The sequence below is a fragment of the Phyllobates terribilis genome, unplaced genomic scaffold (assembly GCF_046119375.1).
Source record: "Phyllobates terribilis strain yellow unplaced genomic scaffold, ASM4611937v1 Scaffold_12__6_contigs__length_324123572, whole genome shotgun sequence".
NCBI classification, from domain to species: domain Eukaryota; kingdom Metazoa; phylum Chordata; class Amphibia; order Anura; family Dendrobatidae; genus Phyllobates; species Phyllobates terribilis.
Window position 1 is genome coordinate 88761362 of NW_027362772.1, and position 144179 is coordinate 88905540.

Genomic DNA, 144179 nt, shown 5'->3' on the forward strand with positions numbered 1-144179 from the left:
TGTAGATATCTGGACACATGGACCATTCTGTGCCAGGACATGTTGTTTCTCCTCTACCTCCCATATCCACCATATCTGTAGATATCTGGACATGTGGACCATTCTGTGGCAGGACATGTTGTTTCTCCTCTACCTTCCATATCCACCATATCTGTAGATATCTGTACACGTGGACCATTCTGTGTCAGGACATGTTGTTTCTCCTCTACCTCCCATACCCACCATATCTGTAGATATCTGGACTCGTGGCCCATTCTGTACCAGGACATGTTGTTTCTCCTCTACCTTCCATATCCACCATATCTGTAGATATCTGTACATGTGGACCATTCTGTGTCAGGACATGTTGCTTCTCCTCTACCTTCCATATCCCCCATATCTGTAGATATCTGGACTCGTGGCCCATCCTGTGTCAGGACATGTTGCTTCTCCTCTACCTTCCATATCCACCATATCTGTAGATATCTGGACTCGTGGCCCATCCTGTGTCAGGACATGTTGCTTCTCCTCTACCTTCCATATCCACCATATCTGTAGATATCTGGACACATGGACCATCCTGTGCCAGGACATGTTGCTTCTCCTCTACCTCCCATATCCACCATATCTGTAGATATCTGGACACATGGACCATCCTGTGCCAGGACATGTTGCTTCTCCTCTACCTTCCATATCCACCATATCTGTAGATATCTGGACTCGTGGCCCATCCTGTGTCAGGACATGTTGCTTCTCCTCTACCTTCCATATCCACCATATCTGTAGATATCTGGACACGACGCCCATTCTGTGCCAGGACATGTTGTTTCTCCTCTACCTTCCATATCCCCCATATCTGTAGATATCTGGACACGTGGACCATTCTGTGCCAGGACATGTTGTTTCTCCTCTACCTCCCATATCCACCATATCTGTAGATATCTGGACACGACGCCCATTCTGTGCCAGGACATGTTGTTTCTCCTCTACCTTCCATATCCCCCATATCTGTAGATATCTGGACACATGGACCATTCTGTGCCAGGACATGTTGTTTCTCCTCTACCTCCCATATCCACCATATCTGTAGATATCTGGACACGACGCCCATTCTGTGCCAGGACATGTTGTTACTCCTCTACCTTCCATATCCCCCATATCAGTAGATATCTGGACACATGGACCATTCTGTGCCAGGACATGTTGTTTCTCCTCTACCTCCCATATCCACCATATCTGAAGATATCTGGACTCGTGGCCCATTCTGTGCCAGGACATGTTGTTTCTCCTCTACCTTCCATATCCACCATATCTGTAGATATCTGGACATGTGGACCATTCTGTGCCAGGACATGTTGTTTCTCCTCTACCTCCCATATCCACCATATCTGTAGATATCTGGACACATGGACCATTCTGTGCCAGGACATGTTGTTTCTCCTCTACCTCCCATATCCACCATATCTGTAGATATCTGGACATGTGGACCATTCTGTGGCAGGACATGTTGTTTCTCCTCTACCTTCCATATCCACCATATCTGTAGATATCTGTACACGTGGACCATTCTGTGTCAGGACATGTTGTTTCTCCTCTACCTCCCATATCCACCATATCTGTAGATATCTGGACTCGTGGCCCATTCTGTGCCAGGACATGTTGTTTCTCCTCTACCTTCCATATCCACCATATCTGTAGATATCTGTACATGTGGACCATTCTGTGTCAGTACATGTTGCTTCTCCTCTACCTTCCATATCCCCCATATCTGTAGATATCTGGACTCGTGGCCCATCCTGTGTCAGGACATGTTGCTTCTCCTCTACCTTCCATATCCACCATATCTGTAGATATCTGGACTCGTGGCCCATCCTGTGTCAGGACATGTTGCTTCTCCTCTACCTTCCATATCCACCATATCTGTAGATATCTGGACACATGGACCATCCTGTGCCAGGACATGTTGCTTCTCCTCTACCTCCCATATCCACCATATCTGTAGATATCTGGACACATGGACCATCCTGTGCCAGGACATGTTGCTTCTCCTCTACCTCCCATATCCACCATATCTGTAGATATCTGGACTCGTGGCCCATCCTGTGTCAGGACATGTTGCTTCTCCTCTACCTTCCATATCCACCATATCTGTAGATATCTGGACACATGGACCATCCTGTGCCAGGACATGTTGCTTCTCCTCTACCTCCCATATCCACCATATCTGTAGATATCTGGACACATGGACCATCCTGTGCCAGGACATGTTGCTTCTCCTCTACCTCCCATATCCACCATATCTGTAGATATCTGGATTCGTGGCCCATCCTGTGTCAGGACATGTTGCTTCTCCTCTACCTCCCATATCCACCATATCTGTAGATATCTGGACTCGTGGCCCATCCTGTGTCAGGACATGTTGCTTCTCCTCTACCTTCCATATCCACCATATCTGTAGATATCTGTACACATGGACCATCCTGTGTCAGGACATGTTGCTTCTCCTCTACCTTCCATATCCACCATATCTGTAGATATCTGGACACGACGCCCATTCTGTGCCAGGACATGTTGCTTCTCCTCTACCTTCCATATCCACCATATCTGTAGATATCTGGACACATGGACCATCCTGTGCCTGGACATGTTGCTTCTCCTCTACCTTCCATGTCCACCATATCTGTAGATATCTGGACACGTGGACCATCCTGTGTAAACCTGTGGTGTGAATAAACACCAGTGATGTAGCTTTTCATGGTCACTGAGGAGGATACACGAATATTTCTGCTCCATGTACAATTCTGGGAAATCGCTCGCCTCTTGTTCTCACCATTGTGCCCCCTTTATATAAGACCCCTGAGTCCTCCTCACTGACTTTATACTGCAGCAAACACTAAACATGGAGCTCGATGTTCATCCAGACTTGACTGTCTCAATATCCCGAGTAGGGACATGTTCACACTAGAATTCATCTCATGGGTCAGTTACATGTATGCTCCTCCATTAGGGGCATGTTCACACTATAGCAGTATTTCTGGGAGAAGTCTTGGCTTGGCTTTCGGGGCGTCTTATGTCCATTCGCACCTGACATCTACTTACCTCTAAGTAAACTGCACCTTGCTCTGGTCCATGTTCACATTACAGCTCTACATTGTTTGCCCCTTCTCTGCCTCTTCTTGGTCGCCGGATCTCTGGGGTCTTTGTGTTTCTTCCTTCTTTGTTTTTTACTTGGAAACATTAAAAGTTTTTGTATTTTCGCCACAAACTTCTATTTCTCGTTTTCTCATTTTGGATCTTTGTAGTTTTTTTCCTTTCTTTCCATTTATAACATTTCTATTTGTCTTCACTCCTTACAGCAGAAGGTTTGTTACAATGTATCTTATGCTCTGTAGTATCATCCTGCACTGATACATTGTAACAAACAGATGAGTGGTTTCTGCCGTCTGCACTGATACATTGTAACAGAAACCTAAGTGGGAGATTGGAAAGCTGAACATTTCCAGTCACTGCCAGAAAGCCAAGATCTTAACATCCAGAGGATGAAGCCTCCACTCTCGTGGAGGTCGTGGACGGTCATGGCTGTGGCGGAGGTCGTGCTCTGGCGGAGTTCTTGGCTGTGGTGGAGGTCGTTGGCTGTGGTGGAGGTCGTTGGCTGTGGCGGAGGTCGTTGGCTGTGGTGGAGGTCGTGCTCTGGCGGAGTTCTTGGCTGTGGTGGAGGTTGTTGGCTGTGGTGGAGGTCGTTGGCTGTGGCGGAGGTCGTTGGCTGTGGTGGAGGTCGTGCTCTGGCGGAGTTCTTGGCTGTGGTGGAGGTCGTTGGCTGTGGTGGAGGTCGTTGGCTGTGGCGGAGGTCGTTGGCTGTGGTGGACGTCGTGGGCGGTCATAGCTGTGGTGGAGGTCGTGCTCTGGCGGAGGTCGTGGCTGTGGTGGAGGTCGTGGCTGTGATGGAGGTCTTGGCTCTGGCGGAGGTCGTGGCTGTGGTGGAGGTCTTGGCTCTGGTGGAGGTCGTGGCTGTGGTGGAGGCGGTACCCTGGCGGAGGTCGTGGCTGTGGTGGAGGTCGTGGCTGTGGTGGAGGTCGTGGCTGTGATGGAGGTCTTGGCTCTGGCGGAGGTCGTGGCTGTGGTGGAGGTCTTGGCTCTGGTGGAGGTCGTGGCTGTGGTGGAGGCGGTACCCTGGCGGAGGTCGTGGCTGTGGTGGAGGTCTTGGCTCTGGCGGAGGTCGTGGCTGTGGTGGAGGTCGTGGCTTTGGCGGAGGTCGTGGCTGTAGCGGAGGTTTTGGCTGCGGTGGAGGTCATGGCTGTAGCGGAGGTCGTGGCTGTGGTGGAGGTCGTGGCTGTGGTGGTGGGCTTTGCTGTGGTGGAGGTCGTGGCTGTGGTGGTGGTCTTGGCTGTGGTGGAGGTCTTGGCTGTGGTGGAGGTCATGGCTGTAGCGGAGGTCTTGGCTGTGGTGGAGGCCGTGCTCTGGCGGAGGTCCTGGCTGTGGTGGAGGTCGTGGCTGTGGTGGAGGTCTTGGCTGTGGTGGTGGTCTTGGCTCTGGTGGAGGTCGTGGCTGTGGTGGAGGTCTTGGCTGTGGTGGTGGTCTTGGCTCTGGCGGAGTTCGAGGCTGTAGTGGAGGTCTTGGCTGTGGTGGAGGTCTTGGCTCTGGCAGAGGTTGTGGCTGTGGTGGAGGTCGTGGCTGTGGTGGAGGTCGTGGATGGTCTTGGCTGTGGTGGAGGTCTTGGCTTTGGTGGAGGTTGTGGCTGTGGTGGAGGTCGTGGCTGTGGTGGAGGTCGTGGATGGTCTTGGCTGTGGTGTAGGTCTTGGCTGTGGTGGAGGTCTTGGCTGTGGTGGAGGTCTTGGCTGTGGTGGAGGTCGTGGCTGTGGCGGAGGTCTTGGCTGTGGCAGAGGTCTTGGCTCTGGCGGAGGTCCTGGCTGTGGCGGAGGTCGTTGGCTGTGGTGGAGGTCGTGGCTGTGGTGGAGGTCGTGGCTGTGGCGGAGGTCGTGGCTGTGGCGGAGGTCGTGGCTGTGGTGGAGGTCTTGGCTGTGGCAGAGGTCTTGGCTGTGGCGGAGGTCCTGGCTGTGGTGGAGACGTGGCTGTGGCGGAGGTCCTGGCTGTGGTGGAGGCCGTGGTTGTGGTGGTGGTCTTGGCTGTAGCGGAGGTCGTGGCTGTGGTGGAGGTCGTGGCTGTTGTGGTGGTTTTTGCTGTGGTGGAGGTCGTGGCTGTGGTGGAGGTCTTGGCTGTGGTGGAGGTCTTGGCTGTGGGGGAGGTCATGGCTGTAGCGGAGGTCTTGGCTGTGGTGGAGGCCGTGCTCTGGCGGAGGTCCTGGCTGTGGTGGAGGTCGTGGCTGTGGTGTAGGTCGTGGCTGTGGTGGTGGTCTTGGCTCTGGCGGAGGTCGTGGCTGTGGTGTAGGTCTTGGCTGTGGTGGTGTTCTTGGCTCTGGGGGAGTTCGAGGCTGTGGTGGAGGTCTTGGCTGTGGTGGAGGTCTTGGCTCTGGCAGAGGTTGTGGCTGTGGTGGAGGTCGTGGCTGTGGTGGAGGTCGTGGACGGTCTTTGCTGTGGTGGAGGTCTTGGCTCTGGCGGAGGTTGTGGCTGTGGTGGAGGTCGTGGCTGTGGTGGAGGTCGTGGACGGTCTTGGCTGTGGTGGAGGTCTTGGCTGTGGCGGAGGTCGTGGCTGTGGTGGAGGTCTTGGCTGTGGCAGAGGTCTTGGCTCTGGCGGAGGTCCTGGCTGTGGCAGAGGTCTTGGCTGTGGCGGAGGTCGTGGCTGTGGTGGAGGTCTTGGCTGTGGCAGAGGTCTTGGCTCTGGAGGAGGTTCTGGCTGTGGTGGAGGTCATTGGCTGTAGTGGAGGTCGTGGCTGTGGTGGAGGTCTTGGCTGTGGCGGAGGTTGTGGCTGTGGTGGAGGTCTTGGCTGTGGCAGAGGTCTTGGCTCTGGCGGAGGTCCTGGCTGTGGTGGATACATGGCTGTGGTGGAGGTCGTGGCTGTGGCGGAGGTCCTGGCTGTGGTGGAGGCCGTGGTTGTGGTGGTGGTCTTGGCTCTGGCGGAGGTCCTGGCTGTGGCAGAGGTCTTGGCTCTGGTGGAGGTCCTGGCTGTGGTGGAAACGTGGCTGTGGTGGAGGTCGTGGCTGTGGCGGAGGTCCTGGCTGTGATGGAGGTCTTGGCTCTGGCGGAGGTCCTGGCTGTGGTGGAGACGTGGCTGTGGTGGAGGTCTTGGCTGTGGTGGAGGTCGTGGCTGTGATGGAGGTCTTGGCTCTGGCGGAGGTCGTGGCTGTGGTGGAGGTCTTGGCTCTGGCGGAGGTCGTGGCTGTGGTGGAGGCGGTGCCCTGGCGGAGGTCGTGGCTGTGGTGGAGGTCGTGGCTGTGGCGGAGGTCGTGGCTGTAGCGGAGGTCTTGGCTGCGGTGGAGGTCATGGCTGTAGCAGAGGTCGTGGCTGTGGTGGAGGTCGTGGCTGTGGTGGTGGGCTTTGCTGTGGTGGAGGTCGTGGCTGTGGTGGTGGTCTTGGCTGTGGTGGAGGTCTTGGCTGTGGTGGAGGTCATGGCTGTAGCGGAGGTCTTGGCTGTGGTGGAGGCCGTGCTCTGGCGGAGGTCCTGGCTGTGGTGGAGGTCGTGGCTGTGGTGGAGGTCGTGGCTGTGGTGGTGGTCTTGGCTCTGGTGGAGGTCGTGGCTGTGGTGGAGGTCTTGGCTGTGGTGGTGGTCTTGGCTCTGGCGGAGTTCGAGGCTGTAGTGGAGGTCTTGGCTGTGGTGGAGGTCTTGGCTCTGGCAGAGGTTGTGGCTGTGGTGGAGGTCGTGGATGGTCTTGGCTGTGGTGGAGGTCTTGGATCTGGCGGAGGTTGTGGCTGTGGTGGAGGTCGTGGCTGTGGTGGAGGTCGTGGATGGTCTTGGCTGTGGTGTAGGTCTTGGCTGTGGTGGAGGTCTTGGCTGTGGCGGAGGTCGTGGCTGTGGTGGAGGTCTTGGCTGTGGCAGAGGTCTTGGCTCTGGTGGAGGTCCTGGCTGTGGTGGAGGTCGTTGGCTGTGGTGGAGGTCGTGGCTGTGGTGGAGGTCGTGGCTGTGGCGGAGGTTGTGGCTGTGGTGGAGGTCTTGGCTGTGGCAGAGGTCTTGGCTCTGGCGGAGGTCCTGGCTGTGGTGGAGACGTGGCTGTGGGGAAGGTCGTGGCTGTGGCGGAGGTCCTGGCTGTGGTGGAGGCCGTGGTTGTGGTGGTGGTCTTGGCTGTAGCGGAGGTCGTGGCTGTGGTGGAGGTCGTGGCTGTGGTGGTGGTTTTTGCTGTGGTGGAGGTCGTGGCTGTGGTAGTGGTCTTGGCTGTGGTGGAGATCTTGGCTGTGGGGGAGGTCATGGCTGTAGCGGAGGTCTTGGCTGTGGTGGAGGCCGTGCTCTGGCGGAGGTCCTGGCTGTGGTGGAGGTCGTGGCTGTGGTGGAGGTCGTGGCTGTGGTGGTGGTCTTGGCTCTGGCGGAGGTTGTGGCTGTGGTGGAGGTCTTGGCTGTGGTGGTGGTCTTGGCTCTGGCGGAGTTCGAGGCTGTGGTGGAGGTCTTGGCTGTGGTGGAGGTCTTGGCTCTGGCAGAGGTTGTGGCTGTGGTGGAGGTCGTGGCTGTGGTGGAGGTCGTGGACAGTCTTTGCTGTGGTGGAGGTCTTGGCTCTGGCGGAGGCTGTGGCTGTGGTGGAGGTCGTGGCTGTGGTGGAGGTCGTGGACGGTCTTGGCTGTGGTGGAGGTCTTGGCTGTGGTGGAGGTCTTGGCTGTGACAGAGGTCGTGGCTGTGGTGGAGGTCTTGGCTCTGGCGGAGGTTGTGGCTGTGGTGGAGGTCGTGGCTGTGGTGGAGGTCGTGGACGGTCTTGGCTGTGGTGGAGGTCTTGGCTGTGGTGGAGGTCTTGGCTGTGGCAGAGGTCTTGGCTCTGGCGGAGGTCCTGGCTGTGGCGGAGGTCTTGGCTGTGGCGGAGGTCATGGCTGTGGTGGAGGTCTTGGCTGTGGCAGAGGTCTTGGCTCTGGAGGAGGTCCTGGCTGTGGTGGAGGTCATTGGCTGTAGTGGAGGTCGTGGCTGTGGTGGAGGTCTTGGCTGTGGCGGAGGTTGTGGCTGTGGTGGAGGTCTTGGCTGTGGCAGAGGTCTTGGCTCTGGCGGAGGTCCTGGCTGTGGTGGATACGTGGCTGTGGTGGAGGTCGTGGCTGTGGCAGAGGTCCTGGCTGTGGTAGAGGCCGTGGTTGTGGTGGTGGTCTTGGCTCTGGCGGAGGTCCTGGCTGTGGCAGAGGTCTTGGCTCTGGTGGAGGTCCTGGCTGTGGTGGAGACGTGGCTGTGGTGGAGGTCTTGGCTGTGGTGGAGGTCTTGGCTGTGGCAGAGGTCTTGGCTCTGGCGGAGGTCGTGGCTGTGGTGGAGGTCGTGGCTGTGGCGGAAGTCGTGGCTGTGGTGGTGGTCTTGGCTGTGGTGGTGGTCTTGGCTGTGGTGGAGGTCCTGGCTCTGGCGGAGGTCCTGGCTCTGGCGGAGGTCCTGGCTGTGGTGGAGACGTGACCCTCCACCCTCGCTCCGCTCGTCAGCGCTGGGTGTCTTCTCTCGGCTTCTCAGCCTCAGGCTCTAATGATGCAACTGAGATAAGGAAGAAATAGACGTCGCTGCCAAGATCCGCGCCCGGATATCACCGCCAGTCACTGAGCGGACGGCACCTGGACCCGCAGCACCAGATACCGACCCTGCATCACCCCCAGAGCAGAACTCTACAGGGGGCACCGGAGACCCCACTGACACCATGAAGACTGCCCTCCTGTGGATAGCACTGCTGCAGCTGGCAAGGTTGTCTCTGACCGCCACATTCCCAGGTGAGCGATGCAAGATATCATCACCTGCTACTAATCCTGCCATCCTCCAGTCACCCCCAGAGCTGCACTCACTATTCTACTGTTACATCATGTCTTATCCTCCAGTCACCCCCAGAGCTGCACTCACTATTCTACTGTTACATCATGTCTCATCCTCCAGTCACCTCCAGAGCTGCACTCACTACTCTGCTGTTACATCGTGTCTTATCCTCCAGTCACCTCCAGAGCTGCACTCACTATTCTACTTTTACATCATGTCTATTCCTCCAGTCACCTCCAGAGCTGCAGTCGCTATTCTGCTGTTACATCATGTCTCATCCTCCAGTCACCTCCACAGCTGCAGTCACTATTCTACTGTTATATCGTGTCTTATCCACCAGTCACCTCCAGAGCTGCACTCACTATTCTGCTGTTACATCGTGTCTTATCCTCCAGTCACCTCCAGAGCTGCACTCACTATTCTACTTTTACATCATGTCTATTCCTCCAGTCACCTCCAGAGCTGCAGTCGCTATTCTGCTGTTACATCATGTCTCATCCTCCGGTCATCCTCCAGAGCTGCAGTCACTATTCTGCTGTTACATCGTGTCTCATCCTCCAGTCACCTCCAGAGCTGCAGTCTCTATTCTGCTGTTACATCAGGTCTTATCCTCCAGTCACCTCCAGAGCTGCACTCACTATTCTGCTGTTACATCGTGTCTTATCCTCCAGTCACCTCCAGAGCTGCACTCACTATTCTGCTGTTACATCGTGTCTTATCCTCCAGAGCTGCAGTCACTATTCTGCTGTTACATCATGTCTTATCCTCCAGTCACCTCCAGAGCTGCAGTCTCTATTCTGCTATTACATTGTGTCTTATCCTCCAGTCACCTCCAGAGCCCCAGTCACTATTCTGCTGATACATCATGTCTTATCCTCCAGTCACCTCCAGAGCTGCAGTCTCTATTCTGCTGTTGCATCAGGTCTTATCCTCCAGTCACCTTCAGAGCTGCACTCACTATTCTGCTGTTACATCATGTCTTATCCTCCAGTCACCTCCAGAGCTGCAGTCATTGTGCTGCTGTTACATAGTGTCTTATCCTCCAGTCACCTCCAGAGCTGCACTCACTATTCTGCTGTTACATCCTGTCGTATCCTCCAGAGCTGCACTCACTATTCTGCTATTACATTGTGTCTTATCCTCCAGTCACCTCCAGAGCTGCAGTCACTATTCTGCTATTACATTGTGTCTTATCCTCCAGTCACCTCCAGAGCTCCAGTCACTATTCTGCTGATACATCATGTCTTATCCTCCAGTCACCTCCAGAGCTGCAGTCTCTATTCTGCTGTTGCATCAGGTCTTATCCTCCAGTCACCTTCAGAGCTGCACTCACTATTCTGCTGTTACATCATGTCTTATCCTCCAGTCACCTCCAGAGCTGCAGTCATTATGCTGCTGTTACATCGTGTCTTATCCTCCAGTCACCTCCAGAGCTGCACTCACTATTCTGCTGTTACATCCTGTCGTATCCTCCAGAGCTGCACTCACTATTCTGCTATTACATTGTGTCTTATCCTCCAGTCACTTCCAGAGCTGCAGTCACTATTCTGCTGTTACATCGTGTCTTATTCTCCAGTCACCTCCAGAGCTGCACTCACTTTTCTGCTGTTACATCGTGTCTTATCCTCCAGTCTTCTCCAGAGCTGCAGTCATTATTCTGCTGTTACATCGTGTCTTATCCTCCAGTCACCTCCAGAGCTGCACTCACTTTTCTGCTGTTACATCGTGTCTTATCCTCCAGTCACCTCCAGAGCTGCAATCACTATTCTGCTGTTACATCATGTCTTATCCTCCAGTCACCTCCAGAACTGCAGTCACTATTCTGCTGTTACATCGTGTGCTATCCTCCAGTCACCTCCAGAGCTGCAGTCACTATTCTGCTGTTACATCATGTCTCATCCTCCAGTCACCTCCACAGCTGCAGTCACTATTCTACTGTTATATCGTGTCTTATCCACCAGTCACCTCCAGAGCTGCACTCACTATTCTGCTGTTACATCGTGTCTTATCCTCCAGTCACCTCCAGAGCTGCACTCACTATTCTACTTTTACATCATGTCTATTCCTCCAGTCACCTCCAGAGCTGCAGTCGCTATTCTGCTGTTACATCATGTCTCATCCTCCGGTCATCCTCCAGAGCTGCAGTCACTATTCTGCTGTTACATCGTGTCTCATCCTCCAGTCACCTCCAGAGCTGCAGTCTCTATTCTGCTGTTACATCAGGTCTTATCCTCCAGTCACCTCCAGAGCTGCACTCACTATTCTGCTGTTACATCGTGTCTTATCCTCCAGTCACCTCCAGAGCTGCAGTCTCTATTCTGCTGTTGCATCAGGTCTTATCCTCCAGTCACCTTCAGAGCTGCACTCACTATTCTGCTGTTACATCATGTCTTATCCTCCAGTCACCTCCAGAGCTGCAGTCATTATGCTGCTGTTACATCGTGTCTTATCCTCCAGTCACCTCCAGAGCTGCACTCACTATTCTGCTGTTACATCCTGTCGTATCCTCCAGAGCTGCACTCACTATTCTGCTATTACATTGTGTCTTATCCTCCAGTCACTTCCAGAGCTGCAGTCACTATTCTGCTGTTACATCGTGTCTTATTCTCCAGTCACCTCCAGAGCTGCACTCACTTTTCTGCTGTTACATCGTGTCTTATCCTCCAGTCTTCTCCAGAGCTGCAGTCATTATTCTGCTGTTACATCGTGTCTTATCCTCCAGTCACCTCCAGAGCTGCACTCACTATTCTGCTGTTACATCATGTCTCATCCTCCAGTCACTTCCAGAGCTGCAGTCACTATTCTGCTGTTACATCGTGTCTTATCCTCCAGTCACCTCCAGAGCTGCACTCACTATTCTGCTGTTACATCATGTCTCATCCTCCAGTCACCTCCAGAGCTGCAGTCACTATTCTGCTGTTACATCGTGTCTTATCCTCCAGTCACCTCCAGAGCTGCAATCACTATTCTGCTGTTACATCATGTCTTATCCTCCAGTCACCTCCAGAACTGCAGTCACTATTCTGCTGTTACATCGTGTGCTATCCTCCAGTCACCTCCAGAGCTGCAGTCACTATTCTGCTGTTACATCATGTCTCATCCTCCAGTCACCTCCACAGCTGCAGTCACTATTCTACTGTTATATCGTGTCTTATCCACCAGTCACCTCCAGAGCTGCACTCACTATTCTGCTGTTACATCGTGTCTCATCCTCCAGTCACCTCCAGAGCTGCACTCACTATTCTGCTGTTACATCATGTCTCATCCTCCAGTCACCTCCAGAGCTGCACTCACTATTCTGCTGTTACATCGTGTCTCATCCTCCAGTCACCTCCAGAGCTGCACTCACTATTCTGCTGTTACATCATGTCTCATCCTCCAGTCACCTCCTGAGCTGCCGTCACTATTCTGCTGTTACAACATGTCTCATCCTCCAGTCACCTCCAGAGCTGCAGTCTCTATTCTGCTGTTACATCAGGTCTTATCCTCCAGTCACCTCCAGAGCTGCACTCACTATTCTGCTGTTACATCGTGTCTTATCCTCCAGTCACCTCCAGAGCTGCACTCACTATTCTACTGTTATATTGTGTCTTATCCTCCAGTCACCTCCAGAGCTGCAGTCACTATTCTGCTGCTACATCGTGTCTTATCCTCCAGAGCTGTAGTCACTATTCTGCTGTTACATCAGGTCTTATCCTCCAGTCACCTCCAGAGCTCCAGTCACTATTCTGCTCTTACATCAGGTCTTATCCTCCAGTCACCTCGAGAGCTGCACTCACTATTCTGCTGTTACATTGTGTCTTATCCTCCAGTCACCTCCAGAGCTGCACTCACTATTCTGCTGTTACATTGTGTCTTATCCTCCAATCACCTCCAGAGCTGCAGTCACTATTCTGCTGTTACATTGTGTATTATCCTCCTGTCAACTCCAGAGCTGCAGTCACTATTCTGCTGTTACATCATGTCTTATCCTCCAGTCACCTCCAGAGCTGCAGTCACTCTTCTGCTGTTACATCATGTCTTATCCTCCAGTCACCTTCAGAGCTGCACTTACTATTCTGCTGTAACATTTTCTTTTATCCTCCGGTCAACCCCAGAGCTGCACTCGCTATTCTGTTGTTACATCATGTCTTATCCTCCAGTCACCTCCAGAGCTGCACTCACTATTCTGCTGTTACATCATGTCTTATCCTCCAGTCACCTCCAGAGCTGCAGTCACTCTTCTGCTGTTACATCATGTCTTATCCTCCAGTCACCTTCAGAGCTGCACTTACTATTCTGCTGTAACATTTTCTTTTATCCTCCGGTCAACCCCAGAGCTGCACTCGCTATTCTGTTGTTACATCATGTCTTATCCTCCAGTCACCTCCAGAGCTGCACTCACTATTCTGCTGTTACATCGTATCTTATCCTCCAGTCACCTCCAGAGCTGCAGTTACTATTCTGCTGTTGCATCGTATCTTATCCTCCAGTCACCTCCAGAGCTGCAGTCACTATTCTGCTCTTACATCATGTCTTATCCTCCAGTCACCTCCAGAGCTGCAGTCACTATTCTGCTATTACATTGTGTCTTATCCTCCGGTCACCTCCAGAGCTGCAGTCACTATTCTGCTGTTACATCATGTATTATCCTCCAGTCACCTCCAGAGCTGCAGTCACTATTCTGCTGTTACATTGTGTCTTATCCTCCGGTCACCTCCAGAGCTGCGGTCAGTATTCTGCTGTTACATCGTGTCTTATCCTCCGGTCACCTCCAGAGCTGCAGTCACTATTCTACTGTTATATTGTGTCTTATCCACCAGTCACCTCCAGAGCTGCACTCACTATTCTGCTGTTACATCGTGTCTTATCCTCCAGTCACCTCCAGAGCTGCACTCACTATTCTGCTTTTACATCGTGTCTCATCCTCCAGTCACCTCCAGAGCTGCACTCACTATTCTGCTGTTACATCATGTCTCATCCTCCAGTCACCTCCAGAGCTGCAGTCACTATTCTGCTGTTACATCATGTCTCATCCTCCAGTCACCTCCAGAGCTGCCGTCACTATTCTGCTGTTACATCGTGTCTCATCCTCCAGTCACCTCCAGAGCTGCAGTCTCTATTCTGCTGTTACATCGTGTCTTATCCTCCAGTCACCTCCAGAGCTGCACTCACTATTCTGCTGTTACATCGTGTCTTATCCTCCAGTCACCTCCAGAGCTGCACTCACTATTCTGCTGTTACATTGTGTCTTATCCTCCAGTCACCTCCAGAGTTGCAGTCACTATCCAGCTGTTACATTGTGTCTTATCCTCCAGTCACCTCCAGAGCTGCAGTCACTATTCTGCTGTTACATCAGGTCTTATCCTCCAGTCACCTCCAGAGCTGCAGTCACTATTCTGCTCTTACATCAGGTCTTATCCTCCAGTCACCTCGAGAGCTGCACTCACTATTCTGCTGTTACATCATGTCTTATCCTTCAATCACCTCCAGAGCTGCAGTCACTATTCTGCTGTTACATTGTGTATTATCCTCCAGTCATCTCCAGAGCTGCAGTCACTATTCTGCTGTTACATCATGTCTTATCCTCCAGTCACCTTCAGAGCTGCACTTACTATTCTGCTGTAACATTGTGTTTTATCCTCCGGTCAACCTCAGAGCTGCACTCGCTATTCTGTTGTTATATCATGTGCTATCCTCCAGTCACCTCCAGAGCTGCCGTCACTATTCTGCTGTTACATCGTGTCTCATCCTCCAGTCACCTCCAGAGCTGCAGTCTCTATTCTGCTGTTACATCAGGTCTTATCCTCCAGTCACCTCCAGAGCTGCACTCACTATTCTGCTGTTACACCGTGTCTTATCCTCCAGTCACCTCCAGAGCTGCAGTCACTATTCTGCTGTTACATCGTGTCTTATCCTCCGGTCACCTCCAGAGTTGCAGTTACTATTCTGCAGTTACATCATGTATTATCCTCCAGTCACCTCCAGAGCTGCAGTCACTATTATGCTGTTACATCGTATCTTATCCTCCAGTCACCTCCAGAGCTGCAGTCACTATTCTGCTGTTACATCGTATCTTATCCTCCAGTCACCTCCAGAGCTGCAGTCACTATTCTGCTCTTACATCATGTCTTATCCTCCAGTCACCTCCAGAGCTGCAGTCACTATTCTGCTGTTACATTGTGTCTTATCCTCCGGTCACCTCCAGAGCTGCAGTCACTATTCTGCTGTTACATTGTGTCTTATCCTCCGGTCACCTCCAGAGCTGCGGTCACTATTCTGCTGTTACATCGTGTCTTAGCCTCCAGTCACCTCCAGAGCTGCAGTCACTATTCTGCTGTTACATCGTGTCTTATCCTCCAGTCGCCTCCAGAGCTGCACTCACTATTCTACTGTTACATCATGTCTTATCCTCCAGTCACCTCCAGAGCTGCACTCACTATTCTGCTGTTACATCGTGTCTTATACTCCAGTCACCTCCAGGGCTGCACTCACTATTCTGCTGTTACATCATGTCTTATCCTCCAGTCACCTCCAGAGCTGCAGTCACTATTCTGCTGTTACATCATGTCTTATCCACCAGTCACCTCCAGAGCTGCAGTCACTATTCTGCTGTTACATCGTGTCTTATTCTCCAGTCACCTCCAGAGCTGCTCTCACTATTCTGCTGTTACATCATGTCTTATCCTCCAGTCACCTCCAGAGCTGCACTCACTATTCTGCTGTTACATCATGTCTTATCCTCCAGTCACCTTCAGAGCTGCACTCACTATTCTGCTGTTGCATTGTGTCTTATGCTCCAGTCACTTCCAGAGCTGCACTCACTATTCTGCTGTTACATCATGTCTTATCCTCCAGTCACCTTCAGAGCTGCACTCACTATTCTGCTATTACATTGTGTGTTATCCTCCAGTCACCTCTAGAGCTGCCATCACTATTCTGCTTTAACATTGTGTTTTATCCTCCGGTCAACGCCAGAGCTGCACTCACTATTCTGCTGTTACATCGTGTCTTATCCTCCGGTCACCTCCAGAGCTGCACTCACTATTCTGCTGTTACATCGTGTCTTATCCTCCGGTCACCTCCAGAGCTGCGGTCACTATTCTGCTGTTACATCGTGTGCTATCCTCCAGTCACCTCCAGAGCTGCAGTCACTATTCTGCTGTTACAATGTGTCTTATCCTCCAGTCACCTCCGGAGCTGCACTCACTATTCTACTGTTACATCATGTCTTATCCTCCAGAGCTGCAGTCACTATTCTGCTGTTACATCATGTCTTATCCACCAGTCACCTCCAGAGCTGCAGTCACTATTCTGCTGTTACATCATGTCTTATCCTCCAGTCACCTCCAGAGCTGCTGTCACTATTCTGCTGTTACAGCGTGTCTTATTCTCCAGTCACCTCCAGAGCTGCACTCACTATTCTGCTGTTATATCATGTCTTATCTTCCAGTCACCTCCAGAGCTGCACTCACTATTCTGCTATTATATCATGTCTTATCCTCCAGTCACCTCCAGAGCTGCACTCACTATTCTGCTGTTACATCATGTCTTATCCTCCAGTCACCTTCAGAGCAGCACTTTCTATGCTGCTGTAACATTGTGTTTTATCCTCCGGTCAACCCCAGAGCTGCACTCACTAGTCTGCTGTTACATCATGTGCTATCCTCCAGTCACCTCCAGAGCTGCACTCACTATTCTGCTGTTACATCGTGTCTTATCCTCCGGTCACCTCCCGAGCTGCACTCACTATTCTGCTGTTACATCGTGTCTTATCCTCCGGTCACCTCCAGAGCTGCGGTCACTATTCTGCTGTTACATCGTGTGCTATCCTCTAGTCACCTCCAGAGCTGCAGTCACTATACTGCTGTTACATTGTCTTATCCTCCAGTCACCTCCAGAGCTGCACTCACTATTCTACTGTTACATCGTGTGCTATTCTCCAGTCACCTCCAGATCTGCAGTCACTATTCTGCTGTTACATCGTGTGTTATCCTCCTGTCACCTCCAGAGCTGCACTCACTATTCTGCTGTTACATCGTGTGCTATTCTCCAGTCACCTCCAGAGCTGCAGTCACTATTCTGCTGTTACATCCTGTCTTATCCTCCAGTCACCTCCAGAGCTGCACTCAATATTCTGCTGTTACATTGTGTCTCATCCTCCAGAGCTGCGGTCACTATTCTGCTGTTACATCGTGTCTTATCCTCCGGTCACCTCCAGAGCTGCACTCACTATTCTGCTGTTACATCGTGTGCTATTCTCCAGTCACCTCCAGAGCTGCAGTCACTATTCTGCTGTTACATCCTGTCTTATCCTCCAGTCACCTCCAGAGCTGCACTCACTATTCTGCTGTTACATCGTGTCTTATCCTCCGGTCACCTCCAGAGCTGCACTCACTATTCTGCTGTTACATCGTGTGCTATTCTCCAGTCACCTCCAGAGCTGCACTCACTATTCTGCTGTTACATTGTGTCTTATCCTCCAGTCACCTCCAGAGCTGCACTCACTATTCTACTGTTACATCGTGTGCTATTCTCCAGTCACCTCCAGAGCTGCAGTCACTATTCTGCTGTTACATCGTGTCTTATCCTCCGGTCACCTCCAGAGCTGCACTCACTATTCTGCTGTTACATCGTGTGCTATTCTCCAGTCACCTCCAGAGCTGCAGTCACTATTCTGCTGTTACATCCTGTCTTATCCTCCAGTTACCTCCAGAGCTGCACTCACTATTCTGCTGTTACATCGTGTCTTATCCTCCGGTCACCTCCAGAGCTGCACTCACTATTCTGCTGTTACATCGTGTGCTATTCTCCAGTCACCTCCAGAGCTGCACTCACTATTCTGCTGTTACATTGTGTCTTATCCTCCAGTCACCTCCAGAGCTGCACTCACTATTCTACTATTACATCGTGTGCTATTCTCCAGTCACCTCCAGAGCTGCAGTCACTATTCTGCTGTTACATCGTGTCTTATCCTCCGGTCACCTCCAGAGCTGCACTCACTATTCTGCTGTTACATCGTGTGCTATTCTCCAGTCACCTCCAGAGCTGCACTCACTATTCTGCTGTTTCATCGTGTCTTATCCTCCAGTCACCTCCAGAGCTGCAGTCACTATTCTGCTGTTACATTGTGTGCTATTCTCCAGTCACCTCCAGAGCTGCAGTCACTATTCTGCTGTTACATCCTCTCTTATCCTCCAGTCACCTCCAGAGCTGCACTCACTATTCTGCTGTTACATCGTGTCTTATCCTCCGGTCACCTCCAGAGCTGCACTCACTATTCTGCTGTTACATCGTGTGCTATTCTCCAGTCACCTCCAGAACTGCGGTCACTATTCTGCTGTTACATCATGTCTTATCCTCCAGTCACCTCCAGAGCTGCAGTCACTATTCTGCTGTTACATCGTGTGTTATCCTCCTGTCACCTCCAGAGCTGCACTCACTATTCTGCTGTTGCAGTGTCTTATCCTCCAGTCACTTCCAGAGCTGCACTCACTATTCTGCTGTTACATCGTGTGTTATCCTCCTGTCACCTCCAGAGCTGCACTCACTATCCTGCTGTTACATCGTGTCTTATCCTCCAGTCACCTCCAGAGCTGCACTCACTATTCTGCTGTTACATCGTGTCTTATCCTCCAGTCACTTCCAGAGCTGCACTCACTATTCTGCTGTTACATCGTGTGTTATCCTCCTGTCACCTCCAGAGCTGCACTCACTATTCTGCTGTTACATCATGTATTATCCTCCAGTCACCTCCAGAGCTGCAGTCACTATTCTGCTGTTACATCATGTATTATCCTCCAGTCACCTCCAGAGCTGCAGTCACTATTCTGCTGTTACATTGTGTCTTATCCTCCAATCACCTCCAGAGCTGCACTCACTATTCTGCTGTTACATCATGTCTTATCCTCCGGTCACCTCCAGAGCTGCACTCACTATTCTGCTGTTACATTGTGTCTTATTATCCTCCAGTCACATCCAGAGCTGCTATCACTATTGCTTCGTGCTTACAGACACTGAACCTGCAGCGGCAGCATTGGAATCTGAGCAGTCGGAAAGTTAACAGAAAAGCCACAGAATTGTCGGTGCAGCTCTGGATGTGACAGGAGCATTAGAGCTGACCTCCTGGAGGTCGGGGGATTATCGGGGGGCTCTGGGGTGCTGCACACAGAGAATGTCTCTTCAGCTCCTCTGTGCTGCTGTTGTATGTCGGGTGGTGACTGTGCGGGGATTGGCTGTGACTTGTGTCCATGTGACCTCTTGTCCCTCTGACTGCTCTTCTTGTCGCAGATGTGGAGAAGGAGCCGCAATACTGGAGAGACCTCGGGCGTCAGACCCTGGAGGAAGCACTGCGGCTGCAGAAGCTGAATCTGAACACGGCCCGAAACCTGATCCTGTTCCTGGGGGACGGTGGGTAAACGGTGGTCCCCACTGATGTGCCGGCACCCGGGGCCCCACATTCCACACATCCCTCAATGTGAAGGGCCCCCACCGCTCTCACACTCTGAGCCCCCCACTCCTCACACCCTCTGAGCCCCCCACTCCTCACACCCTCTGGGCCCCCCACTCCTCTCACACTCTGGGCCCCCCACTCCTCTCACACTCTGGGCCCCCCACTCCTCTCACACTCTGGGCCCCCCACTCCTCTCACACTCTGGGCCCCCCACTCCTCTCACACTCTGGGCCCCCCACTCCTCTCACACTCTGGGCCCCCCACTCCTCTCACACTCTGGGCCCCCCCCCCACTCCTCTCACACTCTGGGCCCCCCACTCCTCTCACACTCTGGGCCCCCCCACTCCTCTCACACTCTGGGCCCCCCACTCCTCACACTCTGGACCCCCCGCCCCACTCCTCTCACACTCTGGGCCCCCCACTCCTCTCACACTCTGGGCCCCCACTCCTCTCACACTCTGGGCCCCCCACTCCTCTCACACTCTGGGCCCCCCCACTCCTCTCACACTCTGGGCCCCCACTCCTCTCACACTCTGGGCCCCCCACTCCTCTCACACTCTGGGCCCCCACTCCTCTCACAATCTGGGCCCCCCACTCCTCTCACACTCTGGGCCCCCCACTCCTCTCACACTCTGGGCCCCCGCTCCTCTCACACTCTGGGCCCCCCACTCCTCTCACACTCTGGGCCCCCGCTCCTCACACTCTGGGCCCCCCACTCCTCTCACACTCTGGGCCCCCCACTCCTCTCACACTCTGGGCCCCCCCCCCCACTCCTCTCACACTCTGGGCCCCCCCCCCCACTCCTCTCACACTCTGGGCCCCCCACTCCTCTCACACTCTGGGCCCCCACTCCTCTCACACTCTGGGCCCCCCACTCCTCTCACACTCTGGGCCCCCCCCCCCACTCCTCTCACACTCTGGGCCCCCCCCCCACTCCTCTCACACTCTGGGCCCCCCCCCCCCACTCCTCTCACACTCTGGGCCCCCCACTCCTCTCACACTCTGGGCCCCCCACTCCTCTCACACTCTGGGCCCCCACTCCTCTCACACTCTGGGCCCCCCACTCCTCTCACACTCTGGGCCCCACTCCTCTCACACTTTGGGCCCCCACTCCTCTCACACTCTGGGCCCCCACTCCTCTCACACTCTGGGCCCCCGCTCCTCTCACACTCTGGGCCCCCCACTCCTCTCACACTCTGGGCCCCCGCTGCTCTCACACTCTGGGCCCCCCCCCCTCTCCTCTCACACTCTGGGCCCCCGCTCCTCTCACACTCTGGGCCCCCTGCTCCTCTCACACTCTGGGCCCCCCCCCCCCACTCCTTTCACACTCTGGGCCCCCCACTCCTCTCACACTCTGGGCCCCCCCCCCACTCCTCTCACACTCTGGGCCCCCGCTCCTCTCACACTCTGGGCCCCCCACTCCTCTCACACTCTGGGCCCCCCACTCCTCTCACACTCTGGGCCCCCCCCCCACTCCTCTCACACTCTGGGCCCCCCACTCCTCTCACACTCTGGGCCCCCACTCCTCTCACACTCTGGGCCCCCGCTCCTCTCACACTCTGGGCCCCCCACTCCTCTCACACTCTGGGCCCCCCACTCCTCTCACACTCTGGGCCCCCCACTCCTCTCACACTCTGGGCCCCCCCCCCACTCCTCTCACACTCTGGGCCCCCGCTCCTCTCACACTCTGGGCCCCCCACTCCTCTCACACTCTGGGCCCCCCACTCCTCTCACACTCTGGGCCCCCCACTCCTCTCACACTCTGGGCCCCCCACTCCTCTCACACTCTGGGCCCCCACTCCTCTCACACTCTGGGCCCCCCACTCCTCTCACACTCTGGGCCCCCCACTCCTCTCACACTCTGGGCCCCCTGCTCCTCACACTCTGAACCCCCCACTCCTCACACTCGGGGCCCCCCACTCCTCTCACACTCTGGGCCCCCCACTCCTCTCACACTCGGGGCCCCCCACTCCTCACACCCTCTGGGCCCCCCACTCCTCTCACACTCTGGGCCCCCCCACTCCTCTCACACTCTGGGCCCCCTGCTCCTCACACTCAGGGCCCCCCACTCCTCTCACACTCTGGGCCCCCCACTCCTCTCACACTCTGGGCCCCCTGCTCCTCACACTCTGGACCCCCCACTCCTCTCACACTCAGGGCCCCCCACTCCTCTCACACTCAGGGCCCCCCGCTTCTCTCACACTCTGGGCCTCCCACTCCTCACACTCTGGGCCCCCCACTCCCCTCACACTCTGGGCCCCCCCCCACTCCTCTCACACTCTGAGCCCCCCCACTCCTCTCACACTCTGGGCCCCCCCACTCCTCTCACACTCTGGGCCCCCTACTCCTCTCCCACTCTGGGCCCCCCCCCCCACTCCTCTCACACTCTGGGCCCCCCCCCACTCCTCTCACACTCTGGGCCCCCCCGCTTCTCTCACACTCTGGGCTCCCCATTCCTCTCACCCTCTGGGCCCCCTGCTCCTCTCACACTCTGGGCCCCCCCACTCCTCTCACACTCTGAGCCCCCCCACTTCTCTCACACTCTGGGCCCCCCAGCTCCTCTCACACTCTGGGCCCCCCACTCCTGTCACACTCTGAGCCCCCCCACTCCTCTCACACTCTGGGCCCCCCCCACTCCTCTCACACTCTGGGTCCCCCCACTCCTCTCACACTCTGGGCCCCCCCCCACTCCTCTCACACTCTGGGCCCCCCCGCTCCTCTCACACTCTGAGCCCCCCCACTCCTCTCACACTCTGGGTCCCCCCACTCCTCTCACACTCTGGCCCCCCCCCACTCCCCTCACACTCTGGCCCCCCCCCCACTCCCCTCACATTCTGGACCCCCCACTCCTCTCACCGTCTGGGCCCCCTGCTTCTCTCACACTCTGGGCCCCCCGCTTCTCTCACACTCTGGGCCCCCCCGCTTCTCTCACACTCTGGGCCCCCTGCTTCTCTCACACTCTGGGCCTCCCGCTCCTCTCACACTCTGGGCCCCCCGCTCCTCTCACACTCTGGGCCCCCCACTTCTCTCACACTCTGGGCCCCCCCACTCCTCTCACACTCTGGGCCCCCGCTCCTTTCACACTCTGGGCCCCCCCAATCCTCTCACACTCTGGGTCCCCCGCTCCTCTCACACTCTGGGCTCCCCACTCCTCTCACCCTCTGGTCCCCCTGCTTCTCTCACACTCTGAGCCCCCCCACTTCTCTCACACTCTGGGCCCCCCAGCTCCTCTCACACTCTGGGCCCCCCCACTCCTCTCACACTCTGGGCCCCCCCCCACTCCTCTCACACTCTGGGTCCCCCCACTCCTCTCACACTCTGGCCCCCCCCCCACTCCACTCACACTCTGGGCCCCCCCCACTCCTCTCACCCTCTGGGCCCCCTGCTTCTCTCACACTCTGGGCCCCCCGCTTCTCTCACACTCTGGGCCCCCCGCTCCTCTCACACTCTGAGCCCCCACTCCTCTCACACTCTGGGCCCCCCGCTCCTCTCACACTCTGGGCCCCCCGCTTCTCTCACACTCTGGGCCCCCCCGCTTCTCTCACACTCTGGGGCCCCCGCTCCTCTCACACTCTGAGCCCCCCACTCCTCTCACACTCTGGGCCCCCCGCTCCTTTCACACTCTGGGCCCCCCCACTCCTCTCACACTCTGGGCCCCCACTCCTCTCACACTCTGGGCCCCCCCACTTCTCTCACCCTCTGGGCCCCCTGCTTCTCTCACACTCTGGGCCCCCCGCTTCTCTCACACTCTGGGCCCCCCGCTCCTCTCACACTCTGGGCCCCCCACTCCTCTCACACTCTGGGTCCCCCGCTCCTCTCACACTCTGGGCCCCCCACTCCTCTCACACTCTGGGCCCCCCCACTCCTCTAACCCTCTGGGCCCCCTGCTTCTCTCACACTCTGGGCCCCCCGCTTCTCTCACACTCTGGGCCCCCCGCTCCTCTCACACTCTGGGCCCCCCACTCCTCTCACACTCTGGGCCCCACCACTCCTCTCACCCTCTGGGCCCTCTGCTTCTCTCACACTCTTGGCCCCCCGCTTCTCTCACACTCTGGGCCCCCCGCTCCTCTCACACTTTGGGCCCCCCACTCCTCTCACACTCTGGGCCCCCACTGCTCTCACACTCTGGGCCCCCCCACTCCTCTCACACTCTGGGCCCCCCACTCCTTTCACACTCTGGGTCCCCCACTCCTCTCACACTCTGGGCCCCCCACTCCTCTCACACTCTGGGCCCCCCACTCCTCTCACCCTCTGGGCCCCCCCACTCCTCTCACACTCTGGGCCCCCCACTCCTCTCACCCTCTGGGCCCCCCCACTCCTCTCACCCTCTAGGCCCCCCCACTCCTCTCACCCTCTGGGCCCCCCCACTCCTCTCACACTCTGGGTCCCCCACTCCTCTCACCCTCTGGGCCCCCCCACTCCTCTCACACTCTGGGCCCCCCACTCCTCTCACCCTCTGGGCCCCCCCACTCCTCTCACACTCTGGGCCCCCCACTCCTCTCACACTCTGGGCCCCCCACTCCTCTCACACTCTGGGCCTCCCACTCCTCTCACACTCTGGGCCCCCCACTCCTCACACTCTGGGCCCCCCACTCCTCACACTCTGGACCCCCCCACTCCTTTCACACTCTGGGCCTCCACTCCTCACACTCTGGGCCCCCCCACTCCTCTCACCCTCTGGGCCCCCCCACTCCTCTCACACTCTGGGCGCCCCACTCCTCACACTCTGGGCCCCCCACTCCTCACACTCTGGGCCCCCCACTCCTCTCACACTCTGGGCCCCCCCACTCCTCTCACACTCTGGGCCCCCCACTCCTTTCACACTCTGGGCCCCCCACTCCTCTCACACTCTGGGCCCCCGCTCCTCACACTCTGGGCCCCCCACTCCTCACACTCTGGACCCCCCGCTCCTCACACTCTGGGCCCCTCCACTCCTCTCACACTCTGGGCCCCCCACTCCTCTCACACTCTGGGCCCCCCGCTTCTCTCACACTCTGGGCCCCCCGCTCCTCTCACACTCTGGGCCCCCCACTCCTCTCACACTCTGGGTCCCCCGCTCCTCTCACACTCTGGGCCCCCCCACTCCTCTCACACTCTGGGTCCCCCGCTCCTCTCACACTCTGGGCCCCCCACTCCTCTCACACTCTGGGCCCCCCGCTTCTCTCACACTCTGGGCCCCCCGCTTCTCTCACACTCTGGGCCCCCCACTCCTCTCACACTCTGGGCCCCCCGCTCCTCACACTCTGGGCCCCCCACTCCTCACACTCTGGACCCCCCGCTCCTCACACTCTGGGCCCCTCCACTCCTCTCACACTCGGGGCCCCCCACTCCTCTCACACTCTGGGTCCCCCGCTCCTCTCACACTCTGGGCCCCCCCACTCCTCTCACACTCTGGACACTCACTCCTCTCACACTTTGGGCCCCCCACTCCTCTCACACTCTGGGCCCCCACTGCTCTCACCCTCTGGGCCCCCACTCCTCTCACACTCTGGGCCCCCCCACTCCTCTCACACTCTGGGCCCCCCACTCCTTTCACACTCTGGGTCCCCCACTCCTCTCACACTCTGGGAACCCCACTCCTCTCACACTCTGGGCCCCCCACTCCTCTCACCCTCTGGGCCCCCCCACTCCTCTCACCCTCTGGGCCCCCCCACTCCTCTCACACTCTGGGCCCCCCACTCCTATCACACTCTGGGCCTCCCACTCCTCTCACACTCTGGGCCCCCCCACTCCTCACACTCTGGGCCCCCCACTCCTCACACTCTGGACCCCCCCACTCCTTTTCACACTCTGGGCCCCCACTCCTCACACTCTGGGCCCCCCACTCCTCACACTCTGGGCCCCCCACTCCTCTCACACTCTGGGCCCCCCGCTCCTCACACTCTGGGCCCCCCACTCCTCACACTCTGGACCCCCCGCTCCTCACACTCTGGGCCCCTCCACTCCTCTCACACTCTGGGCCCCCCACTCCTCTCATACTCTGGGCCCCCCGCTCCTCTCACACTCAGGGTCCCCTGCTCCTCTCACACTCTGGGCCCCCCCACTCCTCACACTCTGGGCCCCCCACTCCTCACACTCTGGACCCCCCCACTCCTTTTCACACTCTGGGCCCCCACTCCTCACACTCTGGGCCCCCCACTCCTCACACTCTGGGCCCCCCACTCCTCTCACACTCTGGGCCCCCCGCTCCTCACACTCTGGGTCCCCCACTCCTCACACTCTGGACCCCCCGCTCCTCACACTCTGGGCCCCTCCACTCCTCTCACACTCTGGGCCCCCCACTCCTCTCACACTCTGGGCCCCCCGCTCCTCTCACACTCTGGGCCCCCCACTCCTCTCACACTCTGGGCCCCTCCACTCCTCACACTCTGGGCCCCCCACTCCTCTCACACTCTGGGCCCCTCCACTCCTCACACTCTGGGCCCCCCACTCCTCTCACACTCTGGGCCCCCTGCTCCTCTCACACCCTGGGCCCCCCGCTCCTCACACTCTGGGCCCCCCGTTCCTCTCACACTCTGGGCCCCTCCACTCCTCACACTCTGGGCCCCCTGCTCCTCTCACACTCTGGGCCCCCTGCTCCTCTCACACCCTGGGCCCCCCGCTCCTCACACTCTGAGCTCCCCACTCCTCTCACACTCTGGGCCCCCTGCTCCTCTCACACTCTGGGCCCCCTGCTCCTCTCACACTCTGGGCCCCCTGCTCCTCTCACACTCTGGGCCCCTCCACTCCTCACACTCTGGGCCCCCCACTCCTCTCACACTCTGGGCCCCCTGCTCCTCTCACACCCTGGGCCCCCCGCTCCTCACACTCTGGGCTCCCCACTCCTCTCACACTCTGGGCCCCCTGCTCCTCTCACACTCTGGACCCCCCCACTCCTCTCACACTCTGGGCCCCCCACTCCTCTCACACTCTGGGCCCCCTGCTCCTCTCACACCCTGGGCCCCCCGCTCCTCACACTCTGGGCTCCCCACTCCTCTCACACTCTGGGCCCCCTGCTCCTCTCACACTCTGGGCCCCCCCACTCCTCTCACACTCTGGGCCCCCTGCTCCTCTCACACTCTGGGCCCCCTGCTCCTCTCACACTCTGGGCCCCTCCACTCCTCACACTCTGGGCCCCCCACTCCTCTCACACTCTGGGCCCCCTGCTCCTCTCACACCCTGGGCCCCCCGCTCCTCACACTCTGGGCTCCCCACTCCTCTCACACCCTGGGCCCCCCGCTCCTCACACTCTGGGCTCCCCACTCCTCTCATACTCTGGGCCCCCTGCTCCTCTCACACCCTGGGCCCCCCGCTCCTCACACTCTGGGCTCCCCACTCCTCTCACACTCTGGGCCCCCTGCTCCTCTCACACTCTGGGCCCCCCCACTCCTCTCACACTCTGGGCCCCCCCACTCCTCTCACACTCTGGGCCCCCCACTCCTCTCACACTCTGGGCCTCCCACTCCTCTCACACTCTGGGCCCCCCACTCCTCTCACACTCTGGGCCTCCCACTCCTCTCACACTCTGGGCCCCCCATTCCTCTCACACTCTGAGCCCCCACTCCTCTCACACTCTGAGCCTCCCGCTCCTCTCACACTCTGGGCCCTCCCGCTTCTCTCACACTCTGGGCTCCCCGCTCCTCTCACACTCTGAGCCCCCACTCCTCTCACACTCTGGGCCCCCCGCTCCTTTCACACTCTGGGCCCCCCCACTCCTCTCACACTCTGGGTCCCCCGCTCCTCTCACACTCTGGGCTCCCCACTCCTCTCACCCTCTGGGCCCCCTGCTTCTCTCACACTCTGAGCCCCCCCACTTCTCTCACACTCTGGGCCCCCCAGCTCCTCTCACACTCTGGGCCCCCCCACTCCTCTCACACTCTGAGCCCCCCCACTCCTCTCACACTCTGGGTCCCCCCACTCCTCTCACACTCTGGCCCCCCCCCCACTCCACTCACACTCTGGGCCCCCCCCACTCCTCTCACCCTCTGGGCCCCCTGCTTCTCTCACACTCTGGGCCCCCCGCTTCTCTCACACTCTGGGCCCCCCGCTCCTCTCACACTCTGAGCCCCCACTCCTCTCACACTCTGGGTCCCCCGCTCCTCTCACACTCTGGGCCCCCCGCTTCTCTCACACTCTGGGCCCCCCCGCTTCTCTCACACTCTGGGCCCCCCGCTCCTCTCACACTCTGAGCCCCCCCACTCCTCTCACACTCTGGGCCCCCCGCTCCTTTCACACTCTGGGCCCCCCCACTCCTCTCACACTCTGGGTCCCCCGCTCCTCTCGCACTCTGGGCACTCACTCCTCTCACACTTTGGGCCCCCCACTCCTCTCACACTCTGGGCCCCCACTGCTCTCACCCTCTGGGCCCCCACTCCTCTCACACTCTGGGCCCCCCCACTCCTCTCACCCTCTGGGCCCCCTGCTTCTCTCACACTCTGGGCCCCCCGCTTCTCTCACACTCTGGGCCCCCCGCTCCTCTCACACTCTGGGCCCCCCACTCCTCTTACACTCTGGGTCCCCCGCTCCTTTCACACTCTGGGCCCTCCACTCCTCTCACACTCTGGGCCCCCTCACTCCTCTAACCCTCTGGGCCCCCTGCTTCTCTCACACTCTGGGCCCCCCGCTTCTCTCACACTCTGGGCCCCCCGCTCCTCTCACACTCTGGGCCCCCCACTCCTCTCACACTCTGGGCCCCGCCACTCCTCTCACCCTCTGGGCCCTCTGCTTCTCTCACACTCTGGGCCCCCCGCTTCTCTCACACTCTGGGCCCCCCACTCCTCTCACACTTTGGGCCCCCCACTCCTCTCACACTCTGGGCCCCCACTGCTCTCACACTCTGGGCCCCCCCACTCCTCTCACACTCTGGGCCCCCCACTCCTCTCACCCTCTGGGCCCCCCCACTCCTCTCACACTCTGGGCCCCCCACTCCTCTCACACTCTGGGCCCCCCACTCCTCTCACACTCTGGGAACCCCACTCCTCTCACACTCTGGGCCCCCCACTGCTCTCACACTCTGGGCCCCCCCACTCCTCTCACACTCTGGGCCCCCCACTCCTTTCACACTCTGGGTCCCCCACTCCTCTCACACTCTGGGAACCCCACTCCTCTCACACTCTGGGCCCCCCACTCCTCTCACCCTCTGGGCCCCCCCACTCCTCTCACACTCTGGGCCCCCCCACTCCTCTCACACTCTGGGCCCCCCACTCCTCTCACACTCTGGGCCCCCCACTCCTCTCACCCTCTGGGCCCCCCCACTCCTCTCACCCTCTGGGCCCCCCCACTCCTCTCACCCTCTAGGCCCCCCCACTCCTCTCACCCTCTGGGCCCCCCCACTCCTCTCACACTCTGGGTCCCCCACTCCTCTCACCCTCTGGGCCCCCCCACTCCTCTCACACTCTGGGCCCCCCACTCCTCTCACCCTCTGGGCCCCCCCACTCCTCTCACACTCTGGGCCCCCCACTCCTCTCACACTCTGGGCCCCCCACTCCTCTCACACTCTGGGCCTCCCACTCCTCTCACACTCTGGGCCCCCCCACTCCTCACACTCTGGGCCCCCCACTCCTCACACTCTGGACCCCCCCACTCCTTTCACACTCTGGGCCTCCACTCCTCACACTCTGGGCCCCCCCCACTCCTCTCACCCTCTGGGCCCCCCCACTCCTCTCACACTCTGGGCCCCCCACTCCTCACACTCTGGGCCCCCCACTCCTCACACTCTGGGCCCCCCACTCCTCTCACACTCTGGGCCCCCCCACTCCTCTCACACTCTGGGCCCCCCACTCCTTTCACACTCTGGGCCCCCCACTCCTCTCACACTCTGGGCCCCCCGCTCCTCACACTCTGGGCCCCCAACTCCTCACACTCTGGACCCCCCGCTCCTCACACTCTGGGCCCCTCCACTCCTCTCACACTCTGGGCCCCCCACTCCTCTCACACTCTGGGCCCCCCGCTTCTCTCACACTCTGGGCCCCCCGCTCCTCTCACAATCTGGGCCCCCCACTCCTCTCACACTCTGGGTCTCCCGCTCCTCTCACACTCTGGGCCCCCCCACTCCTCTCACACTCTGGGTCCCCCGCTCCTCTCACACTCTGGGCCCCCCACTCCTCTCACACTCTGGGCCCCCCGCTTCTCTCACACTCTGGGCCCCCCGCTTCTCTCACACTCTGGGCCCCCCACTCCTCTCACACTCTGGGCCCCCCGCTCCTCACACTCTGGGCCCCCCACTCCTCACACTCTGGACCCCCCGCTCCTCACACTCTGGGCCCCTCCACTCCTCTCACACTCTGGGCCCCCCACTCCTCTCACACTCTGGGTCCCCCGCTCCTCTCACACTCTGGGCCCCCCCACTCCTCTCACACTCTGGACACTCACTCCTCTCACACTTTGGGCCCCCCACTCCTCTCACACTCTGGGCCCCCACTGCTCTCACCCTCTGGGCCCCCACTCCTCTCACACTCTGGGCCCCCCCACTCCTCTCACACTCTGGGCCCCCCCACTCCTTTCACACTCTGGGTCCCCCACTCCTCTCACACTCTGGGAACCCCACTCCTCTCACACTCTGGGCCCCCCACTCCTCTCACCCTCTGGGCCCCCCCACTCCTCTCACCCTCTGGGCCCCCCCACTCCTCTCACACTCTGGGCCCCCCACTCCTCTCACACTCTGGGCCCCCCACTCCTCTCACACTCTGGGCCTCCCACTCCTCTCACACTCTGGGCCCCCCCACTCCTCACACTCTGGGCCCCCCACTCCTCACACTCTGGACCCCCCCACTCCTTTTCACACTCTGGGCCCCCACTCCTCACACTCTGGGCCCCCCACTCCTCACACTCTGGGCCCCCCACTCCTCTCACACTCTGGGCCCCCCGCTCCTCACACTCTGGGCCCCCCACTCCTCACACTCTGGACCCCCCGCTCCTCACACTCTGGGCCCCTCCACTCCTCTCACACTCTGGGCCCCCCACTCCTCTCACACTCTGGGCCCCCCGCTCCTCTCACACTCTGGGCCCCCCACTCCTCTCACACTCTGGGCCCCTCCACTCCTCACACTCTGGGCCCCCCACTCCTCTCACACTCTGGGCCCCTCCACTCCTCACACTCTGGGCCCCCCACTCCTCTCACACTCTGGGCCCCCTGCTCCTCTCACACCCTGGGCCCCCCGCTCCTCACACTCTGGGCCCCCCGTTCCTCTCACACTCTGGGCCCCTCCACTCCTCACACTCTGGGCCCCCCGCTCCTCTCACACTCTGGGCCCCCTGCTCCTCTCACACCCTGGGCCTCCCGCTCCTCACACTCTGGGCTCCCCACTCCTCTCACACTCTGGGCCCCCTGCTCCTCTCACACTCTGGGCCCCCTGCTCCTCTCACACTCTGGGCCCCCTACTCCTCTCACACTCTGGGCCCCTCCACTCCTCACACTCTGGGCCCCCAATCCTCTCACACTCTGGGCCCCCTGCTCCTCTCACACCCTGGGCCCCCCGCTCCTCACACTCTGGGCTCCCCACTCCTCTCACACTCTGGGCCCCCTGCTCCTCTCACACTCTGGGCCCCCCCACTCCTCACACCCTGGGCCCCCCGCTCCTCACACTCTGGGCTCCCCACTCCTCTCACACTCTGGGCCCCCTGCTCCTCTCACACCCTGGGCCCCCGCTCCTCACACTCTGGGCTCCCCACTCCTCTCACACTCTGGGCCCCCTGCTCCTCTCACACTCTGGGCCCCCCCACTCCTCTCACACTCTGGGCCCCCCACTCCTCTCACACTCTGGGCCCCCCACTCCTCTCACACTCTGGGCCTCCCACTCCTCTCACACTCTGGGTCCCCCCCCACTCCTCTCACACTCTGGGCCCCCCCACTCCTCACACTCTGGACCCCCCACTCCTCACACTCTGGACCCCCCCACTCCTTTCACACTCTGGGCCCCCACTCCTCACACTCTGGGCCCCCCACTCCTCACACTCTGGGCCCCCCACTCCTCTCACACTCTGGGCCCCCCGCTCCTCACACTCTGGGCTCCCCACTCCTCACACTCTGGACCCCCCGCTCCTCACACTCTGGGCCCCTCCACTCCTCTCACACTCTGGGCCCCCCACTCCTCTCACACTCTGGGCCCCCCGCTCCTCTCACACTCAGGGCCCCCTGCTCCTCTCACACTCTGGGCCCCCCACTCCTCTCACACTCTGGGCCCCTCAACTCCTCACACTCTGGGCCCCCCACTCCTCTCACACTCTGGGCCCCCTGCTCCTCTCACACCCTGGGCCCCCCGCTCCTCACACTCTGGGCCCCCCGTTCCTCTCACACTCTGGGCCCCTCCACTCCTCACACTCTGGGCCCCCCACTCCTCTCACACTCTGGGCCCCCTGCTCCTCTCACACTCTGGGCCCCCCCACTCCTCTCACACTCTGGGCCCCTCCACTCCTTTCACACTCTGGGCCCCCTGCTCCTCTCACACTCTGGGCCCCCTGCTCCTCTCACACTCTGGGCCCCCTGCTCCTCTCACACTCTGGGCCCCCTGCTCCTCTCACACTCTGGGCCCCTCCACTCCTCTCACACTCTGGGCCCCCTACTCCTCTCACACTCTGGGCCCCCCCTCCACTCCTCACACTCTGGGCCCCCTACTCCTCTCACACTCTGGGCCCCCTACTCCTCTCACACTCTGGGCCCCCGCTCCTCACACTCTGGGCCCCCTACTCCTCTCACACTCTGGGCCCCCCCTCCACTCCTCACACTCTGGGCCCCCTACTCCTCTCACACTCTGGGCCCCCTACTCCTCTCACACTCTGGGCCCCCGCTCCTCACACTCTGGGCCCCCTGCTCCTCTCACACTCTGGGCCCCCCCACTCCTCTCACACTCTGGGCCCCCCACTCCTCTCACACTCTGGACCCCCCACTCCTCTCACACTCTGGGCCTCCCACTCCTCTCACACTCTGGGCCCCCCCACTCCTCACACTCTGGGCCCCCCACTCCTCACACTCTGGACCCCCCCACTCCTTTCACACTCTGGACCCCCCCACTCCTTTCACACTCTGGGCCTCCACTCCTCACACTCTGGGCCCCCCCACTCCTCTCACCCTCTGGGCCCCCCCACTCCTCTCACACTCTGGGCCCCCCACTCCTCACACTCTGGGCCCCCCACTCCTCACACTCTGGGCCCCCCACTCCTCTCACACTCTGGGCCCCCCCACTCCTCTCACACTCTGGGCCCCCCACTCCTTTCACACTCTGGGCCCCCCACTCCTCTCACACTCTGGGACCCCGCTCCTCACACTCTGGGCCCCCCACTCCTCACACTCTGGACCCCCCGCTCCTCACACTCTGGGCCCCTCCACTCCTCTCACACTCTGGGCCCCCCACTCCTCTCACACTCTGGGCCCCCCGCTTCTCTCACACTCTGGGCCCCCCGCTCCTCTCACAATCTGGGCCCCCCACTCCTCTCACACTCTGGGTCTCCCGCTCCTCTCACACTCTGGGCCCCCCCACTCCTCTCACACTCTGGGTCCCCCGCTCCTCTCACACTCTGGGCCCCCCGCTCCTCTCACAATCTGGGCCCCCCACTCCTCTCACACTCTGGGTCTCCCGCTCCTCTCACACTCTGGGCCCCCCCACTCCTCTCACACTCTGGGTCCCCCGCTCCTCTCACACTCTGGGCCCCCCGCTTCTCTCACACTCTGGGCCCCCCACTCCTCTCACACTCTGGGCCCCCCGCTCCTCACACTCTGGGCCCCCCGCTCCTCTCACACTCTGGGCCCCCCACTCCTCTCACACTCTGGGCCCCTCCACTCCTCACACTCTGGGCCCCCCACTCCTCTCACACTCTGGGCCCCTCCACTCCTCACACTCTGGGCCCCCCACTCCTCTCACACTCTGGGCCCCCTGCTCCTCTCACACCCTGGGCCCCCCGCTCCTCACACTCTGGGCCCCCCGTTCCTCTCACACTCTGGGCCCCTCCACTCCTCACACTCTGGGCCCCCCGCTCCTCTCACACTCTGGGCCCCCTGCTCCTCTCACACCCTGGGCCCCCCGCTCCTCACACTCTGGGCTCCCCACTCCTCTCACACTCTGGGCCCCCTGCTCCTCTCACACTCTGGGCCCCCTGCTCCTCTCACACTCTGGGTCCCCTGCTCCTCTCACACTCTGGGCCCCTCCACTCCTCACACTCTGGGCCCCCCACTCCTCTCACACTCTGGGCCCCCTGCTCCTCTCACACCCTGGGCCCCCCGCTCCTCACACTCTGGGCTCCCCACTCCTCTCACACTCTGGGCCCCCTGCTCCTCTCACACTCTGGGCCCCCCCACTCCTTACACCCTGGGCCCCCCGCTCCTCACACTCTGGGCTCCCCACTCCTCTCACACTCTGGGCCCCCTGCTCCTCTCACACCCTGGGCCCCCCGCTCCTCACACTCTGGGCTCCCCACTCCTCTCACACTCTGGGCCCCCTGCTCCTCTCACACTCTGGGCCCCCCCACTCCTCTCACACTCTGGGCCCCCCACTCCTCTCACACTCTGGGCCCCCCACTCCTCTCACACTCTGGGCCTCCCACTCCTCTCACACTCTGGGCCCCCCCCCACTCCTCTCACACTCTGGGCCCCCCCACTCCTCACACTCTGGACCCCCCACTCCTCACACTCTGGACCCCCCCACTCCTTTCACACTCTGGGCCCCCACTCCTCTCACACTCTGGGCCCCCCGCTCCTCACACTCTGGGCTCCCCACTCCTCACACTCTGGACCCCCCGCTCCTCACACTCTGGGCCCCTCCACTCCTCTCACACTCTGGGCCCCCCACTCCTCTCACACTCTGGGCCCCCCGCTCCTCTCACACTCAGGGCCCCCTGCTCCTCTCACACTCTGGGCCCCCCACTCCTCTCACACTCTGGGCCCCTCAACTCCTCACACTCTGGGCCCCCCACTCCTCTCACACTCTGGGCCCCCTGCTCCTCTCACACCCTGGGCCCCCCGCTCCTCACACTCTGGGCCCCCCGTTCCTCTCACACTCTGGGCCCCTCCACTCCTCACACTCTGGGCCCCCCACTCCTCTCACACTCTGGGCCCCCTGCTCCTCTCACACTCTGGGCCCCCCCACTCCTCTCACACTCTGGGCCCCTCCACTCCTCTCACACTCTGGGCCCCCTGCTCCTCTCACACTCTGGGCCCCCTGCTCCTCTCACACTCTGGGCCCCCTGCTCCTCTCACACTCTGGGCCCCCTGCTCCTCTCACACTCTGGGCCCCTCCACTCCTCTCACACTCTGGGCCCCCTACTCCTCTCACACTCTGGGCCCCCCCTCCACTCCTCACACTCTGGGCCCCCTACTCCTCTCACACTCTGGGCCCCCTACTCCTCTCACACTCTGGGCCCCCGCTCCTCACACTCTGGGCCCCCTGCTCCTCTCACACTCTGGGCCCCCCCACTCCTCTCACACTCTGGGCCCCCTGCTCCTCTCACACTCTGGGCCCCCGCTCCTCACACTCTGGGCCCCCCACTCCTCTCACACTCTGGGCCCCCGCTCCTCACACTCTGGGCTCCCCACTCCTCTCACACTCTGGGCCCCCCGCTCCTCACACTCTGGGCCCCCCCACTCCTCTCACACTCTGGGCCCCCGCTCCTCACACTCTGGGCCCCCGCTCCTCACACTCTGGGCCCCCCCACTCCTCTCACACTCTGGGCCCCCTGCTCCTCTCACACTCTGGGCCCCCGCTCCTCACACTCTGGGCCCCCTGCTCCTCTCACACTTATATTCCCCTTCGGACCCCGGATGCTGGTTCTGCACAGTACTCGCTGAGGTTCGGGATCCTCCCTGATGGCGACATTGTCAGACGCCTGATTATGGTAATGGCGGCAGTAGTCAGGGTGTGGGCAGGAGGGGCAGCGCCACCGCCTCGCTACAATGTATCATCCTGCAGCTGTCACACCTTATCCCATGAATCATGGTTACTCCTATAATCCTGGATCATCAATCTCCTTCCCCCTCTGGCAGCTGACAGTACAGTCCCTTCTCCCTGATAGATATAGTCTTCCAGCGGCTCTGATCTTTCCCCGACAAGCAGACAGAAAGCTATTTCTATTGGCCGCCCTGCAGTGCTCAGCCCCTTAGGTGAAGGTGTCTGAGCATGTGTGCTCTTTAGCACCCTGCTTACTAGGTGGAGGTGACCAAGCATGTGTGTCCTCCAGCACTCGACTCCCGAGATGAATGTATCCTCCAGCACTCAGCTCAGTAGGTGGAGGGGACTGAGCGTGTGTGTCCTCCAGCACTCGTCTCATTCAGAGGAGGAGACTGAGCGTGTCTGTCCTCCAGCACTCGGCTCATTAGGTGGAGGTGACCGAGCATGTGTGTCCTCCAGTACTCGGATCATTAGGTGGAGGTAACTGAGCATGTGTGTCCTCCAGCACTCGGCTCATTAGGTGGAGGTGACCGAGCATGTGTGTCCTCCAGTACTCGGATCATTAGGTGGAGGTAACTGAGCATGTGTGTCCTCCAACACTTGGCTCATTAGATGGAGGTGATAGAGCATCTGTGTCCTCCTGCACTCGGCTCATTAGGGGGAGGTGACTGAGCGTGTGTGTCCTCTAGTGCTCGGCTCATTGGGTGCAGAGGACTGAGCGTGTGTATCCTCCAGCCATCGGCTCATTAAGTGGAGGGGACTGAGCGTGTGTGTCCTCCAGCCCTTGGTTCATTAGGTAGAGGTGACCAAGTGTGTGTGTTCTCCAGCACTCGGCTCATGAGGTGGAGATGACTGAGCGTGTGTATCCTCCAGCCATCGGCTCATTAAGTGGAGGGGACTGAGCGTGTGTGTCCTCCAGCCCTTGGTTCATTAGGTAGAGGTGACCAAGTGTGTGTGTCCTCCAGCACTTGGCTCATTAGTTGGAAGTGACTGAGCGCGTGTGTCCTCCAGCACTCGGCTCATTAGTTGGAAGTGACTGAGCGTGTGTGTCCTCCAGCACTCGGCTCATTAGATGGAGGTGACTGAGCGTGTGTGTCATCCAGGACTCGTCTCATTAGGTGAAGGTGACTGAGCATTTGTGTCCTCAGCACTCGGCTCATTAAGGGGAGGTTATTTTGCGTCTGTGTCCTCCAGCACTCGGCTCATTAGTTGGAAGTGACTGAGCGTGTGTGTCCTCCAGCACTTGGCAAATTAGGGGAGGTGACTGAGCGTGTGTGTCCTCTAGTACTCAGCTCATTAAGTGGAGGTGATTTATCGTGTTTGTCCTCCAGCACTCGGCTCATTAGGTGGAGGTTACTGAGCATGTGTGTCCTCCAGAACTCTGCTCATTAGGTGGAGGTGACTGAGCATATGTGTCCTCCAGCACTCGGCACATTAGGTGGAGGTGACTGAGCGTGTGTGTCCTCCAGCACTCGGCTCATTAGGTGGAGGTGATAGAGCGTGTGTGTCCTCCAGCACTCGGCTCATTAGGTGGAGGTAATTGAGCTTGTGAGTCCTCCAGCAATCAGCTCATTAGGTGGAAGTGGCTGAGCGTGTGTGTCCTCCAGCACATAGCTCATTAGGTGGAGGTGACTGAATGTGTCTGTCCTCCAGTACTCGGCTCATTAGGTGAAGGCTATTGAGCATTTGTGTCCTCCAGCACTCGGCTCATTAGGTGGAGGTGACTGAGCATTTGTGTCCTCAGCACTCGGCTCATTAAGGGGAGGTTACTGAGCGTGTGTGTTCTCCAGCACTTGGCTCATTAGGTGAAGGTTACTGAGCATGTGTGTCCTCAGCACTCGGCTCATTAAGGGGAGGTTACTGAGCATGTGTGTCCTCTAGTACTTGTATCATTAAGTGGAGGTGATTGAGCTTGTGAGTCCTCCAGCACTCGGCTCATTAGGTGGAGGTGATTGAGCATGTGTGTCCTCCAGCACTCGGCTGATTAGATGGAGGTGACTGAGCATATGTGTCCTCCAGCACTCGGCTCATTAGGTGGAGGTGTCTGAGCGTCTGTGTCCTCTAGCACTCGGCTCATTAAGTGGAGGTGATAGAGCGTGTGTGTCCTCCAGCAATAAGCTCATCAGGTAGATGTGACTGAGTGTGTGTCCTCCAGTACTCGGCTCATTAGGTGGAAGTGACTGAGCGTGTGTGTCCTCCAGCACTCAGCTCATTAAGTGGAGGTGACTGAATGTGTCTGTCCTCCAGCACTTGGCTCATTAGGTGGAAATGTTTGAGCGTGTGTGTCTTCCAGCAATCGGCTCATTAGGTGGAGGTTACAGCACTCGGCTCATTAGGTGGAGGTGATACAGCGTCTGTGTCTTCCAGCACTTGGCTCATTAGGGGGAGGAGGCTGAGCGTGTGTGTCCTCCAGCACTCGGCTCATTAGGTGAAGGTTACTGAGAATTTGTGTCCTCAACACTCGGCTCATTAAGGGGAGGTTACTGAGCGTGTGTCCTCTAGTACTGGGCTCATTAAGTGGAGGTAATTGAGCTTGTGAGTCCTCCAGCACTCGGCTCATTAGGTAGAGGTGACTGAGCATGTGTGTCCTCCAGCACTCGGCTGATTAGATGGAGGTGACTGAGCATATGTGTCCTCCAGCACTCGGCTCATTAGGTGGAGGTGACTGAGCATATGTGTCCTCCAGCACTCAGCTCATTAGGTTGAGGTGACTGAGCGTCTATGTCATCTAGCACTCGGCTCATTAGGGGGGGTGACTGAGCGTGTGTGTCCTTCAGTTCTGGGCTCATTAGGTGAAGGTGACTGAGCATTTGTGTCCTCAGAACTCGGTTCATTAAAAGGAGGTTACTGAGCTTGTGTGTCCTCCAGCACTTGGCTCATTTGGGAGAGGTGACTGAGCATGTGTGTCCTCTAGTACTCAGGTCATTAAGCGGAGGTGATTGAGCTTGTGTGTCCTCCAGCACTCGGCTCATTAGAGGGAGGTGATTGAGCATGTGTGTCCTCCTGCACTCGGCTCATTAAGGGGAGGTCACTGAGTGTGTGTGTCCTCCAGTACTCGGTTCATTAGGTGGAAGTGACTGAGCGTGTGTGTCCTTCGACACTCAGCTCATTAGGTGGAGGTGATTGAGCATTTGTGTCCTCCAGCACTCGGCTCATTAGGTGGAAGTGACTGAGCCTGTGTGTCCTCCAGCACTCAGCTCATTAGGTGGAGGTGACTGAGCGTATGTGTCCTCCTGTACTCGGCTCATTAGGTGGAGGTGATAGAGCTCCTGTGTCCTCCAGGACTCGGCTCATTAGGTGGAGGTGATAGAGCGTCTTTATCCTCCAGTACTCGACTCATTAGGTGAAGGTGTCTGAGCATTTGTGTCCTCCAGCACTCGGCTCATTAAGGGGAGGTTACTGAGCGTGTGTGTCTTCTAGTACTCAGCTCATTAAGTGGAGGTGATTGACCTTGTGTGTCGTCCAGCACTCGGCTCATTAGGGGGATGTGACTGAGCCTGTGTGTCCTTCAGTACTTGGCTTATTAGGTGGAGGTGATTGAGCATGTGTGTCCTCCAGCACTCTGCTCATTAGATGGAGGTTACTGAGCATATGTGTCCTCCAGCACTTGACCCATCCGGTGGAGATGAGTGAGCGTGTTTGTCCTCCAGCACTCGGCTTATTAGGTGGAGGTAACTGAGCGTGAATGTCCTCCAGCACTCAGCTCATTAGGTGCAGGGGACTGAGCGTGTGTGTCTTCCAGCACTCTTCCCATTCAGAGGAGGTGACTGAATGTGTCTTTCCTCCAGCACTCAGCTCATTAGGTGGAGGTGATTGAATGTGTCTGTCCTCCAGCATTCGGCTCATTAAGTGGATGTGATTGAGCTTGTGTGTCCTCCAGCACTTGGCTGATTAGGTGGAGGTGACCAAGTGTGTGTGTCCTCCAGCACTCGGCTCATTAGGTGGCGGTAACTGAGCGTGTGTGTCCTCAGCACTCGGCTCATTAGGTGGAGGTGATAGAGCGTCTGTGTCCTCCAGCACTCGGCTCAGTAGGGGGAGGTGACTGAGCGTGTGTGTCCTCCAGCATTCGACTCATTAGGGGGAGGTGACCAAGCGTGTGTGTCCTCCAGCACTCAGCTCATTAGGTGGAGGTAACTGAGCGTGTGTGTCCTCCAGCGCTCGGCTCATTAGGTGGAGGTCACTGAGCGTGTGTGTCCTCCAGCACTCGGCTCATTAGGTGGAGGGGACTGAGCGTGTGTGTCCTCCAGCACTCGGCTGATTAGGTGGAGGTGACCAAGTGTGTGTGTCCTCCAGCACTCGGCTCATTAGGTGGAGGTGATAGAGCGTCTGTGTCCTCCAGCACTCGGCTCATCAGGTAGATGTGACAGAGTGTGTGTCCTCCAGTACTCGGCTCATTAGGTGGAAGTGACTGAGCGTGTGTGTCCTCCAGCACTCAGCTCATTAAGTGGAGGTGACTGAATGTGTCTGTCCTCCAGCACTCGGCTCATTAGGTGGAAGTGTTTGAGCGTGTGTGTCTTCCAGCACTCGGCTCATTAGGTGGAGGTAACAGCACTTGGCTCATTAGGTGGAGGTGATACAGCGTCTGTGTCTTCCAGCACTCGGCTCATTAGGGGGAGGTGACTGAGCGTGTGTGTCCTCCAGCACTCGGCTCATTAGGTGAAGGTTACTGAGCATTTGTGTCCTCAACACTCGGCTCATTAAGGGGAGGTTACTGAGCGTGTGTCCTCTAGTACTCGGCTCATTAAGTGGAGGTAATTGAGCTTGTGAGTCCTCCAGCACTCGGCTCATTAGGTAGAGGTGACTGAGCATGTGTGTCCTCCAGCACTCGGCTGATTAGATGGAGGTGACTGAGCATATGTGTCCTCCAGCACTCGGCTCATTAGGTGGAGGTGACTGAGCATATGTGTCCTCCAGCACTCAGCTCATTAGGTTGAGGTGACTGAGCGTCTATGTCATCTAGCACTCGGCTCATTAGGGGGGGTGACTGAGCATGTGTGTCCTTCAGTTCTGGGCTCATTAGGTGAAGGTGACTGAGCATTTGTGTCCTCAGAACTCGGTTCATTAAAAGGAGGTTACTGAGCTTGTGTGTCCTCCAGCACTTGGCTCATTTGGGAGAGGTGACTGAGCATGTGTGTCCTCTAGTACTCAGGTCATTAAGTGGAGGTGATTGAGCTTGTGTGTCCTCCAGCACTCGGCTCATTAGAGGGAGGTGATTGAGCATGTGTGTCCTCCAGCACTCGGCTTATTAAGGGGAGGTCACTGAGTGTGTGTGTCCTCCAGTACTCGGTTCATTAGGTGGAAGTGACTGAGCGTGTGTGTCCTCCGACACTCAGCTCATTAGGTGGAGGTGATTGAGCATTTGTGTCCTCCAGCACTCGGCTCATTAGGTGGAAGTGACTGAGCCTGTGTGTCCTCCAGCACTCAGGTCATTAGGTGGAGGTGACTGAGCGTATGTGTCCTCCTGTACTCGGCTCATTAGGTGGAAGTGACTGAGCCTGTGTGTCCTCCAGCACTCAGCTCATTAGGTGGAGGTGACTGAGCGTATGTGTCCTCCTGTACTCGGCTCATTAGGTGGAGGTGATAGAGCGTCTTTATCCTCCAGGACTCGGCTCATTAGGTGGAGGTGACTGAGCGTATGTGTCCTCCTGTACTCGGCTCATTAGGTGGAGGTGACTGAGCGTCTGTGTCCTCCAGGACTCGGCTCATTAGGTGGAGGGGACTGAGCGTGTGTGTCCTCCAACACTCGGCTCATTAGGTGGAGGGGACTGAGCGTGTGTGTCCTCCAGCACTCGGCTCATTAGGTGGAGGGGACTGAGCGTGTGTGTCCTCCAGGACTCGGCTCATTAGGTGGAGGGGACTGAGCGTGTGTGTCCTCCAACACTCGGCTCATTAGGTGGAGGGGACTGAGCGTGTGTGTCCTCCAGCACTCGGCTCATTAGGTGGAGGGGACTGAGCGTGTGTGTCCTCCAACACTCGGCTCATTAGGTGGAGGTCACTGAGCGTGTGTGTCCTCCAGCACTCGGCTCATTAGGTGGAGGGGACTGAGCGTGTGTGTCCTCCAGCACTCGGCTCATTAGGTGGAGGGGACTGAGCGTGTGTGTCCTCCAGCACTCGGCTCATTAGGTGGAGGGGACTGAGCGTGTGTGTCCTCCAGCACTCGGCTCATTAGGTGGAGGGGACTGAGCATGTGTGTCCTCCAGCACTCGGCTCATTAGGTGGAGGGGACTGAGCGTGTGTGTCCTCCAGCACTCGGCTCATTAGGTGGAGGTCACTGAGTGTGTGTGTCCTCCAGCACTCGGCTCATTAGGTGGAGGGGACTGAGCGTGTGTGTCCTCCAGCACTCGGCTCATTAGGTGGAGGTCACTGAGTGTGTGTGTCCTCCAGCACTCGGCTCATTAGGTGGAGGGGACTGAGCGTGTGTGTCCTCCAACACTCGGCTCATTAGGTGGAGGTCACTGAGCGTGTGTGTCCTCCAGCACTCGGCTCATTAAGTGGAGGTGACTGAGCGTGTGTGTCCTCCAGCACTCGGCTCATTAGGTGGAGGGGACTGAGCGTGTGTGTCCTCCAGCACTCGGCTCATTAGGTGGAGGGGACTGAGCGTGTGTGTCCTCCAGCACTCGGCTCATTAGGTGGAGGGGACTGAGCATGTGTGTCCTCCAGCACTCGGCTCATTAGGTGGAGGGGACTGAGCGTGTGTGTCCTCCAGCACTCGGCTCATTAGGTGGAGATCACTGAGTGTGTGTGTCCTCCAGCACTCGGCTCATTAGGTGGAGGGGACTGAGCATGTGTGTCCTCCAGCACTCGGCTCATTAGGTGGAGGGGACTGAGCGTGTGTGTCCTCCAGCACTCGGCTCATTAGGTGGAGATCACTGAGTGTGTGTGTCCTCCAGCACTCGGCTCATTAGGTGGAGGGGACTGAGCGTGTGTGTCCTCCAGCACTCGGCTCATTAGGTGGAGATCACTGAGTGTGTGTGTCCTCCAGCACTCGGCTCATTAGGTGGAGGGGACTGAGCGTGTGTGTCCTCCAGCACTCGGCTCATTAGGTGGAGGGGACTGAGCGTGTGTGTCCTCCAGCACTCGGCTCATTAGGTGGAGGGGACTGAGCGTGTGTGTCCTCCAGCACTCGGCTCATTAGGTGGAGGTCACTGAGTGTGTGTGTCCTCCAGCACTCGGCTCATTAGGTGGAGGGGACTGAGCGTGTGTGTCCTCCAGCACTCGGCTCATTAGGTGGAGGTCACTGAGTGTGTGTGTCCTCCAGCACTCGGCTCATTAGGTGGAGGGGACTGAGCGTGTGTGTCCTCCAACACTCGGCTCATTAGGTGGAGGTCACTGAGCGTGTGTGTCCTCCAGCACTCGGCTCATTAAGTGGAGGTGACTGAGCGTGTGTGTCCTCCAGCACTCGGCTCATTAGGTGGAGGGGACTGAGCGTGTGTGTCCTCCAGCACTCGGCTCATTAGGTGGAGGGGACTGAGCGTGTGTGTCCTCCAGCACTCGGCTCATTAGGTGGAGGGGACTGAGCATGTGTGTCCTCCAGCACTCGGCTCATTAGGTGGAGGGGACTGAGCGTGTGTGTCCTCCAGCACTCGGCTCATTAGGTGGAGATCACTGAGTGTGTGTGTCCTCCAGCACTCGGCTCATTAGGTGGAGGGGACTGAGCATGTGTGTCCTCCAGCACTCGGCTCATTAGGTGGAGGGGACTGAGCGTGTGTGTCCTCCAGCACTCGGCTCATTAGGTGGAGATCACTGAGTGTGTGTGTCCTCCAGCACTCGGCTCATTAGGTGGAGGGGACTGAGCGTGTGTGTCCTCCAGCACTCGGCTCATTAGGTGGAGATCACTGAGTGTGTGTGTCCTCCAGCACTCGGCTCATTAGGTGGAGGGGACTGAGCATGTGTGTCCTCCAGCACTCGGCTCATTAGGTGGAGGGGACTGAGCGTGTGTGTCCTCCAGCACTCGGCTCATTAGGTGGAGATCACTGAGTGTGTGTGTCCTCCAGCACTCGGCTCATTAGGTGGAGGGGACTGAGCGTGTGTGTCCTCCAGCACTCGGCTCATTAGGTGGAGGTCACTGAGTGTGTGCTGTGTGTGATTTATTAGGATGTCTTATTCTTCAAACATTTTCTGTTTTCTGCGATAATTCCTGATCTGTGGATCCATCAGTGACCACAAGGGGGAGACCCATACTCTCATCCTTTGTGGGGTCCTGGGCTGTGATCTGTGGGGTCTCATCGTCCCCTAATATTTATATTATGGATATCTCCCTTGTGAAAAGCAGGAATGGGAATATCGACAATCACCGCTGCCCGGATCCTGCGAGGACAAATGAAGGGAGACCCCGGAGAAAGCAGCCGCCTGGAGATGGAGACCTTCCCCTACGTGGCTCTATCAAAGGTAGAGAGGTGACCGGAGGATGGGAGTAGTGATACATTGTGTGATAGGAGATTAGATTGTGAGCTCTGGGGTCAGGGATGATGGGAGTAGTGATACACTGTGTGATAGGAGGTTAGATTGTGAGCTCTGGGGTCAGGGATGATGGGAGTAGTGATACACTGTGTGATACGAGATTAGATTGTGAGCTCCGGGGTCAGGGATGATGGGAGTAGTGATACATTGTGTGATAGGAGATTAGATTGTGAGCTCTGAGGGTCAGGGATGATGGGAGTAGTGATACACTGTGTGATAGGAGATTAGATTGTGAGCTCTGAGGGTCAGGGATGATGGGAGTAGTGATACATTGTGTGATAGGAGATTAGATTGTGAGCTCCGAGGTCAGGGATGATGGGAGTAGTGATACACTGTGTGATAGGAGATTAGATTGTGAGCTCTGGGGTCAGGGATGATGGGAGTAGTGATACACTGTGTGATAGGAGATTAGATTGTGAGCTCCGGGGTCAGGGATGATGGGAGTAGTGATACATTGTGTGATAGGAGATTAGATTGTGAGCTCCGGGGTCAGGGATGATGGGAGTAGTGATACATTGTGTGATAGGAGATTAGATTGTGAGCTCCTGGGGTCAGGGATGATGGGAGTAGTGATACATTGTGTGATAGGAGATTAGATTGTGAGCTCTGGGGTCAGGGATGATGGGAGTAGTGATACATTGTGTGATAGGAGATTAGATTGTGAGCTCTGGGGTCAGGGATGATTGGAGTAGTGATACATTGTGTGATAGGAGATTAGATTGTGAGCTCTGGGGTCAGGGATGATGGGAGTAGTGATACATTGTGTGATAGGAGATTAGATTGTGAGCTCTAGGGTCAGGGATGATGGGAGTAGTGATACATTGTGTGATAGGAGATTAGATTGTGAGCTCTGGGGTCAGGGATGATTGGAGTAGTGATACATTGTGTGATAGGAGATTAGATTGTGAGCTCTGGGGTCAGGGATGATGGGAGTAGTGATACATTGTGTGATAGGAGATTAGATTGTGAGCTCTGGGGTCAGGGATGATTGGAGTAGTGATACATTGTGTGATAGGAGATTAGATTGTGAGCTCTGGGGTCAGGGATGATGGGAGTAGTGATACATTGTGTGATAGGAGATTAGATTGTGAGCTCCGGGGTCAGGGATGATGGGAGTAGTGATACACTGTGTGATAGGAGATTAGATTGTGAGCTCAGGGGTCAGGGATGATGGGAGTAGTGATACACTGTGTGATAGGAGATTAGATTGTGAGCTCCGGGGTCAGGGATGATGGGAGTAGTGATACACTGTGTGATAGGAGATTAGATTGTGAGCTCCTGGGGTCAGGGATGATGGGAGTAGTGATACATTGTGTGATAGGAGATTAGATTGTGAGCTCTGGGGTCAGGGATGATGGGAGTAGTGATACATTGTGTGATAGGAGATTAGATTGTGAGCTCCGGGGTCAGGGATGATGGGAGTAGTGATACATTGTGTGATAGGAGATTAGATTGTGAGCTCCGGGGTCAGGGATGATGGGAGTAGTGATACATTGTGTGATAGGAGATTAGATTGTGAGCTCATGGGGTCAGGGATGATGGGAGTAGTGATACATTGTGTGATAGGAGGTTAGATTGTGAGCTCCTGGGATCAGGGATGATGGGAGTAGTGATACATTGTGTGATAGAAGATTAGATTGTGAGCTCCGGGGTCAGGGATGATGGGAGTAGTGATACACTGTGTGATAGGAGATTAGATTGTGAGCTCTGGGGTCAGGGATGATGGGAGTAGTGATACACTGTGTGATAGGAGATTAGATTGTGAGCTCTGGGGTCAGGGATGATGGGAGTAGTGATACACTGTGTGATAGGAGATTAGATTGTGAGCTCTGGGGTCAGGGATGATGGGAGTAGTGATACATTGTGTGATAGGAGATTAGATTGTGAGCTCTGGGGGCAGGGATGATGGGAGTAGTGATACATTGTGTGATAGGAGATTAGATTGTGAGCTCTGGGTTCAGAGATGATGGGAGTAGTGATACACTGTGTGATAGGAGATTAGATTGTGAGCTCTGGGGTCAGGGATGATGGGAGTAGTGATACATTGTGTGATAGGAGATTAGATTGTGAGCTCTGGGGTCAGGGATGATGGGAGTAGTGATACACTGTGTGATAGGAGATTAGATTGTGAGCTCTGGGGTCAGGGATGATGGGAGTAGTGATACATTGTGTGATAGGAGATTAGATTGTGAGCTCCGGGGTCAGGGATGATGGGAGTAGTGATACATTGTGTGATAGGAGATTAGATTGTGAGCTCTGGGGTCAGGATGATTGGAGTAGTGATACATTGTGTGATAGGAGATTAGATTGTGAGCTCCGGGGTCAGGGATGATGGGAGTAGTGATGCATTGTGTGATAGGAGATTAGATTGTGAGCTCCGGGGTCAGGGATGATGGGAGTAGTGATACACTGTGTGATAGGAGATTAGATTGTGAGCTCTGGGGTCAGGGATGATTGGAGTAGTGATACACTGTGTGATAGATTAGATTGTGAGCTCTGGGGTCAGGGATGATGGGAGTAGTGATACATTGTGTGATAGGAGATTAGATTGTGAGCTCAGGGGTCAGGGACGATGGGAGTAGTGATACACTGTGTGATAGGAGATTATATTGTGAGCTCTGGGGTCAGGGATGATGGGAGTAGTGATACATTGTGTGATAGGAGATTAGATTGTGAGCTCTGGGGTCAGGGATGATGGGAGTAGTGATACACTGTGTGATAGGAGATTAGATTGTGAGCTCCGGGGTCAGGGATGATGGGAGTAGTGATACACTGTGTGATAGGAGATTAGATTGTGAGCTCCGGGGTCAGGGACGATGGGAGTAGTGATACATTGTGTGATAGGAGATTAGATTGTGAGCTCTGGGGTCAGGGATGATGGGAGTAGTGATACATTGTGTGATAGGAGATTAGATTGTGAGCTCTGGGGTCAGGGATGATGGGAGTAGTGATACATTGTGTGATAGGAGATTAGATTGTGAGCTCCGGGGTCAGGGACGATGGGAGTAGTGATACATTGTGTGATAGGAGATTAGATTGTGAGCTCTGGGGTCAGGGATGATGGGAGTAGTGATACATTGTGTGATAGGAGATTAGATTGTGAGCTCCGGGGTCAGGGACGATGGGAGTAGTGATACATTGTGTGATAGGAGATTAGATTGTGAGCTCCGGGGTCAGGGATGATGGGAGTAGTGATACACTGTGTGATAGGAGATTAGATTGTGAGCTCCGGGGTCAGGGATGATGGGAGTAGTGATACACTGTGTGATAGGAGATTAGATTGTGAGCTCCGGGGTCAGGGATGATGGGAGTAGTGATACATTGTATGATAGGAGATTAGATTGTGAGCTCTGGGGTCAGGGATGATGGGAGTAGTGATACATTGTGTGATAGGAGATTAGATTGTGAGCTCTGGGGTCAGGGATGATGGGAGTAGTGATACACTGTGTGATAGGAGATTAGATTGTGAGCTCTGGGGTCAGGGATGATGGGAGTAGTGATACATTGTGTGATAGGAGATTAGATTGTGAGCTCTGGGGTCAGGGATGATGGGAGTAGTGATACACTGTGTGATAGGAGATTAGATTGTGAGCTCCGGGGTCAGGGATGATGGGAGTAGTGATACATTGTGTGATAGGAGATTAGATTGTGAGCTCTGGGGTCAGGGATGATGGGAGTAGTGATACACTGTGTGATAGGAGATTAGATTGTGAGCTCCGGGGTCAGGGATGATGGGAGTAGTGATACATTGTGTGATAGGAGATTAGATTGTGAGCTCCGGGGTCAGGGATGATGGGAGTAGTGATACATTGTGTGATAGGAGATTAGATTGTGAGCTCCGGGGTCAGGGATGATGGGAGTAGTGATACATTGTGTGATAGGAGATTAGATTGTGAGCTCCTGGGGTCAGGGATGATGGGAGTAGTGATACATTGTGTGATAGGAGATTAGATTGTGAGCTCCGGGGTCAGGGATGATGGGAGTAGTGATACATTGTGTGATAGGAGATTAGATTGTGAGCTCTGGGGTCAGGGATGATGGGAGTAGTGATACACTGTGTGATAGGAGATTAGATTGTGAGCTCTGGGGTCAGGGATGATTGGAGTAGTGATACATTGTGTGATAGGAGATTAGATTGTGAGCTCTGGGATCAGGGATGATGGGAGTAGTGATACATTGTGTGATAGGAGATTAGATTGTGAGCTACGGGGTCAGGGATGATGGGAGTAGTGATACATTGTGTGATAGGAGATTAGATTGTGAGCTCTGGGATCAGGGATGATGGGAGTAGTGATACATTGTGTGATAGGAGATTAGATTGTGAGCTCTAGGGTCAGGGATGATGGGAGTAGTGATACATTGTGTGATAGGAGATTAGATTGTGAGCTCTGAGGTCAGGGATGATGGGAGTAGTGATACACTGTGTGATAGGAGATTAAATTGTGAGCTCCGGGGTCAGGGATGATGGGAGTAGTGATACATTGTGTGATAGGAGATTAGATTGTGAGCTCTGAGGTCAGGGATGATGGGAGTAGTGATACACTGTGTGATAGGAGATTAAATTGTGAGCTCCGGGGTCAGGGATGATGGGAGTAGTGATACATTGTGTGATAGGAGATTAGATTGTGAGCTCCGGGGTCAGGGATGATGGGAGTAGTGATACACTGTGTGATAGGAGATTAGATTGTGAGCTCCGGGGTCAGGGATGATGGGAGTAGTGATACATTGTGTGATAGGAGATTAGATTGTGAGCTCTGGGGTCAGGGATGATGGGAGTAGTGATACATTGTGTGATAGGAGATTAGATTGTGAGCTCTGGGGTCAGGGATGATGGGAGTAGTGATACATTGTGTGATAGGAGATTAGATTGTGAGCTCTGGGATCAGGGATGATGGGAGTAGTGATACATTGTGTGATAGGAGATTAGATTGTGAGCTCTAGGGTCAGGGATGATGGGAGTAGTGATACATTGTGTGATAGGAGATTAGATTGTGAGCTCTGGGGTCAGGGATGATGGGAGTAGTGATACATTGTGTGATAGGAGATTAGATTGTGAGCTCTGGGGTCAGGGATGATGGGAGTAGTGATACATTGTGTGATAGGAGATTAGATTGTGAGCTCTGGGGTCAGGGATGATGGGAGTAGTGATACACTGTGTGATAGGAGATTAGATTGTGAGCTCTGGGGTCAGGGATGATGGGAGTAGTGATACATTGTGTGATAGGAGATTAGATTGTGAGCTCTGGGATCAGGGATGATGGGAGTAGTGATACATTGTGTGATAGGAGATTAGATTGTGAGCTCTGGGGTCAGGGATGATGGGAGTAGTGATACACTGTGTGATAGGAGATTAGATTGTGAGCTCCGGGGTCAGGGATGATGGGAGTAGTGATACACTGTGTGATAGGAGATTAGATTGTGAGCTCCGGGGTCAGGGATGATGGGAGTAGTGATACATTGTGTGATAGGAGATTAGATTGTGAGCTCCGGGGTCAGGGATGATGGGAGTAGTGATACACTGTGTGATAGGAGATTAGATTGTGAGCTCCGGGGTCAGGGATGATGGGAGTAGTGATACATTGTGTGATAGGAGATTAGATTGTGAGCTCCGGGGTCAGGGATGATGGGAGTAGTGATACATTGTGTGATAGGAGATTAGATTGTGAGCTCCGGGGTCAGGGATGATGGGAGTAGTGATACATTGTGTGATAGGAGATTAGATTGTGAGCTCCGGGGTCAGGGATGATGGGAGTAGTGATACATTGTGTGATAGGAGATTAGATTGTGAGCTCTGGGGTCAGGGATGATGGGAGTAGTGATACATTGTATGATAGGAGATTAGATTGTGAGCTCTGAGGTCAGGGATGATGGGAGTAGTGATACATTGTGTGATAGGAGATTAGATTGTGAGCTCTGGGGTCAGGGATGATGGGAGTAGTGATACATTGTATGATAGGAGATTAGATTGTGAGCTCTGGGGTCAGGGATGATGGGAGTAGTGATACATTGTGTGATAGGAGATTAGATTGTGAGCTCTGGGGTCAGGGATGATGGGAGTAGTGATACATTGTGTGATAGGAGGTTAGATTGTGAATTCCGGGGTCAGGGATGATGGGAGTAGTGATACATTGTATGATAGGAGATTAGATTGAGAGCTCTGGGGTCAGGGATGATGGGAGTAGTGATACATTGTGTGATAGGAGGTTAGATTGTGAGCTCCGGGGTCAGGGATGATGGGAGTAGTGATACATTGTGTGATAGGAGATTAGATTGTGAGCTCTGGGGTCAGGGATGATGGGAGTAGTGATACACTGTGTGATAGGAGATTAGACTATGAGCTCCGGGGTCAGGGATGATGGGAGTAGTGATACATTGTGTGATAGGAGATTAGATTGTGAGCTCTGGGGTCAGGGATGATGGTAGTAGTGATACATTGTGTGATAGGAGATTAGATTGTGAGCTCCGGGGTCAGGGATGATGGGAGTAGTGATACACTGTGTGATAGGAGATTAGATTGTGAGCTCTGAGGTCAGGGATGATGGGAGTAGTGATACACTGTGTGATAGGAGATTAGATTGTGAGCTCTGGGGTCAGGGATGATGGGAGTAGTGATACATTGTGTGATAGGAGATTAGATTGTGAGCTCTGGGGTCAGGGTTGATGGAAGTAGTGATACATTGTATGATAGGAGATTAGATTGTGAGCTCTGGGGTCAGGGATGATGGGAGTAGTGATACACTGTGTGATAGGAGATTAGATTGTGAGCTCTGGGGTCAGGGATGATGGGAGTAGTGATACATTGTGTGATAAGAGATTAGATTGTGAGCTCTGGGGTCAGGGATGATGGGAGTAGTGATACACTGTGTGATAGGAGATTAGATTGTGAGCTCTGGGGTCAGGGATGATGGGAGTAGTGATACATTGTGTGATAGGAGATTAGATTGTGAGCTCTGGGGTCAGGGATGATGGGAGTAGTGATATACTGTGTGATAGGAGATTAAATTGTGAGCTCCGGGGTCAGGGATGATGAGAGTAGTGATACATTGTGTGATAGGAGATTAGATTGTGAGCTCCTGGGGTCAGGGATGATGGGAGTAGTGATACATTGTGTGATAGGAGATTAAATTGTGAGCTCTGGGGTCAGGGATGATGGGAGTAGTGATACACTGTGTGATAGGAGATTAGATTGTGAGCTCTGAGGTCAGGGATGATGGGAGTAGTGATACATTGTGTGATAGGAGATTAGATTGTGAGCTCTGGGGTCAGGGATGATGGGAGTAGTGATACACTGTGTGATAGGAGATTAGATTGTAAGCTCAGGGGTCAGGGATGATGGGAGTAGTGATACACTGTGTGATAGGAGATTAGATTGTGAGCTCTGGGGTCAGGGATGATGGGAGTAGTGATACATTGTGTGATAGGAGATTAGATTGTGAGCTCTGGGGTCAGGGATGATGGGAGTAGTGATACATTGTGTGATAGGAGATTAGATTGTGAGCTCTGGGGTCAGGGATGATGGGAGTAGTGATACACTGTGTGATAGGAGATTAAATTGTGAGCTCCGGGGTCAGGGATGATGAGAGTAGTGATACATTGTGTGATAGGAGATTAGATTGTGAGCTCTGGGGTCAGGGATGATGGGAGTAGTGATACATTGTGTGATAGGAGATTAAATTGTGAGCTCTGGGGTCAGGGATGATGGGAGTAGTGATACACTGTGTGATAGGAGATTAGATTGTGAGCTCCGGGGTCAGGGATGATGAGAGTAGTGATACATTGTGTGATAGGAGATTAGATTGTGAGCTCCGGGGTCAGGGATGATGGGAGTAGTGATACACTGTGTGATAGGAGATTAGATTGTGAGCTCCGGGGTCAGGGATGATGAGAGTAGTGATACATTGTGTGATAGGAGATTAGATTGTGAGCTCTGGGGTCAGGGATGATGGGAGTAGTGATACACTGTGTGATAGGAGATTAAATTGTGAGCTCCGGGGTCAGGGATGATGAGAGTAGTGATACATTGTGTGATAGGAGATTAGATTGTGAGCTCTGGGGTCAGGGATGATGGGAGTAGTGATACACTGTGTGATAGGAGATTAGATTGTGAGCTCTGGGGTCAGGGATGATGGGAGTAGTGATACACTGTGTGATAGGAGATTAAATTGTGAGCTCCGGGGTCAGGGATGATGAGAGTAGTGATACATTGTGTGATAGGAGATTAGATTGTGAGCTCTGGGGTCAGGGATGATGGGAGTAGTGATACATTGTGTGATAGGAGATTAAATTGTGAGCTCTGGGGTCAGGGATGATGGGAGTAGTGATACACTGTGTGATAGGAGATTAGATTGTGAGCTCCGGGGTCAGGGATGATGAGAGTAGTGATACATTGTGTGATAGGAGATTAGATTGTGAGCTCCGGGGTCAGGGATGATAGGAGTAGTGATACACTGTGTGATAGGAGATTAGATTGTGAGCTCCTGGGGTCAGGGATGAAGGGAGCAGTGATACATTGTGTGATAGGAGATTAGATTGTGAGCTCCGGGGTCAGGGATGATGGGAGTAGTGATACACTGTGTGATAGGAGATTAGATTGTGAGCTCTGGGGTCAGGGATGATGAGAGTAGTGATACACTGTGTGATAGGAGATTAGATTGTGAGCTCCGGGGTCAGGGATGATGGGAGTAGTGATACACTGTGTGATAGGAGATTAGATTGTGAGCTCCGGGGTCAGGGATGATGAGAGTAGTGATACATTGTGTGATAGGAGATTAGATTGTGAGCTCCGGGGTCAGGGATGATAGGAGTAGTGATACACTGTGTGATAGGAGATTAGATTGTGAGCTCTGGGGTCAGGGATGATGGGAGTAGTGATACACTGTGTGATAGGAGATTAGATTGTGAGCTCCGGGGTCAGGGATGATGGGAGTAGTGATACACTGTGTGATAGGAGATTAGATTGTGAGCTCTGGGGTCAGGGATGATGAGAGTAGTGATACATTGTGTGATAGGAGATTAGATTGTGAGCTCTGGGGTCAGGGATGATGGGAGTAGTGATACATTGTGTGATAGGAGATTAGATTGTGAGCTCTGGGGTCAGGGATGATGGGAGTAGTGATACATTGTGTGATAGGAGATTAGATTGTGATCTCTGGGGTCAGGGATGATGGGAGTAGTGATACACTGTGTGATAGGAGATTAGATTGTGAGCTCTGGGGTCAGGGATGATGGGAGTAGTGATACATTGTATGATAGGAGATTAGATTGTGAGCTCCGGGGTCAGGGATGATGGGAGTAGTGATACACTGTGTGATAGGAGATTAGATTGTGAGCTCCGGCGTCAGGGATGATGGGAGTAGTGATACACTGTGTGATAGGAGATTAGATTGTGAGCTCCGGGGTCAGGGATGATGGGAGTAGTGATACACTGTGTGATAGGAGATTAGATTGTGAGCTCTGGGGTCTGGATGATGGGAGTAGTGATACACTGTGTGATAGGAGATTAGATTGTGAGCTCTGGGGTCAGGGATGATGGGAGTAGTGATACACTGTGTGATAGGAGATTAGATTGTGAGCTCTGGGGTCAGGGATGATGGGAGTAGTGATACACTGTGTGATAGGAGATTAGATTGTGAGCTCTGGGGTCAGGGATGATGGGAGTAGTGATACATTGTGTGATAGGAGATTAGATTGTGAGCTCTGGGGTCAGGGATGATGGGAGTAGTGATACATTGTGTGATAGGAGATTAGATTGTGAGCTCTGGGGTCAGGGATAATGGGAGTAGTGATACATGGTGTGATAGGAGATTAGATTGTGAGCTCTGGGGTCAGGGATGATGGGAGTAGTGATACATTGTGTGATAGGAGATTAGATTGTGAGCTCCGGGGTCAGGGATGATGGGAGTAGTGATACACTGTGTGATAGGAGATTAGATTGTGAGCTCAGGGGTCAGGGATGATGGGAGTAGTGATACATTGTGTGATAGGAGATTAGGTTATGCGCTCCGGGGATGATGGGGTTATCTCCCGTGTCTCCGCAGACCTATAACACGGACTCGCAGGTCCCGGACAGTGCGGGGACGGCCACGGCTTTCCTGTGTGGTGTGAAGACCAATAAAGGAATCGTGGGACTCAGCGCCGCGGCCAAACTGGGGTCCTGCAACACAAGCCGCGGCCACGAGGTGGACTCCATCCTGAAGTGGGCGAAGGCAGCAGGTGGGAGACTCGATAGCGGGGCTGACAACCTCTCACAGTATACAGGCTGGTTGTCAGTCACAGGGGGTGGGGCTGACAACCTCTCACAGTATACAGGCTGGTTGTCAGTGACAGGGGGCGGGGCTGACAACCTCTCACAGTGTACAGGCTGGTTGTCAGTAGCAGGGGGCGGGGCTGACATCCTCTCACAGTGTACAGGCTGGTTGTTAGTGACAGGGGGTGGGGCTGACAACCTCTCACAGTGTACAGGCTGGTTGTCAGTGACAGGGGGCGGGGCTGACAGCCTCTCACAGTGTACAGGCTGGATGTCAGTGCCAGGGGGCGGGGCTGACAACCTCTCACAGTATACAGGCTGGATGTCAGTGACAGGGGGCGGGGCTGACAACCTCTCACAGTATACAGGCTAGTTGTCAATGACAGGGGGCGGGGCTGACATCCTCTCACAGTGTACAGGCTGGTTGTCAGTGACAGGGGGTGGGGCTGACAACCTCTCACAGTGTACAGGCTGGTTGTCAGTGACAGGGGGCGGGGCTGACAGCCTCTCACAGTGTACAGGCTGGATGTCAGTGCCAGGGGGCGGGGCTGACAACCTCTCACAGTATACAGGCTGGATGTCAGTGACAGGGGGCAGGGCTGACAACCTCTCACAGTATACAGGCTAGTTGTCAGTGACAGGGGGCGGGGCTGACATCCTCTCACAGTGTACAGGCTGGTTGTCAGTGACAGGGGGCGGGGCTGACAGCCTCTCACAGTATACAGGCTGGATGTCAGTGACAGGGGGCGGGGCTGACAACCTCTCACAGTATACAGGCTGGTTGTCAGTGGCAGGGGGAGCGGCTGACTACCTCTCACAGTATACAGGCTGGTTGTCAGTGACAGGGGGCGGGGCTGACAACCTCTCATAGTGTACAGGCTGGTTGTCAGTGGCAGGGGGAGCGGCTGACTACCTCTCACAGTATACAGGCTGGTTGTCAGTGACAGGGGGCGGGGCTGACAACCTCTCACAGTATACAGGCTGGTTGTCAGTGGCAGGGGGAGCGGCTGACTACCTCTCACAGTATACAGGTTGGTTGTCAGTGACAGGGGGCGGGGCTGACAACCTCTCATAGTGTACAGGCTGGTTGTCAGTGGCAGGGGGCGGGGCTGACAACCTCTCACAGTATACAGGCTGGTTGTCAGGGACAGGGGGCGGCGCTGACATCCTCTCACAGTGTACAGGCTGGTTGTCAGTGACAGGGGGCGGGGCTGACAACCTCTCACAGTATACAGGCTGGTTGTCAGTGACAGGGGGTGGGGCTGACAACCTCTCACAGTATACAGGCTGGTTGTCAGTGACAGGGGGCGGGGCTGACAACCTCTCACAGTATACAGGCTGGTTGTCAGTGACACGGGGCGGGGCTGACAACCTCTCACAGTATACAGGCTGGTTGTCAGTGACAGGGGGTGGGGCTGACAACCTCTCACAGTGTACAGGCTGGTTGTCAGTGACAGGCGGCAGGGCTGACAACCTCTCACAGTGTACAGGCTGGTTGTCAGTGGCAGGGGGCGGGACTGACAACCTCTCACAGTGTACAGGCTGGTTGTCAGTGGCAGGGGGTGGGGCTGACAACCTCTCACAGTGTACAGGCTGGTTGTCAGTGACAGGGGGCGGGGCTGACAACCTCTCATAGTATAAAGGCTGGTTGTCAGTGACAGGGGGTGGGGCTGACAACCTCTCACAGTGTACAGGCTGGTTGTCAGTCACAGGGGGCGGGGCTGACAACCTCTCATAGTATAAAGGCTGGTTGTCAGTGGCAGGGGTCGGGGCTGACAACCTCTCACAGTGTACAGGCTGGTTGTCAGTCACAGGGGGTGGGGCTGACAACCTCTCACAGTGTTCAGGCTGGTTGTCAGTCACAGGGGGTGGGGCTGACAACCTCTCACAGTGTACAGGCTGGTTGTCAGTGGCAGTGGTCGGGGCTGACCACCTCTCACAGTGTACAGGCTGGTTGTCAGTGGCAGGGGGCGGGGCTGGTAACCTCTCACAGTGTACAGGCTGGTTGTCAGTGACAGGGGGTGGGGCTGACAACCTCTCACAGTATACAGGCTGGTTGTCAGTGGCAGGGGGTGGGGCTGACCACCTCTCACAGTGTACAGGCTGGTTGTCAGTGGCAGGGGGTGGGGCTGACCACCTCTCACAGTGTACAGGCTGGTTGTCAGTGGCAGGGGGTGGGTCTGACAACCTTTCACAGTATAAAGGCTGGTTGTCAGTGACAGGGGGCGGGGCTGACAACCTCTCACAGTATACAGGCTGGTTGTCAGTGACAGGGGGTGGGGCTGACATCCTCTCACAGTATACAGGCTGGTTGTCAGTGACAGTGGGTGGGGCTGACATCGTCTCACAGTATACAGGCTGGTTGTCAGTGACAGGGGGCGGGGCTGACAACCTTTCACAGTATAAAGGCTGGTTGTCAGTGACAGGGGGCGGGGCTGACAACCTCTCACAGTATACAGGCTGGTTGTCAGTGACAGGGGGTGGGGCTGACATCCTCTCACAGTGTACAGGCTGGTTGTCAGTGACAGTGGGTGGGGCTGACATCGTCTCACAGTATACAGGCTGGTTGTCAGTGACAGGGGGCGGGGCTGACAACCTTTCACAGTATAAAGGCTGGTTGTCAGTGACAGGGGGTGGGTCTGACAACCTTTCACAGTATAAAGGCTGGTTGTCAGTGACAGGGGGCGGGGCTGACAACCTCTCACAGTATACAGGCTGGTTGTCAGTGACAGTGGGTGGGGCTGACATCGTCTCACAGTATACAGGCTGGTTGTCAGTGACAGGGGGCGGGGCTGACAACCTTTCACAGTATAAAGGCTGGTTGTCAGTGACAGGGGGCGGGGCTGACCACCTCTCACAGTGTACAGGCTGTTTGTCAGTTACAGGGGGTGGGGCTGACAACCTCTCACAGTATACAGGCTGGTTGTCAGTGGCAGGGGGCGGGGCTGACAACCTCTCACAGTATACAGGCTGGTTGTCAGTGGCAGGGGGCGGGGCTGACAACCTCTCACAGTATACAGGCTGGTTGTCAGTGGCAGGGGGCGGGGCTGACAACCTCTCACAGTATACAGGCTGGTTGTCAGTGACAGGGGGCGGGGCTGACAACCTCTCACAGTATACAGGCTGGTTGTCAGTGACAGGGGGCGGGGCTGACAACCTCTCACAGTGTACAGGCTGGTTGTCAGTAGCAGGGGGCGGGGCTGACAACCTCTCACAGTATACAGGCTGGTTGTCAGTGACAGGGGGCGGGGCTGACAACCTCTCACAGTATACAGGCTGGTTGTCAGTGACAGGGGGCGGGGCTGACCACCTCTCACAGTATACAGGCTGGTTGTCAGTGACAGGGGGCGGGGCTGACAACCTCTCACAGTATACAGGCTGGTTGGCAGTGACGGGGCAGGGCTGACAACCTCTCTCAGTGTACAGGCTGGTTGTCAGTGGCAGGGGTCGGGGCTGACCACCTCTCACAGTGTACAGGCTGGTTGTCAGTGACAGGGGGCGGGGCTGACAACCTCTCACAGTGTACAGGCTGGTTGTCAGTGACAGGGGGCGGGGCTGACAACCTCTCACAGTATACAGGCTGGTTGTCAGTCACAGGGGGTGGGGCTGACAACCTCTCACAGTATACAGGCTGGTTGTCAGTGACGGGGTCGGGGCCGACAACCTCTCACAGTGTACAGGCTGGTTGTCAGTGACAGGGGGCGGGGCCGACAACCTCTCACAGTATACAGGCTGGTTGTCAGTGACAGGGGGCGGGGCTGACAACCTCTCACAGTGTACAGGCTGGTTGTCAGTGACAGGGGGCGGGGCCGACAACCTCTCACAGTATACAGGCTGTTTGTCAGTGGCAGGGGGCGGGGCTGACAACCTCTCACAGTATACAGGCTGGTTGTCAGTGGCAGGGGGTGGGGCTGACAACCTCTCTCAGTGTACAGGCTGTTTGTCAGTGGCAGGGGGCGGGGCTGACAACCTCTCACAGTATACAGGCTGGTTGTCAGTGGCAGGGGGCGGGGCTGACAACCTCTCTCAGTGTACAGGCTGGTTGTCAGTGGCAGGGGTCGGGGCTGACCACCTCTCACAGTGTACAGGCTGGTTGTCAGTGACAGGGGGCGGGGCTGACAACCTCTCACAGTGTACAGGCTGGTTGTCAGTGACAGGGGGCGGGGCTGACAACCTCTCACAGTATACAGGCTGGTTGTCAGTCACAGGGGGTGGGGCTGACAACCTCTCACAGTATACAGGCTGGTTGTCAGTGACGGGGTCGGGGCTGACAACCTCTCACAGTGTACAGGCTGGTTGTCAGTGACGGGGTCGGGGCCGACAACCTCTCACAGTGTACAGGCTGGTTGTCAGTGACAGGGGGCGGGGCCGACAACCTCTCACAGTATACAGGCTGGTTGTCAGTGACAGGGGGCGGGGCTGACAACCTCTCACAGTGTACAGGCTGGTTGTCAGTGACAGGGGGCGGGGCCGACAACCTCTCACAGTATACAGGCTGTTTGTCAGTGGCAGGGGGCGGGGCTGACAACCTCTCACAGTATACAGGCTGGTTGTCAGTGGCAGGGGGCGGGGCTGACAACCTCTCACAGTATACAGGCTGGTTGTCAGTGACGGGGTCGGGGCCGACAACCTCTCACAGTGTACAGGCTGGTTGTCAGTGACAGGGGGCGGGGCCGACAACCTCTCACAGTATACAGGCTGGTTGTCAGTGACAGGGGGCGGGGCTGACAGCCTTCCACAGTATACAGGCTGGTTGTCAGTGACAGGGGGCGGGGCTGACAAACTCACAGTATACAGGCTGGTTGTCAGTGACAGGGGGCGGGGCTGACAGCCTTCCACAGTATACAGGCTGGTTGTCAGTGACAGGGGGCGGGGCCGACAACCTCTCACAGTATACAGGCTGGTTGTCAGTGACAGGGGGCGGGGCTGACAGCCTTCCACAGTATACAGGCTGGTTGTCAGTGACAGGGGGCGGGGCTGACAAACTCACAGTATACAGGCTGGTTGTCAGTGACAGGGGGCGGGGCTGACAGCCTTCCACAGCATACAGGCTGGTTGTCAGTGACAGGGGGCGGGGCTGACAAACTCACAGTATACAGGCTGGTTGTCAGTGACAGGGGGCGGGGCTGACAGCCTTCCACAGTATACAGGCTGGTTGTCAGTGACAGGGGGCGGGGCCGACAACCTCTCACAGTATACAGGCTGGTTGTCAGTGACAGGGGGCGGGGCTGACAGCCTTCCACAGTATACAGGCTGGTTGTCAGTGACAGGGGGCGGGGCTGACAACCTCTCACAGTATACAGGCTGGTTGTCAGTGACAGGGGGTGGGGCTGACAGCCTCTCACAGTGTACAGGCTGGTTGTCAGTGACAGGGGGCGGGGCTGACATCCTCTCACAGTGTACAGGCTGGTTGTCAGTGACAGGGGGCGGGGCTGACAACCTCTCACAGTATACAGGCTGGTTGTCAGTGACAGGGGGCGGGGCTGACATCCTCTCACAGTGTACAGGCTGGTTGTCAGTGACAGGGGGCGGGGCTGACAACCTCTCACAGTATACAGGCTGGTTGTCAGTGACAGGGGGCGGGGCTGACATCCTCTCACAGTGTACAGGCTGGTTGTCAGTGACAGGGGGCGGGGCTGACAACCTCTCACAGTATACAGGCTGGTTGTCAGTGACAGGGGGCGGGGCTGACAACCTCTCACAGTATACAGGCTGATTGTCAGTGACAGGGGGCGGGGCTGACAACCTCTCACAGTATACAGGCTGGTTGTCAGTGACAGGGGGTGGGGCTGACAGCCTCTCACAGTGTACAGGCTGGTTGTCAGTGACAGGGGGCGGGGCTGACATCCTCTCACAGTGTACAGGCTGGTTGTTAGTTACAGGGGGCGGGGCTGACAACCTCTCACAGTATACAGGCTGGTTGTCAGTGACAGGGGGTGGGGCTGACATCCTCTCACAGTGTACAGGCTGGTTGTCAGTGACAGGGGGCGGGGCTGACATCCTCTCACAGTGTACAGGCTGGTTGTTAGTTACAGGGGGCGGGGCTGACAACCTCTCACAGTATACAGGCTGGTTGTCAGTGACAGGGGGCGGGGCTGAAAACCTCTCACAGTATACAGGCTGGTTGTCAGTGACGGGGCGGGGCTGACAACCTCTCACAGTATACAGGCTGGTTGTCAGTGACAGGGGGTGGGGCTGACAACCTCTCACAGTGTACAGGCTGGTTGTCAGTGACAGGGGAGGGGCTGACAGCCTCTCACAGTGTACAGGCTGGATGTCAGTGACAGGGGGCGGGGCTGACAACCTCTCACAGTATACAGGCTGGATGTCAGTGACAGGGGGTGGGGCTGACAACCTCTCAGTATACAGGCTAGTTGTCAGTGACAGGGGGCGGGGCTGACATCCTCTCACAGTGTACAGGCTGGTTGTCAGTGGCAGGGGGAGCGGCTGACTACCTCTCACAGTATACAGGTTGGTTGTCAGTGACAGGGGGCGGGGCTGACAACCTCTCATAGTGTACAGGCTGGTTGTCAGTGACAGGGGGCGGGGCTGACAACCTCTCACAGTATACAGGCTGGTTGTCAGTGACAGGGGGTGGGGCTGACAACCTCTCACAGTATACAGGCTGGTTGTCAGTGACAGGGGGCGGGGCTGACAACCTCTCACAGTATACAGGCTGGTTGTCAGTGACAGGGGGCGGGGCTGACAACCTCTCACAGTATACAGGCTGGTTGTCAGTGACAGGGGGTGGGGCTGACAACCTCTCACAGTGTACAGGCTGGTTGTCAGTGACAGGCGGCAGGGCTGACAACCTCTCACAGTGTACAGGCTGGTTGTCAGTGGCAGGGGGCGGGGCTGACAACCTCTCACAGTGTACAGGCTGGTTGTCAGTGGCAGGGGGTGGGGCTGACAACCTCTCACAGTGTACAGGCTGGTTGTCAGTGACAGGGGGCGGGGCTGACAACCTCTCATAGTATAAAGGCTGGTTGTCAGTGACAGGGGGTGGGGCTGACAACCTCTCACAGTGTACAGGCTGGTTGTCAGTCACAGGGGGCGGGGCTGACAACCTCTCATAGTATAAAGGCTGGTTGTCAGTGGCAGGGGTCGGGGCTGACAACCTCTCACAGTGTACAGGCTGGTTGTCAGTCACAGGGGGTGGGGCTGACAACCTCTCACAGTGTTCAGGCTGGTTGTCAGTCACAGGGGGTGGGGCTGACAACCTCTCACAGTGTACAGGCTGGTTGTCAGTGACAGGGGGTGGGGCTGACAACCTCTCACAGTGTACAGGCTGGTTGTCAGTCACAGGGGGTGGGGCTGACAACCTCTCACAGTGTACAGGCTGGTTGTCAGTGACAGGGGGTGGGGCTGACAACCTCTCACAGTGTACAGGCTGGTTGTCAGTGGCAGTGGTCGGGGCTGACCACCTCTCACAGTGTACAGGCTGGTTGTCAGTGGCAGGGGGCGGGGCTGGTAACCTCTCACAGTGTACAGGCTGGTTGTCAGTGACAGGGGGCGGGGCTGACAACCTCTCACAGTATACAGGCTGGTTGTCAGTCACAGGGGGTGGGGCTGACAACCTCTCACAGTATACAGGCTGGTTGTCAGTGACGGGGTCGGGGCTGACAACCTCTCACAGTGTACAGGCTGGTTGTCAGTGACGGGGTCGGGGCCGACAACCTCTCACAGTGTACAGGCTGGTTGTCAGTGACAGGGGGCGGGGCCGACAACCTCTCACAGTATACAGGCTGGTTGTCAGTGACAGGGGGCGGGGCTGACAACCTCTCACAGTGTACAGGCTGGTTGTCAGTGACAGGGGGCGGGGCCGACAACCTCTCACAGTATACAGGCTGGTTGTCAGTGGCAGGGGGCGGGGCTGACAACCTCTCACAGTATACAGGCTGGTTATCAGGGACAGGGGGCGGGGCTGACAACCTCTCACAGTGTACAGGCTGGTTGTCAGTGACAGGGGGCGGGGCCGACAACCTCTCACAGTATACAGGCTGGTTGTCAGTGACAGGGGGCGGGGCCGACAACCTCTCACAGTATACAGGCTGGTTGTCAGTGACAGGGGGCGGGGCTGACAACCTCTCACAATGTACAGGCTGGTTGTCAGTGGCAGGGGGCGGGGCTGACAACCTCTCACAGTATACAGGCTGGTTGTCAGTGACGGGGTCGGGGCCGACAACCTCTCACAGTGTACAGGCTGGTTGTCAGTGACAGGGGGCGGGGCCGACAACCTCTCACAGTATACAGGCTGGTTGTCAGTGACAGGGGGCGGGGCTGACAGCCTTCCACAGTATACAGGCTGGTTGTCAGTGACAGGGGGCGGGGCTGACAAACTCACAGTATACAGGCTGGTTGTCAGTGACAGGGGGCGGGGCTGACAGCCTTCCACAGTATACAGGCTGGTTGTCAGTGACAGGGGGCGGGGCTGACAACCTCTCACAGTATACAGGCTGGTTGTCAGTGACAGGGGGTGGGGCTGACAGCCTCTCACAGTGTACAGGCTGGTTGTCAGTGACAGGGGGCGGGGCTGACATCCTCTCACAGTGTACAGGCTGGTTGTCAGTGACAGGGGGCGGGGCTGACAACCTCTCACAGTATACAGGCTGGTTGTCAGTGACAGGGGGTGGGGCTGACAGCCTCTCACAGTGTACAGGCTGGTTGTCAGTGACAGGGGGCGGGGCTGACATCCTCTCACAGTGTACAGGCTGGTTGTCAGTGACAGGGGGCGGGGCTGACAACCTCTCACAGTATACAGGCTGGTTGTCAGTGACAGGGGGATGGGCTGACAACCTCTCTCCGTGTACAGGCTGGTTGTCAGTGACAGGGGGCGGGGCTGACAACCTCTCACAGTGTACAGGCTGGTTGTCAGTGACAGGGGGCGGGGCTGACAACCTCTCACAGTGTACAGGCTGGTTGTTAGTTACAGGGGGCGGGGCTGACAACCTCTCACAGTATACAGGCTGGTTGTCAGTGACAGGGGGCGGGGCTGAAAACCTCTCACAGTGTACAGGCTGGTTGTCAGTGACAGGGGGCGGGGCTGACAACCTCTCACAGTATACAGGCTGGATGTCAGTGACAGGGGGTGGGGCTGACAACCTCTCACAGTATACAGGCTGGTTGTCAGTGACAGGGGGTGGGGCTGACAACCTCTCACAGTGTACAGGCTGGTTGTCAGTGACAGGGGAGGGGCTGACAGCCTCTCACAGTGTACAGGCTGGATGTCAGTGACAGGGGGCGGGGCTGACAACCTCTCACAGTATACAGGCTGGATGTCAGTGACAGGGGGCGGGGCTGACAACCTCTCACAGTATACAGGCTAGTTGTCAGTGACAGGGGGCGGGGCTGACATCCTCTCACAGTGTACAGGCTGTTTGTCAGTGACAGGGGGCGGGGCTGACAGCCTCTCACAGTATACAGGCTAGTTGTCAGTTACAGGGGGCGGGGCTGACAACCTCTCATAGTGTACAGGCTGGTTGTCAGTGGCAGGGGGCGGGGCTGACAACCTCTCACAGTATACAGGCTGGTTATCAGGGACAGGGGGCGGCGCTGACATCCTCTCACAGTATACAGGCTGGTTGTCAGTGACAGGGGGCGGGGCTGACAACCTCTCACAGTATACAGGCTGGTTGTCAGTGACAGGGGGCGGGGCTGACAACCTCTCACAGTATACAGGCTGGTTGTCAGTGACAGGGGGTGGGGCTGACAACCTCTCACAGTGTACAGGCTGGTTGTCAGTGACAGGCGGCAGGGCTGACAACCTCTCACAGTGTACAGGCTGGTTGTCAGTGGCAGGGGGCGGGGCTGACAACCTCTCACAGTGTACAGGCTGGTTGTCAGTGGCAGGGGGTGGGGCTGACAACCTCTCACAGTGTACAGGCTGGTTGTCAGTGACAGGGGGTGGGGCTGACAACCTCTCACAGTGTACAGGCTGGTTGTCAGTGACAGGGGGTGGGGCTGACAACCTCTCACAGTGTACAGGCAGGTTGTCAGTGACAGGGGGCGGGGCTGACAACCTCTCATAGTATAAAGGCTGGTTGTCAGTGACAGGGGGTGGGGCTGACAACCTCTCACAGTGTACAGGCTGGTTGTCAGTCACAGGGGGCGGGGCTGACAACCTCTCATAGTATAAAGGCTGGTTGTCAGTGGCAGGGGTCGGGGCTGACAACCTCTCACAGTGTACAGGCTGGTTGTCAGTCACAGGGGGTGGGGCTGACAACCTCTCACAGTGTTCAGGCTGGTTGTCAGTCACAGGGGGTGGGGCTGACAACCTCTCACAGTGTACAGGCTGGTTGTCAGTGACAGGGGGTGGGGCTGACAACCTCTCACAGTGTACAGGCTGGTTGTCAGTGGCAGTGGTCGGGGCTGACCACCTCTCACAGTGTACAGGCTGGTTGTCAGTGGCAGGGGGCGGGGCTGGTAACCTCTCACAGTGTACAGGCTGGTTGTCAGTGACAGGGGGTGGGGCTGACAACCTCTCACAGTATACAGGCTGGTTGTCAGTGGCAGGGGGTGGGGCTGACCACCTCTCACAGTGTACAGGCTGGTTGTCAGTTACAGGGGATGGGGCTGACAACCTCTCACAGTATACAGGCTGGTTGTCAGTGACAGGGGGTGGGGCTGACAACCTCTCACAGTATACAGGCAGGTTGTCTGTGACAGGGGGTGGGGCTGACATCCTCTCACAGTATACAGGCTGGTTGTCAGTGACAGGGGGTGGGGCTGACAACCTCTCACAGTGTGCAGGCTGGTTGTCAGTGACAGGGGGCAGGGCTGATAACCTCTCACAGTATACAGGCTGGTTGTCAGTGGCACGGGGCGGGGCTGACAACCTCTCACAGTGTGCAGGCTGGTTGTCAGTGACAGGGGGCGGGGCTGACAACCTATTGCAGTGTACAGGCTGGTTGTCAGTGACAGGGGGCGGGGCCGCCAACCTCTCACAGTATACAGGCTGGTTGTCAGTGGCAGGGGGAGGGGCTGACAACCTCTCACAGTATACAGGCTGGTTGTCAGTGACAGGGGGCGGGGCTGACAACCTCTGACAGTATACAGGCTGGTTGTCAGTGACAGGGGGCGGGGCTGACAACCTCTCACAGTATACAGGCTGGTTGTCAGTGGCAGGGGGCGGGGCTGACAACCTCTCACAGTATACAGGCTGGTTGTCAGTGGCAGGGGGCGGGGCTGACAATCTCTCACATGCATCGGCTGGTTGTCAGTGGCAGGGGTCGGGGCTGACAACCTCTCACAGTGTACAGGCTGGTTGTCAGTCACAGGGGGTGGGGCTGACAACCTCTCACAGTGTACAGGCTGGTTGTCAGTGACAGGGGGTGGGGCTGACAACCTCTCACAGTGTACAGGCTGGTTGTCAGTGGCAGTGGTCGGGGCTGACCACCTCTCACAGTGTGCAGGCTGGTTGTCAGTGGCAGGGGGTGGGGCTCACAACCTCTCACAGTGTACAGGCTGGTTGTCAGTGGCAGGGGGAGGGGCTGACAACCTCTCACAGTATACAGGCTGGTTGTCAGTGACAGGGGGCGGGGCTGACAACCTCTGACAGTATACAGGCTGGTTGTCAGTGACAGGGGGCGGGGCTGACAACCTCTCACAGTATACAGGCTGGTTGTCAGTGGCAGGGGGCGGGGCCGACAACCTCTCACAGTATACAGGCTGGTTGTCAGTGACAGGGGGCGGGGCTGACAACCTCTGACAGTATACAGCCTGGTTGTCAGTGGCAGGGGGAGGGGCTGACAACCTCTCACAGTATACAGGCTGGTTGTCAGTGACAGGGGGCGGGGCTGACAACCTCTGACAGTATACAGCCTGGTTGTCAGTGGCAGGGGGCGGGGCTGATAACCTCTCACAGTATACAGCCTGGTTGTCAGTGGCAGGGGGCGGGGCTGACAACCTCTCACAGTATACAGGCTGGTTGTCAGTGGCAGGGGGCGGGGCTGACAATCTCTCACATGCATCGGCTGGTTGTCAGTGGCAGGGGTCGGGGCTGACAACCTCTCACAGTGTACAGGCTGGTTGTCAGTCACAGGGGGTGGGGCTGACAACCTCTCACAGTGTACAGGCTGGTTGTCAGTGACAGGGGGTGGGGCTGACAACCTCTCACAGTGTACAGGCTGGTTGTCAGTGGCAGTGGTCGGGGCTGACCACCTCTCACAGTGTGCAGGCTGGTTGTCAGTGGCAGGGGGTGGGGCTCACAACCTCTCACAGTGTACAGGCTGGTTGTCAGTGGCAGGGGGTGGGGCTGACAACCTCTCACAGTATAAAGGCTGGTTGTCAGTGACAGGGGGCGGGGCTGACCACCTCTCACAGTGTACAGGCTGGTTGTCAGTGGCAGGGGGTGGGGCTGACAACCTCTCACAGTGTACAGGCTGGTTGTCTGTGACGGGGTGGGGCTGACATCGTCTCACAGTGTACAGGCTGGTTGTCAGTGACAGGGGGTGGGGCTGACAACCTCTCACAGTATACAGGCTGGTTGTCAGTGACAGGCGGCAGGGCTGACAACCTCTCACAGTATACAGGCTGGTTGTCAGTGACAGGCGGCAGGGCTGACAACCTCTCACAGTGTACAGGCTGGTTGTCAGTGACAGGGGGCGGGGCTGACATCCTCTCACAGTGTACAGGCTGGTTGTCAGTGGCAGGGGGAGGGGCGGAAAACCTCTCACAGTGTACAGGCTGGTTGTCAGTGACAGGGGGCGGGGCTGATAACCTCTCACAATGTACAGGCTGGTTGTCAGTGGCACGGGGCGGGGCTGACAACCTCTCACAGTGTACAGGCTGGTTGTCAGTGACAGGGGGCGGGGCTGACATCCTCTCACAGTGTACAGGCTGGTTGTCAGTGGCAGGGGGAGGGGCGGACAACCTCTCACAGTGTACAGGCTGGTTGTCAGTGACAGGGGGCGGGGCTGATAACCTCTCACAATGTACAGGCTGGTTGTCAGTGACAGGGGGCGGGGCTGACAACCTCTCACAGTATACAGGCTGGTTGTCAGTGACAGGGGGCGGGGCTGACATCCTCTCACAGTGTACAGGCTGGTTGTCAGTGACAGGGGGCGGGGCTGACAACCTATTGCAGTGTACAGGCTGGTTGTCAGTGACAGGTGGAGGGGCCGACAACCTCTCACAGTATACAGGCTGGTTGTCAGTGACAGGGGGCGGGGCTGACAACCTCTGACAGTATACAGGCTGGTTGTCAGTGACAGTTGGAGGGGCCGACAACCTCTCACAGTATACAGGCTGGTTGTCAGTGACAGGGGGCGGGGCTGACAACCTCTGACAGTATACAGGCTGGTTGTCAGTGGGAGGGGGCGGGGCTGATAACCTCTCACAGTATACAGCCTGGTTGTCAGTGGCAGGGGGCGGGGCTGACAACCTCTCACAGTATACAGGCTGGTTGTCAGTGGCAGGGGGCGGGGCTGACATCCTCTCACAGTATACAGGCTGGTTGTCAGTGGCAGGGGGAGGGGCTGACAACCTCTCACAGTATACAGGCTGGTTGTCAGTGACAGGGGGCGGGGCTGACAACCTCTCACAGTATACAGGCTGGTTGTCAGTGGCAGGGGGTGGGGCTGACAACCTCTCACAGTATACAGGCTGGTTGTTAGTGACAGGGGGCGGGGCTGACAACCTCTCACAGTATACAGGCTGGTTGTCAGTGGCAGGGGGTGGGGCTGACAACCTCTCACAGTATACAGGCTGGTTGTTAGTGACAGGGGGCGGGGCTGACAACCTCTCACAGTGTACAGGCTGGTTGTCAGTGACAGGGGGTGGGGCTGACAACCTCTCACAGTATACAGGCTGGTTGTCAGTGACAGGGGGCGGGGCTGACAACCTCTCACAGTATGCAGTCTGGTTGTCAGTGGCAGGGGGTGGGGCTGACAACCTCTCACAGTATACAGGCTGGTTGTCAGTGACAGGGGGTGGGGCTGACAACCTCTCACATTATACAGGCTGGTTGTCAGTGACAGGGTGTAGTGCTGACAACCTCTTACAGTATACAGGCTGGTTGTCAGTCACAGGGGGCGGGGCTGACAACCTCTCACAGTATACAGGCTGGTTGTCAGTGACATGGGGCGGGGCTGACAACCTCTCACAGTATGCAGTCTGGTTGTCAGTGACAGAGGGCGGGGCTGACAACCTCTCACAGTATACAGGCTGGTTGTCAGTGACAGGGGGCGGGGCTGACAACCCCTCACAGTATACAGGCTGGATGTCAGTGACAGGGGGCGGGGCTGACAACCTCTCACAGTATACAGGCTGGTTGTCAGTGACAGGGGGCGGGGCTGACAACCTCTCACAGTATACAGGCTGGTTGTCAGTGACAGGGGGAGGGGCTGACAACCTCTCACAGTATACAGGCTGGTTGTCAGTGACCGGGGGCGGGGCTGACAACCTCTCACAGTATACAGGCTGGTTGTCAGTGACAGGGGGTGGGGCTGACAACCTCTCACAGTATACAGGCTGGTTGTCAGTGACAGGCGGCAGGGCTGACAACCTCTGACAGTATACAGGCTGGTTGTCAGTGACAGGCGGCAGGGCTGACAACCTCTCACAGTATACAGGCTGGTTGTCAGTGTCAGGGGGCGGGGCTGACAACCTCTCACAGTGTACAGGCTGGTTGTCAGTGGCAGGGGGAGGGGCGGACAACCTCTCACAGTGTACAGGCTGGTTCTCAGTGGCAGGGGGAGGGGCGGACAACCTCTCACAGTGTACAGGCTGGTTGTCAGTGACAGGGGGCGGGGCTGACAACCCCTCACAGTATACAGGCTGGTTGTCAGTGACAGGGGGCGTGCCTGACTACCTCTCACAGTATACAGGCTGGTTGGCAGTGACAAGGGGCGTGGCTGACAACCTCTCACAGTATACAGGCTGGTTGTCAGTGACAGGGGGCGGGCCTGACAACCTCTCACAGTGTACAGGCTGGTTGTCAGTGACAGGGGGCGGGGCTGACAGCCTCTCACAGTATACAGGCTGGTTGTCAGTGACAGGGGGCGGGGCTGACAACCTCTCATAGTGTACAGGCTGGTTGTCAGGGACAGGGGGCGGGGCTGACAACCTCTCACATTATACAGGCTGGTTGTCAGTGACAGGGGGCAGGGCTGACAACCTCTCATAGTGTACAGGCTGGTTGTCAGGGACAGGGGGCGGGGCTGACATCCTCTCACAGTGTACAGGCTGGTTGTCAGTGACAGGGGGTGGGGCTGACAACCTCTCACAGTATACAGGCTGGTTGTCAGTGACAGGGGGCGTGGCTGACAACCTCTCATAGTGTACAGGCTGGTTGTCAGGGACAGGGGGCGGGGCTGACATCCTCTCACAGTGTACAGGCTGGTTGTCAGTGACAGGCGGCAGGGCTGACAACCTCTCACAGTGTACAGGCTGGTTGTCTGTGACAGGGGGCGTGGCTGACAACCTCTCACAGTATACAGACTGGTTGTCAGTGACAGGGGGCGGGGCTGACAACCTCTCACAGTGTACAGGCTGGTTGTCAGTGACAGGGGGTGGGGCTGACAACCTCTCACAGTGTACAGGCTGGTTGTCAGTGACAGGGGGTGGGGCTGACAACCTCTCTCAGTGTACAGGCTGGTTGTCAGTGACAGGGGGCGGGGCTGACAACCTCTCACAGTATACAGGCAGGTTGTCAGTGACAGGGGGTGGGGCTGACAACCTCTCACAGTATACAGGCAGGTTGTCAGTGACAGGGGGTGGGGCTGACAGCCTCTCACATTATACAGGCTGGTTGTCAGTGACAGGGGGCGGGGCTGACAACCTCTCACAGTATACAGGCTGGTTGTCAGTGACAGGGGGTGGGGCTGACAACCTCTCACAGTATACAGGCTGGTTGTCCGTGACAGGGGGCGGGGCTGACAACCTCTCACAGTATACAGGCTTGTTGTCAGTGACAGGGGGCGGGGCTGATAACCTCTCACAATGTACAGGCTGGTTGTCAGTGACAGAGGGCGTGGCTGACAACCTCTCACAGTATACAGGCTGGTTGTCAGTGACAGGGGGCGTGGCTGACCACCTCTCACAGTGTACAGGCTGGTTGTCAGTGACAGGGGGCGGGGCTGACAACCTCTCACAGTGTACAGGCTGGTTGTCAGTGACAGGGGGCGGGGCTGACAACCTCTCACAGTATACAGGCAGGTTGTCAGTGACAGGGGGCGGGGCTGACAACCTCTCACAGTATACAGGCTGGTTGTAAGTGACAGGGGGCGGGGCTGACAACCTCTCACAGTATACAGGCAGGTTGTCTGTGACAGGGGGTGGGGCTTACAACCTCTCACAGTATACAGGCTGGTTGTCAGTGACAGGGGGCGTGGCTGACCACCTCTCACAGTGTACAGGCTGGTTGTCAGTGACAGGGGGCGGGGCTGACAACCTCTCACAGTATACAGGCTGGTTGTCAGTGACAGGGGGCGGGGCTGACAACCTCTCACAGTATACAGGCTGGTTGTCAGTGACAGGGGGCGTGGCTGCCACCTCTCACAGTGTACAGGCTGGTTGTCAGTGACAGGGGGCGGGGCTGACAACCTCTCACAGTATACAGGCAGGTTGTCTGTGACAGGGGGTGGGGCTGACAACCTCTCACAGTATACAGGCAGATTGTCTGTGACAGGGGGTGGGGCTGACAACCTCTCACAGTATACAGGCTGGTTGTCAGTGACAGGGGGCGGGGCTGACAACCTCTCACAGTATACAGGCAGGTTGTCTGTGACAGGGGGTGGGGCTGACAACCTCTCACAGTATACAGGCTGGTTGTCTGTGACAGGGGGTGGGGCTGACAACCTCTCACAGTGTACAGGCTGGTTGTCAGTGACAGGGGGCGGGGCTGACCACCTCTCACAGTGTACAGGCTGATTGTCAGTGACAGGGGGCGGGGCTGACCACCTCTCACAGTGTACAGGCTGGTTGTCAGTGACAGGGGGCGGGGCTGACAACCTCTCACAGTATACAGGCTGGTTGTCAGTGACAGGGGGTGGGGCTGACCACCTCTCACAGTGTACAGGCTGGTTGTCAGTGACAGGGGGTGGGGCTGACCACCTCTCACAGTGTACAGGCTGGTTGTCAGTGACAGGGGGTGGGGCTGACCACCTCTCACAGTATACAGGCTGGTTGTCAGTGACAGGGGGTGGGGCTGACAACCTCTCACAGTGTACAGGCTGGTTGTCTGTGACAGGGGGTGGGGCTGACAACCTCTCACAGTATACAGGCAGGTTGTCTGTGACAGGGGGTGGGGCTGACAACCTCTCACATTATACAGGCTGGTTGTCAGTGACAGGGGGCGGGGCTGACAACCTCTCACAGTATACAGGCAGGTTGTCTGTGACAGGGGGTGGGGCTTACAACCTCTCACAGTATACAGGCTGGTTGTCAGTGACAGGGGGCGGGGCTGACCACCTCTCACAGTGTACAGGCTGGTTGTCAGTGACAGGGGGCGGGGCTGACAACCTCTCACAGTATACAGGCTGGTTGTCAGTGACAGGGGGCGTGGCTGCCACCTCTCACAGTGTACAGGCTGGTTGTCAGTGACAGGGGGCGGGGCTGACAACCTCTCACAGTGTACAGGCTGGTTGTCAGTGACAGGGGGCGGGGCTGACAACCTCTCACAGTATACAGGCAGGTTGTCTGTGACAGGGGGTGGGGCTGACAACCTCTCACAGTATACAGGCTGGTTGTCAGTGACAGGGGGCGGGGCTGACAACCTCTCACAGTATACAGGCAGGTTGTCTGTGACAGGGGGTGGGGCTGACAACCTCTCACAGTATACAGGCTGGTTGTCAGTGACAGGGGGCGTGGCTGACAACCTCTCACAGTATACAGGCTGGTTGTCAGTGACAGGGGGTGGGGCTGACAACCTCTCACAGTATACAGGCTGGTTGTCCGTGACAGGGGGCGGGGCTGACAACCTCTCACAGTATACAGGCTTGTTGTCAGTGACAGGGGGCGGGGCTGATAACCTCTCACAATGTACAGGCTGGTTGTCAGTGACAGAGGGCGTGGCTGACAACCTCTCACAGTGTACAGGCTGGTTGTCAGTGACAGGGGGCGGGGCTGACAACCTCTCACAGTATACAGGCTGGTTGTCAGTGGCACGGGGCGGGGCTGACAACCTCTGACAGTATACAGGCTGGTTGTCAGTGACAGGGGGCGGGGCTGATAACCTCTCACAGTATACAGGCTGATTGTCAGTGGCAGGGGGCGGGGCTGACAACCTCTCACAGTATACAGGCTGGTTGTCAGTGGCAGGGGGAGGGGCGGACATCCTCTCACAGTATACAGGCTGGTTGTCAGTGACAGGGGGCGGGGCTGACAACCTCTCACAGTATACAGGCTGGTTGTCAGTGACAGGGGGCGGGGCTGACAACCTCTCACAGTATACAGGCTGGTTGTCAGTGACAGGGGGTGGGGCTGACAACCTCTCACATTATACAGGCTGGTTGTCAGTGACAGGGGGCGGAGCTGACAACCTCTCACAGTATACAGGCTGGTTGTCAGTCACAGGGGGCGGGGCTGACAACCTCTCACAGTATGCAGTCTGGTTGTCAGTGGCAGGGGGTGGGGCTGACAACCTCTCACAGTATGCAGTCTGGTTGTCAGTGGCAGGGGGTGGGGCTGACAACCTCTCACAGTATACAGGCTGGTTGTCAGTGACAGGGGGTGGGGCTGACAACCTCTCACATTATACAGGCTGGTTGTCAGTGACAGAGGGCGGGGCTGACAACCTCTCACAGTATACAGGCTGGTTGTCAGTGACAGAGGGCGGGGCTGACAACCTCTCACATTATACAGGCTGGTTGTCATTGACAGGGGGTGGGGCTGACAACCTCTCACATTATACAGGCTGGTTGTCAGTGACAGGGGGCGGGGCTGACAACCTCTCACAGTATACAGGCTGGTTGTCAGTGACAGGGGGCGGGGCTGACATCCTCTCACATTGTACAGGCTGGTTGTCAGTGGCAGGGGGCGGGGCTGACAACCTCTCACAGTATACAGGCTGGTTGTCAGTGACAGGGGGCGGGGCTGACATCCTCTCACATTGTACAGGCTGGTTGTCAGTGGCAGGGGGCGGGGCTGACAACCTCTCACAGTATACAGGCTGGTTGTCAGTGACAGGGGGCGGGGCTGACAACCTCTCACAGTATACAGGCTGGTTGTCAGTGACAGGGGGCGGGGCTGACATCCTCTCACAGTGTACAGGCTGGTTGTCAGGGACAGGGGGCGGGGCTGACATCCTCTCACAGTGTACAGGCTGGTTGTCAGTGACAGGGGGCGGGGCTGACAACCTCTCACAGTGTACAGGCTGGTTGTCAGTGACAGGGGGCAGGGCTGACAACCTCTCTTAGTGTACAGGCTGGTTGTCAGGGACAGGGGGCGGGGCTGACATCCTCTCACAGTGTACAGGCTGGTTGTCAGTGACAGGGGGCGGGGCTGACAACCTCTCACAGTATACAGGCTAGTTGTGACAGGGGGTGGGGCTGACAACCTCTCTTAGTGTACAGGCTGGTTGTCAGTGACAGGGGGCGGGGCTGACAACCTCTCACAGTATACAGGCTGGTTGTCTGTGACAGGGGGTGGGGCTGACAACCTCTCACAGTATACAGGCTGGTTGTCAGTGACAGGGGGCGGGGCTGACAACCTCTCACAGTGTACAGGCTGGTTGTCTGTGACAGGGGGTGGGGCTGACAACCTCTCACAGTATACAGGCTGGTTGTCAGTGGCAGGGGGCGGGGCTGACAACCTCTCACAGTATACAGGCAGGTTGTCTGTGACAGGGGGTGGGGCTTACAACCTCTCACAGTATACAGGCTGGTTGTCAGTGACAGGGGGCGTGGCTGACCACCTCTCACAGTGTACAGGCTGGTTGTCAGTGACAGGGGGCGGGGCTGACAACCTCTCACAGTATACAGGCAGGTTGTCTGTGACAGGGGGTGGGGCTGACAACCTCTCACAGTATACAGGCAGGTTGTCTGTGACAGGGGGTGGGGCTGACAACCTCTCACAGTATACAGGCAGGTTGTCTGTGACAGGGGGTGGGGCTTACAACCTCTCACAGTATACAGGCTGGTTGTCAGTGACAGGGGGCGTGGCTGACCACCTCTCACAGTGTACAGGCTGGTTGTCAGTGACAGGGGGCGGGGCTGATAACCTCTCACAATGTACAGGCTGGTTGTCAGTGACAGGGGGTGGGGCTGACAACCTCTCACAGTGTACAGGCTGGTTGTCAGTGACAGGGGGCGTGGCTGCCACCTCTCACAGTGTACAGGCTGGTTGTCAGTGACAGGGGGCGGGGCTGACAACCTCTCACAGTGTACAGGCTGGTTGTCAGTGACAGGGGGCGGGGCTGACAACCTCTCACAGTATACAGGCAGGTTGTCTGTGACAGGGGGTGGGGCTGACAACCTCTCACAGTATACAGGCAGGTTGTCTGTGACAGGGGGTGGGGCTGACAACCTCTCACAGTGTACAGGCTGGTTGTCAGTGACAGGGGGTGGGGCTGACAACCTCTCACAGTGTACAGGCTGGTTGTCAGTGACAGGGGGTGTGGCTGCCACCTCTCACAGTGTACAGGCTGGTTGTCAGTGACAGGGGGCGGGGCTGACAACCTCTCACAGTGTACAGGCTGGTTGTCAGTGACAGGGGGCGGGGCTGACAACCTCTCACAGTATACAGGCAGGTTGTCTGTGACAGGGGGTGGGGCTGACAACCTTTCACAGTATACAGGCAGGTTGTCTGTGACAGGGGGTGGGGCTGACAACCTCTCACAGTATACAGGCTGGTTGTCAGTGACAGGGGGCGGGGCTGACAACCTCTCACAGTATACAGGCAGGTTGTCTGTGACAGGGGGTGGGGCTGACAACCTCTCACAGTATACAGGCTGGTTGTCTGTGACAGGGGGTGGGGCTGACAACCTCTCACAGTATACAGGCTGGTTGTCTGTGACAGGGGGTGGGGCTGACAACCTCTCACAGTGTACAGGCTGGTTGTCAGTGACAGGGGGCGGGGCTGACCACCTCTCACAGTGTACAGGCTGGTTGTCAGTGACAGGGGGCGGGGCTGACCACCTCTCACAGTGTACAGGCTGGTTGTCAGTGACAGGGGGCGGGGCTGACAACCTCTCACAGTGTACAGGCTGGTTGTCAGTGACAGGGGGCGGGGCTGACAACCTCTCACAGTGTACAGGCTGGTTGTCAGTGACAGGGGGCGGGGCTGACAACCTCTCACAGTATACAGGCTGGTTGTCTGTGACAGGGGGTGGGGCTGACCACCTCTCACAGTGTACAGGCTGGTTGTCAGTGACAGGGGGTGGGGCTGACCACCTCTCACAGTATACAGGCTGGTTGTCAGTGACAGGGGGTGGGGCTGACAACCTCTCACAGTATACAGGCAGGTTGTCTGTGACAGGGGGTGGGGCTGACAACCTCTCACAGTATACAGGCACGTTGTCTGTGACAGGGGGTGGGGCTGACAACCTCTCACAGTATACAGGCTGGTTGTCAGTGACAGGGGGCGGGGCTGACAACCTCTCACAGTATACAGGCAGGTTGTCTGTGACAGGGGGTGGGGCTTACAACCTCTCACAGTATACAGGCTGGTTGTCAGTGACAGGGGGCGTGGCTGACCACCTCTCACAGTGTACAGGCTGGTTGTCAGTGACAGGGGGCGGGGCTGACAACCTCTCACAGTATACAGGCTGGTTGTCAGTGACAGGGGGCGGGGCTGACAACCTCTCACAGTATACAGGCTGGTTGTCAGTGACAGGGGGCGGGGCTGACAACCTCTCACAGTGTACAGGCTGGTCGTCAGTGACAGGGGGCGGGGCTGACAACCTCTCACAGTATACAGGCAGGTTGTCTGTGACAGGGGGTGGGGCTGACAACCTCTCACAGTATACAGGCAGGTTGTCTGTGACAGGGGGTGGGGCTGACAACCTCTCACAGTATACAGGCTGGTTGTCTGTGACAGGGGGTGGGGCTGACAACCTCTCACAGTATACAGGCTGGTTGTCAGTGACAGGGGGCGGGGCTGACAACCTCTCACAGTATACAGGCAGGTTGTCTGTGACAGGGGGTGGGGCTTACAACCTCTCACAGTATACAGGCTGGTTGTCAGTGACAGGGGGCGTGGCTGACCACCTCTCACAGTGTACAGGCTGGTTGTCAGTGACAGGGGGCGGGGCTGACAACCTCTCACAGTATACAGGCTGGTTGTCAGTGACAGGGGGCGGGGCTGACAACCTCTCACAGTATACAGGCTGGTTGTCAGTGACAGGGGGCGGGGCTGACAACCTCTCACAGTGTACAGGCTGGTCGTCAGTGACAGGGGGCGGGGCTGACAACCTCTCACAGTATACAGGCAGGTTGTCTGTGACAGGGGGTGGGGCTGACAACCTCTCACAGTATACAGGCAGGTTGTCTGTGACAGGGGGTGGGGCTGACAACCTCTCACAGTATACAGGCTGGTTGTCAGTGACAGGGGGCGGGGCTGACAACCTCTCACAGTATACAGGCAGGTTGTCTGTGACAGGGGGTGGGGCTGACAACCTCTCACAGTATACAGGCTGGTTGTCAGTGACAGGGGGTGGGGCTGACAACCTCTCACAGTATACAGGCTGGTTGTCAGTGACAGGGGGTGGGGCTGACAACCTCTCACAGTATACAGGCTGGTTGTCAGTGACAGGGGGTGGGGCTGACAACCTCTCACAGTGTACAGGCTGGTTGTCAGTGACAGGGGGCGGGGCTGACAACCTCTCACAGTGTACAGGCTGGTTGTCAGTGACAGGGGGCGGGGCTGATAACCTCTCACAATGTACAGGCTGGTTGTCAGTGGCACGGGGCGGGGCTGACAACCTCTCACAGTGTACAGGCTGGTTGTCAGTGGCACGGGGCGGGGCTGACAACCTCTCACAGTGTACAGGCTGGTTGTCAGTGACAGAGGGCGGGGCTGACAACCTCTCACAGTGTACAGGCTGGTTGTCAGTGGCACGGGGCGGGGCTGACAACCTCTCACAGTGTACAGGCTGGTTGTCAGTGACAGGGGGCGGGGCTGACAACCTCTCACAGTATACAGGCTGGTTGTCAGTGACAGGCGGCAGGGCTGACAACCTCTCACAGTATACAGGCTGGTTGTCAGTGACAGGGGGTGGGGCTGACAACCTCTCACAGTGTACAGGCTGGTTGTCAGTGGCAGGGGGAGGGGCGGACAACCTCTCACAGTGTACAGGCTGGTTGTCAGTGGCAGGGGGAGGGGCGGACAACCTCTCACAGTGTACAGGCTGGTTGTCAGTGACAGGGGGCGGGGCTGACAACCCCTCACAGTATACAGGCTGGTTGTCAGTGACAGGGGGCGTGCCTGACTACCTCTCACAGTATACAGGCTGGTTGTCAGTGACAGGGGGCAGGGCTGACAACCTCTCATAGTGTACAGGCTGGTTGTCAGGGACAGGGGGCGGGGCTGACATCATCTCACAGTGTACAGGCTGGTTGTCAGTGACAGGGGGCGGGGCTGACAACCTCTCACAGTATACAGGCTGGATGTCAGTGACAGGGGGCGGGGCTGACAACCTCTCACAGTATACAGGCTGGTTGTCAGTGGCAGGGGGAGCGGCTGACTACCTCTCACAGTATACAGGTTGGTTGTCAGTGACAGGGGGCGGGGCTGACAACCTCTCATAGTGTACAGGCTGGTTGTCAGTGGCAGGGGGCGGGGCTGACAACCTCTCACAGTATACAGGCTGGTTGTCAGGGACAGGGGGCGGCGCTGACAACCTCTCTCCGTGTACAGGCTGGTTGTCAGTGACAGGGGGCAGGGCTGACAACCTCTCTCCGTGTACAGGCTGGTTGTCAGTGACAGGGGGCAGGGCTGACAACCTCTCATAGTGTACAGGCTGGTTGTCAGGGACAGGGGGCGGGGCTGACATCCTCTCACAGTGTACAGGCTGGTTGTCAGTGACAGGCGGCAGGGCTGACAACCTCTCACAGTGTACAGGCTGGTTGTCAGTGACAGGCGGCAGGGCTGACAACCTCTCACAGTATACAGGCAGGTTGTCAGTGACAGGGGGTGGGGCTGAAAACCTCTCACAGTATACAGGCTGGTTGTCAGTGACAGGCGGCAGGGCCGACAGCCTCTCACAGTGTACAGGCTGGTTGTCAGTGACAGGGGGTGGGGCTGAAAACCTCTCACAGTATACAGGCTGGTTGTCAGTGACAGGGGGTGGGGCTGACAACCTCTCACAGTGTACAGGCTGGTTGTCAGTGACAGGGGGTGGGGCTGACAACCTCTCACAGTATACAGGCTGGTTGTCCGTGACAGGGGGCGGGGCTGACAACCTCTCACAGTGTACAGGCTGGTTGTCAGTGACAGGGGGCGGGGCTGACAACCTCTCACAGTGTACAGGCTGGTTGTCAGTGACAGGCGGCAGGGCTGACCACCTCTCACAGTGTACAGGCTGGTTGTCAGTGACAGGGGGTGGGGCTGACAACCTCTCACAGTATACAGGCTGGTTGTCTGTGACAGGGGGCGGGGCTGACAACCTCTCACAGTGTACAGGCTGGTTGTCAGTGACAGGCGGCAGGGCTGACCACCTCTCACAGTGTACAGGCTGGTTGTCAGTGACAGGGGGTGGGGCTGACAACCTCTCACAGTGTACAGGCTGGTTGTCAGTGACAGGGGGTGGGGCTGACAACCTCTCACAGTATACAGGCTGGTTGTCAGTGACAGGGGGTGGGGCTGACAACCTCTCACAGTATACAGGCTGGTTGTCAGTGACAGGGGGTGGGGCTGACAACCTCTCACAGTGTACAGGCTGGTTGTCAGTGACAGGGGGTGGGGCTGACAACCTCTCACAGTATACAGGCTGGTTGTCCGTGACAGGGGGCGGGGCTGACAACCTCTCACAGTGTACAGGCTGGTTGTCAGTGACAGGGGGTGGGGCTGACAACCTCTCACAGTATACAGGCTGGTTGTCCGTGACAGGGGGCGGGGCTGACAACCTCTCACAGTGTACAGGCTGGTTGTCAGTGACAGGGGGTGGGGCTGACAACCTCTCACAGTATACAGGCTGGTTGTCCGTGACAGGGGGTGGGGCTGACAACCTCTCACAGTATACAGGCTTGTTGTCAGTGACAGGGGGCGGGGCTGATAACCTCTCATAATGTACAGGCTGGTTGTCAGTGACAGAGGGCGTGGCTGACAACCTCTCACAATGTACAGGCTGGTTGTCAGTGGCACGGGGTGGGGCTGACAACCTCTCACAGTGTACAGGCTGGTTGTCAGTGACAGGGGGCGGGGCTGACAACCTCTCACAGTGTACAGCCTGGTTGTCAGTGACAGGGGGCGGGGCTGACAACCTATCGCAGTGTACAGGCTGGTTGTTAGTGACAGGTGGAGGGGCCGACAACCTCTCACAGTATACAGGCTGGTTGTCAGTGACAGGGGGCGGGGCTGACAACCTCTGACAGTATACAGGCTGGTTGTCAGTGACAGGTGGAGGGGCCGACAACCTCTCACAGTATACAGGCTGGTTGTCAGTGACAGGGGGCGGGGCTGACATCCTCTCACAGTATACAGGCTGGTTGTCAGTGACAGGGGGCGGGGCTGACAACCTCTCACAATATACAGGCTGGTTGTCAGTGGCAGGGGGAGGGGCGGACATCCTCTCACAGTATACAGGCTGGTTGTCAGTGACAGGGGGCGGGGCTGACAACCTCTCACAGTATACAGGCTGGTTGTCAGTGACAGGGGGCGGGGCTAACATCCTCTCACAGTGTACAGGCTGGTTGTCAGTGACAGGGGGTGGGGCTGACAACCTCTCACAGTATACAGGCTGGTTGTCAGTGGCAGGGGGGAGGGGCTGACAACCTCTCACAGTATACAGGCTGGTTGTCAGTGACAGGGGGTGGGGCTGATAACCTCTCACAGTATACAGGCTGATTGTCAGTGGCAGGGGGCGGGGCTGACAACCTCTCACAGTATACAGGCTGGTTGTCAGTGACAGGGGGCGGGGCTGACATCCTCTCACAGTATACAGGCTGGTTGTCAGTGACAGGGGGCGGGGCTGACAACCTCTCACAGTATACAGGCTGGTTGTCAGTGGCAGGGGGAGGGGCGGACATCCTCTCACAGTATACAGGCTGGTTGTCAGTGACAGGGGGCGGGGCTGACAACCTCTCACAGTATACAGGCTGGTTGTCAGTGGCAGGGGGGAGGGGCTGACAACCTCTCACAGTGTACAGGCTGGTTGTCAGTGACAGGGGGTGGGGCTGATAACCTCTCACAGTATACAGGCTGATTGTCAGTGGCAGGGGGCGGGGCTGACAACCTCTCACAGTATACAGGCTGGTTGTCAGTGACAGGGGGCGGGGCTGACATCCTCTCACAGTATACAGGCTGGTTGTCAGTGACAGGGGGCGGGGCTGACAACCTCTCACAGTATACAGGCTGGTTGTCAGTGGCAGGGGGAGGGGCGGACATCCTCTCACAGTATACAGGCTGGTTGTCAGTGACAGGGGGCGGGGCTGACAACCTCTCACAGTATACAGGCTGGTTGTCAGTGGCAGGGGGGAGGGGCTGACAACCTCTCACAGTGTACAGGCTGGTTGTCAGTGACAGGGGGCGGGACTAACATCCTCTCACAGTATACAGGCTGGTTGTCAGTGGCAGGGGGAGGGGCGGACATCCTCTCACAGTATACAGGCTGGTTGTCAGTGACAGGGGGCGGGGCTGACAACCTCTCACAGTGTACAGGCTGGTTGTCAGTGACAGGGGGCGGGACTAACATCCTCTCACAGTATACAGGCAGGTTGTCAGTGACAGGGGGTGGGGCTGACAACCTCTCACATTATACAGGCTGGTTGTCAGTGACAGGGGGCGGAGCTGACAACCTCTCACAGTATACAGGCTGGTTGTCAGTGACAGGGGGTGGGGCTGACCACCTCTCACAGTGTACAGGCTGGTTGTCAGTGACAGGGGGCGGGGCTGACAACCTCTCACAGTATACAGGCTGGTTGTCAGTGACAGGGGGTGGGGCTGACAACCTCTCACATTATACAGGCTGGTTGTCAGTGACAGGGGGCGGAGCTGACAACCTCTCACAGTATACAGGCTGGTTGTCAGTCACAGGGGGCGGGGCTGACAACCTCTCACAGTATGCAGTCTGGTTGTCAGTGGCAGGGGGTGGGGCTGACAACCTCTCACAGTATACAGGCTGGTTGTCAGTGACAGAGGGCGGGGCTGACAACCTCTCACAGTATACAGGCTGGTTGTCAGTGACAGGGGGTGGGGCTGACAACCTCTCACATTATACAGGCTGGTTGCCAGTGACAGGGGGCGGAGCTGACAACCTCTCACAGTATACAGGCTGGTTGTCAGTCACAGGGGGCGGGGCTGACAACCTCTCACAGTATGCAGTCTGGTTGTCAGTGGCAGGGGGTTGGGCTGACAACCTCTCACAGTATACAGGCTGGTTGTCAGTGACAGAGGGCGGGGCTGACAACCTCTCACAGTATACAGGCTGGTTGTCAGTGACAGGGGGTGGGGCTGACAACCTCTCACATTATACAGGCTGGTTGTCAGTGACAGAGGGCGGGGCTGACAACCTCTCACAGTATACAGGCTGGTTGTCAGTGACAGGGGGTGGGGCTGACAACCTCTCACATTATACAGGCTGGTTGTCAGTGACAGGGGGCGGGGCTGACAACCTCTCACATTATACAGGCTGGTTGTCAGTGACAGGGGGTGGGGCTGACAACCTCTCACAGTATACAGGCTCGTTGTCAGTGGCAGGGGGTGGGGCTGACAACCTCTCACATTATACAGGCTGGTTGTCAGTGACAGGGGGCGGGGCTGACAACCTCTCACAGTATACAGGCTGGTTGTCAGTGACAGGGGGCGGGGCTGACAACCTCTTACAGTGTAGTACAGGCTGGTTGTCAGTGGCAGGGGGCGGGGCTGACATCCTCTCACATTGTACAGGCTGGTTGTCAGTGGCAGGGGGCGGGGCTGACAACCTCTCACAGTATACAGGCTGGTTGTCAGTGACAGGGGGCGGGGCTGACAACCTCTCACAGTGTACAGGCTGGTTGTCAGTGACAGGGGGCGGGGCTGACAACCTCTCACAGTATACAGGCTGGTTGTCAGTGACAGGGGGTGGGGCTGACAACCTCTCTTAGTGTACAGGCTGGTTGTCAGGGACAGGGGGCGGGGCTGACATCCTCTCACAGTATACAGGCTGGTTGTCTGTGACAGGGGGTGGGGCTGACAACCTCTCACAGTATACAGGCTGGTTGTCAGTGACAGGGGGCGGGGCTGACAACCTCTCACAGTATACAGGCTAGTTGTGACAGGGGGCGGGGCTGACAACCTCTCACAGTATACAGGCTGGTTGTCAGTGACAGGGGGCGGGGCTGACAACCTCTCACAGTGTACAGGCTGGTTGTCAGTGACAGGGGGCGGGGCCGACAACCTCTCACAGTATACAGGCTGGTTGTCAGTGACAGGGGGTGGGGCTGACAACCTCTCACAGTGTACAGGCTGGTTGTCAGTGACAGGGGGTGGGGCTGACAACCTCTCACAGTATACAGGCTGGTTGTCAGTGACAGGGGGTGGGGCTGACAACCTCTCACAGTATACAGGCTGGTTGTCAGTGACAGGGGGTGGGGCTGACAACCTCTCACAGTATACAGGCTGGTTGTCCGTGACAGGGGGCGGGGCTGACAACCTCTCACAGTGTACAGGCTGGTTGTCAGTGACAGGGGGTGGGGCTGACAACCTCTCACAGTATACAGGCTGGTTGTCCGTGACAGGGGGCGGGGCTGACAACCTCTCACAGTATACAGGCTTGTTGTCAGTGACAGGGGGCGGGGCTGATAACCTCTCATAATGTACAGGCTGGTTGTCAGTGGCACGGGGTGGGGCTGACAACCTCTCACAGTGTACAGGCTGGTTGTCAGTGACAGGGGGCGGGGCTGACAACCTCTCACAGTGTACAGGCTGGTTGTCAGTGACAGGGGGCGGGGCTGACAACCTATCGCAGTGTACAGGCTGGTTGTTAGTGACAGGTGGAGGGGCCGACAACCTCTCACAGTATACAGGCTGGTTGTCAGTGACAGGGGGCGGGGCTGACAACCTCTGACAGTATACAGGCTGGTTGTCAGTGACAGGTGGAGGGGCCGACAACCTCTCACAGTATACAGGCTGGTTGTCAGTGACAGGGGGCGGGGCTGACATCCTCTCACAGTGTACAGGCTGGTTGTCAGTGACAGGGGGTGGGGCTGACAACCTCTCACAGTATACAGGCTGGTTGTCAGTGACAGGGGGTGGGGCTGATAACCTCTCACAGTATACAGGCTGATTGTCAGTGGCAGGGGGCGGGGCTGACAACCTCTCACAGTATACAGGCTGGTTGTCAGTGACAGGGGGCGGGGCTGACATCCTCTCACAGTATACAGGCTGGTTGTCAGTGACAGGGGGCGGGGCTGACAACCTCTCACAGTATACAGGCTGGTTGTCAGTGGCAGGGGGAGGGGCGGACATCCTCTCACAGTATACAGGCTGGTTGTCAGTGACAGGGGGCGGGGCTGACAACCTCTCACAGTACACAGGCTGGTTGTCAGTGGCAGGGGGGAGGGGCTGACAACCTCTCACAGTATACAGGCTGGTTGTCAGTGACAGGGGGCGGGGCTGACATCCTCTCACAGTATACAGGCTGGTTGTCAGTGACAGGGGGCGGGGCTGACAACCTCTCACAGTATACAGGCTGGTTGTCAGTGACAGGGGGTGGGGCTGACAACCTCTCACATTATACAGGCTGGTTGTCAGTGACAGGGGGCGGAGCTGACAACCTCTCACAGTATACAGGCTGGTTGTCAGTCACAGGGGGCGGGGCTGACAACCTCTCACAGTATGCAGTCTGGTTGTCAGTGGCAGGGGGTGGGGCTGACAACCTCTCACAGTATACAGGCTGGTTGTCAGTGACAGAGGGCGGGGCTGACAACCTCTCACAGTATACAGGCTGGTTGTCAGTGACAGGGGGTGGGGCTGACAACCTCTCACATTATACAGGCTGGTTGCCAGTGACAGGGGGCGGGGCTGACAACCTCTCACAGTATACAGGCTGGTTGTCAGTCACAGGGGGCGGGGCTGACAACCTCTCACAGTATGCAGTCTGGTTGTCAGTGGCAGGGGGTTGGGCTGACAACCTCTCACATTATACAGGCTGGTTGTCAGTGACAGAGGGCGGGGCTGACAACCTCTCACAGTATACAGGCTGGTTGTCAGTGACAGGGGGTGGGGCTGACAACCTCTCACATTATACAGGCTGGTTGTCAGTGACAGAGGGCGGGGCTGACAACCTCTCACAGTATACAGGCTGGTTGTCAGTGACAGGGGGTGGGGCTGACAACCTCTCACATTATACAGGCTGGTTGTCAGTGACAGAGGGCGGGGCTGACAACCTCTCACAGTATACAGGCTGGTTGTCAGTGACAGAGGGCGGGGCTGACAACCTCTCACAGTATACAGGCTGGTTGTCAGTGACAGGGGGTGGGGCTGACAACCTCTCACATTATACAGGCTGGTTGTCAGTGACAGAGGGCGGGGCTGACAACCTCTCACAGTATACAGGCTGGTTGTCAGTGACAGGGGGTGGGGCTGACAACCTCTCACATTATACAGGCTGGTTGTCAGTGACAGGGGGCGGGGCTGACAACCTCTCACATTATACAGGCTGGTTGTCAGTGACAGGGGGTGGGGCTGACAACCTCTCACAGTATACAGGCTGGTTGTCAGTGGCAGGGGGTGGGGCTGACAACCTCTCACAGTATACAGGCTGGTTGTCAGTGACAGGGGGTGGGGCTGACAACCTCTCACATTATACAGGCTGGTTGTCAGTGACAGGGGGCGGGGCTGACAACCTCTCACAGTATACAGGCTGGTTGTCAGTGACAGGGGGCGGGGCTGACAACCTCTTACAGTGTAGTACAGGCTGGTTGTCAGTGGCAGGGGGCGGGGCTGACATCCTCTCACATTGTACAGGCTGGTTGTCAGTGGCAGGGGGCGGGGCTGACAACCTCTCACAGTATACAGGCTGGTTGTCAGTGACAGAGGGCGGGGCTGACAACCTCTCACAGTATACAGGCTGGTTGTCAGTGACAGGGGGTGGGGCTGACAACCTCTCACATTATACAGGCTGGTTGTCAGTGACAGAGGGCGGGGCTGACAACCTCTCACAGTATACAGGCTGGTTGTCAGTGACAGGGGGTGGGGCTGACAACCTCTCACATTATACAGGCTGGTTGTCAGTGACAGGGGGCGGGGCTGACAACCTCTCACATTATACAGGCTGGTTGTCAGTGACAGGGGGTGGGGCTGACAACCTCTCACAGTATACAGGCTGGTTGTCAGTGGCAGGGGGTGGGGCTGACAACCTCTCACAGTATACAGGCTGGTTGTCAGTGACAGGGGGTGGGGCTGACAACCTCTCACATTATACAGGCTGGTTGTCAGTGACAGGGGGCGGGGCTGACAACCTCTCACAGTATACAGGCTGGTTGTCAGTGACAGGGGGCGGGGCTGACAACCTCTTACAGTGTAGTACAGGCTGGTTGTCAGTGGCAGGGGGCGGGGCTGACATCCTCTCACATTGTACAGGCTGGTTGTCAGTGGCAGGGGGCGGGGCTGACAACCTCTCACAGTATACAGGCTGGTTGTCAGTGACAGGGGGCGGGGCTGACAACCTCTCACAGTGTACAGGCTGGTTGTCAGTGACAGGGGGCGGGGCTGACAACCTCTCACAGTATACAGGCTGGTTGTCAGTGACAGGGGGTGGGGCTGACAACCTCTCTTAGTGTACAGGCTGGTTGTCAGGGACAGGGGGCGGGGCTGACATCCTCTCACAGTATACAGGCTGGTTGTCTGTGACAGGGGGTGGGGCTGACAACCTCTCACAGTATACAGGCTAGTTGTGACAGGGGGCGGGGCTGACAACCTCTCACAGTATACAGGCTAGTTGTAACAGGGGGCGGGGCTGACAACCTCTCACAGTATACAGGCTGGTTGTCTGTGACAGGGGGCGGGGCTGACAACCTCTCACAGTATACAGTCTGGTTGTCTGTGACAGGGGGCGGGGCTGACAACCTCTCACAGTATACAGGCTAGTTGTGACAGGGGGCGGGGCTGACAACCTCTCACAGTATACAGGCTGGTTGTCAGTGACAGGGGGCGGGGCCGACAACCTCTCACAGTATACAGGCTGGTTGTCAGTGACAGGGGGCGGGGCTGACAACCTCTCACAGTGTACAGGCTGGTTGTCAGTGACAGGGGGCGGGGCCGACAACCTCTCACAGTATACAGGCTGGTTGTCAGTGACAGGGGGTGGGGCTGACAACCTCTCACAGTGTACAGGCTGGTTGTCAGTGACAGGGGGCGGGGCTGACAACCTCTCACAGTATACAGGCTAGTTGTGACAGGGGGAGGGGCTGACAACCTCTCACAGTGTACAGGCTGGTTGTCAGTGACAGGGGGCGGGGCTGACAACCTCTCACAGTGTACAGGCTGGTTGTCAGTGACAGGGGGCGGGGCTGACAACCTCTCACAGTGTACAGGCTGGTTGTCTGTGACAGGGGGCGGGGCTGACAACCTCTCACAGTATACAGGCTGGTTGTCAGTGACAGGGGGCGGGGCTGACAACCTCTCACAGTATACAGGCTGGTTGTCAGTGACAGGGGTCGGGGCTGACAACCTCTCACAGTATACAGGCTGGTTGTCAGTGACAGGGGGAGGGGCTGACAACCTCTCACAGTATACAGGCTGGTTGTCAGTGACAGGGGGCGGGGCTGACAACCTCTCACAGTATACAGGCTGGTTGTCAGTGACAGGGGGCGGGGCTGACAACCTCTCACAGTGTACAGGCTGGTTGTCAGTGACAGGGGGCGGGGCTGACAACCTCTCACAGTATACAGGCTGGTTGTCAGTGACAGGGGGCGGGGCTGACAACCTCTCACAGTGTACAGGCTGGTTGTCAGTCACAGGGGGTGGGGCTGACAACCTCTCACAGTATACAGGCTGGTTGTCAGTGACAGGGGGTGGGGCTGACAACCTCTCACAGTGTACAGGCTGGTTGTCAGTGACAGGGGGTGGGGCTGACAACCTCTCACATTATACAGGCTGGTTGTCAGTGACAGGGGGCGGGGCTGACAACCTCTCACAGTATACAGGCTGGTTGTCTGTGACAGGGGTCGGGGCTGACAACCTCTCACAGTATACAGGCTGGTTGTCTGTGACAGGGGGCGGGGCTGACAACCTCTCACAGTATACAGGCTGGTTGTCTGTGACAGGGGGCGGGGCTGACAACCTCTCACAGTGTACAGGCTGGTTGTCAGTGACAGGGGGCGGGGCTGACAACCTCTCACAGTGTACAGGCTGGTTGTCTGTGACAGGGGTCGGGGCTGACAACCTCTCACAGTGTACAGGCTGGTTGTCAGTGACAGGGGGCGGGGCTGACAACCTCTCTCAGTATACAGGCTGGTTGTCAGTGACAGGGGGTGGGGCTGACAACCTCTCACAGTATACAGGCTGGTTGTCAGTGACAGGGGGTGGGGCTGACAACCTCTCACATTATACAGGCTGGTTGTCAGTGACAGGGGGCGGGGCTGACAACCTCTCACAGTATACAGGCTAGTTGTGACAGGGGGAGGGGCTGACAACCTCTCACAGTATACAGGCTGGTTGTCAGTGACAGGGGGCGGGGCTGACAGCCTCTCACAGTATACAGGCTGGTTGTCAGTGACAGGGGGCGGGGCTGACAACCTCTCACAGTGTACAGGCTGGTTGTCAGTGACAGGGGGCGGGGCTGACAGCCTCTCACAGTGTACAGGCTGGTTGTCTGTGACAGGGGGCGGGGCTGACAACCTCTCACAGTGTACAGGCTGGTTGTCAGTGACAGGGGGCGGGGCTGACAACCTCTCACAGTGTACAGGCTGGTTGTCAGTGACAGGGGGCGGGGCTGACAACCTCTCACAGTATACAGGCTGGTTGTCTGTGACAGGGGGCAGGGCTGACCACCTCTCACAGTGTAGAGGCTGGTTGTCAGTGACAGGGGGCGGGGCTGACAACCTCTCACAGTGTACAGGCTGGTTGTCAGTGACAGGGGGTGGGGCTGACAACCTCTCACAGTATACAGGCTGGTTGTCTGTGACAGGGGGCAGGGCTGACCACCTCTCACAGTGTACAGGCTGGTTGTCAGTGACAGGGGGCGGGGCTGACAACCTCTCACAGTATACAGGCAGGTTGTCTGTGACAGGGGGTGGGGCTGACAACCTCTCACAGTGTACAGGCTGGTTGTCAGTGACAGGGGGTGGGGCTGACCACCTCTCACAGTATACAGGCTGGTTGTCAGTGACAGGGGGCGGGGCTGACAACCTCTCACAGTATACAGGCTGGTTGTCAGTGACAGGGGGCGGGGCTGACAACCTCTTACAGTGTAGTACAGGCTGGTTGTCAGTGGCAGGGGGCGGGGCTGACATCCTCTCACATTGTACAGGCTGGTTGTCAGTGGCAGGGGGCGGGGCTGACAACCTCTCACAGTATACAGGCTGGTTGTCAGTGACAGGGGGCGGGGCTGACAACCTCTCACAGTGTACAGGCTGGTTGTCAGTGACAGGGGGCGGGGCTGACAACCTCTCACAGTATACAGGCTGGTTGTCAGTGACAGGGGGTGGGGCTGACAACCTCTCTTAGTGTACAGGCTGGTTGTCAGGGACAGGGGGCGGGGCTGACATCCTCTCACAGTATACAGGCTGGTTGTCTGTGACAGGGGGTGGGGCTGACAACCTCTCACAGTATACAGGCTAGTTGTGACAGGGGGCGGGGCTGACAACCTCTCACAGTATACAGGCTAGTTGTAACAGGGGGCGGGGCTGACAACCTCTCACAGTATACAGGCTGGTTGTCTGTGACAGGGGGCGGGGCTGACAACCTCTCACAGTATACAGTCTGGTTGTCTGTGACAGGGGGCGGGGCTGACAACCTCTCACAGTATACAGGCTAGTTGTGACAGGGGGCGGGGCTGACAACCTCTCACAGTATACAGGCTGGTTGTCAGTGACAGGGGGCGGGGCCGACAACCTCTCACAGTATACAGGCTGGTTGTCAGTGACAGGGGGCGGGGCTGACAACCTCTCACAGTGTACAGGCTGGTTGTCAGTGACAGGGGGCGGGGCCGACAACCTCTCACAGTATACAGGCTGGTTGTCAGTGACAGGGGGTGGGGCTGACAACCTCTCACAGTGTACAGGCTGGTTGTCAGTGACAGGGGGCGGGGCTGACAACCTCTCACAGTATACAGGCTAGTTGTGACAGGGGGAGGGGCTGACAACCTCTCACAGTGTACAGGCTGGTTGTCAGTGACAGGGGGCGGGGCTGACAACCTCTCACAGTATACAGGCTGGTTGTCAGTGACAGGGGGCGGGGCTGACAACCTCTCACAGTGTACAGGCTGGTTGTCTGTGACAGGGGTCGGGGCTGACAACCTCTCACAGTATACAGGCTGGTTGTCAGTGACAGGGGGCGGGGCTGACAACCTCTCACAGTGTACAGGCTGGTTGTCAGTGACAGGGGGCGGGGCTGACAACCTCTCACAGTGTACAGGCTGGTTGTCAGTGACAGGGGGCGGGGCTGACAACCTCTCACAGTGTACAGGCTGGTTGTCTGTGACAGGGGGCGGGGCTGACAACCTCTCACAGTATACAGGCTGGTTGTCAGTGACAGGGGGCGGGGCTGACAACCTCTCACAGTATACAGGCTGGTTGTCAGTGACAGGGGTCGGGGCTGACAACCTCTCACAGTATACAGGCTGGTTGTCAGTGACAGGGGGAGGGGCTGACAACCTCTCACAGTATACAGGCTGGTTGTCAGTGACAGGGGGCGGGGCTGACAACCTCTCACAGTATACAGGCTGGTTGTCAGTGACAGGGGGCGGGGCTGACAACCTCTCACAGTGTACAGGCTGGTTGTCAGTGACAGGGGGCGGGGCTGACAACCTCTCACAGTATACAGGCTGGTTGTCAGTGACAGGGGGCGGGGCTGACAACCTCTCACAGTGTACAGGCTGGTTGTCAGTCACAGGGGGTGGGGCTGACAACCTCTCACAGTATACAGGCTGGTTGTCAGTGACAGGGGGTGGGGCTGACAACCTCTCACAGTGTACAGGCTGGTTGTCAGTGACAGGGGGTGGGGCTGACAACCTCTCACATTATACAGGCTGGTTGTCAGTGACAGGGGGCGGGGCTGACAACCTCTCACAGTATACAGGCTGGTTGTCTGTGACAGGGGTCGGGGCTGACAACCTCTCACAGTATACAGGCTGGTTGTCTGTGACAGGGGGCGGGGCTGACAACCTCTCACAGTATACAGGCTGGTTGTCTGTGACAGGGGGCGGGGCTGACAACCTCTCACAGTGTACAGGCTGGTTGTCAGTGACAGGGGGCGGGGCTGACAACCTCTCACAGTGTACAGGCTGGTTGTCTGTGACAGGGGTCGGGGCTGACAACCTCTCACAGTGTACAGGCTGGTTGTCAGTGACAGGGGGCGGGGCTGACAACCTCTCTCAGTATACAGGCTGGTTGTCAGTGACAGGGGGTGGGGCTGACAACCTCTCACAGTATACAGGCTGGTTGTCAGTGACAGGGGGTGGGGCTGACAACCTCTCACATTATACAGGCTGGTTGTCAGTGACAGGGGGCGGGGCTGACAACCTCTCACAGTATACAGGCTAGTTGTGACAGGGGGAGGGGCTGACAACCTCTCACAGTATACAGGCTGGTTGTCAGTGACAGGGGGCGGGGCTGACAGCCTCTCACAGTATACAGGCTGGTTGTCAGTGACAGGGGGCGGGGCTGACAACCTCTCACAGTGTACAGGCTGGTTGTCAGTGACAGGGGGCGGGGCTGACAGCCTCTCACAGTGTACAGGCTGGTTGTCTGTGACAGGGGGCGGGGCTGACAACCTCTCACAGTGTACAGGCTGGTTGTCAGTGACAGGGGGCGGGGCTGACAACCTCTCACAGTGTACAGGCTGGTTGTCAGTGACAGGGGGCGGGGCTGACAACCTCTCACAGTATACAGGCTGGTTGTCTGTGACAGGGGGCAGGGCTGACCACCTCTCACAGTGTAGAGGCTGGTTGTCAGTGACAGGGGGCGGGGCTGACAACCTCTCACAGTGTACAGGCTGGTTGTCAGTGACAGGGGGTGGGGCTGACAACCTCTCACAGTATACAGGCTGGTTGTCTGTGACAGGGGGCAGGGCTGACCACCTCTCACAGTGTACAGGCTGGTTGTCAGTGACAGGGGGCGGGGCTGACAACCTCTCACAGTATACAGGCAGGTTGTCTGTGACAGGGGGTGGGGCTGACAACCTCTCACAGTGTACAGGCTGGTTGTCAGTGACAGGGGGTGGGGCTGACCACCTCTCACAGTATACAGGCTGGTTGTCAGTGACAGGGGGTGGGGCTGACAACCTCTCACCTCACAGTATACAGGCTGGTTGTCAGTGACAGGGGGTGGGGCTGACCACCTCTCACAGTATACAGGCTGGTTGTCAGTGACAGGGGGTGGGGCTGACAACCTCTCACAGTATACAGGCAGGTTGTCAGTGACAGGGGGCGGGGCTGACCACCTCTCACAGTATACAGGCTGGTTGTCAGTGACAGGGGGTGGGGCTGACAACCTCTCACAGTGTACAGGCTGGTTGTCAGTGACAGGGGGTGGGGCTGACAACCTCTCACAGTATACAGGCTGGTTGTCAGTGACAGGGGGTGGGGCTGACCACCTCTCACAGTATACAGGCTGGTTGTCAGTGACAGGGGGTGGGGCTGACAACCTCTCACAGTATACAGGCTGGTTGTCAGTGACAGGGGGCGGGGCTGACAACCTCTCACAGTATACAGGCAGGTTGTCAGTGACAGGGGGTGGGGCTGACCACCTCTCACAGTATACAGGCTGGTTGTCAGTGACAGGGGGTGGGGCTGACAACCTCTCACAGTATACAGGCTGGTTGTCAGTGACAGGGGGTGGGGCTGACCACCTCTCACAGTGTACAGGCTGGTTGTCAGTGACAGGGGGCGGGGCTGACCACCTCTCACAGTGTACAGGCTGGTTGTCTGTGACAGGGGGTGGGGCTGACAACCTCTCACAGTATACAGGCTGGTTGTCAGTGACAGGGGGTGGGGCTGACAACCTCTCACAGTATACAGGCTGGTTGTCAGTGACAGGGGGCGGGGCTGACAACCTCTCACAGTATACAGGCAGGTTGTCAGTGACAGGGGGCGGGGCTTACAACCTCTCACAGTATACAGGCTGGTTGTCAGTGACAGGGGGCGGGGCTGACCACCTCTCACAGTGTACAGGCTGGTTGTCAGTGACAGGGGGCGGGGCTGACCACCTCTCACAGTGTACAGGCTGGTTGTCAGTGACAGGGGGCGTGGCTGACCACCTCTCACAGTGTACAGGCTGGTTGTCAGTGACAGGGGGCGGGGCTGACAACCTCTCACAGTATACAGGCTGGTTGTCAGTGACAGGGGGCGTGGCTGCCACCTCTCACAGTGTACAGGCTGGTTGTCAGTGACAGGGGGCGGGGCTGACAACCTCTCACAGTGTACAGGCTGGTTGTCAGTGGCAGGGGGCGGGGCTGACAACCTCTCACAGTATACAGGCTGATTGTCAGTGGCAGGGGGCGGGGCTGACAACCTCTCACAGTATACAGGCTGGTTGTCAGTGGCAGGGGGAGGGGCTGACAACCTCTCACAGTATACAGGCTGGTTGTCAGTGGCAGGGCGAGTGGCGGACATCCTCTCACAGTATACAGGCTGGTTGTCAGTGGCAGGGGGGAGGGGCTGACAACCTCTCACAGTGTACAGGCTGGTTGTCAGTGACAGGGGGCGGGGCTGACAACCTCTCACAGTGTACAGGCTGGTTGTCAGTGACAGGGGGTGGGGCTGACAGCCTCTCACAGTGTACAGGCTGGTTGTCAGTGACAGAGGGCGGGGCTGACAACCTCTCACAGTATACAGGCTGGTTGTCAGTGACAGGGGGTGGGGCTGACAACCTCTCACAGTATACAGGCTGGTTGTCAGTCACAGGGGGCGGGGCTGACAACCTCTCACAGTATACAGGCTGGTTGTCAGTGACAGGGGGCGGGGCTGACAACCTCTCACAGTATGCAGTCTGGTTGTCAGTGGCAGGGGGTGGGGCTGACAACCTCTCACAGTATACAGGCTGGTTGTCAGTGACAGGGGGTGGGGCTGACAACCTCTCACATTATACAGGCTGGTTGTCAGTGACAGAGGGCGGGGCTGACAACCTCTCACAGTGTACAGGCTGGTTGTCAGTGACAGGGGGTGGGGCTGACAACCTCTCACATTATACAGGCTGGTTGTCAGTGACAGGGGGCGGGGCTGACAACCTCTCACAGTATACAGGCTGGTTGTCAGTGACAGGGGGCGGGGCTGACATCCTGTCACATTGTACAGGCTGGTTGTCAGTGACAGAGGGCGGGGCTGACAACCTCTCACAGTATACAGGCTGGTTGTCAGTGACAGGGGGCGGGGCTGACAACCTCTCACAGTATACAGGCTGGTTGTCAGTGACAGGGGGCGGGGCTGACAACCTCTCACAGTATACAGGCTGGTTGTCAGTGACAGAGGGCGGGGCTGACAACCTCTCACAGTATACAGGCTGGTTGTCAGTCACAGGGGGCGGGGCTGACAACCTCTCACAGTGCACAGGCTAGTTGTCAGTGACAGGGGGCGGGGCTGACAACCCCTCACAGTTTACACTCTGGATGTCAGTGACAGGGGGCGGGGCTGACAATCTCTCACAGTATACAGGCTGGTTGTCAGTGACAGGGGGAGCTGCTGACAACCTCTCACAGTATACAGGCTGGTTGTCAGTGATAGGGGGCGGGGCTGACAATCTCTCACAGTATACAGGCTGGTTGTCAGTGACAGGGGGCGGGGCTGACAACCTCTCTCAGTATACAGGCTGGTTGTCAGTGACAGGCGGCAGGGCTGACAACCTCTCACAGTATACAGGCTGGTTGTCAGTGACAGGGGGCGGGGCTGACATCCTCTCACAGTGTACAGGCTGGTTGTCAGGGACAGGGGGCGGGGCTGACAACCTCTCACAGTATACAGGCTGGTTGTCAGTGACAGGGGGCGGGGCTGATAACCTCTCACAGTGTACAGGCTGGTTGTCAGTGACAGGGGGATGGGCTGACAACCTCTCACAGTGTACAGGCTGGTTGTCAGTGACAGGGGGCGGGGCTGACAACCTCTCACAGTATACAGGCTGGTTGTCAGTGACAGGGGGCGGGGCTGACAACCTCTCACAGTGTACAGGCTGGTTGTCAGTGACAGGGGGCGGGGCTGACAACCCCTTACAGTATACAGGCTGGTTGTCAGTGACAGGGGGCGGGGCTGACAACCTCTCACAGTGTACAGGCTGGTTGTCAGTGGCAGTGGGAGCGGCTGACTACCTCTCACAGTATACAGGCTGGTTGTCAGTGGCAGTGGGAGCGGCTGACTACCTCTCACAGTGTACAGGCTGGTTGTCAGTGACAGGGGGTGGGGCTGACAACCTCTCACAGTGTACAGGCTGGTTGTCAGTGACAGGGGGTGGGGCTGACAACCTCTCACAGTGTACAGGCTGGTTGTCAGTGACAGAGGGTGGGGCTGACAACCTCTTACAGTGTAGTACAGGCTGGTTGTCAGTGGCAGGGGGCGGGGCTGGTAACCTCTCACAGTGTACAGGCTGGTTGTCAGTGACAGGGGGATGGGCTGACAACCTCTCACAGTGTACAGGCTGGTTGTCAGTGACAGGGGGCGGGGCTGACAACCTCTCACAGTGTACAGGCTGGTTGTCAGTGACAGGGGGTGGGGCTGACAACCTCTCACAGTGTACAAGCTGGTTGTCAGTGACAGGGGGCGGGGCTGACAACCTCTCACAGTATACAGGCTGGTTGTCAGTGACAGAGGGTGGGGCTGACAACCTCTCACAGTGTACAGGCTGGTTGTCAGTGACAGGGGGCGGGGCTGACAACCTCTTACAGTGTAGTACAGGCTGGTTGTCAGTGGCAGGCGGCAGGGCTGACAACCTCTCACAGTATACAGGCTGGTTGTCAGTGACAGGGGGTGGGGCTGACAACCTCTCACAGTATACAGGCTGGTTGTCAGTGGCAGGGGGCGGGGCTGACAACCTCTCACAGTGTACAGGCTGGTTGTCAGTGACAGGGGGCGGGGCTGACAGCCTCTCACAGTATACAGGCTGGATGTCAGTGACAGGGGGCGGGGCTGACAACCTCTCACAGTATGCAGTCTGGTTGTCAGTGGCAGGGGGTTGGGCTGACAACCTCTCACAGTATACAGGCTGGTTGTCAGTGACAGGGGGCGGGCCTGACAACCTCTCACAGTATACAGGCTGGTTGTCAGTGACAGGGGGCGGGGCTGACAACCTCTCACAGTATACAGGCTGGTTCTCAGTGACAGGGGGCGGGGCTGACAATCTCTCACAGTATACAGGCTGGTTGTCAGTGACAGGGGTTGGGGTGACAACCTCTCACAGTGTACAGGCTGGTTGTCAGTGGCAGGGGGTGGGGCTGACATCCTCTCACAGTGTACAGGCTGGTTGTCAGTGACAGGGGGTGGGGCTGACAACCTCTCACAGTATACAGGCTAGTTGTCAGTGACAGGGGTTGGGGTGACAACCTCTCACAGTGTACAGGCTGGTTGTCAGTGGCAGGGGGCGGGGCTGACAACCTCTCACAGTATACAGGCTGGTTGTCAGTGACAGGGGGCGGGGCTGACCACCTCTCACAGTGTACAGGCTGGTTGTCAGTGACAGGGGGCGGGGCTGACAACCTCTCTCAGTGTACAGGCTGGTTGTCAGTGACAGGGGGCGGGGCTGACAACCTCTCACAGTATACAGCCTGGTTGTCAGTGGCAGGGGGCGGGGCTGACAACCTCTCTCCGTGTACAGGCTGGTTGGCAGTGACAGGGGGCGGGGCTGACAACCTCTCACAGTATACAGGCTGGTTGGCAGTGACAGGGGGCGGGGCTGGTAACCTCTCACAGTGTACAGGCTGGTTGGCAGTGACAGGGGGCGGGGCTGACAGCCTCTCACAGTGTACAGGCTGGTTGTCAGTATCTGGGGGCGGGGCTGACAACCTCTCACACAGGATATACAGGCTGGTTGGCAGTGACAGGGGGCGGGGCTGGTAACCTCTCACAGTATACAGGCTGGTTGTCAGTATCTGGGGGCGGGGCTGACAACCTCTCACACAGGATATACAGGCTGGTTGTCAGTGACAGGGGGCGGGGCTGGTAACCTCTCACAGTATACAGGCTGGTTGTCAGTGACAGAGGGCGGGGCTGACAACCTCTCACAGTGTACAGGCTGGTTGTCAGTGACAGGGGGCGGGGCTGACAACCTCTCACACTGTACAGGCTGGTTGTCAGTGACAGGGGGCGGGGCTGACAACCTCTCACAGTATACAGGCTGGTTGTCAGTGACAGGGGGTGGGGCTGACAACCTCTCACAGTATACAGACTGGTTGTCAGTGACAGGGGGAGGGGCTGACATCCTCTCACAGTGTACAGGCTGGTTGTCAGTGACAGGGGGCGTGGCTGACAACCTCTCACAGTGTACAGGCTGGTTGTCAGTGACAGGGGGCGGGGCTGACAACCTCTCACAGTATACAGGCTGGTTGTCAGTAGCAGGGGGCGGGGCTGACAACCTCTCACAGTGTACAGGCTGGTTGTCAGTGACAGGGCTGACAACCTCTCACAGTATACAGGCTGGTTGTCAGTAGCAGGGGGCGGGGCTGACAACCTCTCACAGTATACAGGCTGGTTGTCAGTGACAGGGGGTGGGGCTGACAACCTCTCACAGTATACAGGCTGGTTGTCAGTGACAGGGCTGACAACCTCTCACAGTATACAGGCTGGTTGTCAGTGACAGGGCTGACAACCTCTCACTGTATACAGGCTGGTTGTCAGTGACAGGGGGCGGGGCTGACAACCTCTCACAGTATACAGGCTGGTTGTCAGTAGCAGGGGGCGGGGCTGACAACCTCTCACAGTGTACAGGCTGGTTGTCAGTGACAGGGGGCGGGGCTGACATCCTCTCACAGTGTACAGGCTGGTTGTCAGTGACAGGGGGCGGGGCTGACAACCTCTCACAGTGTACAGGCTGGCTGTCAGTGACAGGGGGCGGGGCTGACAACCTCTCACAGTATACAGGCTGGTTGTCAGTGGCAGGGGGCGGGGCTGACAACCTCTCACAGTATACAGACTGGTTGTCAGTGACAGGGGGCGGGGCTGACAATCTCTCACATGCATCGGCTGGTTGTCAGTGACAGGGGGCGGAGCTGACAGCCTCTCACAGTGTACAGGCTGGTTGTCAGTGGTAGGGGGCGGGGCTGACAACCTCTCACAGTATACAGGCTGGTTGTCAGTGACAGGGCTGACAACCTCTCACAGTATACAGGCTGGTTGTCAGTGACAGGGCTGACAACCTCTCACAGTATACAGGCTGGTTGTCAGTGACAGGGCTGACAACCTCTCACAGTATACAGGCTGGTTGTCAGTGACAGGGGGCGGGGCTGACAACCTCTCACAGTATACAGGCTGGTTGTCAGTGACAGGGGGCGGGGCTGACAACCTCTCACAGTATACAGGCTGGTTGTCAGTGACAGGGCTGACAACCTCTCACAGTATACAGGCTGGTTGTCAGTGACAGGGCTGACAACCTCTCACAGTATACAGGCTGGTTGTCAGTGACAGGGCTGACATCCTCTCACAGTATACAGGCTGGTTGTCAGTGACAGGGCTGACAACCTCTCACAGTATACAGGCTGGTTGTCAGTGACAGGGCTGACATCCTCTCACAGTGTACAGGCTGGTTGTCAGTGACAGGGGGCGGGGCTGACAACCTCTCACAGTATACAGGCTGGTTGTCAGTGACAGGGGGCGGGGCTGACAACCTCTCACAGCATACAGGCTGGTTGTCAGTGGCAGGGGGCGGGGCTGACAACCTCTCACAGTGTACAGGCTGGTTGTCAGTGGCAGGGGGCGGGGCTGACAACCTCTCACAGTATACAGGCTGGTTGTCAGTGACAGGGGGCGGGGCCGACAACCTCTCACAGTATACAGACTGGTTGTCAGTGACAGGGGGCGGGGCTGACAACCTCTCACAGTATACAGGCTGGTTGTCAGTGACAGGGCTGACAACCTCTCACAGTATACAGGCTGGTTGTCAGTGACAGGGCTGACAACCTCTCACAGTATACAGGCTGGTTGTCAGTGACAGGGCTGACAACCTCTCACAGTATACAGGCTGGTTGTCAGTGACAGGGGGCGGGGCTGACAGCCTCTCACAGTGTACAGGCTGGTTGTCAGTAGCAGGGGGCGGGGCTGACAGCCTCTCACAGTATACAGGCTGGTTGTCAGTAGCAGGGGGCGGGGCTGACAACCTCTCACAGTGTACAGGCTGGTTGTCAGTGACAGGGGGCGGGGCTGATAACCTCTCACAGTATACAGGCTGGTTGTCAGTAGCAGGGGGCGGGGCTGACAACCTCTCACAGTGTACAGGCTGGTTGTCAGTGACAGGGGGCGGGGCTGATAACCTCTCACAGTATACAGGCTGGTTGTCAGTAGCAGGGGGCGGGGCTGACAGCCTCTCACAGTGTACAGGCTGGTTGTCAGTAGCAGGGGGCGGGGCTGACAACCTCTCACAGTATACAGGCTGGTTGTCAGTGACAGGGCTGACAACCTCTCACAGTATACAGGCTGGTTGTCAGTAGCAGGGGGCTGGGCTGACAACCTCTCACAGTGTACAGGCTGGTTGTCAGTGACAGGGCTGACAACCTCTCACAGTATACAGGCTGGTTGTCAGTGACAGGGCTGACAACCTCTCACAGTATACAGGCTGGTTGTCAGTGACAGGGGGCGGGGCTGATAACCTCTCACAGTATACAGGCTGGTTGTCAGTAGCAGGGGGCGGGGCTGACAACCTCTCACAGTGTACAGGCTGGTTGTCAGTGACAGGGGGCGGGGCTGATAACCTCTCACAGTATACAGGCTGGTTGTCAGTAGCAGGGGGCGGGGCTGACAGCCTCTCACAGTGTACAGGCTGGTTGTCAGTAGCAAGGGGCGGGGCTGACAACCTCTCACAGTATACAGCCTGGTTGTCAGTGACAGGGGGCGGGGCTGACAACCTCTCACAGTATACAGGCTGGTTGTCAGTGACAGGGGGCGGGGCTGACAACCTCTCACAGTATACAGGCTGGTTGTCAGTGACAGGGGGCGGGGCTGACAACCTCTCACAGTATACAGGCTGGTTGTTAGTGACAGGGGGCGGGGCTGACAGCCTCTCACAGTGTACAGGCTGGTTGTCAGTAGCAAGGGGCGGGGCTGACAACCTCTCACAGTATACAGGCTGGTTGTTAGTGACAGGGGGCGGGGCTGACAACCTCTCACAGTATACAGGCTGGTTGTTAGTGACAGGGGGAGGGGCTGACAACCTCTCACAGTATACAGGCTGGTTGTCAGTAGCAGGGGGCGGAGCTGACAACCTCTCACAGTATACAGGCTGGTTGTTAGTGACAGGGGGCGGGGCTGACAACCTCTCACAGTATACAGGCTGGTTGTTAGTGACAGGGGGCGGGGCTGACAACCTCTCACAGTATACAGGCTGGTTGTTAGTGACAGGGGGCGGGGCTGACAGCCTCTCACAGTGTACAGGCTGGTTGTCAGTAGCAAGGGGCGGGGCTGACAACCTCTCACAGTGTACAGGCTGGTTGTTAGTGACAGGGGGCGGGGCTGACAACCTCTCACAGTATACAGGCGTGTTGTCGGTCGGTGTCGGTCATCGCCGTCTGTTCTCATCCTCAGGGCGCTCGGTGGGATTAGTGACGACCACCAGCATCACTCACGCCACCCCGGCCGCCGCCTACGCGCACAGCGCTGACCGGCAGTGGTTCTCGGATGCGGAGCTGCCCGCGGACGCCGCCCGTCAGGGCTGCAGGGACATCGCCTGGCAGCTGATTCACAACATCGCAGACATAGAGGTGAGGGCCCCGGGCGGATGATGGGAGCAGTCATCCGGCTCCTGCTGATGGCGCCATCTGCTTCATGTGCAGGTGATTCTGGGCGGAGGCAGAAAATACATGTACCCCAGCGGCACCCCGGACGTAGAGCGCCCCCTGGAGCCCGGGGCCAACGGGACCAGACAGGACGGGCAGGACCTAGTGAGGCTCTGGTACCAGAAGAAACCACCAGCAAAGGTGCGTGTGACCAGCATCTTCTCCACTCACATCCAGAGCTGCAAACAGACGGGTACCTCAGCTCTGGAGGTGACTAGAGGATAAGACACGATGTAACAGCAGAATAGTGACTGCAGCTGTGGAGGTGACTGGAGGATAAGACACCATGTAACAGCAGAATAGTGACTGCAGCTCTGGAGATGACCGGAGGATAAGACACGATGTAACAGCAGAATAGTGACTGCAGCTCTGGAGTTGACTGGAGGATAAGACATGATGTAACAGCAGAATAGTGAGGGCAGCTCTGGAGGTGACTGGAGGATAAGACACGATGTAACAGCAGAATAGTGACTGCAGCTCTGGAGGTGACTGGAGGATAAGACACGATGTAACAGCAGAATAGTGAGGGCAGCTCTGGAGGTGACTGGAGGATAAGACACGATGTAACAGCAGAATAGTGAGTGCAGATCTGGAGGTGACTGGAGGATAAGACATGATGTAACAGCAGAATAGTGACTGCAGCTGTGGAGGTGACTGGAGGATAAGACACGATGTAACAGCAGAATAGTGACTGCAGCTCTGGAGGTGACTGGAGGATAAGACACGATGTAACAGCAGAATAGTGACCGCAGCTCTGGAGGTGACTGGAGGATAAGACACGATGTAACAGCAGAATAGTGACCGCAGCTCTGGGGGTGACTGGAGGATAAGACACAATGTAACAGCAGAATAGTGACTGCAGCTGTGGAGGTGACTGGAGGATAAGACACGATGTAACAGCAGAATAGTGACTGCAGATCTGGAGGTGATTGGAGGATAAGACACGATGTAACAGCAGAATAGTGACTGCAGGTCTGGAGGTGACTGGAGGATAAGACACAATGTAACAGCAGAATAGTGAGGGCAGCTCTGGAGGATGAGACATCATGTATCAGCAGAATAGTAACTGCAGCTCTGGAGGTGACTGGAGGATAAGACACGATGTAACAGCAGAATAGTGAGTGCAGCTCTGGAGGTGACTGGAGGATAAGACACGATGTAACAGCAGAATAGTGACTGCAGCTCTGGAGGTGACTGGAGGATAAGACACGATGTAACAGCAGAATAGTGACTGCAGCTCTGGAGGTGACTGGAGGATAAGACACGATGTAATAGCAGAATAGTGACCGCAGCTCTGCGGGTGACTGGAGGATAAGACACAATGTAACAGCAGAATAGTGACTGCAGCTGTGGAGGTGACTGGAGGATAAGACACGATGTAACAGCAGAATAGTGACCGCAGCTCTGGGGGTGACTGGAGGATAAGACACAATGTAACAGCAGAATAGTGAGGGCAGCTCTGGAGGTGACTGGAGTATGAGACATCATGTATCAGCAGAATAGTAACTGCAGCTCTGGAGGTGACTGGAGTATGAGACATCATGTATCAGCAGAATAGTAACTGCAGCTCTGGAGGTGACTGGAGGATAAGACACGATGTAACAGCAGAATAGTGACTGCAGCTCTGGAGGTGACTGGAGGATAAGACACAATGTAACAGCAGAATAGTGAGGGCAGCTCTGGAGGTGACTGGAGTATGAGACATCATGTATCAGCAGAATAGTAACTGCAGCTCTGGAGGTGACTGGAGGATAAGACACGATGTAACAGCAGAATAGTGAGTGCAGCTCTGGAGGTGACTGGAGGATAAGACACGATGTAACAGCATAATAGTGAGTGCAGGTCTGGAGGTGACTGGAGGATAAGAGATGATGTAACAGCAGAATAGTGAGTGCAGCTCTGGAGGTGACTGGAGGATAAGACCTGATGTAACAGCAGAATAGTGAGTGCAGCTCTGGAGGTGACTGGAGGATAAGACCTGATGTAACAGCAGAATAGTGAGTGCAGCTCTGGAGGTGACTGGAGGATAAGACCTGATGTAACAGCAGAATAGTGAGTGCAGCTCTGGAGGTGACTGGAGGATAAGACACAATGTAACAGCAGAATAGTGAGGGCAGCTCTGGAGGTGACTGGAGGATGAGACATCATGTATCAGCAGAATAGTAACTGCAGCTCTGGAGGTGACTGGAGGATAAGACACGATGTAACAGCAGAATAGTGACTGGAGCTCTGGAGGTGACTGGAGGATAAGAGATGATGTAACAGCAGAATAGTGAGTGCAGCTCTGGAGGTGACTGGAGGATAAGACACGATGTAACAGCATAATAGTGAGTGCAGGTCTGGAGGTGACTGGAGGATAAGAGATGATGTAACAGCAGAATAGTGAGTGCAGCTCTGGAGGTGACTGGAGGATAAGACCTGATGTAACAGCAGAATAGTGAGTGCAGCTCTGGAGGTGACTGGAGGATAAGACCTGATGTAACAGCAGAATAGTGAGTGCAGCTCTGGAGGTGACTGGAGGATAAGACCTGATGTAACAGCAGAATAGTGAGTGCAGCTCTGGAGGTGACTGGAGGATAAGACCTGATGTAACAGCAGAATAGTGAGTGCAGCTCTGGAGGTGACTGGAGGATAAGACATGATGTAGCAGCAGAATAGTGAGTGCAGCTCTGGAGGTGACTGGAGGATAAGACCTGATGTAACAGCAGAATAGTGAGTGCAGCTCTGGAGGTGACTGGAGGATAAGACCTGATGTAACAGCAGAATAGTGAGTGCAGCTCTGGAGGTGACTGGAGGATAAGACATGATGTAGCAGCAGAATAGTGAGTGCAGCTCTGGAGGTGACTGGAGGATAAGACATGATGTAACAGCATAATAGTGAGTGCAGCTCTGGAGGTGACTGGAGGATAAGACACGATGTAACAGCAGAATAGTGAGTGCAGCTCTGGAGGTGACTGGAGGATAAGACACGATGTAACAGCAGAATAGTGACTGCAGCTCTGGAGGTGACTGGAGGATAAGACACGATGTAACAGCAGAATAGTGACTGCAGCTCTGGAGGTGACTGGAGGATAAGACACGATGTAATAGCAGAATAGTGACCGCAGCTCTGCGGGTGACTGGAGGATAAGACACAATGTAACAGCAGAATAGTGACTGCAGCTGTGGAGGTGACTGGAGGATAAGACACGATGTAACAGCAGAATAGTGACCGCAGCTCTGGGGGTGACTGGACGATAAGACACAATGTAACAGCAGAATAGTGACTGCAGCTGTGGAGGTGACTGGAGGATAAGACACGATGTAACAGCAGAATAGTGACTGCAGATCTGGAGGTGATTGGAGGATAAGACATGATGTAACAGCAGAATAGTGAGTGCAGCTCTGGAGGTGACTGGAGGATAAGACACAATGTAACAGCAGAATAGTGAGGGCAGCTCTGGAGGTGACTGGAGTATGAGACATCATGTATCAGCAGAATAGTAACTGCAGCTCTGGAGGTGACTGGAGGATAAGACACGATGTAACAGCAGAATAGTGACTGCAGCTCTGGAGGAGACTGGAGGATAAGACACAATGTAACAGCAGAATAGTGAGGGCAGCTCTGGAGGTGACTGGAGTATGAGACATCATGTATCAGCAGAATAGTAACTGCAGCTCTGGAGGTGACTGGAGGATAAGACACGATGTAACAGCAGAATAGTGAGTGCAGCTCTGGAGGTGACTGGAGGATAAGACACGATGTAACAGCATAATAGTGAGTGCAGGTCTGGAGGTGACTGGAGGATAAGAGATGATGTAACAGCAGAATAGTGAGTGCAGCTCTGGAGGTGACTGGAGGATAAGACCTGATGTAACAGCAGAATAGTGAGTGCAGCTCTGGAGGTGACTGGAGGATAAGACCTGATGTAACAGCAGAATAGTGAGTGCAGCTCTGGAGGTGACTGGAGGATAAGACCTGATGTAACAGCAGAATAGTGAGTGCAGCTCTGGAGGTGACTGGAGGATAAGACACAATGTAACAGCAGAATAGTGAGGGCAGCTCTGGAGGTGACTGGAGGATGAGACATCATGTATCAGCAGAATAGTAACTGCAGCTCTGGAGGTGACTGGAGGATAAGACACGATGTAACAGCAGAATAGTGAGTGCAGCTCTGGAGGTGACTGGAGGATAAGACACGATGTAACAGCATAATAGTGAGTGCAGGTCTGGAGGTGACTGGAGGATAAGAGATGATGTAACAGCAGAATAGTGAGTGCAGCTCTGGAGGTGACTGGAGGATAAGACCTGATGTAACAGCAGAATAGTGAGTGCAGCTCTGGAGGTGACTGGAGGATAAGACCTGATGTAACAGCAGAATAGTGAGTGCAGCTCTGGAGGTGACTGGAGGATAAGACCTGATGTAACAGCAGAATAGTGAGTGCAGCTCGGGAGGTGACTGGAGGATAAGACCTGATGTAACAGCAGAATAGTGAGTGCAGCTCTGGAGGTGACTGGAGGATAAGACATGATGTAGCAGCAGAATAGTGAGTGCAGCTCTGGAGGTGACTGGAGGATAAGACCTGATGTAACAGCAGAATAGTGAGTGCAGCTCTGGAGGTGACTGGAGGATAAGACCTGATGTAACAGCAGAATAGTGAGTGCAGCTCTGGAGGTGACTGGAGGATAAGACATGATGTAGCAGCAGAATAGTGAGTGCAGCTCTGGAGGTGACTGGAGGATAAGACATGATGTAACAGCATAATAGTGAGTGCAGCTCTGGAGGTGACTGGAGGATAAGACACGATGTAACAGCAGAATAGTGAGTGCAGCTCTAGAGGTGACTGGAGGATAAGACACGATGTAACAGCAGAATAGTGACTGCAGCTCTGGAGGTGACTGGAGGATAAGACACGATGTAACAGCAGAATAGTGACTGCAGCTCTGCGGGTGACTGGAGGATAAGACACAATGTAACAGCAGAATAGTGACTGCAGCTGTGGAGGTGACTGGAGGATAAGACACGATGTAACAGCAGAATAGTGACTGCAGCTCTGGAGGTGACTGGAGGATAAGACACGATGTAACAGCAGAATAGTGACCGCAGCTCTGGGGGTGACTGGACGATAAGACACAATGTAACAGCAGAATAGTGACTGCAGCTGTGGAGGTGACTGGAGGATAAGACATGATGTAACAGCAGAATAGTGACTGCAGATCTGGAGGTGATTGGAGGATAAGACACGATGTAACAGCAGAATAGTGACTGCAGCTCTGGAGGTGACTGGAGGATAAGACACAATGTAACAGCAGAATAGTGAGGGCAGCTCTGGAGGTGACTGGAGTATGAGACATCATGTATCAGCAGAATAGTAACTGCAGCTCTGGAGGTGACTGGAGGATAAGAGATGATGTAACAGCAGAATAGTGAGTGCAGCTCTGGAGGTGACTGGAGGATAAGACCTGATGTAACAGCAGAATAGTGAGTGCAGCTCTGGAGGTGACTGGAGGATAAGACCTGATGTAACAGCAGAATAGTGAGTGCAGCTCTGGAGGTGACTGGAGGATAAGACCTGATGTAACAGCAGAATAGTGAGTGCAGCTCTGGAGGTGACTGGAGGATAAGACCTGATGTAACAGCAGAATAGTGAGTGCAGCTCTGGAGGTGACTGGAGGATAAGACACAATGTAACAGCAGAATAGTGAGGGCAGCTCTGGAGGTGACTGGAGGATGAGACATCATGTATCAGCAGAATAGTAACTGCAGCTCTGGAGGTGACTGGAGGATAAGACACGATGTAACAGCAGAATAGTGACTGCAGCTCTGGAGGTGACTGGAGGATAAGACACGATGTAACAGCAGAATAGTGACTGCAGCTCTGCGGGTGACTGGAGGATAAGACACAATGTAACAGCAGAATAGTGACTGCAGCTGTGGAGGTGACTGGAGGATAAGACACGATGTAACAGCAGAATAGTGACTGCAGCTCTGGAGGTGACTGGAGGATAAGACACGATGTAACAGCAGAATAGTGACCGCAGCTCTGGGGGTGACTGGACGATAAGACACAATGTAACAGCAGAATAGTGACTGCAGCTGTGGAGGTGACTGGAGGATAAGACATGATGTAACAGCAGAATAGTGACTGCAGATCTGGAGGTGATTGGAGGATAAGACACGATGTAACAGCAGAATAGTGACTGCAGCTCTGGAGGTGACTGGAGGATAAGACACAATGTAACAGCAGAATAGTGAGGGCAGCTCTGGAGGTGACTGGAGTATGAGACATCATGTATCAGCAGAATAGTAACTGCAGCTCTGGAGGTGACTGGAGGATAAGAGATGATGTAACAGCAGAATAGTGAGTGCAGCTCTGGAGGTGACTGGAGGATAAGACCTGATGTAACAGCAGAATAGTGAGTGCAGCTCTGGAGGTGACTGGAGGATAAGACCTGATGTAACAGCAGAATAGTGAGTGCAGCTCTGGAGGTGACTGGAGGATAAGACCTGATGTAACAGCAGAATAGTGAGTGCAGCTCTGGAGGTGACTGGAGGATAAGACCTGATGTAACAGCAGAATAGTGAGTGCAGCTCTGGAGGTGACTGGAGGATAAGACACAATGTAACAGCAGAATAGTGAGGGCAGCTCTGGAGGTGACTGGAGGATGAGACATCATGTATCAGCAGAATAGTAACTGCAGCTCTGGAGGTGACTGGAGGATAAGACACGATGTAACAGCAGAATAGTGAGTGCAGCTCTGGAGGTGACTGGAGGATAAGACCTGATGTAACAGCAGAATAGTGAGTGCAGCTCTGGAGGTGACTGGAGGATAAGACATGATGTAACAGCAGAATAGTGAGTGCAGCTCTGGAGGTGACTGGAGGATAAGACCTGATGTAACAGCAGAATAGTGAGTGCAGCTCTGGAGGTGACTGGAGGATAAGACCTGATGTAGCAGCAGAATAGTGAGTGCAGCTCTGGAGGTGACTGGAGGATAAGACATGATGTAACAGCAGAATAGTGAGTGCAGCTCTGGAGGTGACTGGAGATCGCTGCTCGGCTCTCTGGGATAATTTCTTTGTCTGTTGTAGGTTTCTCGTTACATCTATAACAGGACTCAGTTGATGGAGATCGACCCCAGGAATGTGGATTATCTGATGGGTTTGTAGTTGCTGCGTTTCTCGCTTTATTGTTTCTCAGTGACGTCATCTCAGGATTCTCTGTCAGTAATGATGGGAGTCTGAGTTATCAGCAAATAATGACCCCCACTCCTCACCTCTCGCTCCGTCGCCTTCACCCCCTTTTTGTTCTCCACCACATCTTACCATCATCCCTCCTTATCATCCTTCTCACCTCCCTCTCACCTCCCTCTCACCTCCTTCTCACCTCCCTCTTACCCCTCCCCTCCGTCTCACCTCCCTCTCACCTCCTTCTCACCTCCCTCTTACCCCTCCCCTCCGTCTCGCCTCCCTCTCACCTCCTTCTCACCTCCCTCTTACCCCTCCCCTCCGTCTCGCCTCCCTCTCACCTCCTTCTCACCTCCCTCTTACCCCTCCCCTCCGTCTCGCCTCCCTCTCACCTCCTTCTCACCTCCCTCTTACCCCTCCCCTCCGTCTCGCCTCCCTCTCACCTCCTTCTCACCTCCCTCTTACCCCTCCCCTCCGTCTCACCTCCCTCTCACCTCCTTCTCACCTCCCTCTTACCCCTCCACTCCGTCTCGCCTCCCTCTCACCTCCTTCTCACCTCCCTCTTACCCCTCCCCTCCGTCTCGCCTCCCTCTCACCTCCTTCTCACCTCCCTCTTACCCCTCCCCTCCGTCTCGCCTCCCTCTCACCTCCTTCTCACCTCCCTCTTACCCCTCCCCTCCGTCTCGCCTCCCTCTCACCTCCTTCTCACCTCCCTCTTACCCCTCCCCTCCGTCTCGCCTCCCTCTCACCTCCTTCTCACCTCCCTCTTACCCCTCCCCTCCGTCTCACCTCCCTCTCACCTCCTTCTCACCTCCCTCTTACCCCTCCCCTCCGTCTCACCTCCCTCTCATCTCCTTCTCACCTCCCTCTTACCCCTCCCCTCCGTCTCGCCTCCCTCTCACCTCCTTCTCACCTCCCTCTTACCCCTCCCCTCCGTCTCGCCTCCCTCTCACCTCCTTCTCACCTCCCTCTTACCCCTCCCCTCCGTCTCACCTCCCTCTCACCTCCTTCTCACCTCCCTCTTACCCCTCCACTCCGTCTCGCCTCCCTCTCACCTCCTTCTCACCTCCCTCTTACCCCTCCCCTCCGTCTCACCTCCCTCTCACCTCCTTCTCACCTCCCTCTTACCCCTCCCCTCCGTCTCACCTCCCTCTCATCTCCTTCTCACCTCCCTCTTACCCCTCCCCTCCGTCTCACCTCCCTCTCACCTCCTTCTCACCTCCCTCTTACCCCTCCCCTCCGTCTCACCTCCCTCTCATCTCCTTCTCACCTCCCTCTTACCCCTCCCCTCCGTCTCACCTCCCTCTCACCTCCTTCTCACCTCCCTCTTACCCCTCCCCTCCGTCTCACCTCCCTCTCACCTCCTTCTCACCTCCCTCTTACCCCTCCCCTCCGTCTCACCTCCCTCTCATCTCCTTCTCACCTCCCTCTTACCCCTCCCCTCCGTCTCACCTCCCTCTCATCTCCTTCTCACCTCCCTCTTACCCCTCCCCTCCGTCTCGCCTCCCTCTCACCTCCTTCTCACCTCCCTCTTACCCCTCCCCTCCGTCTCACCTCCCTCTCACCTCCTTCTCACCTCCCTCTTACCCCTCCCCTCCGTCTCACCTCCCTCTCATCTCCTTCTCACCTCCCTCTTACCCCTCCCCTCCGTCTCACCTCCCTCTCACCTCCTTCTCACCTCCCTCTTACCCCTCCCCTCCGTCTCGCCTCCCTCTCACCTCCTTCTCACCTCCCTCTTACCCCTCCCCTCCGTCTCACCTCCCTCTCATCTCCTTCTCACCTCCCTCTTACCCCTCCCCTCCGTCTCACCTCCCTCTCACCTCCTTCTCACCTCCCTCTTACCCCTCCCCTCCGTCTCGCCTCCCTCTCACCTCCTTCTCACCTCCCTCTTACCCCTCCCCTCCGTCTCGCCTCCCTCTCACCTCCTTCTCACCTCCCTCTTACCCCTCCCCTCCGTCTCACCTCCCTCTCACCTCCTTCTCACCTCCCTCTTACCCCTCCCCTCCGTCTCACCTCCCTCTCATCTCCTTCTCACCTCCCTCTTACCCCTCCCCTCCGTCTCGCCTCCCTCTCACCTCCTTCTCACCTCCCTCTTACCCCTCCCCTCCGTCTCACCTCCCTCTCACCTCCTTCTCACCTCCCTCTTACCCCTCCCCTCCGTCTCACCTCCCTCTCATCTCCTTCTCACCTCCCTCTTACCCCTCCCCTCCGTCTCGCCTCCCTCTCACCTCCTTCTCACCTCCCTCTTACCCCTCCCCTCCGTCTCGCCTCCCTCTCACCTCCTTCTCACCTCCCTCTTACCCCTCCCCTCCGTCTCACCTCCCTCTCATCTCCTTCTCACCTCCCTCTTACCCCTCCCCTCCGTCTCGCCTCCCTCTCACCTCCTTCTCACCTCCCTCTTACCCCTCCCCTCCGTCTCGCCTCCCTCTCACCTCCTTCTCACCTCCCTCTTACCCCTCCCCTCCGTCTCACCTCCCTCTCATCTCCTTCTCGCCTCACTCTCGCCCCTCACCATTTTCTCATCTCCTTCTCATCCCTCGCCTCCTTCTCTCCCCCTCTTGCCCCTCCCCCCTTATCGCCTCCCTGTCACCTTCATCTTGCCCCCCCTCCTTCTCGCCCCTCGTCTCTTTCTCGCTCTTGTCTCCTTCTCGCCTCCCTCTCGCATCTTTCTTACCTCCTTCTTGCCTCCCTCTCACCCTTGCTTCCCTCTCCCCTCCGTCTCGCCACCCTCTCGCCCTTGTCTCCCTCTCGCCTCCCTCTCGCATATTTCGCACCTCCTTCTCGCCCCTTGCTTCCCTCTCCCCTTCTTCTCGCCTCCCTCTCGCCCTTCTCCCTCTCATCTCCTTCTCGACTCACTCTCGCCCCTCACCATTTTCTCTTCTCCTTCTCATCCCTCGCCTCCGTCTCTCCCCCTCTCGCCCCTCCCCTCCTTCTCACCACCCTCTTGCCTCCTTATCGCCTCCCTCTCACTATCTTCTCGCCTCCTGCTAGCCCCCTTCTCGCCCCTTGCCTCCCTCTGACCTTCTTCTCTCCTCCCCCTTGCTTCCTTCTTGTCTCCCACTCACCCCTCTCCTCCTTCTCGCACCTCGCCTCCTTTTCGCCCCTCGCCTCCCTCTCGTCTTCCTCTCACCTTTCGCCTCCTTGCCCCTCACCTTCCTCTCGCCTCCTTCTCACCTCCCTCTCGCACTTCCTCTCCTTCTCACCTCCTTCTCGCTCATCTTCTTCTCGCCTCCCTCTTGCCCCTCACCTTCCTCTCGCCTCCTTCTCACCTCCCTCTCACACTTCCTCTCCTTCTCGCCTCCTTCTCGCTCCTCATCTTCTTCTGGCCTCCCTCTTGCCCCTCGCCTTCCTCTTGCCCCTCACCACCTGCTCTCCCTCCTTTTCCAGGCCTCTTTGCGCCGGTCGATCTGCCATACGAGCTGTTGAAGAACACGTCCTCTGCCCCCGCCCTCTCTGAGATGGTCTTCGTCGCCATCCAGATCCTACAGAAGAACCCGAGAGGCTTCTTCCTGCTGGTGGAAGGTGAGACGTCGTTGTCTTCTCTGTGGCGGACATCTGTGTAGTTTGCAGTATATATGCGTCATGCTGCGATCAGCCCCAGTGACGTGCTCTCCATCTTGACGCCAGGAGGACGCATCGACCACGCTCACCATGCTGGACAGGCGAGTCTCGCCCTACACGAAGCGGTGGAATTGGACCGAGCGGTGGGGCTGGCGAGCACCCTCACCTCGGAGGAAGACACCTTAACCCTGGTCACCGCAGACCACTCTCATGTCTTCACCCTTGGGGGCTACCCACCAAGAGGAAACCCAGTACTAGGTAAGACCCACCTCCCGACTATCATGTCCACATGGGTTGTATCTCCCACTATCTTATTGCATCAATTCATGAACCAGGAAGCTAAGGATGAACAGAATTATACAATAGGATGCAGGGAATTGTGGGAGGACATGTGCACAATAAATGATGAGGTCCTGAAGGAGGAGGCTGTGCACTGTGGGGGGGGCTGGAGGAGGCTGTGCACTGTGGGGGGGCTGGAGGAGGCTGTGCACTGTGGGGGGGCTGGAGGAGGCTGTGCACTGTGGGGGGGCTGGAGGAGGCTGTGCACTGTGGGGGTCCAGGAGGAGTCTGTGCACTGTGGGGGTCCTGGAGGAGGAGTCTGTGCACTCTGGGGGTCCTGGAGGAGGAGTCTGTGCACTCTGGCGGTCCTGGAGGAGGAGGCTGTGCACTCTGGCGGTCCTGGAAGAGGAGGCTGTGCACTCTGGGGGTCCTGGAGGAGGAGGCTGTGCACTCTGGGGGTCCTGGAGGAGGAGGCTGTGCACTCTGGGGGTCCTGGAGGAGGAGGCTGTGCACTGTGGGGGTCCTGGAGGAGGAGGCTGTGCACTGTGGGGGTCCTGGAGGAGGCTGTGTGTGCACTGTGGGGATCCTGGAGGAGGCTGTGCACTCTAGGGATCCAGGAGGAGGCTGTGCACTCTGGGGGTCCTGGAGCAGGAGTCTGTGCACTCTGGGGGTCCTGGAGCAGGAGTCTGTGCACTCTGGGGGTCCTGGAGGAGGAGGCTGTGCACTCTGGAGGTCCTGGAGGAGGAGGCTGTGCACTCTGGGGGTCCAGGAGGAGGCTGTGCACTGTGGGGGTCCTGGAGGAGGCTGTGCACTGTGGGGGTCCTGGAGGAGGCTGTGCGTGCACTGTGGGGGTCCTGGAGGAGGCTGTGCACTCTGGGGGTCCAGGAGGAGGCTGTGCACTGTGGGGGTCCTGGAGGAGGCTGTGTACTCTGGGGGTCCTGGAGCAGTCCCCTCTGGGGGTTATAGTTCCTGTCACGTGCCCCCTTCTCCCCGCAGGCCTGGCTCTGGGGCAGAGTGACGTGGACGGGATGCCCTACACCTCCATCCTGTACGGGAACGGCCCCGGCTTCCAGATGGACAGAGGGAAGCGGCAGAACATCACGGGCCTGGACACCGGTGAGTTCTGCTCTGTCACGGGGCCCCAGGATCGGCTCCTCCAGGGGCCCCTCAGTGCAGTAATGAACTCATTATCCACAGGGAACGCGGAGTATCTGGCGCAGGCAGCGGTGCCCCTTAGAGCGGAGACGCACGGTGGAGAGGACGTCGCCATCTTTGCCAAGGGCCCGATGGCTCATCTGCTGCACGGCGTGGTGGAGCAGAGCTACATCCCCTACGCCATGGGCTACGCCGCCTGCATCGGGCCCCACCGGGAGCACTGCGGGGGCCGCAAACGACCGCGGAGACCCAAACCCTGGAACCAGCACTCGCCATGAGGCCACGCCCACACTGTGGCAACCAGCCAATCACTGGAGACTGTGTACTAAAAGAGGAAGTTAAAGGGACAGTGCACGAATCACCGGAATATTCCGGAACATTCCCGCAGAATTCATGTATCGCGTCATCACCAAGATCTCTGCTAAATAAAAAGTATTGGAATAACCGCGAGCCGCTCACACAGCAGAGGATTTGTTACAATTGTATCCAGTCTACACATCTCTCTGGAATAGAATGCCAGACTGATACATTGTAACAAAGCAGCAGCACAGGAGAGACGTCTGCACTGATACAGTGAGGCAAATCCAGAGAAAAGTATCAGTAACAAAGTCTCCACCTTATGTAGAAATCCATTAACCCCCGAGAGCGTGAGCCGGAGGCAGCAAAAGTGGCCACGCGGATCCAGAGTCCACCATCACCGGGGCGTAACATGGGATCAAATGCAAATCATCCGGCCCCTCCCCCACTGATGACATCACAAACAAATAGAAACATGTTTACAAACAAGAAGCCTGACAGTGATACATTGTATCGCGCCACAATCCAATCCCATATCTGCTCCTTTCTTCTGTTCCTTTATTTTCTAATGATGCATCCGAGGTTTCTGACACCGAACAGTGTGAACGCGCCTCAACTAACACACGACAGCTGCCGCCAGCAATACAGCCGTTCCTCAGCTGTCACTGACATCATTCTTCTCTCATTGTTCTTCTTTGGGGTCTTATTTTACACATTTCACAAAACCAAATACTTTTATATACAATGGATTTTCTACTAGCACAAAGAAGTAAAGAGAAAAATTCCCAAACATCTTTATTACCAAAACTCAAAAGCCCGGCATCAATCATTCTACCAACACATGTGACTGACAAATCGGTATATCTACAGCCACCATTAGGGGGAGCTCCCTGTATACCGAGATACATGATAAGATTCTGTCTGCAGCCACCACTAGGGGGAGCTCCCTGTATACAGAGATACATGATAAGATCCTGTCTGCAGCCACCACTAGGGGGAGCTCCCTGTATACAGAGATACATGATAAGATCCTGTCTGCAGCCACCACTAGGAGGAGCTCCCTGTATACAGAGATACATGATAAGATCCTGTCTGCAGCCACCACTAGGGGAAGCTCCCTGTATACAGAGATACATGATAAGATTCTGTCTGCAGCCACCACTAGGGGGAGCTCCCTGTATACAGAGATACATGATAAGATCCTGTCTGCAGCCACCACTAGGGGGAGCTCCCTGTATACAGAGACACATGATAAGATTCTGTCTGCAGCCACCACTAGAGGGAGCGCCCTATATACAGAGATACATGATAAGATCCTGTCTGCAGCCACCACTAGGAGGAGCTCCCTGTATACAGAGATACATGATAAGATCCTGTCTACAGCCACCACTAGGGGGAGCTCCCTGTATACAGAGATACATGATAAGATCCTGTCTGCAGCCACCACTAGGGGAAGCTCCCTGTATACAGAGATACATGATAAGATCCTGTCTACAGCCACCACTAGGGGGAGCTCCCTGTATACAGAGATAAATGATGAGATTATGTCTGCAGCCACCACTAGGGGGAGATCCCTGTATATAGAGATACATGATAAGATCCTGTCTGCAGCCACCACTAGGAGGAGCTCCCTGTATACAGAGACACATGATAAGATTCTGTCTGCAGCCACCACTAGGGGGAGCTCCCTGTATACAGAGATACATGATAAGATCCTGTCTGCAGCCACCACTAGGGGAAGCTCCCTGTATACAGAGATACATGATAAGATCCTGTCTGCAGCCACCACTAGGGGGAGCTCCCTGTATACAGAGATACATGATGAGATTATGTCTGCAGCCACCACTAGGGGGAGATCCCTGTATATAGAGATACATGATAAGATCCTGTCTGCAGCCACCACTAGGAGGAGCTCCCTGTATACAGAGACACATGATAAGATTCTGTCTGCAGCCACCACTAGGGGGAGCTCCCTGTATACAGAGATACATGATAAGATCCTGTCTGCAGCCACCACTAGGGGAAGCTCCCTGTATACAGAGATACATGATAAGATCCTGTCTGCAGCCACCACTAGGGGGAGCTCCCTGTATACAGAGATACATGATAAGATCCTGTCTGCAGTCACCACCAGGGGGAGCTCCCTGTATACAGAGATACATGATAAGATTCTGTCTGCAGCCACCAATAGGGGGAGCTCCCTGTATACAGATACATGATAAGATCCTGTCTGCAGCCACCACTAGGGGGAGCTCCCTGTATACAGAGATACATGATAAGATCCTGTCTGCAGTCACCACCAGGGGGAGCTCCCTGTATACAGAGATACATGATAAGATTCTGTCTGCAGCCACCAATAGGGGGAGCTCCCTGTATACAGAGATACATGATAAGATCCTGTCTGCAGCCACCACTAGGGGGAGCTCCCTGTATACAGCGATACATGATAAGATTCTGTCTGCAGCCACCAATAGGGGGAGCTCTCTGTATACAGAAATACATGACAAGATCCTGTCTGCAGCCACCACTAGGGGGAGCTCCCTGTATACAGAGATACATGATAAGATTCTGTCTGCAGCCACCACTAGGGGGAGCTCCCTGTATACAGAGATACATGATAAGATCCTGTCTGCAGTCACCACTAGGGGGAGCTCCCTGTATACAGATATACATGATAAGATTCTGTCTGCAGCCACCACTAGGGGGAGCTCCCTGTATACAGAGATACATGATAAGATCCTGTCTGCAGTCACCACCAGGGGTAGCTCCCTGTATACAGAGATACATGATAAGATCCTGTCTGCAGTCACCACTAGGGGGAGCTCCCTGTATACAGATATACATGATAAGATTCTGTCTGCAGCCACCACAAGGGGGAGCTCCCTGTATACAGAGATACATGATAAGATCCTGTCTGCAGTCACCACCAGGGGTAGCTCCCTGTATACAGAGATACATGATAAGATCCTGTCTGCAGTCACCACCAGGGGGAGCTCCCTGTATACAGAGATACATGATAAGATCCTGTCTGCAGCCACCACTAGGGGGAGCTCCCTGTATACAGAGATACATGATAAAATTCAGTCTGCAGCCACCACTAGGAGGAGCTCCCTGTATACAGAGATACATGATAAGATCCTATCTGCAGCTACCACTAGGGGGAGCTCCCTGTATACAGAGATACATGATAAGATCCTGTCTGCAGCTACCACTAGGGGGAGCTCCCTGTATACAGAGATACATGATAGAATCCGGTCTGCAGTCACCACTAGGGGGAGCTCCCTGTATACAGAGATACATGATAGAATCCGGTCTGCAGTCACCACTAGGGGGAGCTCCATGTATACAGAGATAAATGATAAGATTCTGGCTGCAGCCACCACTAGGGGGAGCTCCCTGTATACAGAGATACATGATAGAATCCGGTCTGCAGTCACCACTAGGGGGAGCTCCCTGTACACAGACACAAGATAAGATCCTGTCTGCAGCCACCACTAGGGGGAGCTCCCGGTATAAAGAGATACATGACAAGATCCTGTCTGCAGCCACCACTAGGGGGAGCTCCCTGTATAAAGAGATTCATGATAAGATCCTGTCTGCAGCCACCACTAGGGGGAGCTCTCTATAAACAGAGATACATGATAAGATCCTGTCTGCAGCCACCACTAGGGGGAGCTCCCTGTATACAGAGATACATGATAAGATTCTGTATGCAGCCACCACTAGGGGGAGCTCCCTGTATACAGAGCTATATAAGATCCTGTCTGCAGCCACCACTAGGGGGAGCTCCCTGTATACAGAGATACATGATAAGATTCTGTCTGCAGCCACCACTAGGGGGAGCTCCCTGTATACAGAGATACATGATAAGATTCTGTCTGCAGCCAGCACTAGAGGGAGCTCCCTGTATACAGAGATACATGATAAGATCCTGTCTACAGTCACCACTAGGAGGAGCTCCCTATATACAGAGATACATGATAAGATTCTGTCTGCAGCCACCACTAGGTGGAGCTCCCTGTATACAGAGATACATGATAAGACTCTGTCTGCAGACACCACTAGGAGGAGCTCCATGTATACAGAGATACATGATAAGATCCTGTCTGCAGCCAACACTAGGAGGAGCTCCCTGTATACAGAGATACATGATAAGGTCCTGTCTGCAGCCACCACTTGGGGGAGCTCCCTGTATACAGAGATACATGATAAGATCCTGTGCAGTCACCACTAGGGAGAGCTCCCTGTATACAAAGATAATGATAAGATCCTGACTGCAGTCACCACAAGGGGGAGCTCCCTGTATAAAGAGAAAAATGATAAGATCCTGTCTGCAGTCACCACTAAGGGGAGCTCCCTGTATACAGAGATACATGATAAGATCCTGTCTGCAGTCACCACTAGGGGGAGCTCCCTGTATACAGAGATACATGATGAGATTCTGTCTGCAGCCACCACTAGGGGAGCTCCCTGTATAAAGGGATACATGATGAGATTCTGTCTGCAGCCACCACTAGGGGGAGCTCCCTGTATACAGAGATACATGATAAGATCCTGTCTGCAGTCACCACTAGGGGGAGCTCCCTGTATAAAGAGATACATGATAAGATCCTGTCTGCAGTCACCACTAAGGGGAGCTCCCTGTATACAGAGATACATGATAAGATCCTGTCTGCAGTCACCACTAGGGGGAGCTCCCTGTATAAAGAGATACATGATAAGATCCTGTCTGCAGCCACCTCTAGGGGGAGCTCCCTGTATACAGAGATACATGATAAGATTCTGTCTGCAGTCACCACTAGGGGGAGCTCCCTGTATACAGAGCTATATAAGATCCTGTCTGCAGTCACCACTAGGGGGAGCTCCCTGTATGCAGAGATACATGATAAGATTGTGTCTGCAGCCATCACTAGGGGAAGCTCCCTGTATACAGAGATACATGATAAGATCCTGTCTGCAGCCACCACTAGGGGGAGCTCCCTGTATACAGAGATACATGATAAGATTGTGTCTGCAGCCATCACTAGGAGAAGCTCCCTGTACACAGAGATACATGATAAGATCCTGTCTGCAGCCACCACTAGGGTGAGCTCTCTAAACACAGAGATATATGATAAGATCCTGTCTGCAGCCACCACTAGGGGGAGCTCCCTGTATACAGAGATATATGATAAGATCCTGTCTGCAGCCACCACTAGGGGGAGCTCCCTGTATACAGAGATACATGATAAGATCCTGTCTGCAGCCACCACTAGGGGGAGCTCCCTGTATACAGAGATATATGATAAGATCCTGTCTGCAGCCACCACTAGGGGGAGCTCCCTGTATACAGAGATACATGATAAGATCCTGTCTGCAGCCACCACTAGGGGGAGCTCACTGTATACAGAGATATATGATAAGATCCTGTCTGCAGCCATCACTAGGGGGAGCTCTCTATACACAGAGATGTATGATAAGATCCTGTCTGCAGTCACCACTAGGGGGAGCTCCCTGTATACAGAGATACATGATAAAATCCTGTCTTCAGTCACCACTAGGGGGAGCTCCCTGTATACAGAGATACATGATAAGATTCTGTCTGCAGTCACCACTAGGGGGAGCTCCCCGTACACAGAGACACATGATAAGATCCTGTCTGCAGCCACCACTAGGGGGAGCTCCCTGTATACAGAGCTATATAAGATTCTGTCTGCAGTCACCACTAGGGGGAGCTCCCTGTATACAGAGATACATGATAAGATCCTGTCTGCAGCCACCACTAGGGGGAGCTCCCTGTATACAGAGATACATGATAACATCCTGTCTGCAGCCACCACTAGGGGAAGCTCTCTATACACAGAGATACATGATAAGATTCTGTCTACAGTCAACACTAGGGGGAGCTCCCTGTATACAAAGATACATGATAAGATCCTGTCTGCAGTCACCACAACGGGGTGATCCCTGTATACAGAGATACATGATAAGATCCTGTCTGCAGCCACCACTAGAGGGAGCTCCCTGTACACAGAGATACATGAAAAGATTCTGTCTGCAACCACCACTAGGGGGAGATCCAAAATTACAGAGATACATGATAAGATCCTGTTTGCAGCCACCACTAGGTGGAGCTCCCTGTATACAGAGATACATGATAAGATCCTGTCTGCAGCCAACACTAGGGGGAGCTCCCTGTATACAGAGATAAATAAGTTTCTGTTTGCAGCCACCACTAGAGGGAGCTCCCTATATACAGAGATACATGATAAGATTCTGTTTGCATCCACCACTAGATGGAGCTCCCTGTATAAAGAGATACATGATAAGATCCTATCTGCAGCCAACACTAGGGGGAGCTCCCTGTATACAGAGATACATGATAAGATCCTGTCTGCAGCCAACACTAGGGGAAGCTCCCTGTATGCAGAGATAAATAAGATTGTATTTGCAGCCACCTCTAGGGGGAGCACCCTATATACAGAGATACATGATAACATTCTGTCTGCAGCCGCCACTAGGAGGAGCGCACTATATACAGAGATACATGATAATATTCTGTTTTCAGCCACCACTAGGGGGAGCACCCTGTATACAGAGATACATGATAAGATCCTGTCTGCAGCCACCACTAGAGGGAGCTCCCTATATACAGAGATACATGATAAGATTCTGTTTGCATCCACCACTAGGTGGATCTCCCTGGATACAGAGATACATGATAAGATCCTGTCTGCAGACACCACTAGGGGGAGCTCCCTGTATACAGAGATAGATGATAAGATTTTGTCTGCAGACACCACTAGGTAGAGCTCCCTGTATACAGAGATACATGATAATATTCTGTCTGCAGTCACCACTAGGGGGAGATCCCTGTATACAGAGATACATGATAAGATCCTGTCTGCAGTCACCAATAGGGGGAGCTCCCTGTATAAAGAGATACATGATAAGATTCTGTCTGCAGCCTCCACTAGGGGGAGCTCTCTATACACAGAGATACATGATAAGATCCTGTCTGCAGTCACCACAAAGGTGTGATCCCTGTATACAGAGATACATGATAAGATCCTGTCTGCAGCCACCACTAGGGGGAGCTCCCTGTATACAAAGATACATGATAAGATCCTATCTGCAGTCACCACTAGGGGGAGCTCCCTGTATAAAGAGATACATGATAAGATCCTGTCTGCTGCCACCACTAGAGGGAGCTCTCTATACACAGAGATACATGATAAGATCCTGTCTGCAGCCACCACTAGGGGGAGCTCTCTATACACAGAGATACATGATAAGATCCTGTCTGCAGCCACCACTAGGGGGAGCTCTCTATACACAGAGATACATGATAAGATTCTGTCTGCACCCATCACTAGGGGAAGCTCACTGTATACAGAGATACATGATAAGATCCTGTCTGCAGTCACCAATAGGGGGAGCTGCCTGTATAAAGAGAAACATGATAAGATCCTGTCTGCAGCCACCACTAGGGGGAGCTCCCTGTATACAGAGATACATGATAAGATTGTGTCTGCAGCCACCACTAGGGGGAGCTCCCTGTATACAGAGATACATGATAAGATACTGTCTGCAGTCACCACTAGGGGGAGCTCCCTGTATACAGAGATACATGATAAGATCCTGTCTGCAGCCACCACTAGGGGGAGCTCCCTGTACACAGAGAGACATGATAAGATCCTGTCTACAGCCACCACTAGGGGAAGCTCCCTGTATACAGAGATACATGATAAGATTCTGTCTGCAGTTACCACTAGGGGGAGCTCCCTGTACACAGAGAGACATGATAAGATCCTGTCTGCAGCCACCACTTGGGGGAGCTCCATGTACACAGAGACACATGATAAGATCCTGTCTGCAGCCACCACTAGGGGGAGCTCCCTGTATACAGAGATACATGATAAGATCCTGTCCGCAGCCAACACTAGGGGGAGCTCCCTGTATACAGTGATACATGATAAGATCCTGTCTGCAGCCACCACTAGGGGAAGCTCCCTGTATACAGAGATACATGATAAAATTCTGTCTGCAGTCACCACTAGGGGGAGCTCCCTGTATACAGAAATACATGATAAGATCTTGTCTGCAGCCACCACGAGGGGAAACTCCCTGTATACAGAGATACATGATAAAATTCTGTCTGAAGTCACCACTAGGGGGAGCTCCCTGTACACAGAGAGACATGATAAGATCGTGTCTGCAGCAACCACTAGGGGGAGCTCCCTGTACGCAGAGAGACATGATAAGATCCTGTCTGCAGCCACCACTAGGGGAAGCTCCCTGTATACAGAGATACATGATAAAATTCTGTCTGCAGTCACCACTAGGGGGAGCTCCATGTATGCAGAGATACATGATAAGATCGTGTCTGCAGCCACCACTAGGGGGAGCTCCCTGTACACAGAGACATGATAAGATCCTGTCTGCAGCCACCACTAGGGGGAGCTCCCTGTACACAGAGAGACATGATAAGATCCTGTCTGCAGTCACCACTTGGGGGAGCTCCCTGTACACAGAGACACATGATAAGATCCTGTCTGCAGCCACCACTAGGGGGAGCTCCCTGTATACAGAGATACATGATAAGATCGTGTCTGCAGCCACCACTAGGGGGAGCTCCCTGTACACAGAGACATGATAAGATCCTGTCTGCAGCCACCACTAGGGGGAGCTCCCTGTACACAGAGAGACATGATAAGATCCTGTCTGCAGTCACCACTTGGGGGAGCTCCCTGTACACAGAGACACATGATAAGATCCTGTCTGCAGCCAACACGAGGGGGAGCTCCCTGTATACAGAAATACATGATAAGATCCTGTCTGCAGCCAACACGAGGGGGAGCTCCCTGTATACAGAAATACATGATAAGATCCTGTCTGCAGCCACCAGTAGGGGGAGCTCCCTGTATACAGAGATACATGATAAGATCTTGTCTGCAGCCACAACTAGAGGGAGCTCCCTGTATACACAGAGATACATGATAAGATCCTGTCTGTAGCCACCACTAGGGGGAGCTCCCTGTATACACAGATACAAGATAAGATCCTGTCTGTAGCCACCACTAGCGGGAGCTCCCTGTATTCAGAGATACATGATAAGATTCTGTCTGCAGCCACCACTAGAGGGAGCTCCCTGTATACAGAGATACATGATAAGATCCTGTCTTCAGTCACCACTAGGAGGAGCTCCCTGTATACAGAGATACATGATAAGACTCTGTCTGCAGACACCACTAGGTGGAGCTCCCTGTATACAGAGATACATGATAAGATTCTGTCTGCAGCCACCACTAGGTGGAGCTCCCTGTATACAGAGATACATGATAAGACTCTGTCTGCAGACACCACTAGGAGGAGCTCCCTGTATACAGAGATACATGTTAAGATCCTGTGTGCAGCCACCACTTGGGGGAGCTCCCTGTATACAGAGATACATGATAAGATCCTGTCTGCAGTCACCACCAGGGGGAGCTCCCTGTATACAGAGATACATGATAAGATTCTGTCTGCAGCCACCAATAGGGGGAGCTCCCTGTATACAGAGATACATGATAAGATCCTGTCTGCAGCCACCACTAGGGGGAGCTCCCTGTATACAGAGATACATGATAAAATTCAGTCTGCAGCCACAAATAGGGGGAGTTCCCTGTATACAGAAATACATGACAAGATCCTGTCTGCAGCCACCACTAGGGGGAGCTCCCTGTATACAGATATACATGATAAAATTCTGTCTGCAGCCACCACTAGGGGGAGCTCCCTGTATACAGAGATACATGATAAGATCCTGTCTGCAGTCACCACTAGAGGGAGCTCCCTGTATACAGATATACATGATAAGATTCTGTCTGCAGCCACCACTAGGGGGAGCTCCCTGTATACAGAGATACATGATAAGATCCTGTCTGCAGTCACCACCAGGGGTAGCTCCCTGTATACAGAGATACATGATAAGATCCTGTCTGCAGTCACCACTAGGGGGAGCTCCCTGTATACAGATATACATGATAAGATTCTGTCTGCAGCCACCACTAGGGGGAGCTCCCTGTATACAGAGATACATGATAAGATCCTGTCTGCAGTCACCACCAGGGGTAGCTCCCTGTATACAGAGATACATGATAAGATCCTGTCTGCAGTCACCACCAGGGGGAGCTCCCTGTATACAGACATACATGATAAGATCCTGTCTGCAGCCACCACTAGGGGGAGCTCCCTGTATACAGAGATACATGATAAAATTCAGTCTGCAGCCACCACTAGGAGGAGCTCCCTGTATACAGAGATACATGATAAGATCCTATCTGCAGCTACCACTAGGGGGAGCTCCCTGTATACAGAGATACATGATAAGATCCTGTCTGCAGCTACCACTAGGGGGAGCTCCCTGTATACAGAGATACATGATAGAATCCGGTCTGCAGTCACCACTAGGGGGAGCTCCCTGTATACAGAGATACATGATAGAATCCGGTCTGCAGTCACCACTAGGGGGAGCTCCATGTATACAGAGATAAATGATAAGATTCTGGCTGCAGCCACCACTAGGGGGAGCTCCCTGTATACAGAGATACATGATAGAATCCGGTCTGCAGTCACCACTAGGGGGAGCTCCCTGTACACAGACACGAGATAAGATCCTGTCTGCAGCCACCACTAGGGGGAGCTCCCGGTATAAAGAGATACATGACAAGATCCTGTCTGCAGCCACCACTAGGGGGAGCTCCCTGTATAAAGAGATTCATGATAAGATCCTGTCTGCAGCCACCACTAGGGGGAGCTCTCTATAAACAGAGATACATGATAAGATCCTGTCTGCAGCCACCACGAGGGGGAGCTCCCTGTATAAAGAGATTCATGAAAAGATCCTGTCTGCAGCCACCACTAGGGGGAGCTCTCTATAAACAGAGATACATGATAAGATTCTGTCTGCAGTCACCACTAGGGGGAGCTCCCTGTATACAGAGATACATGATAAGATTCTGTCTGCAGTCACCACTAGGGGGAGCTCCCTGTATACAGAGATACATGATAAGATTCTGTCTGCAGCCACCACTAGGGGAGCTCCCTGTATAAAGAGATACATGATGAGATTCTGTCTGCAGCCACCACTATGGGGAGCTCCCTGTATACAGAGACACATGATAAGATCCTGTCTGCAGTCACCACTAGGGGGAGCTCCCTGTATAAAGAGATACATGATAAGATCCTGTCTGCAGTCACCACTAGGGGGAGCTCTCTGTATACAGAGCTATATAAGATCCTGTCTGCAGTCACCACTAGGGGGAGCTCCCTGTATGCAGAGATACATGATGAGATTCTGTCTGCAGTCACCACTAGGGGGAGCTCCCTGTATACAGAGATACATGATGAGATTCTGTCTGCAGCCACCACTAGGGGAGCTCCCTGTATAAAGAGATACATGATGAGATTCTGTCTGCAGCCACCACTATGGGGAGCTCACTGTATACAGAGACACATGATAAGATCATGTCTGCAGTCACCACTAGGGGGAGCTCCCTGTATAAAGAGATACATGATAAGATCCTGTCTGCAGTCACCACTAGCGGGAGCTCCCTGTATACAGAGATACATGATAAGATCCTGTCTGCAGTCACCACTAGGGGGAGCTCCCTGTATAAAGAGATACATGATAAGATCCTGTCTGCAGCCACCTCTAGGGGGAGCTCCCTGTATACAGAGATACATGATAAGATTCTGTCTGCAGTCACCACTAGGGGGAGCTCCCTGTATACAGAGCTATATAAGATCCTGTCTGCAGTCACCACTAGGGGGAGCTCCCTGTATGCAGAGATACATGATAAGATTGTGTCTGCAGCCATCACTAGGGGAAGCTCCCTGTATACAGAGATACATGATAAGATCCTGTCTGCAGCCACCACTAGGGGGAGCTCCCTGTATACAGAGATACATGATAACATTGTGTCTGCAGCCATCACTAGGAGAAGCTCCCTGTACACAGAGATACATGATAAGATCCTGTCTGCAGCCACCACTAGGGTGAGCTCTCTAAACACAGAGATATATGATAAGATCCTGTCTGCAGCCACCACTAGGGGGAGCTCCCTGTATACAGAGATATATGATAAGATCCTGTCTGCAGCCACCACTAGGGGGAGCTCCCTGTATACAGAGATACATGATAAGATCCTGTCTGCAGCCACCACTAGGGGGAGCTCCCTGTATACAGAGATATATGATAAGATCCTGTCTGCAGCCACCAATAGGGGGAGCTCCCTGTATACAGAGATACATGATAAGATCCTGTCTGCAGCCACCACTAGGGGGAGCTCACTGTATACAGAGATATATGATAAGATCCTGTCTGCAGCCACCACTAGGGGGAGCTCCCTGTATACAGAGATACATGATAAGATCCTGTCTGCAGCCATCACTAGGGGGAGCTCTCTATACACAGAGATGTATGATAAGATCCTGTCTGCAGTCACCACTAGGGGGAGCTCCCTGTATACAGAGATACATGATAAGATCCTGTCTTCAGTCACCACTAGGGGGAGCTCCCTGTATACAGAGATACATGATAAGATTCTGTCTGCAGTCACCACTAGGGGGAGCTCCCTGTATACAGAGATACATGATAAGATCCTGTCTGCAGCCACCACTAGGGGGAGCTCCCTGTATACAGAGATACATGATAACATCCTGTCTGCAGCCACCACTAGGGGGAGCTCCCTGTATACAGAGCTATATAACATTCTGTCTGCAGTCACCACTAGGGGGAGCTGCCTGTATACAGAGATACATGATAAGATTCTGTCTGCAGCCACCACTAGGGGGAGCTCCCTGTATACAGAGATACATGATAAGATCCTGTCTGCAGCCACCACTAGAGGGAGCTCTCTGTATACAGAGATACATGAAAAGATTCTGTCTGCAACCACCACTAGGGGGAGATCCCCAATTACAGAGATACATGATAAGATCCTGTTTGCAGCCACCACTAGGTGGAGCTCCCTGTATACAGAGATACATGATAAGATCCTTTCTGCAGCCAACACTAGGGCGAGCTCCCTGTATACAGAGATAAATAAGTTTCTGTTTGCAGCCACCACTAGAGGGAGCTCCCTATATACAGAGATACATGATAAGATTCTGTTTGCATCCACCACTAGATGGAGCTCCCTGTATAAAGAGATACATGATAAGATCCTGTCTGCAGCCAACACTAGGGGGAGCTCCCTGTATACAGAGATACATGATAAGATCCTGTCTGCAGCCAACACTAGGGGAAGCTCCCTGTATGCAGAGATAAATAAGATTGTATTTGCAGCCACCTCTAGGGGGAGCGCCCTATATACAGAGATACATGATAACATTCTGTCTGCAGCCGCCACTAGGAGGAGCGCACTATATACAGAGATACATGATAATATTCTGTTTTCAGCCACCACTAGGGGGAGCACCCTGTATACAGAGATACATGATAAGATCCTGTCTGCAGCCACCACTAGAGGGAACTCCCTATATACAGAGATACATGATAAGATTCTGTTTGCATCCACCACTAGGTGGATCTCCCTGTATACAGAGATAGATGATAAGATTTTGTCTGCAGACACCACTAGGTAGAGCTCCCTGTATACAGAGATACATGATAAGATCCTGTCTGCAGTCACCAATAGGGGGAGCTCCCTGTATAAAGAGATACATGATAAGATTCTGTCTGCAGCCTCCACTAGGGGGAGCTCTCTATACACAGAGATACATGATAAGATCCTGTCTGCAGTCACCACAAAGGTGTGATCCCTGTATACAGAGATACATGATAAGATTCTGTCTGCAGCCACCACTAGGGGGAGCTCCCTGTATACAAAGATACATGATAAGATCCTATCTGCAGTCACCACTAGGGGGAGCTCCCTGTATAAAGAGATACATGATAAGATCCTGTCTGCTGCCACCACTAGGGGGAGCTCTCTATACACAGAGATACATGATAAGATCCTGTCTGCAGCCACCACTAGGGGGAGCTCCCTGTATACAGAGATACATGATAAGATCCTGTCTGCAGCCAACACTAGGGGGAGCTCCCTGTATACAGAGATACATGATAAGATTCTGTCTGCACCCATCACTAGGGGAAGCTCACTGTATACAGAGATACATGATAAGATCCTGTCTGCAGTCACCAATAGGGGGAGCTGCCTGTATAAAGAGATACATGATAAGATCCTGTCTGCAGCCACCACTAGGGGGAGCTCCCTGTATACAGAGATACATGATAAGATTGTGTCTGCAGCCACCACTAGGGGGAGCTGCCTGTATAAAGAGATACATGATAAGATCCTGTCTGCAGCCACCACTAGGGGGAGCTCCCTGTATACAGAGATACATGATAAGATCCTGTCTGCAGCCACCACTAGGGGGAGCTCTCTGTATACAGAGATACATGATAAGATTCTGTCTGCAGTCACCACTAGGAGGAGCTCCCTGTATACAGAGATACATGATAAGATCCTGTCTGCAGTCACCACTAGGGGGAGCTCCCTGTATACAGAGATACATGATAAGATACTGTCTGCAGTCACCACTAGGGGGAGCTCCCTGTATACAGAGGTACATGATAAGATTCTGTCTGCAGCCACCACTAGGGGGAGCTGCCTGTATACAGAGATACATGATAAGATTCTGTCTGCAGCCACCACTAGGGGGAGCTGCCTGTATAAAGAGATACATGATAAGATCCTGTCTGCAGTCACCACTAGGGGGAGCTCCCTGTATACAGAGATACATGATAAGATTCTGTCTGCAGCCACCACTAGGGGGAGCTGCCTGTATAAAGAGATACATGATAAGATCCTGTCTGCAGCCACCACTAGGGGGAGCTCCCTGTATACAGAGATACATGATAAGATCCTGTCTGCAGCCACCACTAGGGGGAGCTCTCTGTATACAGAGATACATGATAAGATTCTGTCTGCAGTCACCACTAGGAGGAGCTCCCTGTATACAGAGATACATGATAAGATCCTGTCTGCAGTCACCACTAGGGGGAGCTCCCTGTATACAGAGATACATGATAAGATACTGTCTGCAGTCACCACTAGGGGGAGCTCCCTGTATACAGAGGTACATGATAAGATCCTGTCTGCAGCCACCACTAGGGGGAGCTCCCTGTACACAGAGAGACATGATAAGATCCTGTCTGCAGCCACCACTAGGGGAAGCTCCCTGTATACAGAGATACATGATAAGATTCTGTCTGCAGTTACCACTAGGGGGAGCTCCCTGTACACAGAGAGACATGATAAGATCCTGTCTGCAGCCACCACTTGGGGGAGCTCCCTGTACACAGAGACACATGATAAGATCCTGTCTGCAGCCACCACTAGGGGGAGCTCCCTGTATACAGAGATACATGATAAGATCCTGTCTGCAGCCAACACTAGGGGGAGCTCCCTGTATACAGAAATACATGATAAGATCCTGTCTGCAGCCACCACTAGGGGAAGCTCCCTGTATACAGAGATACATGATAAAATTCTGTCTGCAGTCACCACTAGGGGGAGCTCCCTGTACACAGAGAGACATGATAAGATCGTGTCTGCAGCCACCACTAGGGGGAGCTCCCTGTACACAGAGAGACATGATAAGATCCTGTCTGCAGCCACCACTAGGGGAAGCTCCCTGTATACAGAGATACATGATAAAATTCTGTCTGCAGTCACCACTAGGGGGAGCTCCATGTATGCAGAGATACATGATAAGATCGTGTCTGCAGCCACCACTAGGGGGAGCTCCCTGTACACAGAGACATGATAAGATCCTGTCTGCAGCCACCACTAGGGGGAGCTCCCTGTACACAGAGAGACATGATAAGATCCTGTCTGCAGTCACCACTTGGGGGAGCTCCCTGTACACAGAGACACATGATAAGATCCTGTCTGCAGCCAACACGAGGGGGAGCTCCCTGTATACAGAAATACATGATAAGATCCTGTCTGCAGCCACCAGTAGGGGGAGCTCCCTGTATACAGAGGTACATGATAAGATCCTGTCTGCAGCCACCACTAGGGGGAGCTCCCTGTACACAGAGAGACATGATAAGATCCTGTCTGCAGCCACCACTAGGGGAAGCTCCCTGTATACAGAGATACATGTTAAGATTCTGTCTGCAGTTACCACTAGGGGGAGCTCCCTGTACACAGAGAGACATGATAAGATCCTGTCTGCAGCCACCACTTGGGGGAGCTCCCTGTACACAGAGACACATGATAAGATCCTGTCTGCAGCCACCACTAGGGGGAGCTCCCTGTATACAGAGATACATGATAAGATCCTGTCTGCAGCCAACACTAGGGGGAGCTCCCTGTATACAGAAATACATGATAAGATCCTGTCTGCAGCCACCACTAGGGGAAGCTCCCTGTATACAGAGATACATGATAAAATTCTGTCTGCAGTCACCACTAGGGGGAGCTCCCTGTACACAGAGAGACATGATAAGATCGTGTCTGCAGCCACCACTAGGGGGAGCTCCCTGTACACAGAGAGACATGATAAGATCCTGTCTGCAGCCACCACTAGGGGAAGCTCCCTGTATACAGAGATACATGATAAAATTCTGTCTGCAGTCACCACTAGGGGGAGCTCCATGTATGCAGAGATACATGATAAGATCGTGTCTGCAGCCACCACTAGGGGGAGCTCCCTGTACACAGAGACATGATAAGATCCTGTCTGCAGCCACCACTAGGGGGAGCTCCCTGTACACAGAGAGACATGATAAGATCCTGTCTGCAGTCACCACTTGGGGGAGCTCCCTGTACACAGAGACACATGATAAGATCCTGTCTGCAGCCAACACGAGGGGGAGCTCCCTGTATACAGAAATACATGATAAGATCCTGTCTTCAGCCACCAGTAGGGGGAGCTCCCTGTATACAGAGATACATGATAAGATCTTGTCTGCAGCCACCACTAGGGGGAGCTCCCTGTATACACAGATACATGATAAGATCCTGTCTGCAGCCACCACTAGGGGGGGGGGGGTGGGCTCCCTGTATTCAGAGATACATGATAAGATTCTGTCTGCAGCCACCACTAGAGGGAGCTCCCTGTATACAGAGATACATGATAAGATCCTGTCTTCAGTCACCACTAGGAGGAGCTCCCTATATACAGAGATACATGATAAGATTCTGTCTGCAGCCACCACTAGGTGGAGCTCCCTGTATACAGAGATACATGATAAGACTCTGTCTGCAGACACCACTAGGAGGAGCTCCCTGTATACAGAGATAAATGTTAAGATCCTGTCTGCAGCCACCACTTGGGGGAGCTCCCTGTATACAGAGATACATGATAAGATCCTGTCTGCAGCCACCACTAGGGGGAGCTCCCTGTACACAGAGACACATGATAAGATCCTGTTTGCAGTCACCACTAGGAGGAGCTCCCTGTATACAGAGCTATATAAGATCCTGTCTGCAGCCACCACTAGGGGGAGCTCCCTGTATACAGAGATACATGATAAGATTCTGTCTGCAGCCACCACTAGGAGGAGCTCCATGTATACAGAGATACATGATAAGATTCTGTGCAGTCACCACTAGGGAGAGCTCCCTGTATACAAAGATAATGATAAGATCCTGACTGCAGTCACCACTAGGGGGAGCTCCCTGTATAAAGAGATACATGATAAGATCCTGTCTGCAGTCACCACTAGGGGGAGCTCCCTGTATACAGAGATACATGATAAGATTCTGTCTGCAGCCATCACTAGGGGAAGCTTCCTGTATACAGAGATACATGATAAGATTCTGTCTTTAGTCACCACTAGGGGGAGCTCCCTGTATACAGAGATACATGATGAGATTCTGTCTGCAGCCACCACTAGGGGAGCTCCCTGTATAAAGAGATACATGATGAGATTCTGTCTGCAGCCACCACTATGGGGAGCTCCCTGTATACAGAGACACATGATAAGATCCTGTCTGCAGTCACCACTAGGGGGAGCTCCCTGTATACAGAGATACATGATAAGATCCTGTCTGCAGCCACCTCTAGGGGGAGCTCCCTGTATACAGAGATACATGATAAGATTCTGTCTGCAGTCACCACTAGGGGGAGCTCCCTGTATACAGAGCTATATAAGATCCTGTCTGCAGTCACCACTAGGGGGAGCTCCCTGTATGCAGAGATACATGATAAGATCCTGTCTGCAGTCACCACTAGGGGAAGCTCCCTGTATAAAGAGATACATGATAAGATCCTGTCTGCAGCCACCTCTAGGGGGAGCTCCCTGTATACAGAGATACATGATAAGATTCTGTCTGCAGTCACCACTAGGGGGAGCTCCCTGTATACAGAGCTATATAAGATCCTGTCTGCAGTCACCACTAGGGGGAGCTCCCTGTATGCAGAGATACATGATAAGATTGTGTCTGCAGCCATCACTAGGGGAAGCTCCCTGTATACAGAGATACATGATAAGATCCTGTCTGCAGCCACCACTAGGGGGAGCTCCCTGTATACAGAGATACATGATAAGATTGTGTCTGCAGCCATCACTAGGAGAAGCTCCCTGTACACAGAGATACATGATAAGATCCTGTCTGCAGCCACCACTAGGGTGAGCTCTCTAAACACAGAGATATATGATAAGATCCTGTCTGCAGCCACCACTAGGGGGAGCTCCCTGTATACAGAGATATATGATAAGATCCTGTCTGCAGCCACCACTAGGGGGAGCTCCCTGTATACAGAGATACATGATAAGATCCTGTCTGCAGCCACCACTAGGGGGAGCTCCCTGTATACAGAGATATATGATAAGATCCTGTCTGCAGCCACCACTAGGGGGAGCTCCCTGTATACAGAGATATATGATAAGATCCTGTCTGCAGCCACCACTAGGGGGAGCTCACTGTATACAGAGATATATGATAAGATCCTGTCTGCAGCCACCACTAGGGGGAGCTCCCTGTATACAGAGATACATGATAAGATCCTGTCTGCAGCCATCACTAGGGGGAGCTCTCTATACACAGAGATGTATGATAAGATCCTGTCTGCAGTCACCACTAGGGGGAGCTCCCTGTATACAGAGATACATGATAAGATCCTGTCTTCAGTCACCACTAGGGGGAGCTATCTGTATACAGAGATACATGATAAGATTCTGTCTGCAGTCACCACTAGGGGGAGCTCCCTGTATACAGAGCTATATAAGATCCTGTCTGCAGCCACCACTTGGGGGGGCTCCCTGTACACAGAGACACATGATAAGATCCTGTTTGCAGTCACCACTAGGGGGAGCTCCCTGTATACAGAGCTATATAAGATTCTGTCTGCAGTCACCACTAGGGGGAGCTCCCTGTATACAGAGATACATGATAAGATCCTGTCTGCAGCCACCACTAGGGGGAGCTCCCTGTATACAGAGATACATGATAACATCCTGTCTGCAGCCACCACTAGGGGAAGCTCCCTGTATACAGAGATACATGATAAGATTCTGTCTACAGTCAACACTAGGGGGAGCTCCCTGTACACAAAGATACATGATAAGATCCTGTCTGCAGTCACCACAACGGGGTGATCCCTGTATACAGAGATACGTGATAAGATCCTGTCGGCAGCCACCACTAGAGGGAGCTCACTGTACACAGAGATACATGAAAAGATTCTGTCTGCAACCACCACTAGGGGGAGATCCCCAATTACAGAGATACATGATAAGATCCTGTTTGCAGCCACCACTAGGTGGAGCTCCCTGTATACAGAGATACATGATAAGATCCTGTCTGCAGCCAACAGTAGGGCGAGCTCCCTGTATACAGAGATAAATAAGTTTCTGTTTGCAGCCACCACTAGAGGGAGCTCCCTATATACAGAGATACATGATAAGATTCTGTTTGCATCCACCACTAGATGGAGCTCCCTGTATAAAGAGATACATGATAAGATCCTGTCTGCAGCCAACACTAGGGGGAGCTCCCTGTATACAGAGATACATGATAAGATCCTGTCTGCAGCCACCACTAGGAGGAGCTCCCTGTATACAGAGATACATGATAAGATCCTGTCTGCAGCCACCACTAGGAGGAGCTCCCTGTATACAGAGATACATGATAAGATCCTGTCTGCAGCCACCACTAGATGGAGCTCCCTGTATAAAGAGATACATGATAAGATCCTGTCTGCAGCCAACACTAGGGGGAGCTCCCTGTATACAGAGATACATGATAAGATCCTGTCTGCAGTCACCACTAGGGGGAGCTCCCTGTATACAGAGATACAGGATAAGATCCTGTCTGCAGCCACCACTAGGGGGAGCTCCCTGTATACAGAGATACATGATAAGATCCTGTCTGCAGCCAACACTAGGGGGAGATCCCTGTATGCAGAGATAAATAAGATTGTATTTGCAGCCACCTCTAGGGGGAGCGCCCTATATACAGAGATACATGATAACATTCTGTCTGCAGCCACCACTAGGAGGAGCGCACTATATACAGAGATACATGATAATATTCTGTTTTCAGCCACCACTAGGGGGAGCACCCTGTATACAGAGATACATGATAAGATCCTGTCTGCAGCCACCACTATAGGGAGTTCCCTATATACAGAGATACATGATAAGATCCTGTCTGCAGCCACCACTAGGTGGATCTCCCTGGATACAGAGATACATGATAAGATCCTGTCTGCAGACACCACTAGGGGGAGCTCCCTGTATACAGAGATAGATAATAAGATTTTGTCTGCAGACACCACTAGGTAGAGCTCCCTGTATACAGAGATACATGATAAGATCCTGTCTGCAGTCACCAATAGGGGGAGCTCCCTGTAAAAAGAGATACATGATAAGATTCTGTCTGCAGCCTCCACTAGGGGGAGCTCTCTATACACAGAGATACATGATAAGATCCTGTCTGCAGTCACCACAAAGGTGTGATCCCTGTATACAGAGATACATGATAAGATCCTGTCTGCAGCCACCACTAGGGGGAGCTCCCTGTATACAAAGATACATGATAAGATCCTATCTGCAGTCACCACTAGGGGGAGCTCCCTGTATAAAGAGATACATGATAAGATCCTGTCTGCTGCCACCACTACGGGGAGCTCTCTATACACAGAGATACATGATAAGATCCTGTCTGCACCCATCACTAGGGGAAGCTCACTGTATACAGAGATACATGATAAGATCCTGTCTGCAGTCACCAATAGGGGGAGCTCCCTATATAAAGAGATACATGATAAGGTCCTGTCTGCAGCCACCACTAGGGGGAGCTCCCTGTATACAGAGATACATGATAAGATTGTGTCTGCAGCCACCACTAGGGGGAGCTCCCTGTATACAGAGATACATGATAAAATACTGTCTGCAGTCACCACTAGGGGGAGCTCCCTGTATACAGAGATACATGATAAGATCCTGTCTGCAGCCACCACTAGGGGGAGCTCCCTGTACACAGAGAGACATGATAAGATCCTGTCTGCAGCCACCACTTGGGGGAGCTCCCTGTACACAGAGACACATGATAAGATCCTGTCTGCAGCCACCACTAGGGGGAGCTCCCTGTATACAGAGATACATGATAAGATCCTGTCTGCAGCCAACACTAGGGGGAGCTCCCTGTATACAGAAATACATGATAAGATACTGTCTGCAGCCACCACTAGTGGAAGCTCCCTGTATACAGAGATACATGATAAAATTCTGTCTGCAGCCACCACTAGGGGGAGCTCCCTGTAGACAGAGAGACATGATAAGATCGTGTCTGCAGTCACCACTAGGGGGAGCTCCCTGTACACAGAGAGACATGATAAGATCCTGTCTGCAGCCACCACTAGGGGGAGCTCCCTGTATACCGAGATACATGATAAGATCCTGTCTGCAGCCACCACTAGGGGAAGCTCCCTGTATACAGAGATACATGATAAAATTCTGTCTGCAGTCACCACTATGGGGAGCTCCATGTATGCAGAGATACATGATAAGATCGTGTCTGCAGCCACCACTAGGGGGAGCTCCCTGTACAGAGAGAGACATGATAAGATCCTGTCTGCAGCCACCACTAGGGGGAGCTCCCTGTACACAGAGAGACAAGATAAGATCCTGTCTGCAGTCACCACTTGGGGGAGCTCCCTGTACACAGAGACACATGATAAGATCCTGTCTGCAGCCACCACTAGGGGGAGCTCCCTGTATACAGAGATACGTGATAAGATCCTGTCTGCAGCCAACACTAGGGGGAGCTCCCTGTATACAGAAATACATGATAAGATCCTGTCTGCAGCCACCACTAGGGGGAGCTCCCTGTACAGAGAGAGACATGATAAGATCCTGTCTGCAGCCACCACTAGGGGGAGCTCCCTGTACACAGAGAGACAAGATAAGATCCTGTCTGCAGTCACCACTTGGGGGAGCTCCCTGTACACAGAGACACATGATAAGATCCTGTCTGCAGCCACCACTAGGGGGAGCTCCCTGTATACAGAGATACGTGATAAGATCCTGTCTGCAGCCAACACTAGGGGGAGCTCCCTGTATACAGAAATACATGATAAGATCCTGTCTGCAGCCACCAGTAGGGGGAGCTCCCTGTATACAGAGATACATGATAAGATCTTGTCTGCAGCCACAACTAGAGGGAGCTCCCTGTATACAGAGATACATGATAAGATCTTGTCTGCAGCCACAACTAGAGGGAGCTCCCTGTATACACAGATACATGATAAGATCCTGTCTGCAGCCACCACTAGGGGGGGGGGGGCTCCCTGTATTCAGAGATACATGATAACATTCTGTCTGCAGCCACCACTAGAGGGAGCTCCCTGTATACAGAGATGCATGATAAGATCCTGTCTGCAGCCACCACTAGGAGGAGCTCCCTGTATATAGAGATACATGATAAGATTCTGTCTGCAGCCACCACTAGGAGGAGCTCCCTGTATACAGAGATGCATGATAAGATCCTGTCTGCATCCACCACTAGGAGGAGCTCCCTGTATACAGAGATACATGATAAGATCTTGTCTGCAGCCACCACTAGGGGGAGCTCCCTGTATACAGACATACATGATAAGATCCTGTCTGCAGCCACCACTAGGGGGGGGCTCCCTGTATTCAGAGATACATGATAAGATCCTGATTGCAGTCAACACTAGGGGGAGCTCCCGTATACAGAGATACATGATAAGATCCTGTCTGCAGTCACCACTAGGGGCAGCTCTCTATACACAGAGATACATGATAAGATTCTGTCTGCAGTCACCATAAGGGGGAGCTCCCTGTATAAAGAGATACATGATAAGATCCTCTCTGCAGTCACCACAAGGGGGAGCTCCCTGTATAAAGAGATACATGATAAGATCCTGTCTGCAGCCCCCACTAGGGGGAGCTCCCTGTATACAGAGATACATGATAAGATTCTGTCTGCAGCCACCACTAGGAGGAGCTCCCTGTATACAGAGATACATGATAAGATCTTGTCTGCAGCCACAACTAGAGGGAGCTCCCTGTATACACAGATACATGATAAGATCCTGTCTGCAGCCACCACTAGGGGGGGGGGGGGCTCCCTGTATTCAGAGATACATGATAACATTCTGTCTGCAGCCACCACTAGAGGGAGCTCCCTGTATACAGAGATGCATGATAAGATCCTGTGTGCAGCCACCACTAGGAGGAGCTCCCTGTATATAGAGATACATGATAAGATTCTGTCTGCAGCCACCACTAGGAGGAGCTCCCTGTATACAGAGATGCATGATAAGATCCTGTCTGCATCCACCACTAGGAGGAGCTCCCTGTATACAGAGATACATGATAAGATTCTGTCTGCAGCCACCACTAGGGGGAGCTCCCTGTATACAGAGATACATGATAAGATCTTGTCTGCAGCCACCACTAGGGGGAGCTCCCTGTATACAGACATACATGATAAGATCCTGTCTGCAGCCACCACTAGGGGGGGGCTCCCTGTATTCAGAGATACATGATAAGATCCTGATTGCAGTCAACACTAGGGGGAGCTCCCGTATACAGAGACACATGATAAGATCCTGTCTGCAGTCACCACTAGGGGCAGCTCTCTATACACAGAGATACATGATAAGATCCTGCCTGCAGTCACCATAAGGGGAGCTCCCTGTATACAGAGATACATGATAAGATCCTGTCTGCAGTCACCACAAGGGGGAGCTCCCTGTATACAGAGATACATGATAAGATCCTGTCTGCAGCCCCCACTAGGGGGAGCTCCCTGTATACAGAGATACATGATAAGATTCTGCCTGCAGCCACCACTAGGAGGAGCTCCCTGTATACAGAGATACATGATAAGATCCTGTCTGCAGCCACCACTAGGTGGAGCTCCCTGTATACAAATATACATGATAAGATCCTGTCTGCAGTCACCACAAGGGGGAGCTCCCTGTATAAAGAGATACATGATAAGATCCTGTCTGCAGTCACCACTAGGGGGAGCTCCCTGTACAAAAAGATACACGATAAGATGCAGTCTGCAGCCACCACTAGGGGGAGCTCCCTGTATACAGAGATATATGATAAGATCCTGTCTGCAGCCACCACTAGGAGAAGCTCACTGTATACAGAGATACATGATAAGATCCTGTCTGCAGCCACCACTAGGGGAAGCTCCCTGTATACAGAGATACATGATAAGATCCTGTCTGCAGCCACCACTAGGGGAACCTCCCTGTATACAGAGATACATGATGAGATCCTGTCTGCAGCCACCACTAGGGGAAGCTCACTGTATACAGAGATACATGATACGATCCAGTCTGCAGCCACCACTAGGTGGAGCTCCCTGTATGCAAATATACATGATAAGATCCTGTCTGCAGTCACCACTAGGGGAAGCTCACTGTATACAGAGATACATGATAAGATTCTGTCTGCAGTCACCACTAGGGGGAGCTCCCTGTATACAGAAATACATGATAAGATCCTGTCTGCAGCCACCACTAGGAGACGCTCACTGTATACAGAGATACATGATAAGATCCTGTCTGCAGCCACCACTAGGGGAAGCTCACTGTATACAGAGATACATGATACGATCCAGTCTGCAGGCGCCACTAGAGGGAGCTCCCCAATTACAGAGATACAAGATAAGATCCTGTTTGCAGCCACCACTAGGGGGAGCTCCCTGTATACAGAGATAAATAAGAATCCGTTTGCAGCCACCACTAGGGGGAGCTCCCTGTATACAGAGATACATGATAAGATCCTGTCTGCAGCCAGCAATAGGGGTAGCTCCCTGTATACAGAGATACATGATAAGATCCTGTCTGCAGCCAGCAATAGGGGAGCTCCCTGTATACAGAGATACATGATAAGATTCTGTCTGCACTCACCACTAGTGGGAGCTCCCTGTATACAAAGACACATGATAAGATCCTGTCTGCAGCCACCACTAGGAGAAGCTCCCTGTATACAGAGACACATGAGAAGATCCTGTCTGCAGCCACCACTAGGTGGAGCTACCTGTATACAGAGATACATGATAAGATCCTGTCTGCAGTCACCACTAGGGGGAGCTCCCTGTATAAAGAGATACATGATAAGAGCCTGTCTGCAGCCACCACTAGGGGGAGCTCTCTATACACAGAGATACATGATAAGATCCTGTTTGCAGCCACCACTAGGGGGAGCTCCCTGTATACAGAGATACATGATAAGATTCTGTCTGCAGCCACCACAAGGGGGAACTCCCTGTATGAAGAGATACATGATAAGATCCTGTCTGCAGCCACCACTAGGCAGAGCTCTCTATATACAGAGATACATGATAATATTCTGTCTGCAGCCACCACTAGTGGGAGCTCCCTATATATAGAGATACATGATAAGATCCAGTCTGCAGCCACCACTAGGGGAAGCTCCCTGTATACAGAGATACATAATAAGATACTGTCTGCAGCCACCACTAGAGGGAGCTCCCTGTATACAGAGATACATGATAAGATTCTGTCTGTAGCCACCACTAGGGGGAGCTCTCTGTATACAGAGATACATGATGAGATTCTGTATGCAGCCACCACTAGGGGGAGTTCCCTGCCTATGGAGATACAAGATAAGATCCTGTCTGCAGCCACCACTAGGGGGAGCTCCCTGTATATAGGTATACATGATAATATTCTGTCTGCAGCCACCTCTAGGGGGAACTCCCTGTATACAGAGATACATGATAAGATTCTGTCTGCAGTCACCACTAGGGGGAGCTCTCCGTATAAAGAGATACTTGACAAGATCCTGTCTGCAGCCACCACTAGGGGGAGCTCTCTATACACAGAGATATATGATAAGATCCTGTCTGCAGCCACCACTAGAGGGAGCACCCTGTATACAGACATACATGATAAGATTATGTCTGCAGCCATCACTAGGGGAAGCTCCCTGTACACAGAGATACATGATAAGATCCTGTCTGCAGCCCCCACTAGGGGGAGCTCCCTGTATACAGAGATACATGATAAGATTGTGTCTGCAGCCATTACTAGGGGGAGCTCTCTATACACAGAGATATATGATAAGATCCTGTCTGCAGTCACCACTAGGGGGAGCTCCCTGTATACAGAGATACATGATAAGATCCTCTCTGCAGTCACCGCTAGGGGGAGCTCCCTGGATACAGAAATACATGATAAGATTCTGTCTGCAGTCACCACTAAGGGGAGCTCCCTGTATACAGAGCTATATAAGATCCTGTCTGCAGCCACCACTTGGGGGGGCTACCTGAATACAGGGATACATGATAAGATCCTGTCTGCAGTCACCACTAGGGGGAGCTCCCTGTATACAGAGCTATATAAGATCCTGTCTGCAGCCACCACTTGGGGGGGCTACCTGAATACAGAGATACATGATAAGATCCTGTCTGCAGCCACCACTAGGGGGAGCTCCCTGTATACAGAGATATATGATAAGATTCTGTCTGCAGCCACCACTAGGGGAAGCTCCCTGTATACAGAGATACATGATAAGATCCTGTCTGCAGCCACCACTTGGGGGGGCTCCCTGTACACAGAGACACATGATAAGATCCTGTTTGCAGTCACCACTAGGGGGAGCTCCTTGTATACAGAGCTACATGATAAGATCCTGTCTGCAGCCACCAGTAGGGGGAGCTCCCTGTATACAAAGATGCATGATAAGATTCTGTCTGCAGCCACCACTAGGGGGAGCTCCCTGTATACAGAGATACATGATAAGATCCTGTCTGCAGCCACCACTAGGGGGAGCTCCCTGTATACACAGATACATGATAAGATCCTGTCTGCAGCTACAACTAGGGGAAGCTCCCTGTATACAGAGATACATGATAAGATCCTGTCTGCAGCCACCACTAGGAGGAGCTCCCTTTATACAGAGATACATGATAAGATCCTGTCTGCAGCCACCACTAGGGGGGGCTCCCTGAATACAGAGATACATGATAGGATCCTGTCTGCAGCCACCACTAGGGGGAGCTCCTTGTATATAGAGATACATGATAAGATCCTGTCTGCAGCCACCACTTGGGGGTGCTACCTGTACACAGAGGCACATGATAAGATCCTGTTTGCAGTCACCACTAGGGGGAGCTCCCAGTATACATATATATATAATAGAATCCTGTCTGCAACCACCACTAGGGGGTGCTCCCTGTATACAGAGATAAATAATAAGATCTTGTCTGCAGCCACCACTAGGGGGAGCTCCCTGTATACAGAGATATATGATAGGTTCAATCTGCAGCCACCACTAGGGGGAGCTCCCTGTATACAGAGATATATGATAAGGTTCAATCTGCAGCCACCACTAGGGGGAGCTCCCAGTATATTGAGATACATGATAAGATTCTGTCTGTAGCCACCACTAGGGGGAGCTCTCTATATACAGAGATACATGATAAGATCCTGTCTGCAGCTACCACTACGGGGAGCTCCCTGTATATCGAGATACATGATAACATTCTGTCTGCAGCCACCACTAGAGGGAGCTCCCTATATACAGAGATACATGATAAGATCCAGTCTGCAGGCACCACTAGATGGAGCTCCCCAATTATAGAGATACAAGATAAGATCCTGTTTTCAGCCACCACTAGGGGTAGCTCCCTGTATACAAAGATAAATAAGATTCCGTTTGCAGCCACCACTAGGGGGAGCTCCCTGTATACAGAGATACATGATAAGATCCTGTCTGCAGTCACCAGTAGGGCGAGCTCCCTGTATGCAGAGATACATGATAAAATCCTGTCTGCAGCCACCACTAGGAGGAGCTCCCTGTATACAGAGATACATGATAAGATACTGTCTGCAGACACCACTAGGAGGAGCTCCATGTATACAGAGATACATGATAAGATACTGTCTGCAGCCACCACTAGGGGGAGCTCCCTGTATACAGAGATACATGATAAGATACTGTCTGCAGACACCACTAGGAGGAGCTCCCTGTATACAGAGATACATGATAAGATACTGTCTGCAGCCACCACTAGGGGGAGCTCCCTGTATACAGAGATACATGATAAGATCCTGTCTGCAGCCACCTCTAAGGCGAGCTCCCTGTATACAGAGATACATGATAAGATCCTGTCTGCAGCCACCACTAGGTGGAGCTCCCTGTATACAGAGACACATGAGAAGATCCTGTCTGCAGCCACCACTAGGTGGAGCTCCCTGTATACAGAGATACATGATAAGATTCTGTCTGCAGCCACCACTAGGGGGAGCTCCCTATATACAGAGATACATGATAAGATCCTGTCTGCAGCCACCACTAGGGGGAGCTCCCTGTATACACAGATACATGATAAGATCCTGTCTGCAGCTACAACTAGGGGGAGCTCCCTGTATACAGAGATACATGATAAGATCCTGTCTGCAGCCACCACTAGGAGGAGCTCCCTTTATACAGAGATACATGATAAGATCCTGTCTGCAGCCACCACTAGGGGGGGGGCTCCCTGTATACAGAGATACATGATAAGATCCTGTCTGCAGCCACCACTAGGGGAGCTTAATGTATACAGAGATACATGATAGGATCCTGTCTGCAGCCACCACTAGGGGGAGCTCCTTGTATATAGAGATACATGATAAGATCCTGTCTGCAGCCACCACTAGGGGGAGCTCCCTGTATACAGAGATACATAATAAGATCCTGTCTGCAGCCTCCACTAGGGGGAGCTCCCTGTATACAGAGACACATGATAAGATCCTGTCTGCAGCCAAAACTTGGGGGGGCTCCCTCTACACAGAGACACATGATAAGATCCTGTTTGCAGTCAACACTAGGGGGAGCTCCCTGTATACAGAGATACATGATAAGATCCTGTCTGCAGTCACCACTAGGGGCAGCTCTCTGTACACAGAGATAAATGATAAGATCCTGTCTGCAGTCACCATAAGGGGGAGCTCCCTATATACAAAGATACATGATAAGATCCTGTCTGCAGTCACCACAAGGGGGAGCTCCCTGTATAAAGAGATACATGATAAGATCCTGTCTGCAGTCACCACTAGGGGGAGCTCCCTGTATAAAAAGATACATGATAAGATCCTGTCTGCAGCCACCACTAGGGGAAGCTCCCTGTATACAGAGATACATGATAAGATCCTGTCTGCAGCCACCACTAGGGGGAGCTCCCTGTATAAAGAGATACATGATTAGATCCTGTCAGCAGTCACCACTAGGGGGAGCTCCCTGTAAAAAGAGATACATGATAAGATCCTGTCTGCAGCCACCACTAGGGGGAGCTCTCTATACACAGAGATACATGATAAGATCCTGTCTGCACCCACCTCTAGGGGGAGCTCCCTGTATACAGAGATACATGATAAGATTCTGTCTCCAGTCACCACTAGGGGGAGCTCCCTCTATAAAGAGATACATGATAAGATCCTGTCTGCAGCCACCACTAGGGGGAGCTCTCTATACAGAGAGATACATGATAAGATTCTGTCTGCAGCCACCACTAGGGGGGGGGGCTCCCTGTATACAGAGATACATGATAAGATCCTGTCTGCAGCCACCACTAGGGGGAGCTCTCTATACAGAGAGATACATGATAAGATTCTGTCTGCAGCCACCACTAGGGGGAGCTCCCTGTATACAGAGATACATGATAAGATTCTGTCTGCAGCCACCACTAGGGGAAGCTCCCTGTATACAGAGATACATGATAAGATTCTGTCTGCAGTCACCACTAGGGGGAGCTCCCTGTATACAGAGCTATATAAGACCCTGTTTGCAGCCACCACTAGGGGGAGCTCCCTGTATACAGAGCTTTATAAGATCCTGTCTGCAGTCACCACTAGGGGGAGCTCCCTGTACACAGAGACACATGATAAGATCCTGTCTGCAGCCACCACTAGGGGGAGCTCCCTGTATTCAGAGATGCATGATAAGATCCTGTCTGCAGCCACCACTAGGGGGAGCTCCCTGTATACATAGATGCATGATAAGATCCTGTCTGCAGTCACCACTAGGGGCAGCTCTCTATACACAGAGATACATGATAAGATCATATCTGCTGTCACCACTAGGGGGAGCTCCCTGTATACAGATTACATGATAAGATCCTGTCTACAGTCACCACTAGGGGGAGCTCCCTGTATACAGAGATACATGATAAGTTTGTGTCTGCAGCCATCACTAGGGGAAGCTCCCTGTATACAGAGATACATGATAAGATTCTGTCTGCAGTCACCACTAGGGGGAGCTCCCTGTATACAGAGATACATGATAAGATCCTGTCTGCAGCTACCACTACGGGGAGCTCCCTGTATAAAGAGATACATGATAAGATCCTGTCTGCAGCCACCACTAGAGGGAGCTCCCTGTACACAGAGAGACATGATAAGATCCTGTGTGTAGCCACCACTTGGGGGTGCTACCTGTACACAGAGGCACATGATAAGATCCTGTTTGCAGTCACCACTAGGGTGAGCTCCCTGTACACAGAGATACATGATAACATCCTGTCTGCAGCCACCAGTAGGGGGAGCTCCCTGTATACATATATATATAATAGAATCCTGTCTGCAGCCACCACTAGGGGGTGCTCCCTGTATACAGAGATAAATAATAAGATTTTGTCTGCAGCCACCACTAGGGGGAGCTCCCTGTATACAGAGATATATGATAGGTTCAATCTGCAGCCACCACTAGGGGGAGCTCCCTGTATACAGAGATATATGATAAGGTTCAATCTGCAGCCACCACTAGGGGGAGCTCCCTGTATACAGAGATATATGATAAGGTTCAATCTGCAGCCACCACTAGGGGGAGCTCCCAGTATATTGAGATACATGATAAGATTCTGTCTGTAGCCACCACTAGGGGGAGCTCTCTATATACAGAGATACATGATAAGATCCTGTCTGCAGCTACCACTACGGGGAGCTCCCTGTATATCGAGATACATGATAACATTCTGTCTGCAGCCACCACTAGAGGGAGCTCCCTATATACAGAGATACATGATAAGATCCAGTCTGCAGGCACCACTAGATGGAGCTCCCCAATTATAGAGATACAAGATAAGATCCTGTTTTCAGCTCCACTAGGGGGAGCTCCCTGTATACAAAGATAAATAAGATTCCGTTTGCAGCCACCACTAGGGGGAGCTCCCTGTATACAGAGATACATGATAAAATCCTGTCTGCAGCCACCACTAGGAGGTTCTCCCTGTATACAGAGATACATGCTAAGATCCTGTCTGCA

The 144179-nt window shown here is 55.2% G+C and overlaps 1 protein-coding gene across 1 annotated transcript; it reads left to right on the top strand.

Moving 5' to 3' along the window:
- The first annotated feature begins 8521 nt into the window (after window positions 1–8521).
- LOC141172170 (alkaline phosphatase-like) lies at window positions 8522–112582 on the top strand. Its single transcript, XM_073656086.1, has 11 exons — window positions 8522–8745; window positions 19055–19174; window positions 43344–43459; window positions 53569–53743; window positions 99724–99899; window positions 99972–100115; window positions 107048–107117; window positions 110531–110665; window positions 110771–110962; window positions 111980–112099; window positions 112181–112582. The coding sequence occupies exons 1-11, from the start codon at window positions 8676–8678 to the stop codon at window positions 112414–112416; spliced, it is 1554 nt and encodes a 517-aa protein (XP_073512187.1). The 5' UTR covers window positions 8522–8675; the 3' UTR covers window positions 112417–112582.
- The last annotated feature ends 31597 nt before the right edge of the window (window positions 112583–144179 follow it).

Bases quoted from the DNA above. Each gene is read 5' to 3' on its own strand.
- LOC141172170 (XM_073656086.1), top strand. From the start codon at position 8,676: ATGAAGACTGCCCTCCTGTGGATAGCACTGCTGCAGCTGGCAAGGTTG. The intron at 19,175-43,343 runs GTGGGTAAACGG...TGTGAAAAGCAG, and splicing joins GATCCTGTTCCTGGGGGACG to GAATGGGAATATCGACAATC. The intron at 112,100-112,180 runs GTGAGTTCTGCT...CATTATCCACAG, and splicing joins CATCACGGGCCTGGACACCG to GGAACGCGGAGTATCTGGCG.